Genomic DNA, 105,534 nt, shown 5'->3' with positions numbered 1-105,534 from the left:
GGAGACAGCACCTGAACCAGGAGAAAGGCACATGGCCTCTAATTGTCTACACCAAGACGTATAGCCTCAGCTAGCCACAAGGACACACCACACAAAGCCACCAGAGGGGCATTCTACAAAATTTCCGATAAATACTTTTTCTCTTTTTTGTTTTTTGCTTTCTCTTTTCAGAAACCACTCTTACATGTCTTTATTATGGCTCATTCTTTTTGCAGATTGAATAAAGCATTTTTTTTTCTAAATCGGCTTTGGATCTGAGGATTTAAAAGTTTTTATTGTATATTGACAAACTATAATTGTATATATTTTTGGAATTCAAAGTGCTTTTACGATATATGTCTACAAAGGAGAATGATTACTCAAGCTAATTAGTGTATCTGTCACCTCAAATACTTAACCATTTTTTGGTAGTGAGAACATCTGAAATTTACTTTTTTTTAAAGATTTATTTATTTACTTGAAAGACAGTTACAGAGAGGTAGAGACAGAGAGAGAGGTCTTCCATCCATTAGTTCACTCCCCAGATGGCCGCAACGGCCGGAGCTGTGCCGATCAGAAACCAGGAGCCAGGAGCTTCCTCCGGGCCTCCCATGTGGGTGCAGGGGTCCAAGGACTTGGGCCATCTTCTACTGCTTTCCCAGGCCACAGCAGAGAGCTGGATAGGAAGTGGAGCAGCCGGGACTAGAACTGGCGCCATATGGGATGCTGGCCCTTCAGGCCAGGGCCACAGTGCCAGCCCCCTGAAATTACTCTTAGCAACTTAAAACATAATGCCAATAGTTCATATTACTAGCTGTGGTCCCTCTGCTGTGCTATAGATAACAACAATTTATTCTTAGGATAACTGAAAGTTTGTATCCTTTAACCAGTCCCCCTTCCCTCCCCCTCCCACCCTGCCCTTGGTGACCACTATTCTATTCCCTGTTTCTATGAGTTTGATTGTTTTAGAGTTCACAGATAAGTGAGAACAGGAGCTATTTGTCTTTCTGGGCTTCTGACCAGTACTTTTCCAAAGTGTTTTTCCATGCAAAACAAAGAAAGATTGAGAATAAACACAATTCAAGATCCTGAGACAGAAAAAGGGCCTTGGTAGAAACACTGGTGAAATTCAGTTTTTAAAGTCTGTCAGTGAGCTAGTAGCATGTTAGTTGCTTTGTTTTGATAAAGATGCCATGGTTATATAAGGTGACATTTGGGGAAGCTTGGTGAAGGCTATATAGGAACTCTCTGTACTATCTAACCCTTCTGTAAATCTAAAATTATTTCAAAATATAAGGACTAAAATGGAAAGAGACGGGGCGCGGGAAGCTACCACGTACCAGGACCCATTTCCACAAATGCATGCAGTACTTCTGCAGTTTAAGGGTTAGGCAGTACGGGTGGCACTCTTTGCGCAATCAGCAGTCACGGGCTGGGGAGGAGAGGTGGGTCCAACATCAGCATATGCACCCAGCCTCTTGACAGGCAGGAAGGCTGCTTGGAGGAGGCTCAGGCCTGATCTGGGGAAGGGTGGAGAATTCTGGGGAGGGAGAAAGGACAGAAATGAGAAGAAGCTTCCCCTAAAAAGGCTGCAAAGTATTCAGGAGAAACCCCTAGGAAGACCTGTGCGAGGAGTGTCCCAACAGAACTACTGACCTTACCCACCACTCGATCTGACTTGAGTGATGTGCATATAAGTTCTGCTTCTGTCTTGGACATCCAGAGCAACCCCAAGCCATCCTTTGTTCTTTATCAATACAGTCCTTATCTGTCCCTAGAATTGTTCTTCTTAAAATTAACCAGTGGCAGGGGTGGGCGCTGTGGTGCAGGGGGTTAAAGACTCGGCCTGCAGCGCCAGCATCCCATAAGGGAACCAGGTTCAAGTCTTCGCTGCTCCACTTCTGATCCAGCTCTCTGCTATGGCCTGGGAAAACAGCAGAGGATGGCCCAAGTCCTTGGACCCCTGCACCCATGTAGGAAACCCAGAACCAGCTCCAGTCTTTCTACCTATCTCTGTAACTCTTTCAAATAAATAAAATAAACATCTTTTGAAAAAATTAACCAGTGGCCTTTTTAGAGATGATTAAAAAAAAAAAAAAAAAAGAATCTGCTCTTTAAAAAGTAATCTCCAGGGGCTGGCGATGTGGTGCAGTGGGTTAAAACTACCAGCTGTAGCGCCAGCATCCCATATGGGTGCTGGTTCGAGTCCCAGCTGCTCTACTTCCCATCCAGGTTCCAGCTGATGGCCTGGGAAGCAGCAGAGGAGGATGGCCCAAGTGCTTGGGCCCCGGCATCCATGTGGGAGACCCGGAATAAGCTCAAGCCAATGCATGCTCACTGTGCAATGACACATGAACATATATTGGCACGGAACACAGAAACGCTGACTAGAGTCTGACCATGTTCCAACATTTCCCAAGGTCATTAAAAGTCACTGGGCTTGGGTGTCCCCGGCCTCCAGCACTGATACTCGGCCCTGAATAAACCTGACATGAACCTTTTTATGGAGCCTGCTAATTTCCTTCCATAGAACCTTTGCAGGCCAAGCGTGCAGATGAAACAGCACTACCCAAGCAAGTGAGTGCTGAGGTTCAAGGAGAAGAAAAGTGGCCAGCAGGAACAGGTCCAGACCGGACAGAGCGCAGGGCTGCGGGGAGAGGGCTGAAGCGGGAAGGTGGCAGAGAGGCCTGCCCTTCAGAGCAGGGTTGAATGTCATTTCAGATCGCTAGAGTGTGCTCAGCAAGTTGGCTTTCCTACAGGCTTGCTCCAACCCTGGGGTGGAAACGAACAGCAAACAAGAAAGAATGATGGTTGTGTGAGAACAAAGATTGGGTCTCTGTTCATTCCCCAGTGTCTCTGGGCCTAGTGCCAGGCACACAGCAGATAATCAGAATGTGTTTATTGTGGAGTGAATAAAGGAAGGAATGAACATGTAGGACAGGCTGGAGGAGGCTGTGGAGCTACATGCTGGAGTGGGGAGGAGATGGAGCCCCGGCCCTGGATGCCTCTGTTTCCCCATCAGCTCTGACTCCCCACTCTTTCTCCTTACCAGCCTCAAACCCGCTCCTGCACCTCGTTTCTCCCCACAAGTGCAGCACTAAAGGATGAACCTGCAACTTCCCCTAGCTCATCTAGTCCTAAAGCAAGACATAGCCCTCAAAGAATATTTTGTGAGCCTTTTTTTTTTAAATATTTGTGTTCATCTACTTGAAAGGCAGTGTGTCAGGGAAAGATTTAACTTTGTTTTATACCTTTGCAAACCAACAGTTAAGAATGTCATATAGTGGGGAAAGCTGCTGCCTGCAGTGCCTGCATCCCATATGAGCACCGGTTCGAGTCCCAGCTGCTCCACTTCCGATCCAGCTCTCTGCTATGGCCTAGGAAAGCAGTAGAAGATGGCCCAACTCCTTGGGTCCCTGCACTCATGTGGGAGACCCAGAGGAAGCTCCTGGCTCCCGGCTTCAGAGTGGCGCAGCTCTGGCTGTGTGTCCAACTGGAGAGTGAACCATCGGATGGAAGACCTCTCTCTCTCTCTCTCTCTCTGCCTCTCTATAACTTTGCCTTTCAAATAAATAAAAAAATAAATATCCTTAAAGAAACAAGAAAACATTTTTTTAAAAAAGAATATCATACTACTACAGTTTTAATGACTTGTCATTACTTTAAAATTTACTGTGTATGGATGAAATGGTCATTTTTCCATTTAATTATTGTTTATAGCCATTGTCTTTATTCCCACTTAACTAGGGTTTTTTGCTTTTTACTTGTTAAACTTCTTATTAAGTGAAATATTAGGCCTTTTATTGTAATGTAAATTCAAAATAAGTTCTCTCAAAAACCAAAAAAAAAAAAAAAAAAGAAAGAAAGAAAGAAAAGGAGAGGGAGGGGAATATCTTAGAATTCAATCTACAAACTATATTGAACCTGTTAAAAAGTAATTAAAAATTTTTTAAAATAAAATCTCAAGAAAAAAGAAAAGAAAAAGAGAAATCTTCCCTCTGCTGGTTCACTCCCCAAATGCCCTCAGCAGGCAGACCGGGGCCCAGTTATTGGATCAATCAGCTGCTGCCTCCCAGGATTCACCAGCAGGGAGCTAGACTGGCAGTAAAGGATCTGGGCTTCAGGGCATTACTCTGACATGGAATGCAGGCGTCCCAAGCCCTGGCTCAACCTGCTGCACCACAATGCCCGACCTCAAAGAATATTTTGATTGTTGGTAGTATAGAAAAGATTTCTCATTCATTACAAAGTTCATGGATGAGTCACCTATAGGCAAAGATTAATAAGAGAAAAACATACACATATATTTTATATTAAATTGATGTGACACAGGAGCCTTCTGAAATGAAGAGTCAGAGTAAAGCTGTGTGTTCCTACGGACAATCACACTGAAGCATGTTCAAAAGACAGAAGGGTTTAATCTAATAATCATACACTGGGGGATCTCAGCAAGGTCTGTTTATGTCTCTGTGTCTTTAAGACACAAGGAAGGGAGTGGGCACTGTGGCACAGCAGGTTAAGCCTGTGACACGAGCACCCCATCTGGGTGCCTGTTCTAGTCCTGGCTGTTCCGCTTCCGATCCAGCTCGCTGCCAACGCCCCCTGGGAAAGTGGTGGAAGTGCTTGGGCCCCTGCACCCACGTGAGAGACCTGGAAGAATCTCTGGGCTCTTAGGTTCAGCCAGGCCCAGCCCTGCCGTGCCCATTGTGGTCATGTGGGGAGTGAACCAGTGGATGGGAGACACGTCTCTCTCTCTCTCTCTCTCTCTCTCTCTCTCTCTCTCTCTCTCTCTCTCTGTTTCTCCCTCTCTCTATGTAACTCTGCCTTCCAAATAAATACATGTCTTTAAAAAAAAAAAGAAAGAAAGAAACACGAGGAAGAATTCCTTTGCTCCATGTACCAGGAGGGCAATTCTTGAACGAGGGTGTTAGGGTCACTTCAGGGGAGGGTCAGAGAATTCTTTGGCTGGAGAAAGGCAGAGAAGCCCGCCTGCTTCTGCTGTTGCCTCAAATGCCAGCGTGCCATATCTTGGGGAAGGTCATCCTGACCAGCATCGGTAGAAATAGGGAACTTGGTTGTATGCTCTTAGTGTGTGTTTCCAACTTCCTCCCCACCCTCCCTTGGCTGGGTTGACATAGTCCAAGGACCACGGGAAGGTTCATCCCCGCTGCAGCAGGAAGCATGCACGCCAGTCCCTCTGTGGTAGTGCCCAGGCTGGAGTCGTTTCTGTCTATTGAGTTGCTAACTCGACAACAGTGCCTTCTTATTCTGAAGAATTCTAAATGGACATTTTTACAATCTGTCCTTTTTCCATGTTTGCCCGTTATTTTGCTTTGAAATTTCATATTCTTTTTAGATGGAAGTTACTCCTTCATTTACCTCATTGTACATGTGTGTCAAATATTGTTTAAAGTCTTCATCAGATTCCTTCATATAATAAATTTTATTTTGCATAAATTGCAATCTGCTAGTTTTTATTTGCATCCTTTGTTGGTGTTAGATTTCTTGTGTGTTTTTGAAGTGTAGTTTGATTTTTAATTTGTGACTTTTCTTCTTCACTCATTCTATATCTCCATATACGTGGTTTCTATACATCCTAATGATTTCATATCTGCCTCTACTGCCCATCTAGAATTAGAAGTTAACATGGTACTTTGAGATTCCTGGCTGGTGGTTATAATGAGGGAATCATAGATCCTGTCCCAAGCCAGCTGGTAGCTTGGTTGACTTCCAGGGTCAGGAGCTGATTATGTCCTCCAACTCCCATTAAAAGCCATGCGTATGACCAGCACAATTTCTCTGTCTACCTTGTTGGGGGGTGGGGAGAATGGATGCTGGAGATCGAAGTTTGTGCCTGTGTTTACCCTCTTGGCTTTCTATTTTAATCTTCCATTACTATGTTTGGGAGCAGAGTCGCTGTATCAAAGCCAGTCTGAAGCCCTGAGTAGCCTTCTTGTCAATTTCTCTGCTGCCTCCACTCTAGTTCAGGCCACTGTCCACTCTGCCTGGATAACTACGGCAGCTTCCGAACGGATCTCCCTACGGCCGGACTTTCTTCCCACCAGTCCCCATTCTTCCCACCATAACCAAGGAATTGTACGATGTAATTCTTCTCACTTCACTACCCTTCCTAAAGGCTTTAAGTATTTCCCGGTTGTCACAATCTGCAGCAGAGATGGAGCGAACTCACCAGCTCAACATGGAAAGGGAAGAATGCTGCCTCCCACTGCTCACAGGCAAAAGAGCATTAACTCTATAGTCCCAGAAGACAGACACATTCCCAAAGGAATGATGTATTACTACCTTCTACAAATGAATGCTCACCCCAAAGACTTTAGGACAAGGGAATAGGTCAGGAATACTTTCTAGGTCCCATGTAACAGTCAGCACCTTCTTAGAACACATGGCAGTCAGTCAGAATGGATCTGGTTGGTGATTCCAAAAGTCAGGAAGAATGGAAGATAATGATGAAAACCTTCAAATGTCCATTAACAGATACTAAACATTTCCTATTTTCAAGGTACTTTGAGGGAAAGCAGAAAGCATATACAATATGTCCAGCTTTAAAGAAGTAGTAGGTAAGGTGAAACATTTCAGCTTGTGTCGAAATCGTGTTGAACTGTGTCCCCCCAAAAAAGATAGGCTGAAGCCCTAAACCCCAGTAATTCAGAATGTGACCTTATTTGGAAACAGTTTCCATGGCTGTCATTGTTCCAGGTGCGGTCAGACTGGAGTAGAGCAGACCCTTAATCCAGCATGAGATGTACAGACAGGAGGGAACACCAGGCGACAGTGGAGGCAGAGGTGGGGCTGACGCACCTCCAAGCCAAGGGCCCCCAACCACTGATGATAGCAAGAAAAGCTAGGAAGCAGGAAGAATTCGCCCCTATAGATTTAGGGATTTGAAGCCTCCAGAGCTACCAGATGAATTTCTGTTGTTTTTAAGCCTCTGTTTGTGCTATTTTGTTACAGCAGCCCTGGGAAACTAATGTTATCATTAGTTTTATAGCTAGTGTTATAAACAAAATGACATAACAAAAAAGAAATCATTTCCAGCTGACACAGAGCCTGTGCAGAACACAGCATCTGGGCCGGGCTTTGTAGCACGGTTTTGATAGGTAGCGCTGGCAGCAGAAAGAACTTTGTGTTCTTCCACATCAGTCCAGGAATCAATCCTGAAGCACAGCCCCCCTAAACAGCCTATTTTGATTCCCTTTAATGCTCTGTAAGAACCCAGTGTCAACTTTGCCATCAACGTGACTGTAAGGCATAAAATCAGGAAGAACAGAATATTTTACATAGGCTTTATCCCTTTAAGCAGGAATTGCGGAGGTTAAATAATGATTACTTGCTTTTATTCCCTTTGTATCACACTGTAAAAGGGGCAGGAGGTATCTTCATGGAGATTCCAGTGTGCAGTCTACTGCTCATTAAAATCTCAGTCTAACCAAAACTGACAAGCCGGTAAGAGGAACTGGTATTAAGAGCGCTGTCTGGAATTTCTTCCAGAGCTTTTGACCTTGGGTTATGACGTCTTCACGGTGCCGTCGCTAGGTTCTGTTATGATCACAGGCATTGCTTAGCAATCTCCGGTTGTAAATAAATTCTTGAAATTTCAGTAGTCATTTAGGGAGCAAGGTACACGCTCCCCTTCTCACAACTCAATCTCACTTTGGGCTCCAAATGAAACTGACGGAATCCAGATGGCTTCCATCCTAAAAACACAAGCACCTACGGGTTTGAATCTTCAAAAACACCGAAGGGTTTCCTCCTGAAACCCGGATCAAATTGTCTCACAGCACAAGGGTTCTTCACCAGGGATGTGCGCCCGAATCTCAGGGAGCGGCTTATAGAACAGAATACATTCCCCGCCTGCGTCCCGCACTCACACGGCTGTGTCACAGCTGAACACACGCCCAACTCCCACGGACCACCCCAGGAGGAAGTTCTGAACTCAGGACAAGGCCCATAGCCCACAGCTAAAAGACCAATTCCAGCAGTCGCCTCCCCACCCTGAAACTCGATTCACAAAAGCCACTGCTAACCGATGTCCTCCACCCCGGGGGTGTTTTCAGCTCGGTGAGACCCCCACCCCCACAACGCCACGACCACCTCCCACCCACTCTCCCTCCAGTCTCTCCTCCCTTTCCCACCCGGGGCCGGTCCCCACCCACCTCCGCCACGCCCCTTGGGCGTCCACGAAGCCTAGGCCACGCCCCAATTCCTCGGGCCCCGCCTCCTTTGGCCGCGGAGGCCCCGCCCCCGACGGCGAGGCGACCAGCAGCCGCGGCCCGCAGCGGGAGGGGCGGGGGCGGGGTGGGCGCCGGGGAGGGGGGTGCGGGATGAGGGGTGGGGGCGGGACCGGGCCGAGCGCCACGAGGGGAGGAGTCGCGCCGGCGACTCACACTTTCGCTCCTACGGACTCTGCCTCGGAGACCGAGGAGCTGGCGGGGGAGCCGCCGGGAGCGCCCGAGGAGCCGCCGCTGGAGGACTGGCGCTCCCCGCAGCCGTCGGGCTCTGAGCTGCACCGTGGCCGGCGGAACATGGCGCCCCTGACGTTCTGGCGCTGCTGCCAGCGCATCGTGGGCTGGGTGCCGGTGCTGTTCATCACCTTCGTGGTCGCCTGGTCCTACTACGCGTACGTGGTGGAGCTGTGCGTGTGTGAGTACCGGGCGGGCGCGGGCGGAGGCGGGCCTGCGGGGGTCGGCGGCCGCGGGGCCCCCTGTGGCTTTGTTCACGCCCGCGGCGCGGCCTCCGGGCGTCCTCGGGGGCGAGCGGCGCGGCCGCTGCCCGGGCAGAGGCTGCGGGCCCCGCGGGCCCCGAGAGCTTCCTGGTTCCGCGGTCGCCGGGCGGCTCCTCAGCGTTCTGTGACGGAATGTTCAGAGAGGCGTTTTCTTCGAACTGCGAGAGCCGAACTCGGGGGGTGGGGGTCGTCTCGAGGTGCGCGTGAGGCCCTGTCTGCTTTTGTTAATGTCTGGTGGAAGACAAATCTGTGCCTTCCAGATTGTTGTTTTGTCCAAACAGCGCGGGAAGAAACGCCTGGGACCCGACGAGCCGGCGGCTGGGGGTGGGGGAAGGGAGGCGTGTCTTCCCTGGCCCGAGAGCAGGCAAGATCGCCCGCTGCTGATTTTTGCTGGCACTTGACCCTTTTTAAAGTTCATTTATTTCGAGTCTGAATCCAGCGACCGGTACAGAACGCTGCTTTAAGGCAGGACGAGTGAGTGGGGGCGACACAGAGCTCGACTCTGATTTTCTTGGCCGTTCATTGTGGAGGCTGGTGTATCTTAGAGCTTCAGCTTCCAGGGTCTTGTTTTATTTTCGTGATTCCCATTTCCCTGGTTGGTTTTTAGCACCCAGTTCTCACCTGATTCCCTGACTTGCTGCTTAAAAAAGGGTTGTCTTTAGATCGAAGGAAATTGGTTGTCATCGGAACATTCAGAGCTACTATTTGTGTGTGTGTGTGTGTGTGTGTGTGTGTGAACATTTGTGCCCAGATTGCTCTGTCTTGTGTACATTGTTCATAAGCTTTGGGTATGCGGCTGTTTCATGTCAGTCCCCCCCTCCCTGTTGCTGTGTATACATCTGCTTTTTGTATCAATTTTTTTTATGAAAACCTAGGACCCAGTGGTAAATGGTGCCTGTAAAAGCGATCTCTTGGAAGTACCCTGGGATGATGTAGTCCTAGTTCTTATTCTGCAGAAACATCACCATTAGTATTCTTTGACAGAAGAACCGGATGAGATAGGTACTAGTTGTTGAGTGAAAAGCAGTGTACCACCCGCTTTCCCTGGAAGTGGCAGAAGCAGCATCTCAGGACGGATTTGCGTGACTCTCAGCCAGCTGCTTGGTTAAGACACGAGCTCTGTAGATGGAGAATACTTTGGCTGAGAAGATTTAAGGGTAGGTGTTTTGTTGTTTTTATTTGGAAGACCGAGAGACAGAGACAGACATCTCCCACCTGCTGGTCCACTCCAGATGCTCACAGGAGCCCTGGCTGGGCCAGGTGGAAGCTGCGAGCTGAGAACTCCGTCCACGTTTTCCACATGGGTGGCAGGGATCCAACTACTTGAGCCATCTCCTGCTGCCTCCCGGGTCACATATATAATTAAGAAGCTGAGATTGGTAATGTAGATCAGACTGCAACCCAGGCAGGCATTCCAAGTGGTGTCTTAAATCTGTGCTAACAGCCACCCCCTATGGTTTTTGTTTTTTTTTTTTTTGTTTTTTTGTTTTGTTTTTTTTTTTAGATTTATTTATTTATTTAAAAGGCAGAGTTACAGAGAAACAGAGGCAGAGAGAGAAGTCTTCCATTTGCTGGTTCACTCCCCAAATGGCTGGAGCTCTGCTGATCCGAAGCCAGGAGCCAGGAGCTTCTTCCAGGTCCCCCACGTTGGTGCAGGGACCCAAGGACTTGGGCCATCTCCCACTGCTTTCCCAGGCCATAGCAGAGAGCTGGATCAGAAGTGGAGCAGCCCGGACTAGAACCGGCGCCCATGTGGGATGCCAGCACTGCAGGTGGCAGCTTTACTGGCTATACCACAGCACCATGCCAGCCCCAAGGGTCAGTTTTTAAATTAAAATGCCTACCCTTGGCGGGGGTGGGGGTGGGGGGTGGGGGGTGGGGTGGGGTGTTGCAGCTCAGCAGTTCAGGTGGCTCCTTGTGTGGCCCACATCCTGCATCAGAGTGCTGGTTTAGACCCAGACTACTGTGCTTCTGATCCACCTTTCTGCTAAGACATCTTGGGAGGCAGTAAGTGCTTGGGCCCCTGTCACCCATGTGGGAGAACTGGATGGAGTTCCGGGTTCCTAACTTCAGGCTGGCCCGGCCCTTGCTGTTGTGGGCATTTGACGAGTGAGCAAGTAGATAAGACTCACTATCTGTGTGTCTCTCTCTCACTCTCACTCTGCCTTTCAGTAGATGAAAATAAACATTTTTAAAGATCTGCCCTTAAGAAAATTGCTTTGCACCTATATGTTTAATGTTGAGGAAAACTATCCCTACATGTAGGCCCATAATAAGTTGGTTGTAGAATATTATTTCCAAACAATAATAGCATCAATCTGTTGAATATAATGGTTTTGTCTCATCCTTTGGATGCCAACATGTTGAGTCAGTTAGAATTGAGTAGATTTAGCTTTTTTTTGCAGCTGTTTCCAGAAAGTAATAGTTAACTAATGATACCTACTTTATAGTATTTTCTTTGAAGTGGACATTCACTCCAAAAGTTGTATCATTCTTATGTTGGACGAGTCCCACCCTATTCTAATTCTCGTTAGTGGTTTTGAAGTAAAGTTTGTGAAAGAACACTAAAAATTCGATATTGGTTAAAAATGAGCATTTATGTTCCGATTTCACAGTTTGACCTATCCATAACTTCTGTCAAAAATATCAAAAGGTGTGATTAGACCATGCTGCCAAAAGTCTTAAATTGTTCCTAATTTCTTTCAGCCTTTCATATAAAGTAAGGGAATTAATATGAATTGAGAAGCACCGTGTGCTAGTGAGCATAAAAGGGATATTCCATTCACTCTATTCTTTAATTCTCTTGTCTCAGAGCGTAGGTGTCTCTACAGAGCTGGAAGTTGAGATTCTACGTGATTCAGTCCTTTGGTTAGGTCATATAATTGTTGAGTGACTATTGGAATGTGACCTAGATGTTTCCATACGTCTGTTAAACGTTTAGTGACCAGTGAGAATCAGTGGAACAGTAATTGTTTGGTCCATAATAGGGTGGTAGGTTATTAAAGTGGTTGACATTTTTGAAAGTCAATTAGCTGGACTTTAGGTCCATCCTTTAGAAATTAAAGCTCTAGGATTTTATCAAGTTAAAACATTCTGCAACAATTAAGGTCCAATGCTTGGCAGAATTTTCAACTATTCAGTAATAAGAGGTCTTAGAGATTGTGTTTCATACTGATAGCTGATTTTGGAATTTGGAAGTCTGCAGTGTCTCTGGAATATCAAGGTGGGTATAAAAGTATATTCACTCTCAAAAATATCTTTTATCCTACTTAGGTATTTTTATATTTCATAAGCAATGGCCCTCCCCTGAAATATATAAGCATATACCTTTATAGGAAGACTTGAAGTGTGCTTTCCATTATATGCCATTAAGCATTTTTATAGAATTTTCTTAGTTACTGATATTCTTCATCAAACTAGAAGGAAAGGAGGATCCTGGTTGTAACTTTACATGAATGTGTCAATTTAATACTCACAATCAAAATCCACAAGGCTAAGCAGTTTCCCCAGGGTGATGTAGAGACACTGAATAACATAATCAGAATTAGAACTCAAGTGGTTTGCCTCCTGAACCCGTGTTTTAAAATTAACCACTATGCAGTGAGTAACTAGTTTACTTACTTGTGCAGATCTGGACACTCAGGGAAGTGTCTATTATATGTTCGTCTATGATATGTTTATAGAAGGTGGTTTTCTCTTCAAAAATAGCAGTGGAGGTTCCTAAATGTATCAGGCAGTAAAAATGCCTGGCCCATAGTAAGCCCTCAGTCATTTGGACAGATTGCTTCTGAGCGAGAGAGACCCTCCTTCTTTCCATCCCAGTCTCTGTAGCTTCCTAGTTTTATAATTAAACATATGCAAGCATGTTTGGTTTATCCAAGGATGGGTATATCTTTTACTTTTTCTGAGGCAGAAAGATTACACAGTGGGACTGTAACCTGAGCTTGTATCAAATACTTCTTGCAACTCCTTCCAATTTAGAGACACAGGATAAATAAATACTGTCATTGAACATAGTTTAAAATAGTTGGTTTTGAAGTGTGTTATTGATCTCAAAAGATTCTTATGGTTTTTCTCTTCTCTATTTCATTGATTAATCTATTTCCTTTTATCTTTTACTTTGAGTTTAATTTGCTCTTTTTCTAGTTTCTTAATGTGGAAACCAAGGTCATTGATTTGAGCGCATCTTAGGTATTTAGTCCTATAAATCACCACTAAATGTTATGTTAGTTCTATCCCATCATTTTTTTTTTTTAAGATTTATTGTGTTTATTTGAGAGACAGAGTGACAGAGAGAGGTTGGGAGAGAGGTAGAGATAGAGATCTTCCATCTGCTGGTACACTCCCCAAATGACCACAAAGTCAGGCGCATGGAACACAATCCATGGGTTCAAACATGTGGTCTGTCTTTTGCTGCCTTCCCAGGCACATTAGCAGGGAATGGCATACAAAGCAGAGCAGCTGGGACTTGAATTTTGGTGCTCCAGTATGGGATGCCAGCATCCCAGGTAGTGGCTTAACCTGCTGCACCACAATGTCACTTCCACCATTAATTTTGATACGTTGTAGGTTTTTTAAAAAGATTTATTTATTTATTTGTAAGGCAGAGTTAGAGAGAGGCAGAGAAAGAGAGAGAAGTCTTCCATCCACTGATTCACTCCCCAAATGGCCACAATGGCCAGAGCTTGCCTGACCCAAAGCCAGGAACCAGGAACTTCTTCCTGGTTTCCCACGCACAGACTTGGGCCATCTTCTACTGCTTTCCCAAGCTGAGGCAAAGAGTTGGATCGAAAGTGGAGTAGCCAGGACTCAAACTGGCTTGCATATGGGATGCCGGCACTGCAGGCAGTTGCTTTACCCACAGCACCGGCCCCTTACATCATGTTTTTATTTTCACTCCATTTAAATGGTTTTCTCATTTCACTTTTGATTTCATCTTTGACCCCCATGATTTGATTATTTCACCTTTGATACCCATGATTTGATTATTCTAGAAGTATGCTACTTAATTTTCAGTTATTAGATTTCAGAGTTAATTCCACACTGTCAGAGAACATGCTTTCTGCAACTTAAATTCTTTAAAATATATTCAGATTTGTTTTATGGCCCAAAATGTGGTGGTCTGTCTTACCAGTGCTACATGTGCACTAAGTGTTCTATTATGTCATAATGCTCCATAAATGTTAATTAAAGCAAGTTGGTAGCATTCAACTCTTCTGTTGAATGCTTGTTCTTGCTTTTCTGTTCTTTCAGTTATTAAGAGAAGTATGACTGTGATTGTGGATTTGTTTATTTTTCTTTGTATTTCTGAAATTTTTTGAAATTAGTTTATTTATTTGAAAGGCAAAGTGGCAAAGGAGGAGAGGAGGAGAGAGAGTATCTTCCATTCACTGGTTTACTCTGCAGGTGGCCACAGCACGTAGGGCTGGTACAGACCCAAGCTAGGAGCCTAAAATTCCATTCTTGTCTCCTATGTGGATGGTAGGGGCTCAAGCGCTTGGGGCATCCTCTACTGCTGTCCCAGGCACATGGCAGGGAGCTGGATCAGAAGTGGAGCAGCCAGGATTCAAATGGGCACTTTAATAAGAGCTGCTGGTGTTGCAAGCAGTAGTTTAACCCACCATGCTACAACATTTGCCCAGTATCCATTTTTGTCTCATTTATTTTTCAGATCTGTAATAAAGTACATGAACAGTTTAAAATTATTATGTTCTCTGATGAATTGTCCATTTTTATCATTATGAAATAACTTGCTTATCCCTGGTGATATTGTTTGGCAGATTTTTTAAAATTTCCTCATAGTTACATGTTGGCTAACCTTTCTTTGATTTGTGTTAGCGTGGTATGTCTTTCTTTGTCCTTTTATTTTTTTTAATTATTTTTAAAAGATTTAGTTATTTATTTAAAAGGCAGAGTTACAGAAAGACAGAGATAGAAAGATATCTTGCATCTGCTCGTTCACTCCCCAATGTCAATGGCTGGCCAAGCTGAAACCGGGAGCCTGGAACTCCATGCTGGTCTCCCACATGGGAAAACAAACTGTTTTAAGTTAATTTATTTTGGGGCTGGAGCTGTGGAATAGCAGGTAAAGCTGCTGCCTACAGTGCCAGCATCCTCTATGGTCGCTGGTTTGAGTCCCGGATACTCCACTTCCAGTCCAGCTCTCTGCTATGGCATGGGAAAGCAGTAGAAGATGGCCCAAGTCCTTGGGCCCCTGTACCTGCATGGGAGACCCACAAGAAGCTCCTGGCTCCTGGGTTCTGATCAGAACAGCTCTGACCATTGAGGCCAATTGGGAAGTGAACCAGCGGATGGAAGACCTCTCTCTCTGCCTTTCCTCTCTCTGAGTAACTCTGACTTTCAAATAAACAAATAAATCTTTAAAAAATTATTTTGACAGAGCAAGCAAGTGAACAGTTAATTTCCCAAATACCTGCCATGGCCAGGACTGGGCTGGGCCAAAGCTGGATCAGAAACAATCCAGATCTCCCATTCGGGTGGCAAGTCTGCTGTTACTGGAGCCATCATTGCTGCCTTCCAGAGTCTGTATTAACAGGAATCTGGAATCAGAAGCTGGAGCTGGGAATCAAACCTAGATGCTCTGATGTGGATACAGACATCTTAAATGTCACCTTAGCGGCTAGACTAGAAAGTCTGCCCTGTTCTTTTACTTTTAACCTTCTTGTTTCTTTATATTTAAAATGTTTTTCTTGTGAGAAGTGTATATTTGGGTATTTTATTCAATCTGAAAATCTCTGCCTTTTAATTGGAGTGTTTTGACCATTTGTATTTAATGTAATACTTGGTACAGTTAAGTATATTGTTTGCCATTTGTTCTTTATCTGTCCTATCTGTTCTCCATTCCTGTTTCCTTTTTCTATCTTCTTTTGAATTAGCTCTTTTTTAATCTTCTGTTTGACTTATACTACCTTTTCCTTCTGTTTGTTATTTTAATGGTTGCTTTACAGTTTATAGCATACATCTTTAACTTCTCCTAACCTACCTTCAAGTGGTACAGCTCTTTACATAAAGTACCTTATTAAAGCATTCTTTCATTTCTTCTCTCCCAGCCTTTATGCTGTTGTCATGCATTTCATTTTTTTTAAACCTCACACTATGCTGCTATTACTTTGTTTGAACAATTGATTATGTTTTTAAAAGATTTAAATAATTTTTAAAAAGGGTGGGTGTTTGGTGCACAGTTAAGGTACTTGGGATGCACCTTATATACATCTTGTATCAGAGTATCTAGGATTGAGTCCTTGCTCCATTTCCAAATCTAGCTTCCTGCTAATGCACTCTCTGGAAGGCAGCAGGTGATGGCTCTTATTAATTGGGTCCCTGCCACCCAGATAGGAAACCCAGAGTGAGTTCCTGGCTCTTGACTTCAGGCTGGCCCAACCTCAGCCATTGTGGGCATTTGGGGAACGAACCAGTGGTTAGAAGATCTATCTGTCTCTGCCTTTCAAAAAAATAAAAATAAATAAACAATAAAAAACACATGTTACATATATACTGTTCTAGTTACTATTTCTGGTACTGTTTGTTCCTTTTTATAGATACATATTTCCATCTGGTATTATTTTGTCTTCCTGAAGGGCTCCTTTGACATTTATTGTAGTATAGGTCAGCTGGTAATGAATCATTTCTGATCTTCTGTGCCTGTAAATGTTTTGATTTTACCTTTGTTTTTCAAAAAGCAACTTTATCAAGATACAGTCTACATACAAAATTCACTCATTAAAGAGGTACACTGCAGTGATTTTTATTAACATTATCCATTTGTGCAGTGTCACAGCAATCCACTTTTTGAGCATTTCTATCACTCGCCCAATTCTTCATGTCTATTTACAGTTAATCCCTCTTCCCAGCTATAGCAAAGGCAACCATTATCCATGTTCTCTGTTCCATATATCTTTTCTGGACATCTCACATAAATGAAATCATACAATAAGTGTTCTTTTGTGTTTGGTATCTTTTACATAGCTTAGTGTTTTTGAGGTTTTTCTGTGTTGCAATAAAAGAGGTCTTCAAAAATGCATGCATTATTGTTCGCTTCACATTCCAATTTGTATTTTTCCTGTTTTAAATACATATTTATAGTTTAATTTAGAGCTGTATTTCTAGTACATAAATGTATTTCTAGTATATAAATGTAAAATATGGATGCATATTTAAGTACCTAAATAATCCAGCTTGCAAGATTTATGATTGGGTCCTGTTGGTGTTCCTGTTCAATAGAAAGTCTGATGCTAGTAGACTTTTTGTAATAAAGCAATATTCTTTTTTTAAGAAATACTTATTTATTTGAAAGGTGGAATTACAGAGGCAGAGAGAGATAGAGGGAGAGGGAGAGAGAGAGAGAGAGGTCTTCCATCTGCTGGTTCACTCCCCAAATGGCCACAATGTCTGGGGCTGGGCCAATCCTAGACCAGAAGCCAGGAGCTTCCTCCAGGCCTCCCATGTGAGTGCAGGGGTCTAGGGATTTGGGCCATCTTGTACTGCTTTCCCAGGCCATAGCAGAGAGCTGGATTGAAAGCGGAGCAGCCGGGACTCAAACCAGCGCTCATGTGGGATGCTAGCACTTTAGGCGGCGGCTTTACTTGCTAAGCCACAGTGCTGGCCCCAACTTTTTTTTTTTTTTTTTTTTTTGAGTTCTTACTGGGGCCACTGCTGTGTTGTGCCAGGATGGGCTGCAGCCTGTGGTGTTGGCATCCCATGTGGGCCCAGGTTTGAGTCTCAGCTGCCCTACTTCCCATCCAGCTTCCAGCTAATGCTCCTGGAAAAGTAGGGTAGCGTGGCCCAAGTGTTTGGGCCACAACACCCACAGGGGAGACCCAGAGTAAGCTCTTGCCTCCTGGTTTTGGCCTAGCCCAGCCCTGGCTGTTGTGGCAATTTGGGGAGTGGGCCTGTGGATGGAGGATCTCTCTCTCTGTCTTTCCCTCTCTCTGTAACTCTGCCTTTCAAATTAATCTTTTTAAAAAGTTTTTATACTCCTATGGAGTGTTTGAAACATTCTTTTTATATTAATACAAAAAACTTAAAACTAGTTTTTTATCATATATACATTATATTTTTCTTAGCTTTTTTAGTGTAACCTGATAATCTTGGCCTTTTTAAAATATTTAACTGAGAAATAGTTGTATATACTTGTAGGGTACAGTATAATTTGATAAATGTTGATTCCGGAATTTTTTTTAAAGATTTATTTGTTTGTTTGAAAGTAAGAGTTACACAGAGAGAGGAGAGACAGAGGGGGAGGGTCTTCCATCGGATGGTTCACCCCCCAGATAGCCACAACAGCCAGAGCTGAGCTGATCTGAAGCCAGGAGCCAGGAGCGTCTTCTGGGTCTCCCATGTGGATGCAGGAGCCCAAGGACTTGGGCCATCTTCTACTGCTTTCCCAGGCCACAGCAGAGAGCTGGATTGGAAGTGGAACAGCCGGGTCTCGAACCGGTGCCCATATGGGATGCCAGTGCTTCAAGCCAGGGTGTTAACCCACTGTGCCACAGCGCCGGCCCCAATTCTGGAATTTCCAAGTCAGAATAATTCACATATTCTTCACCTCATATATTTTATGATGAGTACATTTAAAAGCCTCTCCTAGACCAGGAAAAGCACCTGGCTCCTGGCTCCTGCCATCGGATCAACGCGGTGCGCCGGCTGCAGCGCGCCGGCCGCGGTGGCCATTGGAGGGTGAACCAACGGCAAAGGAAGACCTTTCTCTCTGTCTCTCTCTCTCTCACTGTCCACTCTGCCTGTCAAAAAAAAAAAAAAAAAAAAGCCTCTCCTAGAAATTTGAAATATGAAACACAACATTATAGTTTCCATGCTGTGTGGTACAACTGTAAACTCATTTGTCCTATCTACTGGAAACTTTGTACCCCTCGACCAGTGTGTCCCCTTTGTCCTTACTCCACCACTTCCCCCCTCACTCATTGGTAACCACCATTCTTCTCTCTAACATGCATTTCAGTTTTTCAGAATTCAGGTATAAGTGAAGTCATATATTTGTCTTTTTGTGTCCTTCTGGGTTTGTCACTTCACATGATATCCTCTATATTCATGTAAATTGCCATATGTGACAGAATTTCCTTATTATTCAAGGCTCAATAGAACCCCATTGTGTTTATATACCACATTTCAAGTCCATTCATGTATAGGTGGACATATCCATAGTTTCTTAGTCTTACCTATTCTGCGTAATGTGTAATACATATGAGAGTACAGATAGCTTTTCAATATACTGGTTCCATGTCCTTCATATATATTCCCTGCCATAGGATTGCTAAATCCAATGGATTTTCTAGTTTAAGTTTATGCTATTTGCCAAGCTGCCCATTTTAATGTACAATTGCATAGGGTACAATGGAGACTCTTTTTCTATCCTCATGAACACTTATGATTTTGCATCTTTCTGATCATTCTAACAAGTGGGAGGTGATATATTGTTGTTTTAATTTGTGTCTCACCAAAGATTAGTGATGTCGAGGATGTTTTCATATATTAGCCATTTTCATGTCTTCTATTGGGAAATATCTATTTGGGTCCTTATCTCCTCTTAATAGAGATATTTGATTTCATATTATTATATTGATTTGCTTAGGGAATATTATTCTCTTAACTGTGTTAATATTAGACTTATCACTGTTTCTTTTTTAATTTTTAAGGATTTATTTTTTTAAAGATTTATTTATTTACTTGAGAGGCAGAGTTACAGAGAGAGAGAGAGGTTGGCTTATTCTCCAGATGGCCACAGTAGCCAGAGCTAGACCAATCCAGAGCCAGGAGCCAGAAGCTTCTTCTGGGTCTCCCACATGGGTGCAGGGGCACAAGCACTTGGGCCATCTTCCACTGCTTTCCCAAGCAATATTCTTTTAATTAATTACTTTTTATTTGAGAGGCACAAAGCCATCTGCTGGTTTGCTTCCCAAATGCCCACAACAGCCCTCCTCCAGGCTAAAGCAGAACCTGGAAACATAAGTGGCAGGAACCCAACCACTTGAGCCATCACTGCTGCCTCCTAGAGTCTTCATTACCAGCAAGCTTGAGTCAGGAGTGAGAGCTGGCTGGCACCAATTATTGAATGCAGGTACTTCAATGGGGGACCCAGACATATTAACTGCTAGGGAAAATGACTGCCCCTGACTTCTAATTATTTTTTGTTGAATTTATTAAAATCATACTCATAAATTCCTTTGACTCATGTTTGAATGTTAAAACACACAAACAAATAGAATAGTACTTATTAAAGTTATAAAACATATTTTGCAGGGCCAGCATTGTGGCGTAGCAGGTAAAGTCTCTGCCTGTGGTGCCACTTCCCATATGGGCACCAGTTCGTGTCCTGGCTGCTCCATTTCTGATGCAGCTCCCTGCTAATGTGTCAGAGAAAGTAGCAGAAGATGACCCAACTGTTTGGGCCTCTGTCACTCACATGGGAGACCTGGAAGAAACTTCTCACTCCTGGCTTCAGTGAACCAATATATGGAAGACCAATCTCTCTGTCTTTACCTCTCTGTGTAGCTCTGACTTTCAAATAAATTAAAACAAATAAACCGGCTGTATTTTACAATCTTTGGTGTAGAAGTCTAGATGATATGGCCTATTGGTTCTACAGTCTTTGTTTTGAATTATGAAACTGATTCCTTGAAATTATGTTGACATGTTAAAAAATAAAATAAAATAAAAACTTGGCTCACTAAATCCCGTCCAAAGGGGCCAGCATAGTGTCACAGTGGGTTAAGCTGCTACCTGGGATGCTAGCATCCCATATTAGAGCATCAGTTCAAGTCCCAGCTGCTCTGCCTCTGATCCAGCTCTCAGTTAATGTTCCTAGGAAAGCAGTAGATGATGGCCCAAGTGCTGAGCCCTGTGCCACCCACATGGGATACCCAGATGTTCTGGGCTCCTGACTTCAGCCTGGACCAGCCCCTATCATTGGTGCCATGTGGGTAGTGAACCAGCAGATAGAAAATCTTTTTCTCTCTCTGTCTTCCTCTTTCTTTATCACCTTGCCCTTCAAATACATAAAGTGAATCTTTAGGGGAAAATAACTCATCTGTAATGTTTGGCATAATGATAGGAAAAGTAAAAAAAATCTTAATTTGAATTGTTTAAAATAATTTATTAATTGTATATCCTGTCTTTTGGATTGCTTGAGTTTAATGATTATCTAGATAGCTTACCTTTTGCAAGCTATAGTCCCCTTCAGACCTGTTTATTTGCATTCTGTAGTTACTCTACCCTGTTTTTCTTGTGTTTGAAGAACAAGGTTTTTGTTTTATTTTTTGTTCTCCTCCCCCACTTCTAACAACAGAGTTATCTTTCTTGGTATTGTTTTCTCCTGTTACCTGGTAGTAAACTAGTTCTATAAAAATACATCCAAAGTAAAATACTCCAACCCTAATGAACAAAACAATCTTGTATGTTTTCTCCCACTGAACTGAACTTTCTTTGAGGCTTCACTGCCTTCTTGAAAGATAAGAAATGTGGAAGGAAAAGACATTGGGCAACTTAGAAACCAGATCAGACTGGAAGAAAGTGCCCTGGTGGTATAAATAAAAGCTTTACTTCCCCGCCCGTTTCCACTTCATGGTAAAGAAGTAGTGTGCTGAACTCTAGACTCCAGTGTCTGCCTGCTTGACATCAGTGCTGGGTAACCAGCAGGCATTCACATTTAACATGTCCAAAAACGAAACTCTGGATTTTTTTTTCCTCTCCTGAACCTGCTTCTTCTGTCATAACTCATTAAATGGCAGTTGTACCATTCCAGTTTCTTGATTGAAGTCATTCCACATCCAACTGATCAGCAAATCCTGTCATTAAATATACTAAAATCTGGTTGCTCCTGATCACGTCACTGCAACTATATCCCTTCAACCAACTTGATCTCTGCTTTGTGAAGCAGGTTGGAAAACATGGCCACCATAATTTGCACCTCTTCCCATCAAGCGGTCGAGTCTGGTTATCTACCCATGAAACTGGGCTGACATTTTACTTGCTTTAACCAATAGAATGTGGTGGAAATGATGATGTATGAGTTCTGGAACCTGAGCCTCTTTTGCCTTAGCTCTTTTGCAACATTCTTGTCATCATGTAAGGGCAAATCCAGGCTAGACTGCTGTGAGAGAGATCAGAAGCTTACAAAATTAATGTCTTGTATTAAGCTTCTTCTTTTTTATAAGATTTATTTATTTTTTATTAGAAAGGCAGAGTTACAGAGAGGTAAAGGCAGAGAGAGAGAGAGAGAGGTCTTCCATCCTATCCAAAGCCAGGAGCCAGGAGCTTATTCTGGGTCTCCCACACCGGTGCAGGGGCCCAAGCACTTGGGCCATCTTCTACTGCTTTCGCAGGCAGAGAGCTGGATTGGAAGTGGAGCAGCTGGAGCTCGAACCGGTGCCCATACGGGATGCTGGCACTGCAGGCTGCACCATAGTGCTACCCTGTATTCAGCTTCTAAAGTACTACAGGATGATGATGATGATGGTGATGTAAAGGGCCATCTCCATTAGGTTTCTCCCTGTTGCTTCCCCACACATACTCCTGACATTACCATCGGCCCATAGCTCTACCACTACCACACTGGCCTCCTTTCTATTCCTTAATCATCTTAATCATGGTCTTCATGTAATGGTCTTAGTGTAAACTTTGAACTTGTTTCCCTGCAATAAAATGGAATCATAGCTTAAAAAGTGATGTCAAGTTTCTGGCAGAGTAGGCTTTCAGATGTTATTGAGGATAGGGAAAAGATTTAAATAATCATTAGCACACTATTTCTTGTCTTCTTGAACCCTTTTTGGTGAGAGCTGGTATTTTTGTAGGTAGAATTGTGTTTTCTCTCCCAAGTTGTGTAGTGAGCAAAGGAGCACATTCTCACCCACTTTCCATGTTCGTAATTGGCTCTATTTGAAGATCATACTGCAAAATGTGCCTTTTTTTTGCTGTAAACTGCTGATAATGTTAGCAGTATGCATGTGGGAAGGTGTGTTGTCTAATGGAAGGGGTCCTCCACATCATCATGTGGGCTTTTAAGAATGATAACACCTGACATCATTCCTGTGTGTAAGAAATACAGATTTACGTATTGCTGAAATGTGCAGTGCATGTTTTTGAGCAGTTGGGCACATACATTTAATTACTGAAAGAGCCGATAAAAAATAAAAGTGAGCATAGTTTGTTTTTAAGATTTATTTATTTATTTATTTCAAAGAGAGAGAGGGAGAGATATTGAGAGAGAGAGAGAGAGAGAGAGCGTGCTTCCATCCACTAGTTCACTCCCCAAATGCCTGCAATAGCCAAGGCTGGGCCAGACTGATGCTAGAAGCAAGGAGCTTCATATGGTCTCCCATGTGGGTGCAGGGGTCCAAGGATTTGGGCCATCTTCTGCTGCTTTCCCAGGTGCATTAGCAGGGAGCTGGTTTGGAAGTGGAGCAGCCAGGACTTGAACGAGCACCCATATGGGATGCTGGCACTGCAGACAGGAGGCTTAACCTGCTGTGCCACGGCACTGGCCCCATGAGCAGTAGTTTTAAGAAAATAAATTCAAGATAGGGATTCATACTCGAAGATCTTAAAGATTTTTTAAAAAGATTTGTTTTTATTTGAAAGGTGGAACAACACAAAGGGAAAGAGAGAGAGAGAAAGAGAAGCGCGTATCTTCCATCCACTAGTTCACTTCCCAAATAGCTGCAACATCCGGATCTGAAGTCAAGAGCCAGGAACTCCATCCCACATCTCCTGTGTGTGTATCAGGGACCCGAGTTGTTGGTCCATCTTCCACTGTCTTTCCAGGAGTACAGCAGGAAGCTGGATCAGAAGCTGAGTCGCTGGACTCAAATTGGAACTCCAATATTGGATGTTGGTGGCAGCTTAACCTGCTATGCCACAATGCCAGCCTCCCATTCTCTGAGTTCTTTTGCTGTTCCCAGCACTTCAGTATACTAACTAGTGTAAACTTTGTACCACTTAGTGGAATCATAGGAAGAGTTAATTTTTGTTAACATACTAATTGAACAACATATAAAAACAAATGTGAATTTATTAAAAGTGAAGTCTTCGGGGAAGCTGTTTAAATTTAATTGTGTGGAAAACATATCCTCAACACTTCAAGGAAATAATATCAAATGTAACAAAATCTTAATAGCGTATGTCTCTGGGTGTAAAGTGATACTCCTTTTTTCCCAGATATTCTGTGAGTTTCTTTTTCTATGAATAATTGGTGTACTTTTCACAAGTACTTTAAAAGGAAGGGAGGTGGTCGTGGCCTTGACACAAATATTGTGTTCATGTATGCAATAGTCTTGTAATAAAGGCTGTTGGGGCCGGCACTGTGGTGCAGTGGGTTAAAGCCCTGGTCCGAGGCACCGGCATCCCATACGGACGCTGGTTCGAGTCCCGGCGACTCCTCTTCTGATCCAGCTCTCTGCTTTGGCTTGGGAAAGCAGTAGAGGATGGCCCGAATCCTTGGGCCCCTGCACCTGCACATGGGAGGCCCAGAGGAAGCTCCTGGCTCCTGGCTTCGGATCGGCCCAGCTCTGGCCATTGCGGCCATCTGGGGAGTGAACAGATGGGTGGAAGACCTCTGTGTCTCTACATCTCTCTGTAACTCTGTCTTTCAAATAAATAAAATAAATCTTTAAAAAATAAAATGTAAATATAAAAGGCTGTCATATTTTCTCCTTAGTGTATTCTTCCCTCAACCCCCAAGCAACTAAAGTGAGTATTTTTAAACCTAGTCAAGTGTATGACTCCTCTGCTCAGCACCCTCCAGTGGCTTTCCAGTTCATTCATAGTGAAATCCAAAGTTGTGTAGCCTTTGAGGCTACCCTGCTGTTTCTGACCTCATCTCTTTTGTTTGCTCATTCTGATTGTCACAAGCAAGCTACTTTATCTATGAAGCTGTGCATGGTCCCACCTGAGGATATTTGTAGCTGCTGTTCCTTCAGCTTAAAATGCTCTTCTGATTTCTGTATGGCTAGCTATCAAATAGCATCCTGTCAGAGATGCATTCCTGAATACTCTGAAATTTAAGTGCTTCCTCCTTCACTATCTCCTTCCCTTACCTTGCTTGTTTTTCCTCATAGTTCTTACTACTGTTTGACATAGTTATTTGTATTTCTCTACTGAGAAATGTTTGTAGAACCTCGAACAGGGTGTAGCATAGTGCAAATATGTTCTCAATAGGTATTTGTTGAATGAGTGAATTGATTCTGTAGCTGCCAGTTCCTATGCTAGCTAAAGAGTGAATTGGAGTGTTTTCTTATAGTAGAAAACACAATTAATTAAAATCATTCATATGTCCTTCATTTAGCAAATATTGATTCCATGCTTTCATTGTTCTAGATACTATATATTTGATACTGAAAATACAAAGGTATATAAATAGCCATAGCCAAATGCATTTACACTTCATATACCAGTCCCCATTTTTAGTTTTCACAGTTCTCATTTGCATTTTACAGGTTTTAAGAAGTCTTGCCTTAACTAAATTTGCAATTTTATTCAGTATTTTTCTAGCTTTCTTTTTCCATAGAATTCTTTTTTCATGAGACCTCTTTAAATCTTTTTTGACTTAGATAATTAACCATTAGCAACAAAGCTCCAGTTGTGGGAGTAGGATGAGAAGTCACACTGAAGGACTTTGGGGAGTGAACCAATGGAACTCTCTCACTATCTCCCTCCCTCCCTCCCTCCCTCCTTCTCTCTCTCTCTCTCTCTCTCTCTCTCTCTCTGCCTTTGTGTCTTTCAAGTAAACTTCCAAAAGTTTTAGAAGTCAAATGTGCATAAACATCTATGTAAATAGGAATAAGTGGATATTTTTAAAGTGTTAAAAGATATAAAATACTTGATAAAGTTCCACTGAAACATGGAATAAAATACAGTGCTTACTATAGTCATTACTCTGTGACATTATATTGACAGAATTAATTACTACATTCAAGCAAGAGAATTCAATCAGAAGCTTAAGCCACTGTAAAGGAAAGAGGGAGAGCTATTTCTCTTTTTTAAAGATTTTGTTTATTTATTTGAGAGGTAGAGTTACAGACAGAGAGGGAGAGACAGAAAGAAAGGTCTTCCACCCACTGATTTACTCCTCAAATGGCTACAACAGCCAGATCTGAAACCAGGAGCCAGGAAGTTCTTCGGGGTCTCCCAAGCAGGTGCAGGGGACAAAGTACTTGGGCTTCCACTGCTTTCCCAATCCATAAGCAGAGAGCTGGATTAGAAGAGGAACAGCCCAGACTTGAAATGATGCCTTCAAGGGATTCTTGCACTGCCAGCAGAGGCTTAGCCTACTACACCACAGCACCAGCCCAAGATTGATTTAATTGAAAGGCAGAGTTACGTAGAGAGAGGGAGAGACAGAGAAAAGACATCTTCCATCCACTCTCACTCCCCAAATGGCCAAAATGGCTAGAGCTAGGCCTATCCAAAGTCAGAAGCCAGGAGCTTCTTCTGGGTCTCCCTTGTGGGTGCAGGACCCCAAGCACTTGGGCCATCCTCTGCTGCTTTCCCAGGTGCACTACTAGGGAACTAGATTGGAAGTGGAGCAGCTAGGTCTTGAACCTGCACCCGTATGGGATGCCAGCATCGTAGGTTGCGGGTTTTACTAGCTACACCACAATGTCTGACCCCAAGGGAGAGCCATTTCTTTATGGCAATAACATGATGCTGTATGCTGAAAAGCTGAGAATATTGACTGAAAATCTAAACAAGAGAATTGAGTAAAAGGGCAGCATATAAAATAAGCAAGCAAAACCCAACACTTTTTTATGATAATTTTTGAATTTATAGTTTGAAAAATATAGTAGAGGAGATGTCTGTAACATCAAACATCTGTAACATCAAAAAGAAAAAAAAAATACTTAAGAATAAGCCAGGCCAGCACCGTGGCTCACTTGGTTAATCCTCCACCTGCAGCATCGGCATCCCATGTGGGTGCTGGGTTCTAGTCCCGGTTGCTCCTCTTCCAGTCCAGCTCTCTGCTGTGGCCCGGGAGGGCAGTGGAGGATGGCCCAAGTGCTTGGGCCCCTGCATCCACATGGGAGTCCAGGAAGAAGTACCTGGCTCCTGGCTTCGGATCAGCACAGCACCAACTGTAGCGGCCATTTGGGGAGTGAACCAACAGAAGGAAGATCTTTCTCTCTGTCTCTCTCTCTCTCACTAACTCTACCTGTCAAATAAAAAAAAAAAAAAAAAAAAAGAAGAAGAAGAAGCCAAACCCAAACCCATAGAGGAAAGCATTCCTGAAAGGCACAAAATTAGAGCTGAACAAATTGAAAGATGTTTCATATATCATATTTATGGGTAGAATAACTCAACATTACAGAGATACCAGTTCTTCACAAGTGAAGATATTTTTTCTGGTGCAAAACAAGTTATGGGAGGTGATAACTGATGTCATACATAAAAGAGTGTTAATTGCTAAATTAACAACAGGAGTCACTGTGCTCTAACTTCCCATACAGGACCTCTGTCCTCAAAGAGTTGCATTATAATTAAGTCTACATGCTAGCAAAAGATGTATCATTCTTGGGTACTTCTTTAAAGTTAATTACGTTTCTAAAAAAAAAAGTGAAATTATCTTAAAGATGCAATGACTTTGAACAGCCCTTGTCTCAACTATTGAGGAACAGTTCTTTTTTTTCTCTGCAAATTGTTGAACTCTTTACTTAGTATAGAGTTGGTTTTCTGTGTATCAAGCTAATCAAAAATGGAACTTAGTGGAGGATGGGACTGGGAAAGGGAGAGGGAGGAGGAGGAGGGGTGGGAGTGTGGGTAGGAGGATGACTATGGTCGGGAGAATCACTGTATTCCTAAAGTTGTACTTATGAAAAGCATGAAGTTTGTATTTCTTAAATAAAAGGTTCCTTTAGGGGGAAAAAAAAGACCATATGAAAAAATAAACTAAAAAGAATGAACAACCTAAAAACCCCTGAGGGACAGACAGTTAGGATGCTCATTTAGATGCCTGCATCCCATATCCAAGTATCTGGGTTCAGGTCTTAGCTCTACTTAGCTCTGCTCCTAATCAGCTTCCTGCTGATGGACATCCTGGGAGGCAGCAGATACTGGCTCAAATAGTTGGGTTCCTGCAACCCACATAGGGGAGCTGGATTTTGTTCCCAGCTCCTGATGTTGGGAACATTTCGGAAGTGAACGAGCAGGTGAGAGCTTGTGCTGCCCGATTCTCTCTTTCTCTCTCTCTGCCTTTCAAATAAAATACAAATTTAAAGAAGGAAACCCCAGCATGACGAGGGCAAACCACAAGGCCTTTATCAGTAATTAAAACTCTTGAGACAGAGAATGTATGAGAATACTCTCTACATGCCACTCAATTTTTCTTTAAAGATTTATTTATTTATTTATTTGAAAGGCAGAATTACAGAGAGGCAGAGGCAGAGAGAGAAAAAGAGAGGTCTTCCATACACTGGTTCACTCCCCAAGTGGCCACTACAGCTGGAGCTTTGCCAATCTGAAGCCAGGAGCCAGGAGCCTCTTCCAGGTCTCCCACAAGGGTGCAGGGGCCCAAGGTCTTGGGTCATCTTCTCCTGCCTTCCCAGGCCATAGCAGAGAGCTGGATCGGAAGTGGAGCAGCAGGGACTTGAACCAGCGCCTAAATGGGATACCGACCCTGCAGCCATTGGCCTTACCAGCTACACTTCAGCGCTGGCCCCAGCTCCACTCAATTTTGGCATGGTACAGATACATATGTTGACCAATGGAACAGAATAGAAGGTTCAAAAATAATTTAAAATATAAGGGTGCAACTCAAATCATGAAAAAAAAAAGATGGAATAACTGGATAAATATTTGGTAAGAGGTAAAATTAGTTCTATACTATTCCTGGATAAACTGTATTTTCTTTTTTTCTCAAATTTTAACTGTTTATTTAAAAATAATTTCAGACTTGTGAAAAACAATATAAATAATTGTCATATATCCTTCTTCTAGGTCCTGCACTACTTTTCACTTATTCTTTGTAATTCATTTATTTTCTGCCTTAAATGTTAAAGTTGCAGGTATAATGGTCCTTTACCTATAAATACTTCAGTATTATTGCTGAAGAATAAGAACATTTTTTTGAACCAGAATACAGTTATAAAAATCAGGGGATTAGTATTGATAAAACACTACTGTCTAATCTGTAGCCTTGATTTAAACTTCATTCGTCACTCCAGTCCTTTGTTCGGCTTCACTGTCTAGTCTAAATCACATCTTTTGGTTGGAGTTGCTGTTTTTCTGATGTCCTTTAATCGGAAGGATTAATGTGTTTTATGTCCATGACATTTTTTAAGAGCAGAGACTTACTTTGAATGCCTGAACGTCCTTCAGTTTGGGTTTATCTGATGCTTCCTGGTGATTAGATTTAGAATAAATGCTTTCAGCAAGATTACCGCAGAAATGCTGTGTCATTGATTGTACCGTTTGGGGTCACCACTTTAGGTGGTGTTTGGCAGCTTTCTTTATTCTGTAAAGGTACTGGTTCTCTTGGTAATTAATAAGTATTCCAGTAGACTCAGAGATACCACACACAGATTGCCTTTCGAGGAAAGACATGCTGCTCCGTTGTGGCAACTGTGGTCAGCAGACAACTTCCAGCTGCTAGCTCTTTCAGCCTGACTCACCTCAGCCAAGGTCACACCCTTCCTGGAGCAGCCCACGCACCGCCTGCCTGTGCTGGGGCGACACCACTCACTGCAGGCTCCTTGCTAGCTGTGGAGCTAGGACTGCATTGCAGTTAGATTTCTCCCTCAGCCCAGTTTCTGCTTCCTCCCTGTTCTTTGACTTGTGTCAATCTCTACTAAATATGTTGACCCCAAACTCTGTCTCAGCATCTGCTGTCAGAGAACCCAACCTGAGGCAAGTATCTTGTGAGGAAACACGTTGAAACTATAAATAACCTGTTCCCTGTTGCTTTCAATTACTCTTTTTAAAGGTGTCCTTTGAGGATTTTTGCTTGATAGTGATTTTTTAATTCTGTCATTTCTTCTGCATTTATCAGAATTCCGTAAGAAAGAATTTATCATCTTCCCCTTTATTGGTTGGTTGATTGATTCATTTACATCCACATACACTTAGGGATTCCATTTTAGGGATTATAATCAATCATTTATTTTGTCTCCCAAATTGTCCCAGATTTGGCCCACAGGAGTCTCTTCAGTCTGGTTTCTGTGTCCATTTCACATGTTCCCATCATGTTTTAGGACTTCCTTGCTTTCTGGCACCAGACATTTTTCAGGCTCACTTGATAACTTTTCCTTGCCCCTTACAATTGGCCAATTAAGTATGAACCAAATACGAATTTTTAAAAATGAAAACTGGGCCAGCATTGTGACATAGCAAGTTAAGCCTATGCCTATGACACTGGCATCCTGTATGGGTACTGGTTTGAAACCTGGCTGCTCCACTTCATATCCAGCTCCCTGCTGATGCACCTGGGAAGCAGCAGAGGATAGCCCAAGAGCTTGGGCCTCCACAGCCACATGGGAGACCCCGAAGAAGCTCTGAGCTCTTAGTTTCAGCCTGGCCCAGTCCTGCCCATTGTGGCCATTTGGGGTGGAAGATCTGTGTGTGTGTCTGTGTGTATGTCTGTGTTTTGTGTATCTGTGTGTCTTCCTCTCTTTATAACTCTGCCTTTCAAAAAAAAAAAAAATCTTAGGGAAAAAGAAAGCAAGCATTCAAGCACTAGAAAGAAAACATGGTTTGGTGATCTTATAATGGGAGTAAGTAAGGAAAGCCTCTAACTGTAGTTCAGAATTGCTATTCCCAATTTTTAAAAATGGACAAATTTCATAAACAGTTCACAGGAAAAATGCAAATGGCTTGCAGCATAAGGAAAGATGCTTACCTGCCTATAAAGAAAGTGCAAAGTAAAGTGACCCTGCAGTACCAAAAGTTTGAGAACACCTTACTGAGTAGATTGCAGAGAAACAGGTGGTCTCACACATCGCTGAGAAGAGTGAGAAGAAAGTGATTACAACTACTGTCTCAGGGATTTTGAACAAAGCTAAAAACACAGCAGATTTTATTTTTGGTCCAGTAATGCCACTATTGAAAATCTACACTAAAAATAAACTTCCACAAATAACACATGCATTTGATTATTTATTGCCAAATTCTTTTTTTTTTTTAAGATTTATTTTATTTATTTGAAAGACAGAGTTACTGAGAGAGGTAGAGACAGAGAGGTCTTCCATCTGCTAGTTCACTCGCCAGATGGCTGCAATGGCCGGAGCTGCGCCAATCCAAAGCCAGGAGCCAGGAGTTTCTTCTGGGTCTCCCACGTGGGTGCAGGGGCCCAAGGACTTGGGTCAGCTTCTACTGCTTTCCCAGGCCATAGCAGAGAGCTCGATCAGAAGAGGAACAGCCAGGGCTAGAACCGGCAGCGCCCATATGGGATACCGGCACTTCAGGCCAGGGCTTTAACCCGCTGCGCCACAGCACCGGCCCCAATTACCAAATTCTAATAGCAGAAAACTGAAGGCAATCCAAATATCCAAAGCCTGGTTATAAAATTCAATATCTACACAATGGAATACAGTGCAGTACTTTACAGAAATGATTGCCCCTGTGTGCTAATGTGTAGTGATTTCTAGAATTTGTAGGGCGTTTGAAAAGACATTTGGCCTGTTCTCTTAAAAAGTCACCATTATACGTGATTCTGGGAAGCTTGAATTGCTCTAAATCACTGCATAAAAACAGAGCACCTTTACTAGAATCTTTAGCAAAGCTATTTTGCTGGAGGATAAGAGTGAGCTTCAGATAATTAAATTGACTTTAGAGATAGGAGTACAACTTAAACTCTGATATAAACATCAACTATTTTCTTGTAGACCCAAGACTAAATGAGGATTATAAGGAATAGAGAATGGATTTCTAATGGTAATGGGTATATACTTTGACAGTGTAGAGACAGTACAAGTATTAAAGAATGAGAGAACCTATGTGAAAAATTATTTAAGCTTGCAAGTAATATTACTTGCTGGTCTCTTGTGATTGTTGAGTGAGCATTATGGGATATTCTAATCTTCATCCCTGTGTCCTTGAGAACTAGGAATCTCAGTGGAAAAAAGGAGATACAAATGTTAGAATATGCTAAGTACAAATCTTTGAGACTTGAATTTTTATTGGAAATATCAGTGTATACTCATGAGGGTATTTTTGGGGGAGGGGGAGAAAAAATTGATTACCAGACTAACCTCATGCAGAAAGATTCTATTAAAAAGCAGAGTCAGGGGCCGGCACTGTGGTGCAGTAGGTTAATCCTCTGCCTGTGGCGCCTCCATCCCATATGGGCGCTGGTTCTAGTCCTGGCTGCTCCTCTTCCCATCCAGCTCTCTGCTATGGCTTGGGAAAGCAGTGGAGGATGGCCCAAGCCCTTGAGCCCCTGCTCCTGGCTCCTGGCTTCAGATCAGCGCAGCTCCGGCCGTTGCAGCCATTTGGGGAGTGAACCAGCAGACCTTTCTCTCTGTCTCTCCCTCTCATTGTCTGTAACTCTACCTCTCAAATAAATAAATAAATCTTAAAAAAAAAAAAAAAGCAGAGTCATAGAAGATGAATAAGCAAAACTTTGTTGTATTTCTAAATAATAGCAATGAACAATTAAAAATTGAAATTTGGGGCAGTGTGTGGTGCAGTGGTTAAAGATGCTCCTTGGAAACCCACATGCGGTATCAAAGTGCCAGAGTTTGAGTTGTTGCTTTGCTTCTGATTCCAGCTTCCTGTTAATGTGTACCCTGGGAGATTGGGTCCCTGCCCCCAAAATGGGTGATCTCGATTGAGTTTTGTGCTCCTGGCTTCAGCCTGGCTCAGCACTGGCTGTTGTGGGCATAGGAGACCTCCCTTGTCTCTGTCTCTTTCTGCTTTTTAAGTAAAAAATAAAATAAGATAAAAATGCTGTTTATAAAGCATCAAAAACATGAAATATTTTAGAGAAATATAATGAAATACGTAAGTGCAAGTTTTTGTGTACTGATGATATAAAGTCTAAAAAGGAAATTAGTTCTTAATATTAAAAATTGTGAACATTTGGGGCTGGCGCTGTAGCGCAGTAGGTTAAAACCCCAGCCATCCCATTTGGGCGTGATTTGAGTCCCGGCTGCTCCACTTTTGATCCAGCTCTCTGCTATGGCCTGGGAAAGCAGTGGAAGATAGCACCAGTGTTTGGGCCCCTGCCACTTATGTGGAAAACCTGAATGAGGCTCCTGGCTTCAATCTGGCCCAGCCCTGGTCATTGTGGCCTTCTGGGGAGTGAACTAGCAGATGGAAGATTTTCTCTTTCTCTCTCTCTCTCTCTCTCTCTCTCTCTCTCTCCTGATCTGTAACTCTTTCAAATACACAAACAAATCTTTAAATAATAAAAAACAATGACAGGCTATGTATACAAATGATTGCATAAGATTATAAAAGAGCTGACAAATTCCTGTTACCTAGTAACATTAAAGCTGCTGCTGTCCTAACATTTTAGTGCATCACATTCCTTGTGTGTGGTGATGCCAGAATGAACACTGGGCCACCAGTCCTGTGAGGGTGTAGCACATACAGTTAGGTAGTTCATAATGCTTGATAGCAAACAACTGTTACTGGTTTCTGTATTCACTGCACTATGCTTTTTATCCTTATTTGAGAGTATACTCCTACTATTACACTGATGGCAGCCTCTTAGGTCTTGTGTTTACCACACTTCTGATTGCATCAGTAGGCCATCTGGTGGGATGGACGTAGTGGCACAGCAGTTAAGACCCCTCTTGGGGACACCCACATCCCTTATGAGAGTACCTGGGTTTAAGTGGCTGCTCTGCTTCCAATCTAGCTTCTGTCTCTCTCTCTCTGCTTTCCAACCCAGCTTCTCTCTCTGTCTCTCATTCCTGCTGTCACTCTCTCTACCTCTCAAATAAATAAAGATTAAAAGTAAATAAAAGAAAAAAAAGAACAAATAACAGCCGAATAAATTTTTGACATAAATATGAAAAAAAAAGTAAATAAAAGTTTACCAAAAAAAGAGACCACATTGAGTAATTAACCCATACCATCTTGATTTGTATAAATATACTCTAGGACATTCACCTAGGACATTTGCCTATTTCTTAGCTCCTGGTTGACTGATGATTTTAAAATCATCTGGTTTAGGGGCTGGCATTGTGGCATAGTGGGTAAAGCTGCTGCCTTGAGATGCTGACATCCCATATGGCTGGTGGTTCATGTCCTGGTTGCTCCACTTCAGATCCAGCTGCATTCCCTGCTAATGGCCTAGGAAAAAGCACAGATAATGGCCCAAGTATTTGGGCCCCTGCAGCCCATGTGGCAGACCAGATGAAGCTCCTGGCTTCTGGTTTTCACCCAGCCCAGTCATGGCCATTGGGGGTTCCTGGGGAGTAAACCAGTGGATGGAAGATATCTCTCTTTCTATATCTCTCCCTCTCTCTCTAACTCTGACTTTCAAATAAATAAATCTAAAAGTAAAGTCATCTGGTGTAGTATTTGGCATGACTGGTTCTATTTCATTGTTTTCCTCTTTAAGCATTTCTTTCTCTCCCTGCAAGTTTATTTTTTACAAATGGACTTTAGACTCAGGGTTTTTGTTTTTGTTTTTGTTTTAAAGTGATTTAGCAACCTAATACAATATAGTTTTTTTAAAAAGACTTATTTATTATTTGAAAGGCAGAGTTATAGAGAGACAGAGGCAGAGAGAGAGGTCTTCTATCCACTGGTTCACTCCCCAAATGGACACAACGGCCAGAGCTAAGCTGATCCAAAGCCAGGAGCCAGGAGCTTCTCCTGGATCTCCCACATGGGTGTAGAGGCCCAAGCATTTGGGCCATCTTCTGCTGCTTTCCCAGGCCATAGCAGAGAGCTTGATCAGAAATGTAGCAGCCAGGACTCAAACTGGTACAGCCAGGACTCGAACTGGTGTCCATATGGGATGTCTGCAACTGCAGGCGACAGTTTTACATGCTATGCCACAGCTCTGGCCCCAGGTTTTTTTTTTAAAAAAAGTATTTTTGTTGAGATTAATTTAGGGAGAATTGTCAACTCATCCTATGTAAGGGCATTGTCTTTCCATTTGTGCAGATTTTATGTGTCCCTCAAAAGCATTAAAATGTTTCTTTGTGCAGATCTTGCTAATTTATTATGTGTTTTTTAGATTGCTTTGTAAACAAAATTTTGTTCCTTCAACTATAACTTCTGTGTAGTAACTGTATGTACAAAGGAAAGCTACTGATTTCTTTATACTGTTTTTGTGCACTATCACCTCTTGTTTATAGTAGTTTTTCAATTTATTTTCTTTGACTGTCAAGGATTACACTACAAATAGTGATAACATTTGCTTTTTCAATTTTTATACTATGAATCTACTTCTTTTTCATAATGGTTTACTTGTATAGTGTTCTCATGTCACTTTCACATTATGGTATGTATAGAAAACAATAAACTTTTTAGTGTACAGTAAGATCAGGAGAAAATGCTGTGTGAGGCCGAAGGTGATGAGCACAGGATCTAACCACTCCAGGCCCCTCTGACGGCTCTGAGATGGGTGAGAGAAGCTCCATGACTCTACAAAACAGTGGGGTTTTTTTTCCCTTTTTTTTTTTTTAAGAGTAATGATTATGAACATACTCTTCTTGTTCCTGACTTTACTGGGAATACTACTTAATATTATATGATTAAATTATGCTGGTTTAAGGATTTATGTTATATATATTTATATTTGTTTATTAAGGAAGTATTCATGTAAAATTGTCTATTCAAAAAGATTTTGGTCAAAATAGATATTTAATCAAATATTAAGCATTTCTGCTGTGTACCAGACTTTGGATATAAAATGAGAACAAAATGAGAGACACTATAGGAAAGAAAACAAGTTTGGGGCCGGCGCTGTGGTATAGCAAGTAAAGCTGCCACCTGCAGTGCTGGTATCCCATGTGGGCGCTGGTTTGAATCCTGGCTGCTCCACTTCTGATCCAGCTCTCTGCTCTGGCCTGGGAAAGCAGTAGAAGATGGCCCAAGTCCTTGGGTCCCTGCACCCATGTGGGAGACCCGGAAGAAGCTCCTGGCTCCTGGCTTTGGATCAGCTCAACTCTGGCTATTGCAGCCAATTGAGGAGTGGCCTAGCAGATGTAAGACCCCTCTCTCTTTCTCTGCTTCTCCTCTCTCTGTAACTCTGACTTTCAAGTAAATAAATACATCTCTAAAAAAAAATTCCTGCTAATGCGCCTAGGAAAATAGCAGAAAATGGCCCACCCACATAAGAGTCCTGGATGGCGCTCCTGGCTCCTGGCTCCTGGCTTCAGCCTGGCTCAGCACTGACCATTGCAGCCATTTGAGGTGTGAACCAGTGGATGGAAGACCTCTCTCTCTCTTTCTCTGCCTCCCCTTCTCTCTCTGTGTAGCTCTGACTTTCAAATAAATAAATAAATAAATCTTTTTTAAAAAGAAAAAGAAAACAAGTTTGAACAAACTTCCAAATCCTATCCACACTACACATAGTAACTCTATGACCTTAGGCAAATCATTAAATTATTTTGAAACATAGTTTACTTATCTGTAAACTAGAGGTAATGATAACTTTCAGGGTTATAAATGCGCTAAGACATGATTCCACATTTCTGGGAACATGCAGTCACAGTAGGATGAGAGGGCCATCAGCCTACCATTTAGAATGCCCACATGCTATATCAGAAAGCCTGGGTTCATTACCTCTGGCTCCTCACTCCAGCTTCTTAATAAAGTAGGTCCTGGGAGGTAGCAGTGATGGCTCAAGAAATTGAATTCTTCCAAAAATGATGCTGACATTCATATGGAGGCACAGGAGACCTCAAATAGCTAAAGCAATCTTATATAACAAAAACAAAGTCAGAGGCATCACTATACCAGATTTCAAGACATAACTACAGGGCAGTCATATTCAAAACAACCTGATGGCCGGCGCCACAGCTCACTAGGCTAATCCTCCGCCTGCGGCACCAGCATCCTGGGTTCTAGTCCCGGTCGGGGCACCGGATTCTGTCCCGGTTGCTCCTCTTCCAGTCCAGCTCTCTGCTGTGGCCCGGGAAGGCAGTGGAGGATGGCTCAAATCCTTGGGCCCTGCACCCGCATGGGAGACCAGGAAGAAGCACCTGGCTCCTGGCTTTAGATCAGCACAATGCGCCGGCCACAGCGCACCAGCCGTAGTGGCCATTGTGGGGTTAACCAACAGAAGGAAGACCTTTCTCTCTGTCTCTCTCTTTCACTGTCTAACTCTGCCTGTCAAAAAAACAAAAACAAAAACAAGAACAAAACCAGCCTGGTACTGGTACAAAAACAGATGAACAGATGGATAGATCAATGGAACAGAATAGAAACACCAGAAATCAATCCAAACATCTACAACCAACTTATATTTATTTGATCAAGGAACTAAAACCAATTCCTGGAACAAGGACAGTCTCTTCAATAAGTGGTTCTGGGAAAACTGGATTTCCACATGCAGAAATATGAAGCAAGACCCCTACCTTACACCTTATACAAAAATCCATTTACAGTGGATTAAAGAGCTAAATCTATGACCTGATACCACCAGCTTATTAGAGAACATCGGAGAAACCCTGCAAGATATTGGCATAGGCAAAGACTTCTTGGAAAAGACCCCAGAGACAGAGGCAGCCAAAGCCAAAATTAACAATTGGGATTATATCAAATTGAGAAGTTTCTGTACTGCAAAAGAAACAGGAAAGTGAGAGGCAACCGACAGAATGGAAGAAAATATTTGCAAATTATGCAACTGTTAAAGGATTAATAACCAGAATCTACAAAGAGATCAAGAAACTCCACACAACAAAACAAACAACCCACTAAAGAGATGGGCCAAGGACTTAAACATACATTTTTCAAAAGAGGAAATCCAAATGGCCAATAGACCCATGAAAAAAATGCTCAGGATCTCTAGTCATCAGGGAAATGCAAATCAAAACCACAATGAGGTTTCACTTCACCCTGGTTAGAATGGCTTTCATACAGAAATCAATGCTGGCTAGGGTATGGGGAAAAAGGTACACTAATCCACTGTTGGTGGGAGTGCAAACTGTTAAAGCCACTATGGAAGACAGTTTGGAGATAACTCAGAAATCTGAATATAGCCCTACCATATAATCTAGCCATCCCACTCCTCGGAATTTACCCAAGGGAAATTAAATTGGCAAATAAAAGAGCTATCTGCACCTCCATGTTTATTGCAGCTTAATTCACAATAGCTAAGACACGGAATCAACCTAAATGCACGTTTATTATAATTTCATAAAGAAATTATGGGATATTACTCTATTGAATACTACACGTGCTCCACATGTAGGACCTCTGTCCTTAATGAGTTGTACTATGAGAATTAACTGTAAAACTTGTCTTCAAACAGTACTTTATACTTTGTGTGTCTGTGTGGGTGCAGACTGTTAATAAAAGCTTTTGAAAGAATGAAGAAAGAAAGAGAGAGAGAGAAAGAAAAAGGAAGGAAGGAACGAAAGAAGGAAGAAGGAAGGAAGGAAGGAAGGAAGGAAGGAAGGAAGGAAGGAAGGAAGGAAGGAAGGAAGGAAGGAAGGAAGGAAGGAAGGAAGGAATAGAGAAAGAGGAAGGGAGGAAGGAATTGAGTTCTTGCCACCTACATTGGAGACTTGAATTGACTTCCTGACTCCCAGTTTCAGCCTCAGCTGAGCTCCAACTATTGCGGACTTTGAGGAGTTTGAACCAGCAGATGGGGAAGCTTACTGTTTCTTTCTCTCAAATTAAGAAAACTAATTACTCCACTTCCAGTCCAGCTCTCTGCTATGGCATGGGAAAGCAGTAGAAGATGGCCCAAGTCCTCAGGCCCCTACACCCACATGGGAGACCCAGAAGAAGCTCCTGCCTCCTGGCTTCAGATCCATGCAGCTCTGGCTGTTGTGGCCACTTAGGGAATGAGCTAGCAGATAGAAGACTCTCTCTCTCTCTCTCTCTCTCTCTCTCTGCCTCTGCCTCTACCTCTACCTCTACCTCTCCTCTCTGTGTGTAACTCTGACTTTCAAATAAATAATAAATCTTAAAAAAAAAAAAGCGCTAATTGCAGTGACCAGCGATGTACCACAGTGGATTAAGATGTTGCTTATGATGCTGGCATCCCTTACTATAGTGCTGGTTCAAGTTTCAGCTACTCTGTTTTTAATCCAGCTTCCTGCTGATGTGCCTGGGAAAAAAGTTGGAGGGTGGTCCAGGTACTTGGTCCCCTCTACATATGTGGGAGATGTGGATGGAGTTCCAGACTCCTGACTTCAGCCTGGCCCAGCACCAGTTTTTGGCAGCCATTGGGGACATGAATAAGCCAATGGAAGATCCCTTTCTCTCTGTCTCCCCCACACACACACAGACCCTGCCTGTCAGTATGCCTCTCATATTTTTAAAATGAATCTTAATAAAAACAGTAATTTCAGGGGCTGGCACTGTGGCACAGTGGGTTAACACCCTGGCCTGAAGCGCCAGCATCCTATATGGGCGCCAGTTCTAGTCCCGGCTGCTCCTCTTCCTATCCAGCTCTCTGCTATGGCCTGGGAAAGCAGTAAAGGGTGGCTCAAGTCCTTGGGCCCCCTGCACCCGTGTGGGAGACCCGGAGGAAGCCTCTGGCTCCTGGCTTTGGATCAGTGCAGCTCCGGCTGTTGCGGCCATCTGGGGAGTGAACCAGCGGACGGAAGACTTTTCTCTTTCTCTCTCTCTCTCTGTAACTCTTTCAAATTAAAAAAAAAAAAAAAAGGCAGTAATTTCAAATAGAGAGGAATGATATGGCAGAGATGGAAGAGTGAGCAGTAGTGATACCTAAAGAGACACTCAGGAAGGTTTTACACGGGAGCTAGGATTCAGACTAGACTCTACAGGGAGAGAACTGGGGAGGGACACAGTAAATGTGAAACTACTTGAAGTATTTATTCAGAATAATTAGACTAGAGATATCGGCAAATAACAGACTGGAGAAGTAGACACATTATAGATGGCAGAGGACCTATAGTTAGCTACCCTAAAGATTTTGGACTTCATTCTGAAAGTGACTCAGAAGTGTTAGAGGGTATTCAACCATCAGATTTGCTGGTGGTGAGGTGTGTGTTACACTGATAGTAGGAAGACAGCTCAAACTATTGCATTTAAGGAAGGCAGAGGAGGGAAGGGAGGAATTGAAGAAGAGGTGACACATTTGAAAGAGACTTAGTAGAGTCAATAGGACCTAGAGGCCATTGGACCCTCCAGGGCTGGGGTCGGGAGTAAGAGTAAGTAGCAATTCTCAGGGGTTTGGACTTGGTGAACTGATACGGTTGTTGAATTGAAATAGTATACAAGATGGAAGAAACACTGAATTAACTTTTCTATACTTAGACTAATTTTTTAAATATTTGAGTATTCAGAGAAAAAATACTCTCTTTAAATTACAGGTATAATTTTTACTTTTTTCTATAAAAAATAAATTTGCCTAATGCATATTCTCAGACGTGAAAACTAAGAAAGTTGGGCTTAAAGAAGAGAGCAAATAGTGATTACCCAAGGTGAGGAAGGGGAGTAGAGACGGGAATAAAGAGTTGCTGGAGCTGTACCTATGAAATTTATATTTATTAAATAAAAGCTTTCTAAGCCGGCGCCGTGGCTCAATAGGCTAATCCTCCACCTTGCGGCGCCGGCACACCGGGTTCTAGTCCCGGTTGGGGCGCCGGATTCTGTCCCGGTTGCCCCTCTTCCAGGCCAGCTCTCTGCTATGGCCAGGGAGTGCAGTGGAGGATGGCCCAGGTGCTTGGGCCCTGCACCCCATGGGAGACCAGGAAAAAGCACCTGGCTCCTGGCTCCTGCCAGGATCAGCGCGGTGCGCCGGCTGCAGCGGCGGCCATTGGAGGGTGAACCAGCGGCAAAGGAAGACCTTTCTCTCTCTGTCTCTCTCTCTCTCACTGTCCACTCTGCCTGTCAAAAAAAAAAAAAAAAAAAAAAAATTAAATAAAAGCTTTCTAAAAAGAAATAGTTGCTGGATAACAGGTACCAAAATATAGTTGGATAGGAGGAAATCAATTCTAGTGTTCTATAGCACAGTAGAGCAACTATAGTTTACAGCTTAGTGTATACTTTACAAAGAACTAGAAGAGAAGAATTTTAAGGCTCCAAATACAGCTTAGTTGGAAATGTTAATTACCCTGATTTGAGGTCGGTCCTTGAGTACATGGATTCAGTTATCACATTCTACCATGTAAATATGCACAATTATGTGTCAGTTAAAAAGAGAAAGATTTGTCTTGAGTACATGTTTCACCAAAAGGTCACTAGAGTACATCATAGACTGATGAATAAGTTTGAGTGCCATAAAGGACAGCGCTGTTCATTCTGCAGGTATCATTAAGAAAAGAGCTAAAGAAGATATCACAACTATATAACCTTGTTGACATATTTGAAATTAACAAAAGTCTACAGAAATTTTTAAATGTAACTGTATTAATGATAAGGAATTTTTTTAGTATTTCAGTGTTTTTGAAAATTTTTCAAGAACAATTCTAACTTTACAGTGGTGTTTATATTTTATAACCCAACTTTATTTTTATGAAAATTATATTAAGATGAATATTCAACTCAAAGCTTAGTACAAAATGTTCAAAATATACTTATTCACTCTTTTTTCTTCTATTCTAGTTACTATTTCTGGAAATGAAGAAAATGGTAAGTCATTTTTAGTCTCATTTTAATAAAGTAGAATAATCCTTATGGTATCTTAGTTGCCACCCACATACTTTCTACTTATTGATGAGCACATGTGATTTTTGCTTTTCAGAAATATATATCTTTAAAACTTATGTAATTAAAAGGAGATATAATATTGGGTTTCTTCTTAGACATTTAGTATGTTCTCAGTTTGTATTATATATATATATATTGAAGTAGCCATTATTATGTGAAATACCTAGCACTCAAATGTTTGTATTTTTGTATGCCTATTTAGATTTGCCTGCTTTATTTATTCTCCAGAACTCATTCAGGTTGTTAATGTCATACCCAGCTAGGTTGAGAAAGAGAATTTGCTCTCATGAATTTAATTGATGTTTTGTTAAAAATAACATTTGTTAAAAATAATACTTCACTACTCACATACATTTAATAAAAATAACCAGACTACAGATTTGAAAATTTTATTATTAGTTCAAGGAAACTAAAATTTTTCTAGTAGCTAGTCATAGAGGGAAAAAAATTATCAAAACTTCATATCAAAATTCATCAGGATAAAAAATTTCTAAAGTTTATTGAGATCACATTTTAAAAATAAAATTTGATTTGACAAAAATCCAGAGGTTCTAAAATAGTTGAAGTTAGAAATTATTATTATTATTATTATTAAGCATAAAGCATTTATATCTCAAGTTGCCTTTTTACTCTAACTTTTCAGTAACAGAGTAAACATAAACTCAGTCTTGGTAAGCTCTTTCTTCTTTTTATTTTTTTATTTATTTATTATTAGATATACTTTATTTATTTGAAGGTCAGAGGGACAAAGGGAGAGAAAGAAATCTTCCATCTACTGATTCACTTCCCAGATGGCTACAAAAGCCAGAGCCTAGCCAGGAGCCCAAATAACTAGGTCTCTGACGTGGATGCAGCAGCCCAAGTATGCAAGCCACTTTCTGCTGTTTCCCCAAGTACATTAGTAGAGGAGGTAGAATCGAATTAAGCAGCCAGGACTTGAACCAGCACCCGTATGGTCTGCTGGCATCACAGGCATCCACTACTGCTCCCCTCTTGTTTCTTTCTTTAAGCTGGCACTGTTCCCTGTGTGTTTAAAGCAGAGAATTTCAGAAGTTCCTATAGGACTTTTCACTTGTATTGTCTCTTAGGGCTGTTCCTAATATGCCTCTTAAAGAAACTTTGAACAAAGTTTTTTTGTTAGCTTTTTAATTCAATGTGATTTATGAATATAGATTTCTTGATTTATAAATTCAGATTTTTCTCTCAGCTTTGACTTAATTTGCTTATTAGTAAATAAGATTTTCCATGTTGTTTACAACCAGTGGTTTATGGCATATATATATATATATATATATGAACAGCAATTTGCCTATTATCAATCACATTAATTTGAACTTAGTTAAAAGCAATATCTTCTATTGTTCACTCATAATTTAATAATTATCACCTGTTGAATTCTATACTCTAGGCATGGTACTAAGAACTTAATTTTATCAATTTTTTATTGAAATAAGTGGTAGTATATTTTATTTTAAAGCAAATTGTCTTGTTTTGCTTTCATGGAGAGCAAAAATATTAGAAACATATTAGATATTAATTTTTTAAATGCTTGAAGCCTATATGCTTTGTTTCACATACTGCTCTTAGTTGTAGATAAATTATAAAGTTTAAATATGTCAGGGGTACTCTTTACCTCAGTGTATAGGTGAGGAATGGCACGCTCGATTAAATATGGATGTCAGTCATAAGTATAGATAAAGGGAGGTTCCTGAAGGTAACATCTGCACAGTCACTCAGTGGCCTCAGAGTCAGCCTCAGTGTTGTGCAGCAGTAGGCAGCTGAGCTGCTAAGTGCTTGTGTAAAGGAAAAACAAACCAAACAGGATCTAGCATTGTAGTGTAGCAGGTAAAGATGCACCTGTGACACTGGCATCCCATATGGGCACCCGTTCAAGTCCCAGCTGCTCCACTTCTGGTCCAGCTCCCTGCTCATGGGCTGGGAAAACAGAGGAGGATGGCCCAAGTGCCTGGGCCCCTGCATGTAGGAGACCCAGATGAAGCTCCTGACTCTTGGCCCAGCCCTGACTATCTGGGGAGTGAACCAGTGGATAGAAGATCTCTCTCTCTGTCTCTCCAGTTCTCTCTGTAACTCTTTCAAATAAATAAGCAAATATTTTAAAAAATAAATAAATAAGATGAAAACAAACCACGCAATGATTTTGAGTCTGTTGGATATACTACAGGGTTCAACCTTGAGGGAACTGATAGGATAGAAAATGCAGATTTGAGAAATCAGAATTTTCAATGTGCATAACAACATTAGTGGAAGTGAAAAGAGCACATTTGAAAATCAAAGAAAATTGTAGTTCGAATTTTATCCTGGCATCTGATGCCAGCTTAGAAGTAGAATTTGACCATTAAGATGATGGTTCAAAAAGTAGAGGAAAACATAATCTTAGGGATGACATATTGCAAAGAATTTTGGATTTTTTTAAGCAGATATGTTTCAATTCTGGTTTTATCATGCAAAATACTAAATCCTGTGAGGCTCAGTGTTTACATCTGTAAACTGGAAGAATGCTTTACTTGACTTTGAGGGTTGGACATGAGGCACATACGATATGTCTTCCAGGTGACTGTGTAACCAGCAGTGTATGGTGGGGAGTTTTGTTGGGATGTATTTATCAGGAAGCTAGAGTTATCTTCAGGAATTTCACAGTGAAGAGTGAGAAGGAACTATGAGCAGCACATCTCACATTGTCCATAGAGGATGGATTGGAACAAAGACTGGAAGTGAGGAGACCAAATGGCCTTTGCATCAGTTTGGATGAGCTAGGCAACAATTTATGGGCTGTGTACTGACAGTGAAGATGAGTTCAATTTTAGGCACCAGGACTGGAAGTATTTGTGCTGGCTAGCTGTGAGGGATGAAGAATCACTTGAGCATCTGTTAACTGTGTGACTGGGGTTTCTAAGCCTCAGAAATCAGGAATAGGCCAGCACAATTTCAAAATAAAATGCTGGGTTCCAGTGGGGTTTTCAATTATTTATCATAATTTTTTAAAAGAATGGACTTTTTAAAACCAAAAATGTAAGGAAGATAACATCAGGCAGAAGGAAGGAGAGTACTTCAAATTGAATGCATGTTAGCTTTATAAAAGCTTCACTACGATGTTTTTAATGTTTCTCATTTTCCTACAGTTCAGTGAAAACTACCACTATTTAAACTTGAGAAGCACTGGAATAGGGAATGTACAAAAAGCACCAAATGTTATGAAGTAAGATGCCTGGCCGGCACCGCGGCTCACTAGGCTAATCCTCCGCCTAGCGGCGCCGGCACACCGGGTTCTAGTCCCGGTCGGGGCGCCGGATTCTGTCCCGGTTGCCCCTCTTCCAGGCCAGCTCTCTGCTGTGGCCAGGGAGTGCAGTGGAGGATGGCCCAGGTGCTTGGGCCCTGCACCCCATGGGAGACCAGGAAAAGCACCTGGCTCCTGGCTCCTGCCATCGGATCAGCGCGGTGCGCCGGCCGCAGCGCGCCGGCCGTGGCAGCCATTGGAGGGTGAACCAACGGCAAAAGGAAGACCGTTCTCTCTGTCTGTCTCTCTCTCTCACTGTCCACTCTGCCTGTCAAAAAAAAAAAAAAAAGAAGTAAGATGCCTGAAGAGCTAGTATTTATTGATGATTTATTATGTGCTAGGCATTACTCTAAGTGTTTTGCATAGTAAGCAGCTAACTCTTTTGAAGCAAGAACTTTAATTAAAGTCTAAGCAAATTATTTGGGGTATGCAGTTTGAAGAGGTAATGAATCCCAAAATGTAATTGTAGAATATTTTTGTGGAAGAAGTAGTATTGGAGCTGAACTTTAAAATGCACAGAATCTCATACTTTAATGCTTGTCTGTGTTATCTGTAGTGTGTTTGTGGTGCTGCGTGCCAAACTGAAAGAATTTAAGCAGCTGGTAGATAGTTCATGCTTGTGGAAACAAGTCCTGTTCCTTACAAATAGAAAAACTACATTGCACGACAAAAAGCTTAAAGTTACATCAGTGAGTTAACATTTGAAGATGAAGATGTTGGAGTATTACACTGATCCCTTTGGGAAATAATTATGGTAAAAATTTAAAGTCACTAAACATTTTTCTTGTTAGCTTTGTTGAACAAGAGAATGAAATTTAGGATATTTTTTCTGAGCAATGCAGGAATTTGGTTATTTACTCATTATTCATGGTAATGGTGACTTTATTTACTTTCAGTTTACAGTTCCTGAGATTTAATGTTCATGGTGATGGATTCTGTTTTAAATAATTTTTAAGTCATTAAACATTAACTTTAGGGAGTGCTTGAACTACAGTGAGTGAAGGAAGTGTTTTAGCTTAAGTGTTCATCAACTTAATGAGATCAGATTTCATCTCAGGCTGTAGTATTTTCTTGTAAATCAGACTGATAAGACTATTTCTTCATGTCTATTAATGTTATATCATGCAGATAAAGTTTGTATATTTGATGTTTTGATAGGTTTTAATTCCATTTTTTATTGGATTTAGGCCTCTAGACCCAAATATTATGTTTTAATGTAATGCTTTTTCCTGTTTTCACTTGGATTCAATGAAATGTTATTTGCTTTTATTTACCAGGAAAGACCGTTGTTTACCTTGTGGCTTTCCATCTGTTCTTTGTTATGTTTGTATGGTCCTATTGGATGACAATTTTCACGTCTCCCGCTACCCCCTCCAAAGAGGTAAATTTAATGTTGGTAAATTACCAAATGCTTTAACTGAATATGGAATTATTTTCCCTTGTGTTACCTTTGTTAAAACTTTACATAATACATTTGTTCTGTTTCTGTTCATAAAATTGCTTGGTAACTCCGTATTGTGAATGTGAGTCATTAGCCTATTCTCAGATACAATCCCCTGACATAACATGGTATAAGTTTAACTATAGATGAAGAATTTCCTGCCATGCTATGTTTTCTTAAAGAAGTAAAAGTAGAGTTTATTTTTAGAAACCCTCTTAACATTTATATTTTGTTAGGATGAACAATTATGCCTAATAACAATTATGTTAGGCACGAACAACAAAAGAAAATATTTTGATTGTGGAAAACAAACTGTCTAGCTATTGCTTGTCCCACCTTATAGTGACTAGTGTTTCTTCTAATTGGAAGTCTCATTGTAAAACAATGTAGGTAAACATTTTTTGTGGAGTGAGTTTTAGGACTTGAATGTCTCTCTTGGCCTTGACATAGCTGTCTAAATTCTTCCCACTATAAATTTATTATCGCAAATGGTTAAGAGTATGTTCTCTAGAGTTAGAATTGTCTTTTGATTTTCTGTTTTAGCACATTCAGTTTTGTCATCAGAAATGGAGCTAACAATCGTGCCTGTCTCTAAAAGATGTTTGTGAGGAGTAAATAAGATTTGTCTAAGTAAAGGTTTTAATATATTAGCTACTACAAGATTGGCACTCATATATATATCAAATGATGGTAAATAATGTTGTTTCCCTTCGTATTAAATTTATGAAAATATATTTAACATTATAGACCATGTGATTAAAACTAATATCAACTTCCAGTTAAGTTTGTAATGAAGAACATATATGCAGAAAAGTATACACGTCATAAAACTCGGAGTTTCACAAACTATGTAACCACCACCCAACCCAGTTTAAGAGGCAGAACCGTGCTAGCATCCCATCAGCTCCCTCCTGCTTTCTTCTTGTCACCCATTCTAGAAAAAGCCACTTTCCAGCCTTCTAACAGCAGAAATTAGTTTAGCCTGTTTTTGTACTTAATATATAGTAGGTAGCACGTATAGTCGTGTAACGATCATAGTGATATATGCTTACGTGTATGGCTTCTTTCATTAACATTCTGTTTATGAGCTTCATCCCTGTTGTTGCATATAATTGTGGATCATTCATCCACGTTTGATTTTCAACTGTGGTGTATGTGTAACACACTTTATTTACTGGGTCTACTGTTGATGGACATTTGAGTAGCTTCCAGTTTAGAGCTGTTACAAATAGGGCTGCTGTACACATTCCAGTGCATGTCTCTTGGGGGGACGTATACGTAGTTCTTTTGGAGAGATGCTTAAGAGTAGAACTGCTATATCATGCATTATGTGTACATTTCAAAAAAACTAAGTGGATATGCCAGTTTTTCACTGGATGCTTGTGTTTTAATAGGTAAACCATAAATCAAACAATGTTCCTTCAGGTGTATATATTCTTCAGAAATTTGGTAATAATTAGCCCTTAAAAGTATGCTACAGTTATCCATTTCTTAATCTCTAAATTCAAAAGCATCTAATTTTATTTAATCAGTTACTAGGAGTGATGGCTGTTGTAAACATAGCATATGCAAAAAGTAAATAGTTCTCATTATAGGAAGTAAAAATAGAAAAAGAACAAATTGTTAATACTTTTGAGAAGCAGTATAGAGGTTAAGAACTCAGATTCTGTAGCCAGAACTGCCCAGGCTTAGCTTAGGCCTCTGCTACTTGCTAGGCATGTGACTGTGGACACTTTGCTTAGCTGTAAAGTGAGGCTGATAGTAGTACATATCCCATGAGATTGTTGTAAGGAATGAATAAATTAATAGCGCATATAATTAATAACATAAAAATATAGAAGAATGCCTAGGATATAAGCACCATCTAAATATATGTACTTTTATTTTTTGGCTGTTGTTTTGGCATACTGCAGCTCTGAGCTTAAGCCTTTACATCCACTCAACCCTTCATCCTCCCCCACTCATGACTGCCCAAGCCTATGTCCAGTGGCCATGCTATGACATGCTCCATTTGCCCTGTCCAAGGACATTTCCATCATGTTCTCCACAACCTCTCACTATCTGGCACATGATGAGTGTTCAGTAACTATTTTTTTTTTAAGATTGATTTATTTATTTGAAAGTCAGAGTTACACAGAGAGAAAAGGAGAGGCGGAGAGAGAGAGGTCTTCCATCCACTCGTTCACTCCCCAGTTGGCTGCAATAGCCGGAGCTGCGGTGATCTGAAGCCAGGAGCCAGGAACTTCCTCCGGTCTTCTCATGCAGGTGCAGGGGCCCAAGGATTTGGGCCATCTTCTACTGCTTTCCTAGGCCACAGCAGAGAGCTGGACAAGAAGTGGAACAGCCAGGACTCAAACCGGTGTCCATATAGGATGCCAGCACTGCAGGCGGCAGCCTGCCCGCTACGCCACAGCACCGGCCCCATTCAGTAACTATTGAATGAGTTAATTATTAAATCCTCAAGGATCAAACTAAGCTCAGCTCTAGTGACAACCAAGGACAGGATTGTAAGAGTCTCACTAAGCTTGCAGTGTGCTGCCTGAGCTAACACCGTAAGTAATATCAGACCTGTGAGATCAGTGCTGACTATATTGGAAGGACTTTGTTAGCTCAAAGTTTAGAGCAACTCTTGGGGATCAGGTCTAGGAGAATTGATAGGTTCCAGAAAGGAAAAACTGTTACAAATACAAGTTTTGTTTTGATTTGGTTTCAGTTAGCAAGTACTCAATGAGTACCTACTGAATGTCGGACTCAGTGTTAGTCTCAGAATAAAAAGAAGAGCAAGACAGGTTCTTTACACTTGAGAGAGAGAGAGGTGATGAACAAGCAAACAAAATAATTATAAATTATAATAAATTTAGATAATTTTAGAAAAGTAGTTAAATTTAGGAAAGCATGGAGATGTGACAGAGCATAACAGTAAAAGCTGATTTAGGGGGAAGAAAGCTATGTTAAATCAAAGAAGTCTTCTCTGAGGAAGTAGCATTGAAATCAATACCTTTATAAGTTCTTCCACTAAGTTTCGGAAGGAAAAATCTTTGTTGTTTACTGCTGTGTCCTCATTGTCTAGAATGAGGCCTGCTATTTAATCAGCAGTTTGGTAGACTTGAGTGAAGGAATAGTGGATGAGCTAGGCACCACGTTGTTCAAGAACAGCTTCCAGGCTGACCCAAGGGAACATTTAGCATACATAATAATGTACTGTTAATATTATACTTATGCTGACTTGTATTTTGTAATTCACTGTTTACATAGCTAACTACATAGGAATGTTCTTTTTGGAGACAAAGGTTGTTTTTATTCATCTCTGGATCCCTGATATGAGGAACAGCACTGGTCCTTAATTGGTATTTAATATATATTTAAATGAAACCAGCTGAACACCAAAATTAAAGATAATAACAACATTTCGTAGTTTGAATTCTCTTCAGTTTTGAATGAAAATAGAATTTTAGTACTAATTTCAAAAGTCTAATCTATTTTACTTATTTATTTATTTATTTAAAAATAAATAGAGAGCAAGCTGCCATCTGCTGGTTCACTCCTCAAATGCCTGCAACAGGTAGGCTGGGCCAGGCTGAAGCCAGGAGCCAAGAACTCACTCTAGGTCTCCCACAGGTGTGGCAAAGACCCAACTACTCAAACCATCACTTGTTACCTCCCAGGGTCTACATTAGCAGGAAGCTACAACCAGTAGCAGAACTAGGATTTGAACCCCAGCACTCCGATATGGAATGCAAGCATTTTAAGTGCTAGGACAAATCTGCTATTTTAATTTTTTTATTTTATTCCATTTCTCATCTAAAATTCTGGTATCTCTTGAAATTTTCATTCAGTTTTAGTTTTTCATAATTTCGTAAGATTGATCCCCTTTTTTTTTTTTTTAAGATTTATTTATTTATTTGAGAGGCAGAGTTACAGAGAGAGAGAGGTCTTCCACCTGCTGGTTCATTCCCAAAATGGCCGCAACGGCAGGAGCTGGGCTGATCCAAAGCCAGGAGGTGGGAGCTTCTTCCAGATCTCCCACATGGATACAGGGGTCCAACACTTGGGCCATCTTCTGCTTTCCCAGGCACATTGGAAGGGAGCTGGATCAGAAGTGGAGCATCCAGGACCTGAACCAGTGCTCATATGGGATGCCAGTGCTGCAGGCGGAGACTAAACCTATTATGCTACAGCACCAGCCCCATAAGCTTGATTCTTAAGGAAAAACAATGATGTTGAGTAAAAGTATCAAAATAAAGATAAAGGAAGTTGGGGTGCTCCTGAATGCTAGGAATAAGACAGCCCAAGGAAATCTGTTGAGATTTTACAAGGAAACTGTAAAGTTTGATGAGAAATTCTCCTATCCAAATACATACTTAGCATCATAGCATGTGATTTTTATACTTTACTATGAATGTTTCAGAGACATATCAGGCAAGAACTTTCTAAAGTAAAGTTTCTTTTGAAAGAAAATGAGGGGCTGGCGCTGTGGTGTAGCCACCACCTGCAGTGCCAGGATCCCATATGGGCACCAGTTCGAGTCACGACTGCTCCACTTCAAATCCAGCTCTCTGCTATGGCCTGGGAAAGCAGTAGAAGATAGCCCAAGTCCTTGGGCCCCTGCACCCATGAGGGAGACCTAGAAGAAGCTCCTGGCTCCTGCCTTCAAATTGGCCCAGCACCAGACATTGCAGCTATTTGGGGGGAGTGAACCAGCTGATGGAAGACCTCTCTCTCTCTCTCTCTCTCTCTCTCTCTAACTCTGCCTTTCAAATAAATAAATCTTTAAAAAGGTATTTCTTCCCTCTGAAAATATTAAAGAGAGGGTGGATAGGTCAGAAATGTCTGAAGAACCTCTCTCTGTGATGGGAGGTTATGCAAGTGACCTCCACAGTGTTTGTCATTTTGACCTTTAGGTTGTGTGAATCTGTTCTGACTTCTTTCTGTCCTGTTCATGTGATTGCAGGAGCCAGGTGAGCTGATCTAAATAGACTCTTATACTTACTAAAGTATAGTGTTTATCCACTTAGAGTAGCAGTCTTTAAAAAGCCAGAGCACTTATTCTACATTGGCAGTATAGAAAAAAAACATACTAGAGTAAAACCCAGAAGGACCTGTATTTTACTGTGAACTCTGCTAATAATTCTGCAACTGTGGAAAATTCCCAGGGCCCTCTCAAGCTATACACCATGCTATAGCCTCATTTATATCAGAACAGACTACATGGTGAAGCTAATACATTTAACAGTGATGGGGCAGCAAGAGGAGGGGATTTGAATTAGCAGGTAGACCACACTAAAATACTCTTAAATATATATAAAATATAAAAATATAAAATTCAGAGTCCAGCACTGTGGCATAATAGGCTAAGCTTCCACCTGCTATGCCAGCATCCTGTATGGGTACTGGTTGTAGGCCCGGCTGCTCCTCTTCCAATCCAGCTCTCTGCTGTGGCCTGAAAAAACAGTAGAAGATGGTCCAAGTGCCTGGGCCCCTGCATCCATGTGAGAGACCGGGAAGAAACTCTGGCCTCAATTCTACCCGGCTTTGGCCATTGCGGCCATCTGGGGAGAGAACCAGCAGGTGGAAGACCTTTCTATCTATCTCTCCCTCTCTCTGTAACTTCTATAAATAAATAAAAAATTTTTTTTGATTTATTTATTTGAAAGTCAGAGTTACAGAGAGGCATAGGCAGAGAGAGAGAGGAAGAGAGAGGACTTCCATCCTCTCGTTCACTCTCCAGATAGCCACAAGGGCCGGAGCTGTGCCAATTCGAAGTCAGGAGCCAGGAGCTTCTTCCGGGTCTCCCACATGGGTGCAGGGACCCAAGGACTTGGGCCATCTTCTGCTGCTTTCCCAGGCCATAGGTGAGCTCTGGATAAGAAGAGGAGCAGCCAGGACTTGAACCAGTGCCCATATGGGATATTGGCACTGCAGGCGGTGGCTTTACCCACTATGCCACAGTGCAGGCCCCTAGCCTAATAGAAATTTAAAGTTCTTGGCTACCTGAAATGCAGACATAAAACTGAGCGCCTTTGAGATGATGGGATGTCATAGGAAAAGAATAGCAGCTAAACAATTACATGATAGAAAAATGCTATCAAAATGCACTGGAGGCTAGCCACACAGTAAGAACAAATACTAAGGTATGAAACAAGTCTATAGAGGAATCTCTCCTTGAAGAAAGGAAAATGTGCATATCTTGACAATCTTTGATAGTTCTGGAGAAAGTATCCCTACAGGTTAGCTTTCCTAAAGCCTAAAAATGATCAAAGAATGACTTGTTCTGTCATTGACATATTTGACCAGAAGATACTGGGACCCCATTACCTTGACTTAGCCTGTTCTCCAAAGGAAGCAAGTCTTTCAACATTCTTCCAAAAATTGAAAGATTTTTGGTAACAACTTTTAAACAAAAATATTTTTACTAATAGAAAATGTATATTAAACCTTTTTTTCTTTTAGAGGAATTTAATTTTAACTATTAAAAATAAAGATGCAAAAATACTTAATTCATGTCTTTGCTATTATTAGTATAGATGGCAAATATTTTTTAATGTGTCAAAGGTACATGCTTTTGGTTAAAATGTATTTGATTTACTTCTTAAAGAAATTTGAAGTCAAATTTTGCCTTAGTAAAGCAAAATAGGGTTTTTTTTTTATTTTTTGTTTTCAATAGCAGTTTTTCTTTTTTTTTTTTTTTTTTAACTTTTGTTTAATGAATATACGTTTCCAAAGTCAATAGCAGTTTTTCTAAGAATTATAGTTAACATCATGGCATTTAAAAATTTTTAATAGTTCTCTCTCCTTTCATAGTTCTACTTGTCAAATTCTGAAAAGGAACGTTATGAAAAGGAATTCAGCCAAGAAAGACAACAAGAAATTTTGAGACGGGTAGCAAGAGATTTACCTATCTATACAACATCAGCTTCAAGAAGTAAGAAAGAAATTTTAAACTTTCCTTTCCAAAGGATTTTTAAAATAGATTTATTCCTGCCAATATATGTTTCCATGGTTTGACTGTTAAATGGATACTATGATTGCCATAAATAGCTTCAAGAACAAAATTTTCTGTTTTCTGTGTCTTCTATAGTGTTTCAGATACACATGTATAAATAAAATCATAATTTGTTTAAGAGTCAATTTAATATAAACTTTTCCTTTGCTTATTTTTTTTCCTCAACCATTAAGGCTAAAAATTTCAGTTGCTCTTCTTAGTAAACCATCAGTTGGAAATTTTAGTTTGAATTTGAATATGATATGTCATCACCAAAGTAATAAAATCAAGACTTTGCTCAGCAGAGGAGAAGTAAAAGACACAATGGGGAGGAAATTTGTTCAGAGCTATAAAGCTATTATTCTGAGAGCTAGCGTGGTGTTCCTTCCTGTAGCACTGCCCTCATTGACCTAAAAACTGTTAACATCAGCTTCCTTTCCTTAGGTTTTATCCTTGTGATGGGGAACAGCCTATGAGTGACCAACCTAGTCATTTAAGTATAAGAAATTGTTTTCACATGTGTATTGTAAACCTAACTAATTGGTTCAAATAACAAAATCATCACAGCGTAACAATTAGTCTGTTTTAATTGCTTTGTACGCTTGAAATTTAAACTTCACAACAACTGTGTAAGGAAGATACTGTAGTCACAAGGTTAAGTACCTTGGTCAAGGTCATACAGGTCATATGTGGGAAAACAGGGATTTAAATCCAGGTGCTCCAACTCAGCACCCATTGGGCTTCTCAGCTTCAGATAGAAATAGAAGGAGCTTTGCCTTTGTGTGGTCGTGTACAAATTGGGACTGCAGAAAAATTGAAGTGTCCGTAAGCTTCAGGAGGAGGGGGTCTTTGACTTTTAATTTTAATGCAGTTATAATACTGTCTTTTTGCATAATTAATATACTAAGATATAGAACAAAAACGTTATTTTTGATCAAACCCCAGCTTTTCCAATGCTAGTGCGGTGCAAGTCACTTAAATTTTCTAAGCCTTAGTTTCCTCACTTCAAAAGGAGGATACTATCTACATCTCTGAGTTAGTGGAAGCATTAAATTAAACAATACACATAAAGCACTTGGTGCAGATTTTGGCATGTAATAATAAATTTCCAGTACATTCATTTACAGTAAATGATCACTAATTTAAAATAATTTTCATTTAAAATAATTCTTTTTAATTATTAGTAATTGCAGTTCTGTAGATTAGGTGTGTTTAACTCAAGGTCCAAGATTTATGGGCCTCTGGGATATGGTACAGAATACGGGACACATGTCATTTTCAGAGCAACTCATTCATAGCAGATACATCTGATTTTCAGAGCAGTGCATGTTCTTTAGAAAGTAAAGAACCAAGTAAGTGCCACTTGAAACCCTGGAATCCAAGTACCAATTCAAGTCCTTGCTGCTCCACTTTTTTTTTTTTTAAGATTTATTTATTTATTTGAAAGTCAGAGTTACACAGATAGGAGAGGTCTTCCATCCACTGGTTCATTCCCCAGTTGGCCGCAACAGCCGGAGATGTGCCGATCCAAAGCCAGGAGCTAGGAGCTTCTTCTGGTTTCCCACGCAGGTGCAGGGGCCCAACGACCTGAGCCATCTTCTGCTGCTTTCCTAGGCCATAGCAGAAAACCGGATCAGAAGTGGAGCAGCTGGGACTCGAACCAGTACCCATATGGGATGCTAGCACTGCAGGTGGCAGCTTTACCCACTATGCCATAGTGCCCCCCCCCCCCTTTTTTAGACTTATTTGTTTATTTGGAAGGCAGTTACAGAGAGAAAAGGAGATACAGAGAGAGATCATCCATCTGCTGTTTCACTCTCCGAATGTCTGTAACGGCCAGAAGTGAGCCAGGCCAAAGCCAGGAGCCAGGAGCTTCATCCAGGTCTTCCACATGGTTGTAGGGGCCCAAGTACTTGGGCCATCTTCCACTGCTTTCCCAGGCACATTACCTGCTGCTCCACTTCTGAGCAGGCTCCCTGCTAATGTGCTTGGGAAGGAAGGATGGCCCAAGTACTTAGACCCTTGCCACCCCCTGGGAGCCTCAGGGTATCAGGCTTCTGACTTCTGCCAGGACCAGCCTTAACTTTGTGGCCATTGGGGGAATAAATCAGCAGATCTACTCTGTCTCTCCCTCCCTCTCTCTGTCACTCTGCCTGTCAAATAAATAAATCTTTAAAAATAATAATAACAAAGGAGCCACTGATGTGAAAACGTGACTCTTGAAGCTTCCTTACTTGTCAGTGATTATAGTGACTTCTCTCTGATTTGTTTAATGCTATCAAGTATCACAGCAGATTGTGCTCTAAGTACTTTATCTGTGCGTATTTGACCTTTGTAACAACTCTGAGAGAAGTATTGCACTTGTGCCCATTGTAGAGAATGCGGCACAATGAGGTGGCCACGTCTGGGATTCCTCCTTCTCTCTGACTCCCACGAGGAGCCTGAGCTCCTGTGTGCCGTTTTATACTGCATTCCCACTGCTTAGAATTCCAAACTGCGTGCGAGTTTCTCTCTCTCTCTCTCTCTTTTTTTTTTTTTTACTACAAAAGTAATACCTGTTTATTCTTTCAAAACTGAAGTTACAGAAATACATATATGGGCATACATTGGGCCTTTCACACATCAGGATTAGTAGAAGATAATGGAGCTGTCTTCACTCTGGGAACTTGAGAGCTAGAGTACAGGCATGGAAGAGACTTTGCACTGAGTTGTGCTTTTTTGGAACCATGTGGACGTTTGTTATTAAGAAAGCAAAATGAGTCCTTCTAAACCTTCTCCTGACTGCAGTCTGGATCCCACTGTCTTGAGTTTTGCCCCACTGTTTTCCTCATTGATTCTGTGCTCTACATTGTGCTAAGTCCCTGCCCTTCCCCACCTTTTTAATGTCTTCTCTCTCTGTTAGATTATTGCCTCCTCCCAAAGTCCAGTTTAAAGTTCTCAGTCAACATTTTTTTTTTTTTTTAAAGATTTATTAGTTAACAGAGAGAGAGAGAGAGGAGACATCTCCCATCTGCTGGTTCACTCCCCAGATGGCTGCAACAGCCAGCACTGGGCCAGGCCAAAGCCAGAAGTTTCATCAGGGTCTCCCACATGGGTGGCAGGGACCAAACATTTGGCTGTCTTTCTCTGCTTTTGCCAGGCCATTAGCAGGGAGTTGGATGGAGCAGCTAGGACACAAACCAGCACCCATTTAGGATGGTGGTGTCCCTGGCAGCTGTATCACCTGCTACATCACAATGCCAGCTCCCAACATCTATCTTTTTTAAACCTATTTCTGTTTGCTTTCACAAGAAATGATTTTTCATTTTTTTATAACCATAACATCATACAGCTTTTTAAAAAATGTATTCATAAGGTAGAGAGAGAGACACCGATCTTCCATCCACTGGTTCACTCCCTGAATGCCCACAATAGCCCAGAGAGGGCCAGGCCACAGCCAGGAGCCTGGAAGCTAATCCAGGTCTCCCACTGGTGGCAGGGACCCAACTACTTGAACCATCACCTGTTGTCTGCCAGGATGCATGTTAGCAGGAAGCTGGAATCAGTAGCAGAGTCAGGACTTGGACCCAGGCACTCATATATGGGACGTTAGCATATGGGATCCCAAATGGCATCTTAACTGCTGTGCCAAATGGCTGCCCCAAGAAATGGTCTTTAAAGTCTACTCTGAACTTCACAAATCCTTACCTTGCAGATCACAAATCACTGCTACATAGTTATTTATGTTCTCTCTCTCACCTTCTGACTTTATTCTAAGCCCCTAATGGTCAGGAATTTCTCCCATGGTTCTTACAAAGTATCTCACTAAATAGGTGTTCAATGAATCTTTTCCTAGGTGTGCTCCATGATAGCTGTGGATATATTTTCTTTTTAAAAAAATATTTATTTGAAAGGAAAGTTACAGAGAGAGGAGGGAGGGATAGGGAAGGAGGGGGAAAGAGAGAGAGAGAGAAAGATCTTTTTTACCCCCCAAATGGCTGCAACAGCTAGGGCTGAGCCAGACCACAGTCAGGAGCATGGAACTCAGCCGGGTCTCCTTCATGAGTGGCAGGGGCGCAAGCACTCAGGCCATCTTCCGCTGCTTTCCCAGGCATGTTAGCAGGGAGCTAGATCAGAAATGAAGCCGCTGTTACTCAAACCTCTCTTAGATGGGGTACCAGTGTCACAAGTGGCAGCTTAACCAGGTGTGCCACAGCGCCGGCCCCTGTGGTACATTTTGAAATCTTCCTGGTTTTCTCTCTTTGACTGATTTTCCCCATCTTAAAGTATGACTTAATTTTTATCAGACATAATAGCAAAATAATGATAAAATAAGTATTATTAATAGTAGTACTGTCATAATGATTATAGTTAATTCGTTGAGAATCTTGTCGCTCCCCCTCTTCGTGGAGGAACGACACTAAGCCCTGCCTAGGCTTCATATCCGAGTCACGGCACCATTATGTCGCTCCCCCTCTTCGTGGAGGAACGACACAGGACCCTGCGCTGTTCTTTCGTCTGCTCGGCCCTCCCCGGGTTTGCTGCTGGTTCTTCCCGGGTTGGCTACTATCCCTTCCACCTCCGTGGAAGGGCAGTTCCCCCTGGCCACATTCCCCACTTCCGCAGGGGAGCGGCACACCGCCGGCCGGTTCTCTCGGGGGCTGCACGGGTTCCCTTCAGCTAGATGTTCCCCATAGATGTTCCTGGTGCATGCCGTCTCTCTCCTCCTTTATAGTCCTCCTCCGCCAATCCCAACTCGGCTGCCCACACGCCGAGTACGCTGCTCTCCTCCAATCAGGAGCAAGTCCTACAGTTAATTGGTTGAACTGGAGGCAGCTGTGCGGAAGCTGTTTACTTCTCTCCCAGCGCCATATTGTGGGAGAGCAGATGCATAGAATAAGTCTTAATTCCAGTAACAGTCTAGTCCGAGCTGCTCCCCACAGATCCCCCTTTCTTTTTATTTTTTTTGGCGTTGATACGCGCCTGTCTTCGGTGTCCCGCAGCACACACTCTGCTCTACTTGCTAGAGTTGCCACAGGCTCTTACAAGTCCTATCCATCAGGCAAACCGAATCCGGGTCCTCTCTTCGCCATGTTGTGAGGAGGTTTTTAGGCGCTGATGCGTGCCTGTGTTCGGTGCCCTGCAGCGCATGCTCTGCTCTGCCTGCAGGGGACTTACAAGACCTATCAGGCAAACCGAATCCAAGCCTTCTCATTGCCTTATTGTGGGGGAGACTTATTAGTGTTGGTTCGTGCCTATCTTCGGTGACCTGCAGCTCATAAGCTGCGAGCTGCCCGCAGGTGCTCATCGCCTCACTTGATTAGGCAGACCGAATCCAAGCCTTCTAATTGGCATGTTGAGGGGAGGCCTTATTTTTCTCTATTTCTCTATCTCCGGGCATTTCTATTTCTCCCATTTTACTTCTGTCTGCCAACATTCCTATTTCTCTTTTACTTCTAAACTTCTGTTTCTCTTATCCCCGCAGCTTTCCGGCACCTCGCCCCGCCGGCGGGTTCCCGGCTCTGCGCCGCTTCAGCCCGCGCGCCTCTCTCATCTACGCAGCTTCCCGGCTTTGCGCGGCTCGGCTTCGCGCGCTCCGCGGTCTCCACGCTTAACCCTTTCGCGTCTGAACCACGGCCTACGCCAGCGTTCCCTATCTATTCACGCCCCGTGCTCTCTCTGCACGCGGTGGCTTCCGCGAGTAACACAGTGTAGCTTGCGTCTCCACCACTAGCATTCAATCCAAGTTCCCCGGGCTAGCCTGGCGAATTCAACCCAGCGTACGTCTCCGCCCCACGGTTTGGCTTCCCGTCCTTTGCTCCCCGGGCTAATCAGACGGATCCCAACCAGGCTCACGTTTCAGCTTCTAGTTTCAACTTTTCGCCCCCTATTCCCGGGCTAACTTGAGAACCCCAAAGTGGCTTTCGTGTCCGCCTTGGCCTGCCCCCCGCGGCTTCAATTTCCCTAACATTTTTCTCTACCCGGTATGTTTCCCCAAGCTTTCCTCCAACGATATTCCTCCCTCATTTCTCCTGGCCTCTCCCCACAGTCCGCGTCCGAGTCTGTTTGTTCTAGCTTTCACTTTCGCTTTCGACCTTAGAGATTTCTCCCAGCTTCCCCCCGTAGTCCGTATCTGAGTCTATGCCTAGGCTTTCAATAGCTTCTTCCGGCTCCTTTTTCGTCCGGCTTTTCCCTAGGCTGTTTGCTAGTCTCTCCCTCCGGTATTTTCCCAGTTCTTCCCGTTTCTTCCCTCCTAAGTTTCATATCCGTCCTAGGTTTCCTATCCGAGCTAGGTTTCCTATCCGTCCTAGGTTTCCTATCCGAGTCACGGCACCATTATGTCGCTCCCCCTCTTCGTGGAGGAACGACACAAAGCCCTGCCTAGGCTTCATATCCGAGTCACGGCACCATTATGTCGCTCCCCCTCTTCGTGGAGGAACGACACTAAACCCTGCCTAGGCTTCCTATCCGAGTCACGGCACCATTATGTCGCTCCCCCTCTTCGTGGAGGAACGACACTGAACCCTGCCTAGGCTTCCTATCCGAGTCACGGCACCATTATGTCGCTCCCCGTCTTCGTGGAGGAACGACACAGGACCCTGCGCTGTTCTTTTGTCTGCTCGGCCCTCCCCGGGTTTGCTGCTGGTTCTTCCCGGGTTGGCTGCCGTCCCTTCCACCTCCGTGGAAGGGCAGTTCCCCCTGCCACATTCCCCACTTCCGCGAGGGAGCGGCACACTGCCGGCCGGCTCTCTGGGGGGCTGCACAGGTGTTCCTTCAGCTAGATGTTCCCCATAGATGTTCCTGGTGCATGCCGTCTCTCTCCTCCTTTATAGTCCTCCTCCGCCAATCCCAACTCGGCTGCCCACACGCCGAGTACGCTGCTCTCCTCCAATCAGGAGCAAGTCCTACAGTTAATTGGTTGAACTGGAGGCAGCTGTGCGGAAGCTGTTTACTTCTCTCCCAGCGCCATATTGTGGGAGAGCAGATGCATAGAATAAGTCTTAATTCCAGTAACAGTCTAGTCCGAGCTGCTCCCCACAAATCTGATGTCCCAGATTTGGTTTTAATACAATAACATTTCCACTTGATATACTTTTATTAACAGATTAGGAAATTAATGCTCTTACAGAGTAGTTCATTGTCCAAATCTCACAAGCTGGTAAGGACTTGTGCCATCTTGTACTGCTTTGCCAGGCCATAGCAGAGAGCTGGATCGGAAGTGGAGCAGCAGGGACTGAAACGGGTGCCCATATGGGATGCCAGCACTGCAGACAGTGGCTTTACCCTCTACACCACAGCACCGGCCCCTCATCTATCTCTTAACATTTTGATTGACAAGCTCTCTGGTGTATTTTGATATTATTTTAAAATTATTAGTTGTTAGTTTCCTAGAGTTGTTTATTTTTAAAAATCAAGTTTTATAGTCAACATCTTCCTTTGACTCCTTTCCTGTAGCTATCAGATACTGTGAAAAGTGTCAGCTGATTAAACCTGACCGGGCACATCACTGCTCAGCCTGTGACACGTAAGTGCTCCTCACTCATTTGTTTTCATCTAAACCTCGCACTGGAGATTAGTGACAAGAGAATGAAAGGGGAAGGAACATTTAATCAAAAACACATCATTTTCCCTCATTATTTGCTATGCATACAGTGCTAACAAAAATATTTATGTAAAGTAGAATATTCCCAGAAGTAATCTTTGATGATAACAGTTTCTCTACCAGTTTATAGAATTTTAACTTTAAATATACTTTCTATGTTTATGCTTAAACATGAGAGTACTTCAAAAAATTTGTGGAAAAAATGGCATTAAAAATGTTCATTTTGATTTTTAAAATGTTTTGGAATCCATGCAATAATTTTTCATAGTATGTATTTTCCATGAACTTTTTGAAGATGCCCTATTTATAATTTTTAAAAGATTTATTCATTTATTTGAAAGGCTGAATTACACAGAGACAGAGGCAGAGAGAATGAGAGGTCTTCGACCCATTGATTCACTCCCCAGATGTTCACAACATCAGGAGCTGAGCAGATCTGATACCAGAAGCCAGGAGCTTCTTCTAGGTCTCCCATGTGGGTGCAGGAGCCCCAGCACTTAGGCCATCTTCCACTGCTTTCCCTGGCCATAGCAGAGCTGGATTGGAAGAGGAGCAGCTAGGATGGTGCCATTGGGGATGCTGGTGCTGCAGGCAGTGGCTTTACCTGCTAAGCCACAGCACTGGCCTCTTTCTTGTTATTATTAATGCTTATAGTTAAAACCCAAAAATCCACTAAAGTATTTATCTTCAGTTACCATTTGTGAGTTTTCTCAGAAAAATTTGAAGGAGTATAGCATTCCTACCTGTGTGAGAAGGTCATGAGTGTGTTCAAAGATCTTTGCTTTGTGAATCTTTGATTTGTGAATTTGATTTCTGGTTAGACAGGCTGCTTGACTGCTGAGTGTTAGCCCTCTAATTTGTCACATTATTTGAGGTGATTTGTGGTCTAACTTTATACAAATGTAGAATACATATAATAGTAGGGAGGCAAATTTTGGGTTTGCTTTTGTTCCTTATTATAAAAATGCAGTTCTTACCCATAGGATAAAATATTAAAAATAAGCTCATTAGTGTTAGTATTTTGACATAGTTGCTTCTAGTTGTATTTTCATGACTTGCACATGTTTAAAATAGCATAAGGATCACATCTGTATTATATTGCACCTCTTTCAGCCAGTTTGTAAGCTGGTCCTATCTAATGTGCCCCAGTATTGCCCATCAAATCTGAGAATTAAAGTCATTGGATACAGTCCAAGACAACTGGAAATTCTCAGTTGAATTCCCAGTGTGAAAAATCATAACCTCTGAGATACTTGTGGAAATACCAGAAATTATCCCTAACCTGATGTTTCTGGTCTGGCTCTCTGAAATACAGTATGAAAGGGGAAATTTTAAGTCAAACAAAAATATGTGGAAAATTAGTATTAGGAAGCTTTTTCTGCATGAATTTTCTTATGCTTATTTGTTTCTTAGATGTATTCTTAAGATGGATCATCACTGTCCTTGGTATGTATAAAATAAAATTCATGTATAAGGGATGGAAAGGTGGGAAGGAGAGAATTTAGAGTGTTTTATCTCAATGTTCCTAAATTTTAAAGGTTGATTTAATTACTTATAGGTATTAAGATTGATCTGCTTATATACATATATATGTATGTATAGAAGAGTATTTATATTAAATATTTTCCTTTAAAAATGTCTTCTGATATTATTAACCTTAATAGCAGTGTATTAAGTATTAACACTAAAATTCCAAAGTTCTTTATAGAATTTATTAAAAACACACATGCACAGTTAAGACACTACTCCCTATTTCCTAAATGACCTACTTCCAAGTAATAATGATAAAAGTTTTCTGATTTGTTTTCTTTTTCTATTATGGTTTAAAAAAACATAAATTTTAACATTTTAACCATTTCTGAATATACAGTTCAATAGTGTTAAGTATATTTACACTGCTGTGTAAATCTCCAGAACTTTTTCCTCTTATAAAACTGAAACTGTTCTCATTAAACAACTCCCCTTACCCCTCCCACCAGCCCTTGGCAACTCTCATCTGCTTTCTATGTCTGTGAATTTGTAATTTTTCTTATTTTTATAGTGTGACTTTCTTTATTCTTCTAGGGTGAATAACTGTGTGGGATTTTCTAATTACAAATTCTTCATGCTGTTTTTATTGTATTCCTTATTATATTGCCTTTTTGTGGCTACAACGGTTTTAGAGTACTTTATTAAATTTTGGACGGTAAGTCTTTTTCTACTTAAACATGTATTTGAGACTTTTTCTTAAGATGTTTATATTCCTAAAGAATTACTTGATTCTTTGTTACAAGTAGATATACTTTAAAAAAAAAATTGTTTATTTGAAAGGCAGAATTACAGAGAGAGAGGGAGAGACAACTAGAGGGAGATCTTCCATCTGCTACTTATTCCCCAAATGGCTGCAATGTCTGGGGCTGGGCCAGGCTGAAGCCCGGAGCCTGGAACTCTCCCCAGGTCTCCCAGGTGGGCCATCTGCTGCTGCTTTTCCAGGCGCATTAGCAGGGAGCTGGCATCGCAGGCCACTGCTTAACCTGCTATGCCACAACGCCGGCTCAAGTGGATATACTTTACTTCTGCTAGTGAGAGTTTATGGATCAGAGAGCAGACAGCTACATTTACCTTCAGATACACATTTAGGTGTAAGTTAATGTATATTAAACAAAAGTGGAAGTTTTCGTAGTGGCCCGTTATTTTCAGCCACACCCAAATAACAACGTCAGTTTTAAGACAGGAATTACTCTTGGAGTTGCTGCGTCTTACTGCAGTTTACAGTAGTGACAGTGAGATCCACAGCCCCATGCAACCATTAATCTACCTCCTGACTATAAAATTTACAGCATTGTTTGTTTTTTTAAGACTGACTTATTTATTTGAAGGTCAGAGTTAGAGAGGAAGAGACAGATTTTCCACCTGCTGGTATACTCCCCAGATGGCTGAAATGTCCGGGGCTGAGGCAGGCCGAAGTCAGGATCCTCATCTAGGTCTCCCTCTGGGTGTCGGGGCCCAAGCATGGGCCATCTTCTGCTGCTTTTCCCAGGCCATTAGCAGAGAGCTGTATCGAAAGTGGAGCAACTCAGCCATGAACCGGTACTTATACGGGATGCCGGCATCACAGGTGGTGGCTTTACCTGCTGTGCCACAACACTAAAGCATTGTTTTTCATGTTTAGTAATTGAAAAAAAAAATCAAATGTCTTATTAACAAGGGACTAAATTATTATTTTACACACACACACACACAGAAGACTACAGTGTTGCTTAAGAAAGAATAAGGAAGTCCTTTATGACAAATAATGTGAAGTGATCTTTGAGATGTGTTACATGTAAAAGAAATAAGGCACGAAAGAATGCTTACAGCATGCTTCAATTTCTACAGAAAAATAACACAAATATATAGTTGTATATGTCTTCTCTGGAAGAATGCATTAAAAAATCACTGACAGTATTTGCTTCTAAGAAGGACAATTACAGAGACATGCTTTTCACCATTACCTGTTAAATTTTGTATACCATGTACAAATAGTAATCCATTAAAATTAGATATTCGGTTTAATTTTTTATTTTTTACTATGGAAATATATAAATTTAATATGTAAATATATAGAAGAAACTACCAGAGGCCCTGAAAGTTAACTGCCACTCAGGGGTCGGGCAGAGAACTGCTATTTTTCTTTAATTGCTTTTTGGCATTGTTTGATTTTACTCGTGCATTTTAAAATAAAACTATCTCCATTAAAATTCTCTGCCTTTCAAAATATTATTCATCCCATATCTGATTTCCATCCCATCCCTGTCAGCCTCCTTAAATGTAGCTGTTGTCCTTCGGTGCCACTTTCTTGCTTCTCTGTAATGTGTTTCTGGGTGCTTACGTGTCCCCGTGTCCCCTTGTCCCCTTGTGGCTTTCACAGTCTCTTTAGCCCTAGCTCTTGACACTGTCCAAGCCTTTGTGCTCAGTTACCATTTGCTATTTATTGAACCATCAGACATGAAGGCATCATAAAAATCAGCATTTCTCAAACCAACCTCATTATCTTCTCTGTCCATTGTTCATCCCGTGTTTATCTGATTTAATGAGAACAAAATCTATGCTAACCTCTCAGCTGCCAGGCTAGAAAAGTTAATTTCATCTTTGAGCAAATGTTATTCCCTTAATTCCCTTAGTCTAAAATCAGGGTTGCATATTACCAAAAAAAATAGTAGCCTCTTTATATTTAAAAATTATTTTATTCCCTAAGGTCTAAGTTCCATGAGGGCAAGGATTACTATCTCTTCTGTCCCTTGATGTATCCCAAGCACCTAGAAAACGCCTGGCTCACAGTAGGTTTTGACTGTATGCTGAGTGAAGGAATAGGCCACGGTCAAGATATGTAAACATTTGTTTTTTGTTCTCTCATTTTTAAAATTTGGAGTAATATTTGTCTCTGGATTGATGTGAAGATTAGTGTTAATATGTGATACATAGAAAGCATTCAGTATATGTTTTTGATTTTGTTTTTCCCAATTCACTGTGCTTTAAATCATTCCTACTCCTAATCACAAACATGGTTTAGACTGTCTGTCTCCTACATCCCTGTCTTTATCCTTTCCCTTTCTGAAGTTCAGAGCTTGTTAACTTATGAGAAAAATCTAATTTATTTTGCCTATCCTTAAGTGTATGCTCATTAACCACTAACTTGTCTTTTGTATGAACTTCCTGTTTGTGTTCTTTGCCCTTTTTTTCTAGTAGACTTTTGTATTTACATATGAGACCTATTCTTATATTAACAGTACTAATATTCATTCTGGACTTTGGTGTGTGTGAGGGTTTCTTTAAAAAAAAAAAAAAAGGATTTATTTATTATTTGAAAGTCGGAGTTACAGAGAGAGAGAGATCTTCCATCCGCTGGTCCACTCCCCAAATGGCTGCAAGGGCTGGGGCTTGGGCCAAGCCGAAGTCAGGAGTCAAGAGCTTCTTCCTGGTCTTCCACGTGGGTACAGGCCCCAGACAATTGGGGTATCTTCTGCTGCTTTCCTAGACAGATTAACAGAAAGCTGGATTGGAAGAGGGCAGCCAGGACTCAAGCCTGTACCCATATAGGATGCCAGCACTGCAGATGGTGGCTTAACCTGTTGTACCACAGTGCTGGCCTCATTAGGGTTTCTTAAAAAGAACATAGGAATTGCTAACCATAGAAGAAATGATCAATGAATTAGACTTCACTAAAATTTAAGAGCTTTGGGGCAAGAGTTTAGCATGGTGGTTAAGTCACTGCTTGGGATGCCTGTGTCCTATGTCAGAGTCACTGGGTTCTAGTCTCAGCTCCACTTCCCATCCAACTTCCTGCCAATAGGCATCCTGGGAGACAGTAGAGAATGTAAGTATCTGGGTCCTTGCCACCTATGTGGGAGACCCAGATTGAATTCTGGGCTTCTGGCTTCTCCCGGGCCCAGCCCTGGTTATTGCTGACATTTGGGGAGTGATCCAGAGAATGGAAGATTAATCTGTATTTCTCACTCTTTCTGTCTGTCTGCCTTTCAAATAAATAATTTCTAAATTATGAGTGTTAATAAAAAGTCAACTTTTAGAATGAAAGGTAAGCTACAAATTGGAAAAAGATATTTGCAATGCACATAGGACTCATGCAGAGTACATGAGAAATACCTAAATATATTAAGCCTTTTTCTGAAGTGGGTTGCAAGCATGTTTTCTGTATTTGTTTTTTGTGTATTCTAACCCTGTTTTGTTTTGTTCTGTTTTTATGTAACCAAAGTTTAAATGTTTAAAGCAGTTATTTTTATTTATGGGTCTATTCAGTGTAAAGTTATTAAATACTCATCCATGTTTCCTTCTGATACTTTTGTTTTCATCTTTGCATTTAAATCATTGATTTTGAAGGACATATTATGTTGGCTTTTTTAAAAGATTTATTTATTTATTTGAAAGAGTTACACAGAGAGGAGAGGCAGAATGAGAGAGAGAGAGAGAGAGGTCTTCCATCCAGTGGTTCACTCCCCAATTGGCTGCAACAGCCGGAGCTGCGCCGATCCGAAATCAGGAGCCAGGAGCTTCTTCCGGGTCTCCCACGCAGGTGCAGGGGCCCAAGGGCTTGGGCCATCTTCTACTGCTTTCCCAGGCCATAGCAGACAGCTGGATCAGAAGTGAAGCAGCCGAGCCTCAAACCGGTGCCCATATGGGATGCCAACGCTTCAGGCCAGGGTGTTAACCTGCTGGCGCTGGCCCCAGACATGTTATGTTGTTAAAAAGTACTTTCATATTTACTCTTTCTAAAAACCCTATGAAGATGTTTAAAAATGTAGGTCTTAATATTATTATTCAGGTAATAAATGGTGAAGCCGACAGATCAGAGGATATAGTTCCACTGAAAAGATAGTGTGCTACTCACAGGCCCCAAAGAAGGGAGCACATGGTGACAGGAAGCGCTGGGGTCAAGTTCTGGAGGTGGAAGGAGCGAAGGCCAGAGCAGTACTGTGCAGGGAGGCAGGGTAAACAGTCGCACTGGCCAGCTTGAGTAACTTCAGCAGGCTCTAGAGTACAGAAAGGCAGAGTTTAATTTTAGGTCTGTCTGTTCCAACACCTACATATTTACCACTGTAACTTGCCATTCATATAGTTACAGTTGGGAAAAACATAATTAAAGACCTGCATCATCAAGCACAGTTATATTTCCAGGAAGTATCTAATACATGTCAGAAGGATATTTACTTTTAAAAACTCACTAGGTTTTTAAAGTTGGGGTATTTAATACCAGGTGTTAACTTTTTAAGGTTCATCATGAGTAAGACTAGTAAAGTTGAATTTATCTTCTTCCTTCATGCCACAAATATTTATTTTGTACTTGTGCCATACAGTATCTAGGGACTTAAGATATACAATATGTATCTGATGGGGACAAAAAAAAAAAACTGTATAGATTTCAAAAATTTTTTGCACCAAAATAAACTTGTCTTTTAATTCCATTTTCCACATTTTTTTTTTTTTGAGATTTATTTTATTTATTTGAAAGGCTAGGTTTCAGGGCACTGTGGCCTAGCGAGTAAAGCTGCTGCCTGCATTGCCAGCATCCCATATGGGCACTGGTTTGAGTCCCGGCTCCTCCACTCCCAATCCAGCTCTCTGCTTTGGCCTGGGAAAGCAGTAGAAGTCCTTGGCCCCTGCACCCATGTGGGAGACCCTGAAGAAGCTCCTGGCTCCTGGCTTCAGATCAGCCCAGCTCTGGCCATTGCGGCCACTTGGGGAGTGAACCAGCGGATGGAAAACCGACCTCTCTCTGCCTCAGCCTCTCTGTAACTCGGCCTTTCAAATAAATAAGTTAATATTAAAAAAAAAAAAAAAAAAAAAAGGGCCTAGGTTTCAGAGAGAGAGAGATCTTCCACCTACTGATTCACTCCCCACAGGGTAGCAACAGCCAGGACTGGGCCAGACCAAAGCTAGGAGCCTGGAGCTTCATGTGGGTCTCCCACATGGTTGTAGGGGCCCAAGCACCTAGACCATCCTCCACTGCTTTCCCAGGCTCTCTAGCAGGGAGCTAGATTGGAAGTGGAGCAGCCGGGACTCCTCGGCACAGCCGACAGTGGCTTAGCCTTCTGCACCACAACACTAGCCCCTCCGTGAACTTTTTGAAGCACCCTTGAATCAGTGAACAAACAGTTCCGTCTTTGCAGAGCTAACTTTTAAACAGTTTTGAATTTTCTATTAGAGAGAGAGCACACTCCACCCGCTGGTTCACTCCCCAAATGTGCACAATGACTAGGCTGGACTGAGTGGAGCCAGGAGCCTAGAACTCTAGGTCTCCCACGTGGGTTGCAGGGACTCAAGAACTAGAGGTGGCTGCCTCCCAGGGTGCCTTTTAGCAGGAAGCTAGAATGAGAAGCCGGAGCTAGGAAGAACACGAATATCTTAACGCCATCCGCAGAGCTGACTCCTGAGACATAGTGAAAGTAGATCCTGGGGCTGGCGCCTGTGGCGCCGGCATCCCATATGGGCGCTGATTTCTGGTCCGGGTTGCTCCTCTTCCAGTCCGGCTCTCTACTGTGGCCTGGGAGGGCAATGGAGGATGGCCCAAGTGCTTGGGCCCTGCACCTGCATGGGAGACGGGGAGGAGGCACCTGGCTCCTGGCTTCGGATCGGCGCAGCCGTTTGGAGGGTGAACCAACACAAGGAAAACCTTTCTCTTCCTGTCTCTCTCTCACTGCCTATTACTCTACCTGTCAAATTAAAAAAACGAAAGTAGATCCTGCTAAGGGAGTGTGGCCCAGATTACAGTGTTAAGAAGAGTCCTCTTGAAGAAGGTAGGATTTGACCTGAGCAAAGACTTGAAGGAGAAGAGTGGCTGTGTGAGAGAAGAGCACTTGTAGAGGGGACAGTGGCAGGTGTCCCTGGCTTATTTGAGCAGCAGCAAGGAGGCTTCTGTAGGGGGAAGAATGAGCAAGACAGAGACTGAAGGAGTGGGGGCCACAAGTGACGCAAGGCTTTGGGGAATGTTGGAGGGGCAGTGGCTTAGTTACTGAGATTTAGGTGCTGAGCCCAAGAGTAATGTACTCTAACCTGTAGAAGCATCACTGTGCTTGCGGAGCAGAGAATTGGTGGCAGGGCGAGTATTGACAGCAGCCAGCAGGCGTCACGGGCTCCTGTGCAGTGTCCCAGAGGAACAAGGGTGGTAAGAGGTCATCAGATCTACTTTCTGGCAACTACCAATCAGAAGTTTTTTAAATAATTGCTAAAACATTTTATTCTTTCTTAGAAAATATCTGTTTAAAAACTTCGTGGGAACTGTGTAATTAAAGGGTACCTGAAATGTGTTTGAAAAGCTAAATGTTCTTGTCTGCTTTTTTGATTTGTGAGAAAATGTTTTAGATGGTTGTTAGAGAGCCACCTCTTAGTGTTACTTCAGAACATAAAGGATTTATAGAACCTCATGTTCAGGGTACTTTTGTATAAAAACTGGTTTCTTAATACATTGTCTCTATTTGCACAAGCTTTGCCGCAGGAAATCTACAGAGAATTGTCCAAAGGTAAAATACATCATTGCCATGACATTCTCATGATCTCTTTGTGACATTTATAATGAATATACTTCATAAAAGTTTCCTTCACAAGATGGCAATAGAGAAGAATCACTTAATGTGTTTAGAGAGTATAGTGGTTACTTAGAAAAAGAAAGAGAGAAATGTTAGGATAATCTAGTACCAACAACCTTCCTTTTAGTCTGTGGAACACTTTTTAAGTCAACAAGACAGCCTCTTGTTCTCTTGTTCTGGTGGGGTAGGTGATTTTCTGAATCATTTTACTTTAACATTTAAAGCTTCCCTCTTCCTTCTATTGATAGATACTAATTTCATTTAGGTTAAAACTTGGCTTCTGAAAAATGTGTGTAGCCATAAGAAGGGATAACAGAGAAACTCTTTTCATTCATTAATACCTTTTAATAAATTTATTTATCACAATTGCCAATTACCTAAAAAGGCTTTATAGAAATGAGACAAGGATAAATAAAAAAGTAGGAATCAAAGCATCTAAGGGCCTGGGTAGCTTTGCAATGGTGTTCTGAAGATACGGATTTTTATTAGAAAAATAAAACTTAAATATGACTTAGCAGCATATATAATTAAAATAAGTAAATACTTTAGCAAAGATGAAGGGAACCTTTGTGTATCTTCCATGTTGGGAAAAGCTCATTGCATAAACCACAAAAGAAAGATGTTGGGTAGAAGAGTCCATCTTTTCATTTATTACTGAAAGTAATGATAATATCTTTAAATGTTTAAGAATAACTTTAAAATGACTCTTTCTAACCTCTTAGATAAGCAACCTGCTTTAATAATACCAATTCTTTGCTTTTGCAGTTGTTGCTTTGGGATGTATTATCTAATTTGTTTTATTATTCTTTAAGCCTGGGAAATTTTTAGATGATTCAATAAGATATTGGGCAATGTATAAGTTATTTTTTGGAGGTTGATTGTCCTCAAAAGTAACTTTTCTTTTATCTTTCCTCAGAATGAACTAACAGATACACGTGCAAAATTCCACGTACTTTTTCTTTTCTTTGTGTCTGCAATGTTCTTCATCAGCGTCCTCTCACTTTTCAGCTACCATTGCTGGCTAGTTGGAAAAAACAGAACAACAATAGGTAAGTAGGTTAAAATAAATTATAATTACTGGGGCCGGTGCTGTGGCATAGCAGGTTAAACTAACGCCTGCAGTGCTGGCATCCCATATGGACCTGGTTCAAGACCTGGCTGCTCCACCTCTGATCCAGCTCTCTGCTGTGGCCTGGTAAAGCAGTGGAAGATGGCCCAAGTCCTTGGGCCCCTGTACCTGTGTGGGAGACCTGGAGGAAGCTCCTGGCTCCTGGCTTCAGATTGGCACAACTCCAACTGTTGCAGCCAACTGGGGAGTGAACCAGCGGATAGAAGACCTCTCTCTCTCTGGCTCTCCTTCTCTCTCTGTGTAACTCTGACTTTCAAATAAATAAATAAATTTTTTAAAAATGTATAATTACTTAGGAAAATAACCACAAATGAAGGTGAAATCTATAGGACAATAGTCAGATGATAAAGTATAAAGTAATTTTCATTAAAAGTAACTATGACTGGATAAATAAGGAATATTAATAAATAAAATATTTATTAAATAAATTATTCATTAATAATATTTCTTATTTTTATGAAGAAAATCTGTTTCCTACATCTATATTTATCTATAGTATCTTTTGAAAAATCAGTTTATGATAGATTCAAATGCTTTATTGTGAGGCTCATTTTCAGCCAAAAAAAGGTTGGATCCTTAATTAGTTAATTTTAGCTATAACATATCAACTATATATTTCATACATGTTGTTTACTTTTTTCTCCCCACAGTGACACATTTGACTGGCACATGTTCCATATTTGAGGCCAAAGAATAGTGCTTTTGGTATACATCATTGTTTGTCTTTGTATCAGTTGTCATTTACTAGTATCAGAATTTCTTCTCTATTTTGTTCATTCTTTTAAAATGAAAATATAATGGAAGACTTCAGTAATGTATTCAAGTAATTGGACAAACATTTCCCAAAGATGATGGTGGCTTTGCTTACATGAGGTGTTGGCATGGAAGCAGCATCCTGTGTTATAATTGAATCTTTGTGTATCTACCAGTGTACCAAGGTACAGAATAAGGATTTGTTGGTATAATGTTTTGTAAGGAAGTTAAAAACCACCTCTATCTAAAGCCATGTATCTGCCAGGAGAATTGGAAGGAAGAGGTCTTAGGGAGACATTTAGATAATTTTATGTTTGGATCCCTTTAATCTTGTGTCTTACTGAGTCACTAAGTTCTAGTGGGCTTCCCACATACGAATTTCTCTGGCCTTCCTTCCCTAGGTCACCCTCCACTGTTAGAGTCTCATTCATTTCCATTACATCTTCATTCCTTTTCCATATAAATAAAATTGCTCCTACCTATTAACTAACTTTTCTACACTCTTCACAGAATATCCTGCTATCTCCTTACCCTGAGTCAGAAATGACAAAAAAAAAAAAAAAAAAGGCTGCATGCAAGGTCCAGCCCAGAAGACCTCTCACAACAGCAAAAACAGAGACTTTATATAGAAAACCAGATTTTTGTCTTTGCAAAATGAGTAAATCTGGTAATGATGGGCTCATTTTCCCCTCTGACATCTGTCAGTTGGAGCTGGCTGCTTTGGTTGGGACATGCACATTTCAGTTTGCCACGGTTCCCACCATGCCTGCTTTACCTGTTTCCCTGGGAAGAACTTGAAAGGCACTTCTAGGGAACTCTCTGTTCTCTTTGAACACTCTTTTTCAAACTTCTTTGCTAATGACCACAGTAAGAGAAGTATCATTTTATATCATGACCTGTTATATAAGTACATATTTATGAAATTGTGAAAATAAAGTGGGAAAAATTTCACAAAACATTGCTAAATTTATTCTAGTTGTTTTTCCATTCCTAGCTTTCAGGCCACAAAATTGATTCTATGGCCTATTTTAATATTAAATTTTAACATTAAAATTTAATATTAAATTTTAAATGCTTTAGCATTTTAAAACCCACAGTTTGATTAACACATTGCCTTAAAAACTAAAACCACTTCCTTTATTGCTTCATCTCCCACAGCCTGGGTGTTTGGCTAGCTTTCTACTGATGCATTCAGTTTTTTGTTCTTTATCATTTGAGGGTGTTTTATTCAGATATATCCTCTCTTTTCTTTAATATTTATTTATTTATTTGAAAGGCAGAGTTAAAAAGAGGCAGAGGCAGAGAGATAGAGAAAGAGGGTTCTTCTATTCTGGTTCACTCCCCAGATGGCCACGGTGCTCAGAGCTGTACCAATCCAAAGCTAAGAGCCAGGAGCTTCTTCCAGGTCTCCCATTCAGGTGCAGGGGCCCAAGGACTCAGACCATCTTCTACTGCTTTCCCAGGCCATAGCAGAGAGCTGGATTGGAAGTAGAGCAGCCAGGACTCGAGCTGGTGCCCAAATGGGATGTCGGTACTGCAGGCCATAGTGCCAGCCCCTGTTTCACCTCTTTTTTAAAAAAATATTTATTTATTTGAAAGGCAGAGAGCTACAGAGAGAGTAGGAGGGATATATCTTCCATCTGCTGGTTCACTACCCAAATGGCCACAGTGGCCAGGGCTAGGCTAGGCCGAAGGGAGGAGCCTAGAACTCCTTTGGGTTTCCCACATGGGTGGCAGGGGTCCATGTACTTGGGCCATCTTCTGCTTCTCTCCCAGGTGCATTAGCAAGGGAGGTGGATTAGAAATAGAGCAACTGGGACATGAACCAGTGACAATATGGGATGCAAGCATTGGAGGCAGCGACTTAACTAATTGTGCCACAATACCAACCACTATCACCTCCCTATAACTGTCATCTACCCACCTTGAAATCATTTGCCCACATTTAATGAGTTCCTCTATTCAACTAATTCCATTGTCCCAAATTGGCAAGTTAGTCTCTTTGATTCAAGTGGCCTATAATTCTTACAACCACATGTTGAGTCTTTTAATCCTGTAGAACTGAAGAGCTTCTGGAGATGCAGTTTTAAATTTGGGCCAGCGCTGTTGCATAGTGGGTAAAGCCACTGCCTGCAGTGCCAGCATCTTATATGAGTGCCGGTTTGAGTCCCGGCTGCTCCACTTCCAATCCGGCTCTCTGCTATGACCTGGGAAAGCAGTGGAGGATGGCCCAAGTCCTTGGGCCCCTGCACTTGCATGTGAGACCTGGAAGAAACTCCTGGCTCCTGTCTTCAGATCAGCACAGCTGCAGCCGTTGCGGCCAATTGGGGAGTGAACCAGCGGATGGAAGACCTCTCTCTCTCTCTCTCTCTCTGACTCTCCTTCTCTCTGTGTGTAACTCTGACTTTAAAATAAATAAAATAAATCTTTAAAATTTGTTTGAATATTCCATTTTCTCTTTCTTTTTTTTGAAATGCAGAATTAGAGGGAGGGGGGAGGGGGAGAGAGAGAGAGAGATCTTCCATCTGCTGGTGCATACCCCAAATGGCCCTGATGGTTGGGACTGGACCAAAGCCAGGAGCCAGAAACTCCATCTGGGTCTCCTACATGGATGTTGGGTCCCAAGTACTTGGACCATCTTCCACTGCTTTCCCAGGTACATTAGAGGGAGTAGGATGAGAAGTGGAGCAGCTGAGACCATAACCCACTATGCCACAACACCAGCTCCTGAATATTCCATCCTTTCATCACAATTGTTTATCCTTTTTTCCCTCTTTTTTTTTTTTTTGAAGATTTATTTTATTTATTTGAAAGACAGAGTTACAGAGAGAGGGAGAGACAGAGAGAGAGGTCTTCCATCTGCTGGTTCACTCCCCAGATGGCCACAATGGCTGGAGCTGCGCCGACCCAAAGCCAGGAGCCAGGACTTCTTCCAGGTCTTCCACATGGGTGCAGGGGCTCAAGGACTTGGGCCATATCGTACTGCTATCCCAGACAATAGCAGAGAGCTGGACTGGAAGAGGAGCAGCCGAAACTCGAACCGGCGCCCTTATGGGATGCTGGCACTTCAGGCCAAGGCTTTAACCCGCTGCGCCACAACACCAGCCCTTGCCCTCTCTTTTCAGTACTCTGATGTATTTCCTTTTTTAACTCACTAAGTCTCCATTCTCCAACAGTTTTCTTCCATTATCCAACTACCCACATTACTTGCATGTATAGTGCTATTGAAAGGTGATCAAGGAAATCTTAAATCCCGTAGAAAGCATTACAGCTGCAGGCTTAAGGTCTCAGACCTCTCTGAAGCCCTTAACTCTGTCATGTTACATGATTTTAGCCAGGTTCCTCACTTACGACACACAAGAGATTTTCCAGATTTTCACCATTCTCTCTACTCTACTCAGTTGTGAGAACTTCTAGAGGAATTAGAAGTGATGGTTTTGATTTGGATTTTTCTGATGGCTAGTGATCCTGAGCATTTTTTCATGTGTTTGTTGGCCATTTATATTTAATCCTTTAAAAAATACCTTTTCCTGTTCTGTGCCCATTTCTTAACTGGATTGTTTGTTTTGTTGTTGTTGAGTTTCTTGAGCTCTTTATAGAGTCTGGATATTAATCCTGTATTAGTTGCATAGTTTGCAAATATTTTCTCCCATTCTGTCCTTGCCTCTCCACTTTGTTGAGTGTTTCCTTTGCAGTGCAGAAGCTTTTCTTACCCTTCACTTGTAAAACTTGCTACAGTGCATTCTATTTATTTATTGTTTTTAAGATTTATTTCTTTATTTGAAAGGCAGGGTAACAGAGGGGAAGAGGGAGGGAGGGAAAAAGAGAAAGCAAGAGACCTTCACCCACTGGTTCATTCTCTAAATAGCCACAATGGCCAGGGTTGGGCCGGGCCAAAGCCCAGAACTACATCCAGGTCTCTCAGATGGATTGTTTGGGCCTAGGTACCTGGGCCATCATCCTCTGCTTTTGCATGCTCCTTAGAAGGGAGTCAGATCAGAAGCAGAGGATCCATGACTCAATCTGGCATTCCATTATGAGCTGCTAGCATTTCAAGTGGTGGCTTAACCTTCGGCACAACAATCCAGCCTCTGTTTATTTTATTTATTTGTTTATTCGAGAGGCAGAACAAGAGCACTCTCATCCTATAGTTCAACCCCCAAATGCCTCCAACAGTCAGAAACCAGGAACTCAACCCAGGTCTTCCACATGGGTGGCAGGAACCCAATAATTTGAGCCATCACTGTTGTTTCCCAAGGCCTTGCACAGGCAGGAAGGTGGAGTCAGGAACGAGGCAGGAGTCTAACCCAGGTACTCCAATGAGGGACATGGTATCTGAACCATTAAACCAAATGCCCACTCCTGTATTTTAATTTTAAATAAGGAAGCAAAACTTTTCTGTGACTAAAAGGGGTCTTTTGTTAGACATCATTCTGTGTATCGTTTTATACAAACAAGCTAGAAATAATGGTCTGTAATCACCCCCCTGTTTTCTCCTGTTGCTCACCACTGAAGTTCATGCTCAAGTGCTACCCCCTCCAATACCCTTAAGACATACATGTTTGGGCTGGCTGTGGCTTAGTGGATAAAGCCACTGCCTGTGGTGCTGGCATCCATATGGGCACCAGTTCAAGTCCTGGCTGCTGTTCTTCTGGTCCAACTCTCTGCTATGGCCTGGGAAAGCAGTAGAAGATGGTCCAAGTTCTTGGCTCCTGTACCCACTTGGGAGACCTGAAAGAAGCTCTTGGCTCCTGGCTTTGGATCAGCACAGCACCGGCCATTGCAGCCATTTGGGGAGTGAACCAGCAGATGGAAGACTTCTCTCTCTTTCTCTCTCCCTCCCCCTCTCTCTAACTCTGCCTGTCAAACAAATAAATAAATCTTTAAAAGAAAAAAAAAAAGATATACATGTCCCTATCCAGGCAAGCATAGGATTTTTCACCTCTGTTCGCATAGTCTACCACAACTCTTTTTTTTTTTTTTTTTTTTTTTTTTTTTAAGATTTATTTTGTTTATTTAAAAGAGTTACAGAGAGAGGAAGATCTTCCATCGCTGGTTTGCTCCCTGGATCGCCGTGATAGTGGGGGCCGGGCCAAGCTGAAGCCAGGAGTCTGAAACTCCATCCGGTTCTCCCATATGGGTGGCACTTGGGCCATCTTCTGCTGCTTTCCCAGGCACATTAGCAGGATGCTGGATGGGAAGTGGAATAGCTTAATCTGCTGTGTCACGACACTGACCCCTACCATCACTATTTTAATGCTTACTACATTTTAGTTTTGTTAGACACTTTGGGAGAATTTCCTGTAGTAGTTTGTCTTTGGATACCAATTACCTTATGTTGTGCCATCAGGAACATAGAAGTTTATAAATAATGACTACAGAATATCTTTTTTTTTTTTTGACAGGCAGAGTGGACAGTGAGAGAGAGAGACAGAGAGAAAGGTCTTCCTTTGCCGTTGGTTCACCCTCCAATGGCCGCCGCAGCCAGCGCACCACGCTGATCCGATGGCAGGAGCCAGGTGCTTCTGGTCTCCCATGGGGTACACGGCCTAAGCACTTGGGCCATCCTCCACTGCACTCCCGGGCCACAGCAGAGAGCTGGCCTGGAAGAGGGGCAACCGGGACAGAATCCGGCGCCCCGACCAGGACTAGAACCCGGTGTGCCGATGCCGCAAGGCGGAGGATTAGCCCATTGAGCCACGGCGCCGGCCAAGAATATCTTTTTAAAAGTATAATTAAAGGACCCAGCCTTGTGTCACAGAGGTAAAGCCACTACCTATGATGCTGTCATCCCAAATGGGCACCAATTCATGTGCTGGCTATTTCACTTCCAATCCAACTCTCTGCTAATAACCTTGGAAAGCAGCAGAGGATGGCGCAAGTGCTTAGGTGTCTTCAGCTACTTGGGTTAACCAGATGAAACTCCTAGCTCTTGGCTTTGGCCTTTCTCAGCCCTGGCCATTGTAACCATCTAGGGAGTGAGCCAGTGGATGGAAGATATCTCTGTCATTCTCTCTGTCTCTCTCTCAAATAAATCTTTTAAAATGGTGTGTATAAAAGCTATATTAAACATAACCTTTGTCAGAGTTTCAGTAATATTAATTGTTTTGACATGTTATTCCATATGGTTGATGAAAGAGTAAATGGGGCTGGTGCTGTGGTACGGTGGGTTAAGCCACTGTCTGCAGTGCCAGCATTCCAGTTCGAAGCCCAGCTTCTCCACTTCCAGTCTAGCTCCCTGCTAATGTGCCTGGGAAAGCAGCAGAGGATGACCCAAGTGCTTGGAACCCTGCACCTATGAGGGAGACCCAAATGAAATTCTTGGCTCTTAGCTTTGGCGTGGCCATTGAGGCCATTTAGGGAGTGAGCCAATGGGTAAAGGATCATTCTCTCTCCTTCTTTCTCTCCCTCTTTGTAGCTCTGACTTTCAAATAATAAAAATAAATCTTTAAGAAAAAATAATAAGGGGCTGGCGCTGTGGCACAGTTGGTTAATCCTCTACCTGCAGTGCCGGCATCCCATATGGGCGCCGGTTCTAGTCCCGGTTGCTGCTCTTCCAGTCCAGCTCTCTGCTGTGTCCCGGGAGGGCAATGGAGGATGGCCCAAGTGCTTGGGCCTCTGCACCCGCATGGGAGACCAGAAAGAAGCACCTGGCTCCTGGCTTTGGATCAGCGCAGCGCTGGCCGTTGCAGCCATTTGGGGAGTGAACCAACGGAAGGAAGACCTTTCTCTCTGTCTCTCTCTTTCACCGTCTATAACTCTACCTCTCAAATAAATAAATAAAATCTTTATAAAATAAATAAAAAGAAATAGCAAATATGCTATTTTTTCCCAAATGAATCTCAGAAATTTATCTTTTAATTTCTACAAATAGTTAAAAGTTATGTTTTTTAATGTTAGAGATATAAGCATGAAAATGAGTACCTTCTATATTTAGTAATTAATAATTAGGTTTTTATGTATATTTATTTTTAACAGAATCATTCCGTGCACCCACATTTTCATATGGACCAGATGGAAATGGTTTCTCTCTTGGATACAGTAAAAATTGGAGACAAGTATTTGGTGATGAAAAGAAATATTGGCTGCTTCCGGTATTTTCAAGGTAACTTACAAAATGCAGATCTCAGGAAATATGAAATCTGTGTTCTCTCTCTCTGGTAAAATATTTTAACATTCATAGAATATACAATGACATTCTAATGGGCCTTTAGAATGAAAACTCAGAATATCTTGATTTTATATAAAATATTTTACTTTCTCTTTTTTATATAAGATAAAGGGAGAGTTTGAACAGAAGTATTTAAATGGAAAGTAGAAAAATAAATTTGATTTATAAAAAGTAAGAATCACCTTTTTCCTTCAAAATGAAAATAAGTTGTTTAAAGTAAAAGCCTACAAGAATTTATACATATTAGCTTCACAAAGATTCCTTTGCAGATTCATATGCATTCTATTATCTTCAATCAAAGAAGACAAACGCATAATGTATTTTAACTCAAGTGTGAAAGAATATGTATTCCATATGATTCATGGTTTCCATATCTCCCTAATTCCCAGCCATTTTAGGCCTTTAAACTGCCAAAATCATAGAGAAGGAAGATTATTTTAATTCAAGTGATGTATTTTCATGAGTTTCTGGGGGATTTTCATCTTAATTAACTGCCTTTTATTTTTGTCTAAAACTGACTTATTTTGCCTTCATTTTTTGAAGGATATTGTTGTGTGATATAGAATTCTAGATGTTGCGTTGTTGTCTTTTGGCTTTTTTTTTAATGGCAAGTTAATGATCACACATATTTTTACCCTCTCTCTATATAAAATTTATCTTCTCTCTGGTTACTTTTAAGACTTTTGTTTATCCCTGTTTTCACACAGTTTGTCACATACTTTGGTGTAGTTGGATTGGTTGAGATTCTTGTATCTGTTGTTTTTATAGCTTTCATCAAATTTGAAAAAACCTGTAATTATAATTTTTCATTCTGTGGTCTTCTCCCCCTGCCATTACTGTAGGAACTCCAGTTCTACATGTATTAAGTTCAAAGTTTTGCACAGCTCAGTGTCGTACTCTTCATTTTTGTTCAGTTGTTTTTGCACCTCATTTTGTGTGCATTTTATTGCTGACTTTTACAATCTGTTCTATGTTGTTTCTCCATTGTCTCATGTATTCAGGGTTTTTCCACTCCTACTGGTTGGAACACCAGACTATTTGTTTTGAAAGCTGTTTTCTTGTTGTTTGTTTGTTTGTTTGTTTAAGATTTATTTATTTTACTTGAAAGTCACAGTTACACAGAGAGAGAAGGAGAGGCAGAGAGAGAGGTCTTCCATCCGCTGGTTCACTCCCCAGATGGCTGCAACTGCCGGAGCTGGGCCAGTCTGAAGCCAGGAGCTTCTTCTGGGTCTCCCACATGGGTGCAGGGCCTAGGGATTTGGGCCCTCTTCTACTGTGAAAGCTATTGTCTCTAAACAGAGAATCCAGATTTGATAGGGTGTTTTTTGGGGAAGATGAGGGGTCCCTTCCTTTAAACGACTTTATTCTGATATCTTCTGGTGTATCTTGTTTTTGACAAGTCAGCCTCATTCTTATCTTTATTCTACTGTTTGTAAATTACTGTGCCTTTTTTAAGATTTGACTACTTTTAAGATTTTATTTTTGTCACTGGTTTTAAGCAGTTATTTGGTGATTGTTCTTTAGGCTGGCTTCTTGGATCTGTGAAATCTATAATGATCAACAGATCTGAATAATTTTGTATCCATTTTATCTTCAGGATTTTTTTCTGCGTGCTTCCCTCTCATCCGCTTGCTGCCAGCTTTACCAGTACTCTGAAACACGTGTCTGTAAAACTGCTTGGTAGTGACCCACAGGTCATTGCTGCCCTGTCCTTCTCTCCCAGCCCCATCGTCATTTCTCTTTGCCTCAGCTTGGTCAATTGCTGCTACTATGTCTACAAGTTCACTGACCACTTCTGTAGCACTTAATCTGGTGGTCAGCCCATCTAGTATGTTTCCCATTTCAGGTGTATTTTTCAGCTCCAGAAGTTAATTTTGGTTCTTTTCCTAATACCTTACACTTATCCTTTCATAATATCATTTTTTCTTTTCATCCATGGACATTTATAATTGCTGTTTTAGTCTTCTTTGCTAACTTTTACTGAAATTGATAACTTTTTGATTCTTTTCTATTGGCTGTTTTTTTGTTTTGTTTTCCCTTAGCATTGGATCACAGTTTCTGCTGCTTTTCTTGTCAGCAGTTTTTGACTCAATGCTGGACTTTTCGTTTTCTTTTTCATTTGAGTGGCAGGCAGACAGACAGATGAAAGAGAGCTCCCATTTGCTGGTTCACTTCCCAGTTGCCCACAACAGCCTGGACTGGGCTAGGCCAAAGTCAAGAGCTAGGGACTCAGTTCAGGTTTCCTACATGGGTGGCAGGAACCCAGCTACCACTTGTACTTCCACATGTCACTTTCCAGGGTCTGCAGTTGGCCAGAAGCTGGAATCAGGAGGTGGATTCGAAAATCAAACCCAGGCACTCCACTATGGGATCAGGGTGTCGTAAGGGACATCTTAACCGCTAAGCCTAAACACCTGCCCCTAGGCGTTGGACATTTTGAATGATCCTTGTAAGCTGGGTATCAGTTTTATTGTCTCCTTTTAAAGAATGTTGAATTTTGTCTTGACAGGCAGTTAAGTTACTTGTGTTTCAGTTTCTTCTTTTTGAGACAGGTTTTAAGCTTTATGGATTGGATCCAGGGTAGCATTTTCACCAGGGCTCGTTTAGCCCTGCAGTAGGGGGCTCTCTACCAATTCCATGCATTCAGCTAGATCTTTCTGCTGTGACTGGTCAGCTTTGAATGTTTTGTGGGAACTCTGTGAATTGTACATCTTTTGCTTTCCAATTTTTTTCCATATCACCAGCGCAGCCTCGTATTCATCAAAAGACTCGAGGACAACACTGTACAGATTTATGTAGTTATTTCTCTGCATATCTCCCTTTCTCAACTGTGTCTCAGATGCCAAGGCGCCTCAGAGCCTCACATTGCCCTTCTGTCACCTCGATTCAGTGTGAGACCCCCTTGCTCTGCTTGGTTCCCTTCCAGTGCCAAGGTCCCTGCAGAAAGCTGGGATTCACTGGCTTATTTTCCTTCTCTCTCAGATCTACAGTTCTGTGTTACCTATTTTGAAAACAGGTTTTTCTCTATACTGTTCAGTTTCTGGCTATTTCCATTGACATGTAACTTTACCATTCCATTTTGGCTGAAAGTAAAAGTCCTTATCATATGCAATTTTGGTGTGTTTAAAATCTGAAAGTATGGGACGGGTGTTTGTCCTAGCAGTTCAGATGCTAGCTAAGTCCCCCACTTCCTGTGTTGGAGTCCCAGGATTTGATGCCTGCTTTTGGCTCCTGATCCAGCTTCCTGCTAATGCAGGCCCTGGGAGGAGAGGTGATGGCGCAAGTCAGTGGGTTCCTGCCACCCACATGAGAGACCTGAATTAGTTCCCAGCTCCCAGCTTTGGCTCCCCAGCTGTTGGGGATATCTAGGTTATGAACCACTGGATAGGACATGAATTACTGGTAATTTATTCTGTCTCTCTCACTCGCTCATTCTCTGTGTCATGCTCTGTATCTCTCTCCCTTCTCTGTCCAAATGTACAAATTTTTTAAAAAGTAAAATAAATAAGACATGAAAGTAGGAGCAGGTATTTGGCCTGGTGGTTAAGATGCCCACATTCCACTATCAGAGTGTCTGGGCTTAATTCCCCGCTCTGATGCCTGACTCCAGTGTCCTACCAATTGCACACCTTGGGAGGCAATGGTGTTGTATCAAGTGATTGAGTTCCTGCTACCCACATGGGAGACCTGGTTTGACTTCTTGGCTTCTGGCTTTGGCCCCAACCCAGCCCAGGTCATTGTGGGCATTTGGGAGTGTGATCCAGCAGTTGGGAGCTCTCTCTTAGTCTCTCCCTCTCTTTCTTTCCCTCTCCCTCTCTCTCTCTCTCTAATAAAAAATAACTTTAAAAAATTTTAATGTGAAAGTAAGTCGGGGCTAGCACTGTGGTGCCGCAGGTTAAGCCACTGTCTGCAGTGGCAGCATCCCATATGGGCACGGTTCAAGTCCTGTCTGCTCCACTTCTGATCCAGCTCTCTGCCAATGTGCCTGAGAAAGCAGCAGAGAATGACCCAAGTGCTTGGGCCCCTACACCCACGTGGGAGACCCAATGAAGCTCCTGGCTTCTGGCTTCGGTCTGGCCCAGGACTAGTCATTGCAGCCATTTGGGAAATAAACCAGCAAAATGGAAGATCTCTCTTCTCATTCCTCTTTCTCTATCTCTCCCTCACGTGCTGTAAATCTGATTTTCAAATAAGTCTGTTAAAAAAAGACTGTGTTAAAAACTTTAAAAAAAAGGAGGGGGGATACCTGTGCTCTTTTAAACTGTAAGCTTCTGAAAGAGGTTTTCTTCTCTTTGTTCAGTGCTGTTTCATTCATGATTAAGACAGTACCGGAACCTCATGGACATTCAGTAAATTTTTGTTTTATGAATGTTGTTAAATGAATAAATATGTGGAGCTTACATCTTTCAATCTGAGCCTGTGTGCTGTCTGAAATGATTAAGCAGCTCAGTTACCCAAATATTTGAATACCTGTGTTTCACGAGTTAACAGGCATCATAATCTTAATAGGCATGGAAGACTTTGTTTCTAAATATATGTAAACTATATAAAAGAAAGGGGTTTATGTCTTCCATGGTAGAAATAACCCTCTAAAATTAGAAATTATTCTCTAAAATGACAAGTTGTGATAATTTCTTTAAGCTATGACTCTGAAATACAAGTATTAAATTTGACTGCTTTGATTAACTTAATACAAATATAATTGAAGTCGTTGTTAATATTTCCTATTATGTAGCTTGGGTGATGGTTGCAGTTTTCCAACTCGCCTTGTGGGGATGGATCCAGAACAAGCTTCTGTTGCAAACCAAGATGAATTTCCCAGAAGGTGTGCTTCTTGTCCTTAAGTTTTTCAGTGTTTATTGTAAATCAAACTGTAACATGTTAGATGTACTTATATTTTAGGTAAATGTAAAAGTCATTCAGCCAGCCAACATTAACAGAAAACAAATATTCTCTTTAAATTTTTTAATGGAGGGTTAATGTGTGCATATAGGATAACCATATTTTTTTATCATCCCCAAAATATTACTTTTGAGAAAGGAAAGAGAATGTTTATCTAGTGAGTGCATTAACAGTTGAGCCAAGACAATCACATAAAACTGAAAATGTCTACTAAGAGCATCTAAACATGCTATATCTTCCTAACAGCTAGGATTTCTCCCAGCATTTTATTACATTGCTTTATATTATCAGTTACATGTTTTTAAAGAAATGAGTCATTGTACTGATCACTCTTTTATTTTAAAGTTTATCTGATAGATTCAAACTGCAATGTCAATAATAATAACATTAGAGAATATTAATTTTTTTCTTATTAATTCATCTGTCTTGGAGGAAATTTTCTCAGTATTGTCATGGCAAACAGACTTTCACAAATTCAGCAAAATAATTTAAATGAAATTTTAAAGAAGCTGGAAATAGTTCTGTCCAAGTAAAGCAGTTGAGATACATTTGTCACAGAAATAAACCATAAGGGAGGAAGGACTGTAAAGTCCAGGCTAGCCTACTAATATTGGAAGAACACAGGCCTTAGAATCTACAACCTGAGGTGTTGGGCCTTTGAGCTCTTACATTTATTACAGTTCTAAACAGGTCACTTAAACATCTGACTTCATTTTCCACCTCTAGAAACCAAGAGAATGATACCTATCTCCAAAGGTGGCTCTGAGAGTCCAGATCATATAACAAAGCACTTACACAGTAGTTGGCCCATAATGAGGACCCAACAAATATTATTCCCTCTCCCCCTCCTTTCCTTTTTCTGTTCCTTCCTTCCTGGATCTCTTAGCTAGAAAAAATAAGTCTACGCTAAATCACTGAATCATTTTTTCCCCTTAGATCTAAACTGCAGAGGTAGAAAGCAGAAAACTTGGGAAATGACAGGTAATTTTTTTGTACTGGCCACAGACATAGATCCTCACCTGTCCTCGCACTCACTTATGGCTCCTGATTAACCTGTTATGAGCATTCAGACTGGCCTCTGAAGCTTCTTTTCTTTTGTCTAATTGTTTTCATTGGCAGTGTTGAAGTGTAGATCCCTGGGTCTAGAGAGCCATTTAACGGGGGATTGTGGGCATAGTGTTCTTTGGAAGATAGTTTCTCGTAGTGCTGAGATCTCATGAGTTGCCCTCACATATTTAGGAGAAGGAATACTAATTTCCTGCTTATTAATTTATTAAGTATCTTGAATTGAGCACTAAGCTATTTACTAAACCACTTGATCCTCTTTTCAGTAGTGGCTCAAATCAACCTTTTCCTATCAAACCACTTAGTGAATCAAAAAACCGTTTGTTGGACAATGAATCTCAGTGGCTGGAGAATGGAGCTGAAGAAGGCGTCAGATCAGGTAATAGTTCTCACTTGAAAACACTGCTGCTTCTGGTTCAAGTGCAAATCAACAGATTTAATAAATGTGGAAAAATCAAAATAATGTGATACTAAAAGTTACTAAAACATGTGAAACTTTTTAATAAATATTAGATATAGGGTGTTTGTGTTCATAGGTAGCTTCTGTGGAGAAAGAAGACAGAGTGAGGTGGGTCTGATGCCCAGTGATGGGGTTTATTCTGGCAGCTGACTTTCGTGTTGCCCATCCACACGTTCTTCATCCACATGCTGAAAGTTCCTTTGGCACTGACTGTTCTGAATAATGTTTTAGTCAACATTATTCTTTAGAGGTTAGCATTTTCTTAGTTGAAAATAATTTTTGAAAAACACTGTCCTCTTGCTGCCTTAGCTAAAAAAGTATACTGAATATATTTTAACCTTTTATTGAAGACTCTTAATCATTTCACGAATCATGGATTCATGGAGTAATTGATCAAACTGAAGTGGGAGTTTTCAGGGTTTGCAGTATTGTGTAGCCGCACACTTAGCATTATATTACAGCCTAAATACATCTGAGGTCGTTCTTAATGGTAATAGTAGTAACACTGTCATCATCATCTTGCAATGCAGAAAAATGATCTGAGACATTCCATTCAATTTGTACTAACCCTAGATAATAAAGAACTTGCTATGAGAATTTGATTGTGTTGACCTTTTAGCAGCATTTAAAATGTTCTCTTAATGTATTATCTTGGGCCCTTCATTAAGATCATTAGATCCCTTGCATAGGATGAAGGCAAAAATTCATTTTGTAGACTTCTTAATTATTGCTACTTAACATGTTTAAAGCCAATGAATATCTTTATGAGGCTAAGCATCAAAACCAGGCCTTTGACCCCTGATGCTCTGTACTCACTTCTGGATTTTAGAAGATAAGTGGTAAGGACCGTAATCCTGTTTAGTGTTTTACATTGTAGTTGTTTTCACTGTAACCAGTTTTACCATTTACCCAGAAACTGAATACTTCTCTTTTTTTGTCATGTCACGGTATAATTGTGTGCTTACAGGGACAAATAACCATGTTACAGTGGCAATAGAAAATTGAGTACCTCTTGTTCATAACTAACCATTTGAATAGCAGCAAGGTAAGACAGTATAAAGGTAATTTTCTTGAACAAATGTAGTTTATGTACATATCTCATTGTCTCAAAACAATATGCCATTCTATTTTTTTAACCTTTCAGTTGTATCAACAAAAATAGGCAATACAGGAGAAACTGGAAGATGACATCTGCTAAAAGTCTCATTTTCTTACCACTTGTACAATAATGTTAGTAAATATTTGTTGGTAGATTAATGGAAAAACTAATAAATAGAGTTTAAGATGGGTGCTTGGACAATTAACTTGTTCAGCATCTTATTCATTTATTCAAGAATAAAAGGGAATTTGCCCACTATTAAAAAAATTGCATCCAGAGAAGAGTGGCTAATATTAAAGGTTTAGAAACGACCTGTGATTCGTTGATGTTACTTAGTTTGTGAAGGCTCCAGCAGCAGAGCACTGCTAACCGGAGACCACAGACGTGCGCGAGGATGACGCATTTACTGGCATGCCCATTCCTGAATGCCAGGGGTTTGCTTTCCAGAGGAATCTCATCTTGCGCCTCAGGCTGTACCTCAGGAGGGCTCGTTATCAGCAGGCAGGTCCTTACAAGACCTGTGTCCCGAGTTAGAATCGACACCTAGGACAGGATCAGTCCCTGTGGGCAGAGTGAGCTGAGTCTGAAGAGAAGCTGTAGAAGCTGAATGTGGTGACCATGAGTCAGTTTCATGCCCCTGTGAACTGTGACTGTGGTCCTCAGTCCTGGTCCTGCATTGCTTCTTAATGTAGGCGGAATATAGCACCGTGATGCTTGTGGTTGTTGAGTCTCCTCAGCTGAAACGCCTCCAACAGTTGCCATGGGAACTTCTTCAGGCCTTAACAGCAGTCTTAGAACAGTGTAGGTGGACAGCGTGGCTCCTCAAGTGAGGACTGAGTCAGCAGCCAGGGAGGACTATTTAAGAGCAAACACAGCAGGTTAAGCTGCTGCTAAGATGCCCACATCCCGTATCAGAGTGCTGGTTTGAATCCCAGCTGCAACTCTTGTAATCTAACTCCTTACGAATACATCCTGGGAGAGAGCAGATGATGGCTTACATGCTTTGGCCACCGCCACCCACATGGAGACCTGGATAGAGTTCTGGGCTCCTGGCCGTTGTGATATTTGCAGAGAGGACCAGCAGATGGAAGATCTATCTCTCTGCCCCTCTTCTTTCTCTCACTCTCTCTCATTCTCACTGTGTCTTCAAGTAGATGAAAAAATAAACATTAAAAAAAAAAAACACCCCTATTAAAATACTCTTGTAGATGCTTCAGGGAAAGAAGAAAGTCAGTGATATCCCCTTAATGCTTTCAAATTATTTATTATTATCTTCATAGTATTAAAGAGCATATTTCCTGTCTTATTCTATTAGCAACTTTATACTTTAGCCCACAAAACCATTTAATATTTTGAGAAATAAAAACTTAAGTTTTAATCAGTAATTGTTTTTATTTTTATAGGTATTTAAACACATTGTGGACTATTTTCAATTTTATTTGCAAGAAAATGATCAATGGGATGAGATAATTGAAGTATAACAGAAGATATATTTTTAAAAAAGGAAGCCTTTGTACAGTTCGCTGGATCTACAGAAGCCCTTCTCCAGAGCAGAACGATGCCTTAATCCTAAGTGTCCATTTGTGCAGCACACTCACAGCGACAGAAGTGACTTAATTTTTACTTTGGAAATAACGCTTACCTGTATGAGATGCTATAATATGAGCTATCACCACGTGTTAACATGGCATACTTACTTTCCTGATACCTGAGTTACATTATTAGAGTTGTTTCCTAGTATCCATATACATTTTCACTCCTAAAACACAAGGTAAAAACTTAAGTACTTCTAGGGCAGATGGTGGCGGAGAGTGAATAATATCAAAATTACTGTTGCTTGTACTGTATAAGGAAAAAACTTTTTTTTAATTGGGTATTTGCTAATTTATAATTACTGTTTTATACTTTTCAACATTTTTAATAAAGTTTTTTTATTTTTGGCTATAAAATAACAGAAGGATTCATATACCTAAATGTAATAATTTAGAACATAGAACATATTGGTATAATTGACTTAGTTAAGAGCATTCATGTAACCATGCAATGTTTTAGTGTGTGCCTAAGACTTAAAGAAAACTTGAAAGTGTAAGAAATATTTTGGAACCCCTCTGCTTTTTAATTATTTTTGGTTGAACTTTCAGGAGTATTTGTATGGGCAGGGAACAACAAAGGCACATGTGCTATAGGGATATTGGACACAATGTGAACAGGTGGAAATGGCTAGAAGAGAAGCCAAGGGAAAGATAGGAGGTATATTGTAAGCTGTTAAGAAATATTTTCAATCCTAAAGTTATTTAGAATAAAGCACGCTATGGAGATGACTTTCAAATTTCAATTTAAGTAATAACAAAAAATTATTTTGAAAATTTTTACAGTAATCTTTTAACAGCTTAACAGTGACTTGGGATGCAACTTGAGCTAGGGAAAAAACTATTTAGAATAATATGATCAGGAATGTTACTTGTCCTTTATACTGTTTCTCTTTCTCTCTCTCTGTCTCACTCACACACACACATACATACACATAACAATTCACTGCTTCCAGTGGGTGGGTAAGGAGAAATCTTACCAGCATCTCTAACTATTAAGGGTTAGTTTCCTTCTTGTAAAATCAGATTACAGGGGCCAAGGGGCTCTGGAATGAGTTGGACTGGATGACTCCTAACATGCTGTGATACCTAATTTTGCAAAATAACCTCACTTTTCATTCACCTAACAAACATCCTTGAAGTACTATCCATATGTTAAACAACATACTAGGGGACAGCTCTGTAATTTCCTTATGTAGCTTAAACTTTATAATTGATACTCTGGGTATAAAATTTGTAGAATTTATTTTATTTCCATTGGCTAATCTATTATTAGGTTTTCTAAAAGTTATTTTTCCCCCTTTGAACTGAAGGTATGTGTTAGCCTTGAAAACCTAGTTTAGGGTCTGATACTATGGATTCTCTCACCTTCGTTTCTTTAGTGTGAATCTTGATTCTAGAAGAAACTCAGAATGAGTGAAGAGATAGCAATTTCCAACCAAAATGTAAATTCAGTTTGGCAGTCTGTAAGTTACAAGGACACAGTAAATGTCTATAAACAGATTTGACTACGTACAGAAACACCTGGTACTTTTTGTGAGTATTGTTACATTTAGATCAAAGAGTTTGCATGTACAGCTAACAACTGAGGAAACTTAACTTTCTCCTTTAACCTATTCAGGCACCTTTATGGTATTAGAATCTTTCATGATTCTTTTCATTTGTTATTTAACATCATTTTTAATAGTACAGTTAAAACCTTTTCAGAAATGTTCAATGAAGCACTCTTATTTTAGTTACCTTTGATTTAATCTACAGCCAATATTTTGCTGCATTCTTAATAATATTTAGCTAAATTTATTCATAATGACCGTTTATCAAGGGCCTACAAATGGTATGGGGATCAGGGAAAGGCTGCCTCTTTGGTATTTCAACTGGTATTGATTATTGCTCTCAACTATTTGGTGGGAAAAGGTCCAAATGAAACCCTGCCAAAATTTATAATTGCTATCTTTGGTCTTCAAAAACTTGAACATTGGTGACAATACTCAAGGAAAATGAAGTTGAATTTCAGGTCTAGCCATTGCCATTAAAAAAAAAATTACACAAGAGACTTAGTATACCTGGGTACAGACTTACTTGAATACTCAGTACCTGAGGCATCAGACCAATATCACTATGCCAAACCAAAGAGCAGCTGTAGTGTATTAGGTATTAAAAATGAACATGTTTACAAAGTTAGGTTTCATCTTTACATAAGGGTGATTTTTTTAAAACTTTTTACATATGTAGCTATAAATGAGTTTGACTCTAAGGTTAGTTTAAATCAAATATTCAATGTTTACTTGAACTTCTGTTAGAAAGCAAATTTTGACAATGTTTACAGGATTGTTTAAAGATTATCTGACATGTGAGATTGCCATTCAGTTATCTTTAAAGCAAATGTATTTAAGGGCTTAGTGTTAGGACCTGCCTGTTTGGGGCACTGAATAGACAGTAACTTAAAAATGTATTTCGCTTATGTTGTTCTCAGACTGGCACTGCTATCAATGGGAAGTATTTTTAACTAAACTGTTATTAAGAAATTAATCATATTTTTGCATTTCAGCCAAAATAAAGACCATATCTAATAATCAGTTAGATACAAGTAATATGTAAATCTGAAATCCATATATTTCATATTATCTGCACTGTATTTTCCAGTTTAAATTTAAAATACAATATAGAAACAGAAAGATTCATATTTTTCTAATCACTTCACTCTGTTATTTTGTTGGATTACATAATGAAGCAAGGAATTGTATTTGTATTAAAAGATTAAGAAAGCTATTAGTTGTTTATTATATACGTGCATGGTTTCAGAGGAGTCCATGCCCATTTAAAAGAAAGATGGACAATATTTTAAAGGGAACTTTAATATGCTTTTATATAAACAAATTTGAAATACGGTTTACTTTGGTTGTCTTTACTTACCAAGTACCACCAGCTTGTTTTTCTCATTTGTGTAATCGTCAACCATGACTTGATGTTAACTCTGCTTTGTCTTTTGGATGACCTAACCTATATTAACATGTATGCAAAACATTTTCAACCTTACTTCAAAAATCATAATTGATCACTTTATTAATAAATAAAGGTAAAGCCTTGTATTTGAACCATTTTTGTTCTTGTTATAAAGAATGAATTACTTTTGATCAGCGTGGAAATCTGGTAAAATAGTGTTCAGTTAGAGCAAGCAATTGGCTAATAATCTGGGGGAACCCACCTCTCCAGCAGGTAACATTTCAGTCAACGAAATTGCACTTTAGTTAAGTTTATTCAAAACCTAAAGAGTTTAGCCTTCACTGCATATAGTTTAATTTCAAAAGTCACTTTAGGATCTTGAGTCACTATGAAGTGTTTGAGTTGTGGTTGCTAAAATGCTGAGTAACAGATTTTATCTTGTATAGAATTATTTTATGGCATCTCTGTGCCCAGTTCCCTTTCAGAGGGGTACAGTTGTGTTAGTGAAGCTGCTGAATATGGAAGGCTTGAGGTTGAGCTGTGATTCTCACTGTTCAGGCTAGTAATATTTCACAATATTTGCAAGAACCAGGAGAGGTTATAGAGATGAAGCAACCTTCTCCCCGACAAAACCTACTCCCCAAAAGAGTAGAACAGATGACATCACATTGGCCTCAGCTTTTGTCATTTTTTATAGGCTGGTTTTTTTTTTTTTTTTTTTTTTTTTTTTTGACAGGCAGAGTGGACAGTGAGAGAGAGAGACAGAGAGAAAGGTCTTCCTTTGCCATTGGTTCACCCTCCAATGGCCGCCGCGGTTGGCGCGCTGCAGCCGGCGCACCGCGCTGATCCGATGGCAGGAGCCAGGAGCCAGGTGCTTTTCCTGGTCTCCCATGGGGTGCAGGGCCCAAGCACCTGGGCCATCCTCCACTGCACTCCCTGGCCACAGCAGAGGGCTGGCCTGGAAGAGGGGCAACCGGGACAGAATCCGGAGCCCCTACCGGGACTAGAACCCGGTGTGCCGGCGCCGCTAGGCGGAGGATTAGCCTAGTGAGCCGCGGCGCCGGCCCTTATAGGCTGGTTTTTTGAGAATCACTCTGGCAGAGTAAAATCATGTTGGCCTCTTTTTTTTTTTTTTTATGTTAATATGAAGAGTGATTCAAGAAGGAGAAAGAGAGATCTCCCATCCACTAGTTCACTCCCCAAATTCCTGCAACAGCTGGAGCTGGGCCAGGCCAAAATCAGCATCTGGGAACTCCATTCAGGTCTTCCACACAGGTGGCAGGAACCCAAGTACTAGGGCCCATCCTCTGCTGCCTCCCAGGGTGCATATTAGCAGGAAGCTGAAACTGGAAGTGGAGCTGGGACATGAAGCCAGGCGCTCTGATGTGGCATGAGAGCATCTCAAGCAGTATCTTAATCCCTTCACTCTGCCTGCCCCTTGAGTGATATTTCTTCTCTGTAATTCCTCACATACTTCTCATCAAGACTGCCTCCTCCCTTCTCATCTTCCACATAAGCTAATTATTTTCATCCAGCTTTCCAACTCCCCAGTAGGCTTCTATCCTACTTCACATGACCCCAAGCCAAGTTACCACTTATGCTGCCTAGAGCGTTGTATTTGTTTATTTTATTTTACAATATATTCATTATGCACACTTTATAGCTAACTCACTAGATTATAAATTCTAGAGGACTGTTTTAGTCATTAACCCCACAAAGTGAACAATGAAGATGAAAAAAAATGTAATGAATTTCACATCCATTAGATTTTTTTCCTGTGATGTTTGCCCAAGTTACCATTAAAGCTAAGTGGGCATCAGAGCCTACAGAATCCCCTGAAATTTGAAAAAGAATAGTCACACTCCCATTCTGATGGTGGGCTACGCTGGTGTATTGCAGTCTCTGGAGAGCAGTTTGGCGGTATAGCTCAGGCTTTCAGATACTGCCCATATCCTTTGACCTAGTAGTTTTGCATTTAGGAAAATTGTGTGAATTTGCAGTACATGAGTATTCAGCAAACCTTCAAGAAGTTTGGAAAAATGAAAATATATTTGTCCATGCATAGTTCTATGCACCTTCCATGAACTTCTGGCAGGCCCTCTCATGCATGGATTTTTTTTTAATTATAAACTTCTTTCAACTCCATTTTTCTTTTCTTTTTTTTTTTTTTTTTTTTGGGACAGGCAGAGTGGACAGTGAGAGAGAGAGACAGAGAGAAATGTCTTCCTTTTCTGTTGATTCACCCCCTAATGGCCGCTGCGGCCGGCGCGCTGCGCTGATCCGAAGGCAGGAGCCAGGTGCTTCTCCTGGTCTCCCATGGGGTGCAGGGCCCAAGCACTTGGGCCATCCTCCACTGCACTCCCGGGCCACAGCAGAGAGCTGGACTGGAAGAGGAGCAACGGGGACAGAATCCGGCGCCCCGACCGGGACTAGAACCCAGTGTGCCGGCACCGCAGGATTAGCCTAGTGAGCTGTGGCGCCGGCCCATGATCTTTTTAAAGTACCCTCTTATAAGATTATTCATTGCAGTGTAGGAGTACTGTTTGAAAAAACCAAAGTTTGGAAACAACCTTTTGCCCCACCTTCACTTATGGCTGGCATATGCTGTGATGTATCTGAAAGGATACACCATCAACTAATAGGGTTGCCTTCAGAGAGGAAAATTGAGTAAGTAATTGATTCTATTTTGCTGTATTTTTTATGCAATTTTTCCTACCAGGTGCATGTATTTTCAAGAAGAAAAATTGTTCCTTAGACCTTCTGTATCCAATGGAGAAAGGAGGTTGTTTGATATAGGATGCTTGGCCAGTGGGCTAGCCATGTGGGAAAGAAGTTAAACCTACCTCTATCCTTCACATCATACGTTAAAAAAAAAAAATCCAGCTGGCTCGTGGACTTAAATACTAAGAAATACAGAAAGGTATGGGACAGGGAAGTATTTAGAAGCAATAATAATGCTGGTAATGATAAAAGGTGAACATCACATAAAAATTTTAAAAACAAATTCACAAAGGAATTAATAAGTCCTCAATAACACAACATATGAAAATAATCAAGTGAAAACTGTGATAAGATTATATTTTGATTAGTATAATTGCTGAGGATATGGACAAGAAAACATTTTTGTGGGAGTATAAAATGATAACTCTACTAAAAGCATTTTGGCAATCACTCAGGAATTGATACAGCAATACACATAGGGTCCTTTTTAAAATCAGTAAATAAGGACACCCAATGTCCATCAATAGAAAATGGCTTAAATTCTTTTATTTAATTCCAGAGCCCACCATGAAGCCATTTAAAAATTCATAAAAATCAAAATTTTCTCCATGGTAAAAGATCTAGAAATACGAAATTGCAGAAATCTACGTATATAGTATGATCCCACCTGGAACTGACAATGCCAAGCAGTGTACTTGTGTGTTCAAATGTGACCCATTGATTGAGCACCATGCCAGAGGATGGGTGAGTGGTGGGGACAGAACCATCGCTGTGCTGTCCCAAGTTATGTCCATGTGTGGGACCCACCTGGGGGACATAGGGAAACCCCAGGACACTGCCTCTGAAGGGGTCAAAAGGTACTTGGGCAGCCATTGCCGGAGCCCAAGACCACTGTAGGGCTCTGGGCTTGTTTGATGTAGGAAGTGAGAAATGTTGGCTTACGATTTGCTTCATTTAGCCACCCAAAGTGACAAGCATTTACGTGGAGGATTTCCCAATTATACGCCTGTGCATATGCTATGAACTCACTATTGACAGCTTTTCCCTCAATTGTTAAAATAAACTTAAAATCTGGTGGCAGTTTGCCCTTTTGTCTTTTTAAGATGAAATGTTCTTTCTCCCTCCCACTATACTGTAGACTATAAACTTTATTATAGACTGCCTTTCTTTATGGACTGTGCTGATAATGTGAACTTGTACTAATAAAATACTAGTGCTTTCAGGTTTCGACATGGGACGTTTTCATGATTCATGACAATACAAAGCTGTGTGTTAGAGCTCAGTCGTATAAAAAAAAGTGTATACCCACATCCTGCACTCTGATTTTGTGATTGTAAGTGAGTGTGGTTTATTATCTAATTCTTTTTCAGCTTCCTGTTGAGCATGTATTACTACTAAAATCTGAGTGGAGTCAGCACTGTGGTACAGCAGGTTATGCTGTTGATTGCAATGCCGGCATGCCATCTCAGAGTGCTGATTCAAGTCCGGGCTGCTCCACTTTCTGTCTGCCACCGTGTACAGAGTAGCATATAGTTCCTGGCCCCTGACCATTGCTAGCATTTGGAAAGTGAACCATTGGTTGGAAATCTCATTCAAATAAGTCTTTTAAAAAATTAAAATTTGAGGAGTAAAACCTGAAAGCGTTGGAAGATCACACATATGCTCGGAAAAAGGAGAGTAGTAAGCGGAATACTAGAAAGATTATTCATTTTCCTTAGTGTGTTGTTACATATTTTACAACTCTATATTTTAATATATGTAAACACAAGGCCGGCACCACAGCTCACTAGGCTAATCCTCCGCCTTGCGGCGCCGGCACACCGGGTTCTAGTCCCAGTCGGGGCGCCGGATTCTGTCCCGGTTGCCCCTCTTCCAGGCCAGCTCTCTGCTGTGGCCACGGAGTGCAGTGGAGGATGGCCCAAGTGCTTGGGCCCTGCATCCCATGGGAGACCAGGATAAGTACCTGGCTCCTGCCATCGGATCAGCGTGGTGCGCCGGCTGCAGTGCGCTGGCTGCGGCGGCCATTGGAGGGTGAACCAACGGCAAAAGGAAGACCTTTCTCTCTGTCTCTCTCTCTCACTGTCCACTCTGCCTGTCAAAAAACAAACAAACAAACAAATATATATATATATATGTAAACACAAAACCCAGACTAGAAGTAAAAAGAGGAGCCAGCATTGTGGTTCAATGGGTTAAGCCACCACCTGTGACACCAGAGTCCTCCATGAGCACCAGTTCAAATCCCAGATTCTCCACTTCAGATCCAGCCCCCTGCTAATGTGCCTGGGAAAGCAGCAGAAGATGGCCCAAGCGCTTGGGCTCCTGCACCCAAGTGGGAGACCTGGAAGAAGCTCCTGGCTACTGGCTTCAGATCAGCGCAGCGCCGACCATTGCAACCATCTGGGGAGTGAACCAGCAGATGGAAGACCTTTCTCTCTGTCTCCCTCTCTCTCTGTAACTCCACCTCTCAAATATATAAGTAAAATCTTTAAAAAAAAAAAGCAGCAGAATAAAATGTAATATCCTATGGGGACCAGTTTTGTGATTAACACCAGCATCCCATATGGATACTGGTCCAAGTTCTGGTTGCCCCACTTCCAACTCAGCTCCTGCTGATGCACCTGGGAGCAGCAGAGGATGGCCCAAAGTGCTTGGGCCCCTCATCCACGTGGGAGACCCGGAAGAAGCTCCTAACTCCTGGGTTTGGTCTGGCCCAGCCCTGGCCATTACAGTCATCTAGGAAGTGAACCAATGGATGGAAGATTCTTTCTCTTTCTCTAAATTTGCCTTTCAAATAAAAAAAAAAAAAAGTAATATCCTAGCTTTTAAAATGTTAGACACAAACATATGTATAAAATTTTTATATGCATAGTAAAGTATCTAAAAGGCCAGATGATAATTTTTTTAAGATTTATTTATTTATTTGAAAGGCAGAGTTACAGAGAGGCAGCGAGAGAGAGAGAGAGAGAGAGAGAGAGAGAGAGAGAGAGAGGTCTTCCATCTGCTGGTTGACTCCCCAAATGGCCACAACGGCGAGACCTGGGTTGATCCGAAGTCAGGAGCAAGGAGCTTCTTCCGGGTCTCCCACGTGGGTGCAGAGACCCAAGGACTTTGGGCATCTTCCACTGCTTCTGCCTTTCCAGGCCATAGCAGACAGCTGGATTGGAAGTAAAGCAGCTAGGACTCGAACCAGCGCCCATATGGGATGCCAGCACCGCAGGCAGTGGCTTTACCTGCTACACCACAGTGCCGGCCCCACCTCTACCATTTTCAATGACAAAAATTTTTAACATAGGACAGTCAGTAAAAAAGTGTAAGATAAGGAATCAGTGGTGGGGCCAGCGCTGTGGCTTAGTAGGTTAAACATCCTCTTGCAGTGCCAGCATTCCATATGGCACGAGTTCAAGTCCCAGCTGCTCCACTTCTGATCCAGCTCCCCACTAATGGCCTAGCAAAGCAGTGGAAGATGGCCCAAGTCCTTAGGTTCCTGCATCCACGTGGGAAACCCGGAAAAAGTTCCTGGCTTTGGACTCGCCCATCCCCAGTCATTGCAGCCATTTGGGGAGTGAACCAGCAGATGGAAGACCTCTCTCTTTCCTCTTCTCACTAACTCTGCCTTTCAAATAAATAATAAATCTTAAAAAAAAAAATCAGTGGTTGACGTTTTTGGCTTGAACAATCAGGGTGAATAAAATGTGAAGTCACACAATGGAGAACACCAGTAAGAACAGTTTTTTGGATAGAATAGAGTTTGAGGGACTGGCATTGTAGCGCAATGGGTTCAGCTGCCACCTGCAATGCCAGCATCCCACAGAGGCACTGGTTTGAGTCCTGGCTGCTCTACTTCTGACCCAGCTCCCCGCCAATGCACCTGGGGAAGCAGCCCAAGATGGATCAGGTCCTTGTGTCCCTGCACCCACATGGGAGACCCAAATGAATCTCCTGACTCCTGGCTTCTGCTTGGCCCAGCCCTAGCCACTGCTGCCATTTGGGGAGTGAACCAAAAGGTGTAAGATCTCTCTTGTGACTCTGCCTTTAGAATAAATGAAATAATTTTTTTTTTTTTTTTGACAGAGTGGATAGTGAGAGAGAGACAGAGAGAAAGGTCTTCCTTTTCCGTTGGTTCACCCCTCAATGGCCGCTGCGGCCAGCGCACCGCGCTGATCCGAAGCCAGGAGCGGAGCCAGGTGCTTCTCATGGTCTCCCATGGGGTGCAGGGCCCAAGCACTTGGGCCATCCTCCACTGCACTCCCGGGCCACACAGAGAGCTGGACAGAAGAGGAGTGACGGGACAGAATCTGGCGCCCCGACCGGGACTAGAACCCGGTGTGCTGGAGCCACAGGCTGAGGATTAGCCTAGTGAGCTGCGGCACCGGCCAAATGAAATAAATTTTTTAAAAAAAGTTTAGAGATTGGCACTGTGGTATAGCGAGTAAAGCTGCTGCCTGCAGTGCTGGCATCCCATTTGGGTGCTTGTTCAAGTCCCAGCTGCACCTCTTCTGATCCAGCTCCCTGCTACGGCCTGGGAAAGCAGTAGAAGGTGACCCAAGTGCTTGGGCTCCTGAACCCGGGTGGGAGACCCGAAGAAGCTCCTGGCTCCTGGCTTCGGGTTGATCCAGCTCCAGCCAATGCAGCCATCTGGGCCATGAACCAGTGGATGGAAGATTTCTCTTTCCCTCTGCCTCTGCTTCTGTCTTTCAAATAAATATTTTAAAAAGAGAGTTTGATCTGGGGCTGCTGTTGTGGCACAGTGAGATAAGCTGCCACACGCAATGCTGGCATCCCATATAGAGTGCTGGTTCAAGTCCCAGATACTCCACTTCCAATCCAGCTCCATGCTAATGTGCCTAGGAAAGCAGCAGAGGATGGACCAAGTGCTTGGGCCCCTGCCACCAACATGTGAGATCTGGATGGAGTTCTAGGTTCCTGGCTTTGGCCTGGCCCAGCCCCAACTGTTGCAGCCATTTGGGGAGTCAACCAACAGATGGAAGATCTCTCTGTAACTCTTTCAAATATAAAAATAAATAATACATCTGAAAAAAGACAAAGGCCTTTAAGAAGAAAGTTTTTTCTGAATATGTCTTTAAAAAATACATTTATTTATTTATTTGAAAGGCAGAGTTACAGAAAGAAAAGAGAGAGAAAGAGATATCTTCCATCCGCTGGTTCACTTCCCAAATGGCTGCAATGGCCAGGCCTGAGCCAGACAGAAGCCAGGAGCCAGGAGCATCCTCCAGGTCTCCCACATGGGTGCCAGGGCCCAAGCACTTGGGCCGCCATCTGCTGCTTTTCCAAGAGCCCTAGGAAGTGGAACAGCTGGAACTCAAACCAATCCTGATATGGGAAACCTGTTGTGCCACAGTGCAGGCTCCTGTTCTGAACATTTCAATGTTGGGCTCCACCATTAGTAGACAAAGTGCTTCAGATCTAAAGTCATCTGGTGTGAAAATCTAACCCCAAGTGGGGCTGGTGCTGTGGTACAGTTGGCTGAGCCTCCACCTGCTACAATGGCATCCCAAATGGGCGCCAGTTCATGTCCCAGCTGCTCTCTTCCAATCCACCTCTCTGCTTATGGCCTGGGAAGGCAGTGGAGGGTGGCATGAGTACTTGGGCCCCTATGCCTCCATGGAAGGAAGACCCAGAAGAAGCTCCCAGCTCCTGGCTTTGGATTGGCTTAGCTCCAGCCATTGTGGCCATTTGAGGAGTGAACCAGTGGATGGAAGACCTCTCTGTCTCTCCCTCCCTCTGTCTGTAACTCTGTCTCAAATAAATAATCTTAAAAAAAAATCCCTAGCAAGACTGACCAATAAGCAAGAAGACATAACTTACAAATATAGTAATGAGGGACTGGCACTGTGGCATAGTGGGTGAAGCCAGAGCCTGCAGTGCCAGCATCCCATATGTGTGCCAGTTCAAGTCCTGGCTGCTCCACTTCCAATCCAGCTCTCTGCTATGGCCTAGGAAAGCAGCAGATGGCCTGAGTGCTTGGGCCCCTGCAACCATGTGGGAGACCTGGAAGAAGCCCCGGCTCCTGGCTCCAGATCAGCACAGCTCCATCCATTGTGGCCATTTGGGAAGTGAACCAGCGGATGGAAGACCTCTCCTCACCCCCCTCTCTCCCTGCCTCTCTGTAACTGTACCTTTCAAATAAATAAATAAATAAATCTTTAAGAAAAAAAAAACAAACAGTAATGAACAAGATTATCACTACAGAGCCTACTGAAATCAAGAGAATGTTATAAGCAACATTATGCTAATACATATGACATATTAGAAAACACAACGTACCGAACTGGCACACAGGAAAATCTGAGTAGCAAAGAAAGTAGATTTGTAATCACAAACTTCCCCACAACTCCCAGCTCCAGAAAAAGATGGAAGAAGCACATCTTCCTATTTTCCCCACCAAGTACAAGTACATTGTATACAAAGCAAACAAGAAGCATATGCAAGGTGGAGAAGGCTGACCAGTCAGGAACCTCCAGCCAAAGGAATGACATAACAGTTGGTTTCCTTTTTTGTGTCCTGTCTCCAGAGTTGTGAAAACGTCAGTGGAGAAGACACAATAAGCCCCATGGAGAAAACTGCTTTCTGTAACCACAGGATCAAGAAAGGAACAATTGAGCAAGACAGAAAACATTTATACAATAACCACCCTACTGACCCAAACAGCGCAAACAGCACAAACATGCTCACACACACACACACCCCTCCCCGACATCAAAGCAGAGTGAGGAGCCTGCATTTCTGCTCTCCTACAGCTGTAATGAGGCGCTGCCCCTGTGCCATCCTGCTCGGGTCGTGTCCTAGTCTGTGTTGCTGTAAGGAAAGACCACAGACTGGGTGCTATTTCCCACAGTGCTGGAAGCCTGGACGTCCAAGATCAAGGTGCTGGCACTGGAGTATAATGAGGGTTGCTCTGCTTCCCAGATGGTGAATTTTGTTGCATCCTCGCATGGCAGAAGGAAGGGAGTGAGCCCACTCTGGCAAACCGTTTTTCTAAGGGCCCTAATCCATTCAAAGGGAAGAGCCCTCATGACTTAATCCATTCCATCTCGTGATACCACCATGATGATTTTCAACATGGATATTGGAGAGAAGACCATCATTCAAACCATAGCAAGTGGTGAGAGAGAGAGAGAAAGAGGGAGGAAATCTCCTATCCATTTGGTTCATTCCCCAAAAGCTTGCCACAGTAGTTTAGGCCAGGCCAGGGTTTCAATCTATACGTCCCACGTGGGTGGCAGAGACTCAGCAACTTGAATGATTACCTGCTGCCTCCCAGGGTGTATATTGGCAGGAAGCTGGAATCAGGAGCCTGGCCAGGACTTGAACCTAGGCGCTCCAATACCAGGTATCTCAAGTGGCACCTTAACTGCTATGCCAAGCACTTACCCCATGTCTTCCTTATTCTAACAGTGCTTCTCACAAAGCAGATGTTCTTAATTTTCATGAAGTCTAATTTCTCCTATTTCATTTTGAATCATTTTAGTTCATATGTAAGAAATTTTTCCTAAATGAAGGTCACAGAATTTTTCCTTTTTAAAATGCTATTCTTAGTTTTGTTTTCTAATTTTTTAAAAGATTTATTTGAAAGGCAGTATTCAGAAAGACGGAGAAGGAGAGGGGGAGAGAGAGAGATCTTCCAATCACTGGTTTTCTCCCCAAAAAGCTACAATGGCCGGAGCTGCAGCAGTCTGAAACCAGGAGCCAGGAGCTTCCTTCAGGTCTCCCATACCGGTGCAGGGGCCCAAGGATTTGGGCCATTTTCCTGCTTTCCCAGGCCACAGCAGAGCTGGACCAGAAGTGGAGCAGCTGAGACTCAAACATCCATATGAGATGCCAGCACTGCAGGCAGCAGCTTTACATGCTATGCCACAGCTCCGGCCCCATCCTTCATGTTTTTCATGCCACTAATTAAATGCTTTCAATGGCTCGACTACTTACATGATAAAATTCTCTAAGCAATCATAAGGTTGGTCTGAAATTCCTACTACTTATCTGCTCAACATGCTAACTAAATTTCCTCAAAGATCACCTCTTCTGAAGCTTTTCCTGACTGCTTAGGCAAGGCTGAAAATGCCCTTTCCCCTGGACTCGACAGCTGAACAGAGCCCAGAGAGCTCCACTAGGGCAATAAACAAGTAGCGTTCACAATGCAGGTGTGGCACAGGTCATACAAATGCTTCTCAGGGCACAATGGGGTTACATTCAGATAAACCCACTACAAATTAAAAGTATCAAAAAAGGGAGCCGGCAATGTGGCTCAGTGGGTTAGGCCACAGCTTGGGAAGTCCTCATCCTGTATGGGAGTGCCTGGTTCAAATCCCAGGTACTCCACTTGCAATCAAGCTTCTTGCAGAGGCACCTGGGAAGCAGCAGCTGATGGCCCCCATGAGGGAGACCTGGATGGAGTTCCTGACTCCCAGCTTTGGCCTGGCCCAGCCCCAGCTATTGCAGGCATTTTGGGGATGAAATCTCCCTTTTCCTGCCTTTCAAACAAATTTTTTTTAAGACAGTATTGTGAATGGAAAATACATTTACTGCACCTAGCACTGTTTATCCTAGTTTAGTCGCCCGGCACGCGGTACTGTCAGCTGTTTTCCCTGTGAATGTGGGGCTGGCGAGGAGCTGCAGCTGCTCCCACTGCCCAGCATTGCATGAGAGCATTTTGTGGCATACCACCGGCCCAAGGAAAAAAATCAAAATTCAAAATATAGTTTCTACTCAATGTGCATTGCTTTTGCTCCCCTGTAAAGTGGGAATAGGCTAAGCTGTCTGTATCTTATTACTTGTGTGATTACGAACAGCTCTGAATGGCAACAGGCCTCTCGATGTTGGTGAAAAGATTAATATCTCTATGACAGCTATGACGGTTAACAGTTGTGGTATCTGAAGGAGAAAAGTTAAACTTCTCAATAGAAGTGCCTTGGCTAAAAAGTGACCAGTAACAAAGCTGGTCTTTATTTCCAGCACCTAGTCTGCTATTTTAAAATGAACATAGTCTTTGGACACTCTTAGTCCAGAAGTGTGCCTTTACCTGTGTGAAACGGGAATGCCGCTGACATTTCTGAGCTGCGGTTTTACACCTATATAGTGGGGACATCTATTTCACAAGATTGTTTTATTTTTCATTTTTTTACAATTGTTTGAAAAAATTTTTTTTCTTATGGTTGTTTTCCATTTCTTTTTTTTTTTTTTTTTTTTTTGACAGGCAGAGTGGACAGTGAGAGAGAGAGAGACAGAGAGAAAGGTCTTCCTTTGCCGTTGGTTCACCCTCCAATGGCCACCGCGGCCGGCGCGCTGCGGCCGGCGCGCTGCGGCCGGCGCACCGCGCTGATCCGATGGCAGGAGCCAGGAGCCAGGTGCTTTTTCCTGGTCTCCCATGGGGTGCAGGGCCCAAGCACCTGGGCCATCCTCCACTGCACTCCCTGGCCACAGCAGAGGGCTGGCCTGGAAGAGGGGCAACCGGGACAGAATCCGGCGCCCCGACCGGGACTAGAACCCGGTGTGCCGGCGCCGCTAGGCAGAGGATTAGCCTAGTGAGCCGCGGCGCCGGCCTGTTTTCCATTTCTTAAGAACCAAAGTTTCCTTCTGTCATCCTTTGTCTTCTCAAATGTCTTCTGCGATTCACGTTATCCAGCAGCATTTTTCCGACTCTAAAGTCAAAGGTTTCTATACAGAGATCAGAGCGAAGAAGTGGCAGCTGCCTTTAAGCAGGTCCCCGAGCCTCCTTCCTTCACCATTTTCCTAAACAGTATCAGCTGTCACTACTTCTAGGCTTGAAAATAAAAGTTCAGACATATTAAATATCACATATGTATGAGACATTTAATGAACAATGAAAAGCATTTAACTATATACATTAAGTATTTATATACCAACAAGAATACGACACACCATTGATCTTTCAACTTGGTTAAACAATCATGAAACACTTGGGCACTCAGTTGCAATGAATTCTTAAAAATCGAGTTTTTGGGGCCAGTGCTGTGGCGTAGCAGGTAAAGCCACCGCCTGCAGTGCCAGCTGCTCCACTTCCATTCCAGCTCTCTGTTATGGCGTGGGAAAGCAGTGGAGGATGGTCTAAGTCCTTGGGCCCCTGCACCTCTGTGGGAGACGCGGAAGCTCCCGGCTCCTGATCAGCCCAACTCCAGCCATTTCAGCCATTTGGGAAGTAAACCAGCAGATGGAAGACCTTTTCTCTGTCTGTAACTCTGCCTCTCAAATAAAGAAATACAATCTTAAAAAGCAAAAAAAAATAAAAAAAGTAAATCACCTTGTGGGGAGCAGCTCGGACTAGACTAAGTTACTGGAATTAAGACTTATTCTATGCATCTGCTCTCCTCTGTGGGGAGCAGCTCGGACTAGACTAAGTTACTGGAATTAAGACTTATTCTATGCATCTGCTCTCCCACAATATGGCGCTGGGAGAGAAGTAAACAGCTTCCGCACAGCTGCCTCCAGTTCAACCAATAAACTGTAGGACCTGCTCCTGATTGGAGAGCATCGTACTCGGCGTGTGGGCAGCCGAGTTGGGATTGGCAGAGGAGGACTATAAAGGAGGAGAGAGACGGCATGCACCAGGAACATCTATGGGGAACATCTAGCTGAAGGAACACCTGTGCAGCCCCCCGAGACGAGCCGGCCGGCGGTGTGCCGTTCCCCTGCGGAAGTGGGGAATGCGGCCAGGGGGAACTGCCCTTCCACGGAGGTGGAAGGGATAGTAGCCAACCCGGGAAGAACCAGCAGCAAACCCGGGGAGGGCCGAGCAGACGAAAGAACAGCGCAGGGTCCTGTGTCGTTCCTCCACGAAGACGGGGAGCGACATAAAGGTGCCGTGACTCGGATATGAAGCCTAGGCAGGGCTTAGTGTCGTTCCTCCACGAAGAGGGGGAGCGACATCACCTAACAAAATATGGTATTTTTGTTACTAATCACAAATGAGATTAGTACTCACATTATTAGTCTTGGGGTTTGTGCTACCTTTTTGGAAAGCCATTTAGAGTTAGAAATTTAAATAGTTTTTAAATTCTATTTATCTATAATCTCAGTATCTTCAAAAAGTGAATGTATATAAGAATACTAAAAGAAAAAACATATAAAGATTTCATTAATGGGTAATGGAATTGAACAAATTTTTTCTCCTGTGTATCTTGCTAATTTTCTATTAATGTATATATAAAAAATAAGTAGTTGTATGTATAGTAAGATTCCTGTATTACATAGCAATCGCACTCCAAGTCCCTAATTACTGAGTGTGACTTTGGACAGGCTTGTTTACTGTTCTCTCTCCTACAGAATAGTCATGTGGCAGGAATGTGCCTTAGCAGTTAAGACACCAGTGTCCCATATCACAGTACCTAGTTCAATTCCAAATTCCTGACTCTTGCTTCCGGCTGTAGCAAACTAAAGTTGTTGGGTCCCTGCCACATACATGAAAGGTGCAGAACTGGATTATATTCCCAGCCCCAGGATTAGCCTGGCCCAGTCCCAGCTGTTGCAGGAATTTGGAGAGTGAACCAGAAGGTGGAGCTCTGCTCCTCAAAAATCTGTTACAAATAAAAAAAAAAAAAAAAAGAGTACCAATGAATACAACATGTTCCCTATTTGGGAACAAAGTGCTTAACTATTTTTATTACATTCTGAAAAAGATTTTAAAATCTGAGAGGAAGGGAGACCAAGTTCCTATCCACTAGTTCACTCCCCAAACGCCCTCAGGAAGTAGAAAGCCAGGAGCCAGAGCAATCCAGGTCTCTCACATTAGTAGCAAGAACACAATTAATCGAGCCATTACCACTGCCTCCCAAGTTCTGCATTGGCCAAGAAGCTGGAGTCAGAAGCCAGAGCTGGAG

General features: G+C 41.9%; 1 protein-coding gene and 1 long non-coding RNA gene across 32 annotated transcripts; one reads left to right on the top strand and one right to left on the bottom strand.

The window, feature by feature from the left end:
- The first annotated feature begins 8,323 nt into the window (after nt 1–8,323).
- ZDHHC20 (zDHHC palmitoyltransferase 20) lies at nt 8,324–91,110 on the top strand. 31 transcript variants are annotated; one of them, XR_016213386.1, is made up of 15 exons: nt 8,330–8,640; nt 41,384–41,410; nt 46,061–46,164; nt 53,026–53,146; nt 60,641–60,710; nt 62,202–62,234; nt 62,853–62,973; nt 69,746–69,781; nt 70,764–70,896; nt 77,135–77,248; nt 78,708–78,834; nt 83,636–83,725; nt 84,739–84,783; nt 85,173–85,246; nt 87,830–87,909. XR_016213386.1 is itself a non-coding variant. In XM_089304382.1 (15 exons), the coding sequence occupies exons 1-14, from the start codon at nt 8,523–8,525 to the stop codon at nt 86,330–86,332; spliced, it is 1,206 nt and encodes a 401-aa protein (XP_089160508.1). In that variant the 5' UTR covers nt 8,330–8,522; the 3' UTR covers nt 86,333–86,372; nt 87,830–88,375. The 31 variants fall into 31 exon arrangements, 21 of the variants coding, with proteins under 21 accessions (XP_069905251.2, XP_089160508.1, XP_089160510.1 ...); XR_016213387.1 differs by having other exon boundaries at nt 85,137–85,246; XR_016213385.1 differs by having other exon boundaries at nt 85,134–85,246.
- LOC149124665 (uncharacterized) lies at nt 66,656–67,296 on the bottom strand. Its single transcript, XR_016213392.1, has 2 exons — nt 67,153–67,296; nt 66,656–66,896 (listed from the first exon to the last, which is right to left on the bottom strand). It is a non-coding gene; the product is annotated as an uncharacterized LOC149124665 (long non-coding RNA).
- Nucleotides 91,111–105,534: the final 14,424 nt, after the last annotated feature.

This window comes from Oryctolagus cuniculus, chromosome 9, assembly GCF_051225735.1.
Source record: "Oryctolagus cuniculus isolate XC-2025 breed Fujian yellow rabbit chromosome 9, ASM5122573v1, whole genome shotgun sequence".
Classification (NCBI taxonomy): Eukaryota; Metazoa; Chordata; class Mammalia; order Lagomorpha; family Leporidae; genus Oryctolagus; species Oryctolagus cuniculus.
Note: the sequence above shows the minus strand (reverse complement) of the source record. Positions and strands in the feature narration are given on the sequence as shown.

Excerpts from the sequence above, each read along its gene's own strand:
- ZDHHC20 (XM_089304376.1), top strand. The coding sequence starts at position 8,523 with ATGGCGCCCCTGACGTTCTGGCGCTGCTGCCAGCGCATCGTGGGCTGG. Across the intron at positions 41,411-46,060 it reads TTCTGGAAATGAAGAAAATG|GAAAGACCGTTGTTTACCTT; the intron begins GTAAGTCATTTT and ends TTTATTTACCAG. Across the intron at positions 85,247-86,294 it reads TGAAGAAGGCGTCAGATCAG|GGACAAATAACCATGTTACA; the intron begins GTAATAGTTCTC and ends GTGTGCTTACAG.